At 41.7% G+C, this 144,179-nt stretch overlaps 5 protein-coding genes across 7 annotated transcripts in view; 2 read left to right on the top strand and 3 right to left on the bottom strand.

The window, feature by feature from the left end:
* Positions 1–32,181, top strand: part of nr3c2 (nuclear receptor subfamily 3, group C, member 2) — a 77,660-nt gene extending 45,479 nt beyond the window's left edge. For both annotated transcript variants that reach the window (XM_080837351.1, XM_080837350.1), the window contains 6 exons: positions 3,196–3,312; positions 5,007–5,324; positions 6,951–7,095; positions 21,526–21,656; positions 26,688–26,845; positions 27,735–32,181. In XM_080837351.1, coding sequence (XP_080693477.1) covers positions 3,196–3,312; positions 5,007–5,324; positions 6,951–7,095; positions 21,526–21,656; positions 26,688–26,845; positions 27,735–27,890 — 1,025 coding nt within the window. In that variant the 3' untranslated portion in view covers positions 27,891–32,181. The remainder of the gene's footprint in view (positions 1–3,195; positions 3,313–5,006; positions 5,325–6,950; positions 7,096–21,525; positions 21,657–26,687; positions 26,846–27,734) is intronic.
* Positions 32,182–35,235: 3,054 nt separating this feature from the next.
* arhgap10 (Rho GTPase activating protein 10) lies at positions 35,236–90,779 on the bottom strand. Of its 2 annotated transcripts, XM_080837723.1 has the most exons (23): positions 90,175–90,779; positions 76,075–76,170; positions 75,848–75,909; positions 73,758–73,829; positions 70,353–70,454; positions 68,955–69,065; positions 68,501–68,605; positions 67,058–67,187; positions 66,458–66,564; positions 66,229–66,323; positions 62,270–62,351; positions 61,882–61,921; positions 61,016–61,084; positions 60,184–60,258; positions 58,534–58,618; positions 57,302–57,360; positions 51,887–51,992; positions 48,616–48,775; positions 46,012–46,144; positions 43,709–43,862; positions 39,177–39,293; positions 37,608–37,699; positions 35,236–36,663 (listed from the first exon to the last, which is right to left on the bottom strand). In XM_080837723.1, the coding sequence occupies exons 1-23, from the start codon at positions 90,326–90,328 to the stop codon at positions 36,575–36,577; spliced, it is 2,295 nt and encodes a 764-aa protein (XP_080693849.1). In that variant the 5' UTR covers positions 90,329–90,779; the 3' UTR covers positions 35,236–36,574. The 2 variants fall into 2 exon arrangements, with proteins under 2 accessions (XP_080693849.1, XP_080693850.1); XM_080837724.1 differs by lacking the exon at positions 37,608–37,699.
* Positions 90,780–103,022: 12,243 nt separating this feature from the next.
* prmt9 (protein arginine methyltransferase 9) lies at positions 103,023–125,931 on the top strand. Its single transcript, XM_080836842.1, has 13 exons — positions 103,023–103,265; positions 103,682–103,881; positions 104,525–104,673; positions 107,778–108,014; positions 108,955–109,122; positions 110,307–110,409; positions 115,019–115,128; positions 115,500–115,692; positions 115,856–116,039; positions 120,729–121,431; positions 121,661–121,814; positions 123,846–123,968; positions 124,275–125,931. Exons 2-13 carry the CDS (start codon positions 103,684–103,686, stop codon positions 124,689–124,691), a joined length of 2,739 nt encoding a protein of 912 aa, XP_080692968.1. The 5' UTR covers positions 103,023–103,265; positions 103,682–103,683; the 3' UTR covers positions 124,692–125,931.
* Positions 125,932–126,060: 129 nt separating this feature from the next.
* Positions 126,061–131,643, bottom strand: tmem184c (transmembrane protein 184C). The gene is made up of 10 exons (XM_080836843.1): positions 131,012–131,643; positions 130,787–130,917; positions 130,630–130,666; positions 130,007–130,212; positions 129,317–129,391; positions 128,740–128,833; positions 127,837–127,949; positions 127,614–127,713; positions 127,175–127,346; positions 126,061–126,984 (listed from the first exon to the last, which is right to left on the bottom strand). Exons 1-10 carry the CDS (start codon positions 131,126–131,128, stop codon positions 126,692–126,694), a joined length of 1,338 nt encoding a protein of 445 aa, XP_080692969.1. The 5' UTR covers positions 131,129–131,643; the 3' UTR covers positions 126,061–126,691.
* A 3,886-nt stretch (positions 131,644–135,529) lies between these two features.
* The window catches only part of ednraa (endothelin receptor type Aa), an 11,731-nt gene continuing 3,081 nt past the window's right edge, over positions 135,530–144,179 (bottom strand). Inside the window, exons 3-8 of the mRNA XM_080836702.1 lie at positions 142,811–142,938; positions 140,433–140,631; positions 139,008–139,160; positions 138,671–138,804; positions 138,412–138,520; positions 135,530–137,801 (exon numbers count right to left, since the gene is read on the bottom strand). Of these exons, the coding sequence (XP_080692828.1) occupies positions 137,682–137,801; positions 138,412–138,520; positions 138,671–138,804; positions 139,008–139,160; positions 140,433–140,631; positions 142,811–142,938 (843 nt within the window). The 3' untranslated portion in view covers positions 135,530–137,681. The remainder of the gene's footprint in view (positions 137,802–138,411; positions 138,521–138,670; positions 138,805–139,007; positions 139,161–140,432; positions 140,632–142,810; positions 142,939–144,179) is intronic.

Raw genomic sequence — 144,179 nt, 5'->3', positions numbered from 1 at the left:
CAGAGCACAGCTGTAGTAGTTTCTGACTAACACCAAAATTCAGGTATGAAAGGAGAGCGAAAGAAATAAACAAAAGAAAGAAAGAAAGGAAGAAGGGGAGAGACCAGAGTTATGTTCTCTATGTTTGTGTGTGTGTGTGTGTGTGTGTGTGTGTGTGTGAGCACGCTTGTGCATTGTATTTCCTGTGTTGCAGTTTACTGTTTTTTAGAGCAGGAAAAATGGGCTTATGTAAGAGCCATGTGATTTAGCCAGAAATAGTATCAGAGCTACAGCTGCTCTTGCTCTTCCTGTAGTTCCTTGGCTTGGGCAGCAGCAGGCAGACAGACCTGCTAAGCATTCTGCTCTTTTCTCCTCTAGGAACTACACCTGTGTGTACGTGTTTGTGCTTTCATGTGTGTGTGTGTGTGTGTGTGTCTGTCTAGGCACAGACCTAGAGCTCTGTGGCTAATGCGAGCTCCTCGTGTGCCCTTTGCAGTATGCGTGTGGATCTTGGAGCTTTAGTAGTTGTAGACTGCGGTAGATTTTGCACTTCATAAAGGAAGAGAGAAAGGTGGGGAGATATGCCAGCAATGGCAGAAATACAGCTTGAAATCCTGAGAGTAACTGCTGTGTACAGAGGAATGTAAAGAAGAGGTAAAAGTAATTCCAATCCTGCACATAAAATGTCTTAAATAGTAATAATTGCCAGATTTGAATGGCACAGAACATTTTTAAAGCAGAATATTTACTGTTTTTAAAGCAAGAATGTTTCTGACAAATGTTCCTCTTAAGCTGTACCAGATGATGATGCTTCTGAGGCTGAATCAAATGTGATATTTGATTCAATACGTATTTCTATAGAGATGTTTAGATACAGAAATGTATGTGGACTGATAGACAGAGAAGGGAAGTGAGAGGAAGAGTGCTTGGATGAGTCCCTGTGGCTCAAAGGCCTGGGCTGGAGAGTGTGTGGGTGGAGAGAGGAAGAGAGAGAGAAGGAGAGAGAAAGAGGTAGAGAGAGAGAGAGAGAGAGAGAGAGAGAGAGAGAGAGAGAGAGAGAGAGGCAGTGGAGCGGAATGAGAGGCTGATATGTGAGCTGATTGGGCTAGCTGTGGGCTACGCAGGGGGACGAGAACGCCCAGCATTCTCAGGCTGTTACCCTCACTGTCATCACAGTCTTAGCCAAGACCTGCACACATACATGCACACACACACACACACACACACACGCACACGCACAAACGCACACACACACGCACACACACACAAACAGCATACACACTTATGTCGGCACACGCACACAAATGTAAACACTTGCACTCACAAATGCAAGCACACACTCATTCATGCACTCAAACACATACACACACATACTGTACACACACACACACACACACACACACACACACACACACACACACACACACACACACACACACACACACACACACACACACACACACACACACACAAACACACACACACACACACACACACACAGCAGGAGCTAACCAGCCAAGGCAATTCTGCAGAAAGCCTTTCCACTCCGTCCTAAAAATAAAAATCATACTACACTGGAAAATGGGGAAAAAAATTGTCAAATTTCAATTACACAAACTAGTCTTGTTTCTCAATCACATAAAATAAGTGTAAAGCAATGATGTATGCTCACCATAGGGAATGTAAATTATCGCATGAAGAACCTTGCTGCCAGAACTTCCTTGTTACAGTAAATGGATTCCCATCAGCCATTGCTAGAACACTGAAATAATCAAGGTTAGATATTAGTGTTATGTTATGTGTTTGTTACAGTACAAATTGTGTGTGTGCTGTGTCTTTCCATTGTGTTGTAAAGAGTTTGTTCTCGGGAGAAACCACCAGTCCCACTACTCAATGCAGTAACGGGTTTTGATGGTGCAGTAAGAGGTTTAACTGTGTTTTTAATCTCACCAGTATGTAATGGCTATTTTGTAGTGTATGTGTTTTTGATGACTTTTGAGTGATGTTAGAAGGCAAAGTTTGGTTTAGGTGTAAGATTACATGGTTTGAACAAGTTTGTGAAGATGAGTGTGCAGTTATGCTTAGAGTTTTGTTAAATGGAGCATCGTTTCAAGAAATGTGCCTTGTCAGTCGAGAAAAACTCTAATGTTAGGTGTTCTCAGATACCAATACAATTTAGGACATGGTGTCTTCACGTTTTGCTTTGAAATGTGCCATATTCCCTTATTCCATTCCATTACACTTAAAATGTAGGGGAGACCAGGGGACAGTTGTAACACGGGGACAGTTGCAACTTAAATTATTAATTAATTTCACAGTTTGTGTCTAAGGTATTATGTGTGATGGCATCAGAATGCTTTGTTCAAATTTTTACTTTACTCTTTTAAAACTGGCATGTAACAATTATACTCGGTTACAGCTGTCCCCAAGGCACTCACTGCATTTAGATTAAGGTTTGACAAAAGTAGGGCAAATGTGCCTAAATTTGTGCGGTAAATACAGAGACAAAAGATGTATGTCCTATAAATGCTAAAATAAAAGGTGCCACCTATTCCGATTCTAGGCTGGGGCAAAAAGTTAAAAAAAAAAAAAAAAAGTGTTTCAACTGTGCCCGTTCTCCCCTAGGAGCACTCTAAAATGCTTTTTTTGAGGGGTAAACTAAATGATAGGACTTAACTGTGATGAAACACATCAATGCTGGTGTTAGTATTGACAAAATTCCCATTTTTTCACACGCCATCCACTGTTTAAAAAGATGCTGACATATGTACGTAGATTTGCTTCAAATCTATATCATGAAATGGGCGACCCACCTCCCCCAGCTAGAGTGAGTCTTATATAAATTTGCTGATCAAGACTCATCCTTCACAGGAGTTTACCCCTTAAGCCCCACTCCACCCCTCCTCTAGGCCCCTTGCCCATTTATTTAGCATTTTTCAGACTGGCAGGTGGGTCAGGTTAGGCTCGATGTTGGGGGTGAACTAACACTTTAAGTGAATCCAACCTAATATATTCTTCAGTGGTGATGCACATATTTTTTGCTTGCACAAATTCACGACACATGCAATTATCTAACACTATTGAAAGTTCTATGCACTACAAATTTATGTTGAAATGAAAATGTGTATCTTTTAAAACAGTGATGTGTTCTGTGCTTGCAAGTTTTACTATGTTAAATGAGACTGAATTGAACTGAGTTCAAAGCTCTTTCCACAGGTCAGCACAACTACCTATGTGCTGGGAGGAATGACTGCATCATCGACAAGATCAGACGGAAAAACTGTCCAGCGTGTCGGGTACGGAAGTGTTTGCAGGCAGGAATGAACCTTGGAGGTAAATATAAGCACTGCGCTGTAAATCTCGTATGCAGTATAAATTAAGTACAATTTCCATACCCACATGCAAATCATGAAGATTATGAGGGTAGCGCAGATAGTAGGGGCATTTTTGATTGAGGGAGCCACTTTGGTCTTGCCACACAGACACCGCTGCTATTGTTGTCCTGCTCCTCATGAGTTCTCCGGTAGGCTACTGGACTGACCTCAGGCCAGCTGGACACAGCACTTTTGACCAACCCTGAGTGAGACAACCAGCAGCTCTGGGTCCGTCTCCGCTCTGTCTGACTGACTGTATAAAGCCCACCTGCCTTTGCACCACCTGAGCTGATTACACTACATGCTGGCGCAGATTTATTGAGGAGTTACCAAGGTTACTGCCATTCCAGTCAATATTGGGGTTGAAATGTTGGAGGGACGTGAGTCAGTACATTTATGAGTGAAAATATACTATGTGCGGTCTGTTGTTGACCCCATAATTCTTCTCACTCTTACTTACTTCTCACTCACTCTGGTCTCTTTTATGTTCCTTTATCTTTGTTGTTTGTGTATTTTGTGATTTCTGAGGAAGTCTAATAATCTCCTGATTATGCCACGTGCCAGATAAAAGCCCCTCTTTGGGCAATAAAGCGAGCAGCCCAAGACTAGTAGGTGAATATTAACCACTGATGCTAAAGGTGGAACCAACACTATGGAGAGGAGGCACTGTACAAACAACACATTTATCACGGCTCATGTTATTTATCAGTCAGTTGTACCCAGCAGGTCAAAGACCCTATTCCATCTATTCCAATTTAGTGCAACCATGGCACCTTCTACCAGTACTAAATTCCTCAACACTGGGTGGAGTTTCTTATGAAGTCTGATTCATCTACACCGAGTTTTCCCCGAAATGACAACTTCCAAACAAATGCAGCCCAAAATGGGATTATTAGTCAGGATTTTCCACCACTAACTGGTCGCAGCATGGCAATTTCCGAGATGGGGTGAGCCAGCCATATAACTCCCTCCCAGTCAGCGGCTCTCCCACTGGACCTACAGTACATGAAAAATACTATGAAATAAAAAGATATAACTTTAGCCTAAATGTTAAGGGGGAAACATTTTTAGTAAGCCTTGTGACAAGCTTTGTTTTATGTCTTTAACTCAAAATATCTCTACACAGCTAAGCTAATAGAAGGCCTGGAGTGATTTTGTATTTTGAAAATGTGTCGCATACCCAGACTGTTTTATCAGTTGGGTCTTGGCTGCCTTACTGCTAGCGTGCATGTGAGTGTAGGTGCATGTGAGAGTGTAAGAGGGGTACGCTTTTCCAAAGAAAAGATTTGTCCGTGTGTGGTGAACCCCATGTGTATTCATCTGGATTATACTCACTCAAGACATGACAAGCAGAGGAGTCACCGGCCGAATCTACTGTCTAGAGTTGTCTGTTGAGAAAAAGGAGTCTCTGGATTCTGTACATGTGGATTTGTTATTTGCTTACGATAGATAGGATAAGGAGGAGGAGTAAAGTAGAGTAGAGTATGCAGGAAATTGTAGCAAAATGAATACAGCAACAGTCGATAGTGAAATTAAACAAGGTATGGTACTGGCTGTAAATTGAGATCTCAGTCTGGTTTATTAACCTGGACAGTGGCCGTTTCCTGTGAAAAGCTTGACCAGAGCATGTTCTCCCCTCCATTTCCCTTTCAGCTCGAAAGTCCAAGAAACTGGGCAAACTGAAGAGCGTAAATGAGGATTCGCCGCTTCAGAACTCAAAGGACAGTGGCCATTACCTGTCCTCTGAGAAGGAGCTGAGTGCTGTGACCGAGCTGGTTCCTCACGGGCCGGCCGTGTCCTCCTACCTGTCCCCCTCCGTCTGCAGCGTGCTGGAGCTCATCGAGCCCGAGGAGGTGTACGCCGGATACGACAACTCACAACCCGACACCTCCGACCACCTGCTCACCAGCCTCAACCGTCTTGCCGGCAAACAGATGGTTCGCATGGTCAAGTGGGCCAAAGTATTGCCAGGTATTACCAGCCAGAATTTACTTTTCCACCTAAAGATACTTCCACCACTTTTCCTTGAACTGTTATAACAATTGCCTTAGAGCTTATCTTTAAACCAAAGTTACAAAAGTAGTACTGACTAACACGGTATACACATTTCTTTTCATATTCACTTTTTGAAGTTTGGAAAAAGTTTTTTTTTCTTCTGCAAAAGAGATAGGGATGTTGCAGAGGAAGTCATGGGTTTGGTTTTGGCTGGGATTTTGCTGGTTGTTTTATCTCTAGTCCATATCTTAAATCAATATAATTCACTTCTCTTATCAGAACTTATCACTCAGTGAGTCTGACATGCTTTCAGGGAAGTGTGTTTTATCTTTGAATTGACGTTCACTAAGGCTGGTTCATTACACAGGTGGGTTAGAACAGTATCCATTAATATTAAAACTATATGGGATGTTTCATATTTTTAAAAAGGAAACAATGGTGAAGGGACTGTAGTGTTGAAGGATTTTATGTACTTCACTTACAACTATCCTCTAAAGATCCTAAACTTACAATCTGAGACATTCCACTCTGCATTCAGGTTGCTCCTATGTGCCACTCCGTTTGCTGTATTGCAAATATTTGATATGGAGGTGTCTGCTTGCCACATCCGGATATATATAAATAGTCAGGGGCAGACAGGAGGTCAGAGTGGCCCTCCCTGACTTTGAGAGCAGAAACCCATTGCAGTAAGTTTACATCTGCAGGGCTGTGGACCTCTTACAAGGCATATGGCATGGATTAAAAACGTTCTCAACTAAAGTCATACCCAAAATGTCTGTTGCATTGTGTGTTGTTCCATTCAGAGGAATGCCCGCAGTCAAAACAGAGTTAAATGACAAAATAATCTTAAGGTAAGTTAAGGTTCAATTTATTACAGTGGCTCACATCATTCAGTTCATGAAGCTGGCTCAGCCAGTGCAGTTTAAGGGCCGACTAGCACATGTCTCGCAGTGCAATGAACAGAAATGAGCCCCTGTGCATTAAGCTGCAGTGGATAGAGAAACACAAATGAAACCAGGGTAGGTGCTTGTGATAAGTGCTGTGTGCGTCCTTGTTTGACCTATCGTATAGCATGTGGAAGCATTTATAACTTTGAATGAGCGTTTGGCAAGATTCCGCTAAGTGATATTTATGGATCAGCCCCCTCAACATCACAGTGAATGGAAACCTTGGGGGATTCGGGCTAGACAGATTCTGGTGAATATGCTGCAATAGGTTATCATGTCCTCACAAACACTGGCCTGTAGATACTACGTACACAAACACATACACTCTCTCTCACACACACACAAACTTTTTGACCTTTCGTGTGTGCCAAAAGATATATTTGCATGCACACAAAGTACACTCTTTGGCTTTCATCCAATATCCCACATTTGCACAGAAATAAACACACTTGTATCCATTCTCCCATACTTTTTCCTTATTGTTCTTGAACTTCGGAACTTTTTTCTTTCATTGATCACTGATTACCGGGACACGTAATTGGCCTACTTCCTGGTGTCCTCATGATCTCTCAGATGAGGCTGAACTCACCTCCCCTCCCATCTTGTTGTTGATTATGTGTTTGTGTATTAACCTCCTGCCTGTTTCCTTCTCCAGGGTTCCGCACGCTGCCCATCGAGGACCAAATCACTCTGATCCAGTACTCATGGATGTGTCTATCCTCCTTCGCACTCAGCTGGAGGTCCTACAAACACACCAATGCACAGATGCTCTTCTTCGCCCCAGACCTCGTCTTCAATGAGTAAGTAGGCAGTCATCTGCAGACGCAGCTTTATTCCATTATCAGGTTGGATTGGAAAAGATGATGTTGGGGAAAATAATGGAGTTGTAGTTGATTCATGGTGTATACTGAGAGCTTATTTAGATGCGAAGATGTGGAAAGACAAGGTTTGTTTTCAGAAGTAGTCTCATGAGTAATGTGTAAGTAGGCAGTCATCTACTTAGGTCTCAGTTCCTTTGAATGTCCTGCTCTTTTTTTGTGTGGACATGGGGAAAGAGCTCCTCGTGTATTTGTCGTGTGCCCTCCGTGTCTTCTCCACACATGTTGAAGCATCTTCTCTCAGCTCCATTGCTGGATGCAAAGGGTGGAGCGACTGGGGCGCATGATTCATTTCAATAGACATGAGTGAACAGGGTCATGGTTGAGATTTAGACAGAAGAGGAGGGAGCAGTTCTGAACCTGCGAGAGGAAGAACGGCAGAGACAGGTTGACACAGGCAGGCTGCAGCTCATACTCAGTCACCCCTCGCAGTGCTAATGGCTATGCTGAGAGAGCGCAGCGACCCCCTCAGGACACATGAGGTACTGCATGCTTGGCCAGAAAGTAAACAGAGGAGAAAAGCTAATTATCATGGGCTGACCTCAATAACTGCTGTAAAAAATTGTCAGACAAAAAGGACTTACACATGTGAGGAACTTCTGGTAAGGTCACATAGTTTAAAGTTATTTAGTTGCACAATGTGTGTGGGGTTGTCAACGACAGCCTCGTATTATACAGGAAAACTCGACTATACTGCCTGCCGTTAGCATGTTTAATAATTTGATATAGATCTGATATAGATCTTTGCAAGTGCTAAATACAAACACAATGAGATTTGCTGTACATGGCAGGCGCATACCCTGTAAGCAAAATTACGTCCCCTCGACGTCCTCTAATGGTCTCTCCGAACGTTCCAAAAACGTATATGTGTATGGTTCCCTTGACAATCCTAGGACGTTTTGCACGACGTTCCAAGAAAGTCCCGAGGACGTTGTGGTGACAATTGGGAAACGTTTTCTATAGGTCCTGGGGACGTTCTGCAGGACGTCCCAAGAACATCCCTAGGACATTGCGGTGACGTCTGGGAAACGCGTTTTAGACGTCCTGGGGACGTTATTCAAGGACGTTAAAAGGACGCACTGCGAACGTAGCAGGCACGGTGGGGGTAACGACCGTTTTTGCTGAGCTAAATGAAAAAATAAAATAATAATAATAGATTGCGGGGCCCCCCAGGGTAGTGATAAGGGATTCAGTGTCTTGCTCAAGGGCGCTTACAAACTTGATTAGGAGGAACGGGAATTGAACTGGTAACATTCCTATTACTAAGCCACTTCTCTACCTACTGTATTACCACTGTCGGGCTATCATTTTGTCACTTAAACACGTCTCACAGTGTAAGACAGCCAACAAACTTAGTCATTGTTTTCAAAGGTTTAAGGAAAAGCATATTGTAGCGATCTCAGTCAATACGCATTGAGGGTTTTCCGTAATGATTCCTTTTTTAATTAACATCCATGGCACGTCACGGACGTGCGGTCAGGGAGGCAGAGCCTTATAACTAGCCAAACTAATAATGATAAAATAAAATAAATATGAATGCTACTGATCTGTGCTATAAATTTAATTTCTGCATGATTCCAATACAATATACAGAGCATACATAGGAAGGTCTGTGTATAATATCAAGTCTAGCTTTAACATTGAGCTTTCCACAGGCCTTCAAAGATGCTGCAACAGAACGTAGAGTAAATTTTTTGCGCAAATTCAAGCACCCCGAATGCTATGATTGTCCCAAGCCACAGCCTTGGAAGTTCATATTCTTCAAGTAATGATATTTAAGCCTAGAAAGTTTGAATGAGCTAGTTTAAATACTTTTCTAGTTACAGTATAGCAATTCGAAAATGGCACATGGCATAGTTGCTAAAACATCTTTTTGTGACAAAACTATTGGGAGTAAAGAGCTTATATTTGGGACTATTCCTATTAAGAACTGTATGAACAACCTTGAATTTTTTCAGCCAAATCGTATATGGTCGGATGGGGAGATTTTCTTAAATTGGTACGTTTGGCAAGGAATGACTCTGATGTTATAGTCTCCTTGATTTAACTCTTACAATTATAATTTGAAAAGGTAGAAACCCTCAGGGGGCCTGTGCAACTTTGTATGAAAGAGTTATTTTTCACAAGTTCATATTCATGAGTGCATATTCACACATATTAATGGGGCAGCCGTGGCCTACTGGTTAGGGTTTCAGGCCGGAAGTCGTAGGGCGGCCGGTTCGATCCCCGACCAGTAGGAAAAATGTGGGCGGGGGAAGTGACCACTGCTCTCCCATGCCCACATCCACGGCTGAAGTGCCCTTGAGCAAGGCACCTAACCCCGATCACTGCTCCCCGGGCGCCGTCAAAGGCAGCTCACTGCTCCGGGTTAGTGTGTAACCTCATTTCACTGTGTGTGTGTCACTTCCCTGGATGGGTTAAATGCAGAGGTGGATTTCAGAGTGTGTGTGTCTACACCACCTTTGCCATAGAGAGGACTTTCACTTTCATATTAACACAAGTTCATCACAAGCTAGCAGCTGCCAACTGTATGTACCTTACCTTTGTTGTGTAAAGAATGCTGATATGAAAAACGTCAGTCGTCAATGTGCAAGCTGCCAATTGAATGGTGATTTAAGATATTGGGTTTTTTATATTTGTAAATCTAACTCTGAAAGATTCAGTGCCTCACCAGCCGCAAACCTCACCGCACATCACTGTGGCACGTACATCACTGCGACTGATTGACACAAAACCGCAGTACGAGGAGGCTCAATAACAACAAAACAAAAATCTCATCCAGGTGTCGCCGCCCCCCAGCTACTCTACCAGGCCCCGCAGCGCATAGTATCCCACACATGAGCTGCCGCGGCTGACAGAGAGCAAGGACACAGGCACACAGACACACAGACAACACAATGAACATGAACATGAACTCATCAACACATACAGGTCGCTACAATATGTTTCTAACTGTCTAACAGCTGTATAGCAAACGGTCTTTACCCCAACGTCTCTGCTACGTTCACGGTGCATCTTTTTAATGTCCTTGAATTACGTCCCCAGGACGTCTAGAAAATATTTCCCAGACGTCACTACAATGTCCTTGGGATGTTCTTGGGGAACGTTCAGAGAGGACCATCAGAGGACGTCAAGGGGACGTTTTTGAAGGACCGAATGCGAACGTCCCGCAGAGGACCATAGGTAAAGGTTACGGGGACGTTTTTGAAGGACGTCCTGGGGACGAGTGCTGAGAGACCAAATCAGAACGTTCCCTAAAGGTCCGATTTAAGGCTCATGCGAACATCACGCAGAGGACCACAGGTAAAGGTTATGTGGACGTTTTTAAAGGACGTCCTGGGGACGTGTGCTGAGAGACCATATTTGAACGTTCCCTAAAAGTCAGATTTAAGACTCATGCAAACGTAGACTTGCTACAAACAAAAACTTTCTGGTAACGTCCTCTAACGAACGTTGTGGAGGGGACCAATTGGGGACGATTGGGGACGTTTCGAATGTCCTGTTAACGTCCTGGGGACGTCCCCTGTTTGCGGGGTACACAACCTCATGTGTGGACACACACAGACCCTTCCACAAATTCGAATGAACATTCCCGCCAAATCCCAAGCATGTTCCTGAACCTCCACTCCAAAGGGTTGCTGTTTGGTCATGTGACAAGATTTACTGCTGATCTGGATACTCCACAAGCCCCCACAGACGCCCCAAAGCTTTAGGCCCACCCTTATTTAAGGACTCCCCACATGCATTTCATCAAGACACAGACAAAAGAACAGTGGGCCTCATTCTCGACAGCAGTTGGGAAGACTTTCCGAAGGATTTCAGAAGGAACTCCACTTCGGAAACATTTATGAAAACATTTGCATTCTCGTTATTTTTTTCTTCTGTGCTTTCTTCTGAACTTCAGACAACTTTCAGAACTCGAAATAGCAGTCGTAACTCTACCGGAATCTTCTCAAATGGGATTCCACCGGCCATCTTGTGGTTATTTGAGGAATCGCGTTGAGGAATGACATTTGAAAAAACTCCGTATTACAGTAAAAGGGTTAACGGTTGAATTTTTGAGAACCCGTTGGTGATTGCGTTCACGTCAGCTCTACAGACATCCTCGGATTAAAATAATTATGATAATAATAAATACGAGAATATTTGTATCATTAACAATTACTTTTCACATTTATAGTCATAATTATACGAGGTAGTGTTTATTGTTACACTAGGTCTATATGGCTCGTAGCTTGACTGTTCTCTCCCTTGTACGTCACTTTGGACAAAGGCCGCGTCTGCTAAGAGACTGATTGTGAATGACATGAACACTGCAAATGTAAGTGAATAAATAAATAAACACTAAGCTCAATCTCTAAGAACTATGGCATGAATTTATTGCAATTTATACTACTACTGGTGACCAGTCTTCACCCCTATGGTGGCCATTTCGAACGACAGGACGGACTACAATTTATACTCGTACTTGGGACGGGTCTTCACACCTATGGTGCCTATTTTTCGATTAAAAAAAAAAAAAAGTGACAACTTAAATGTGTTTTACGGACTTCGGACGTTCAACGTTATACAATATCTCCACCTTATTAATGAACACCTGTTACGAGGTGGATTCGGGAGATTGCGACAGCACACGTTTCTAAAATTGCGTCTCCTAATAAGGAGCTGGCAGGGCGTGTATGTATGCAAATCCACTTTCACGAGAACGCGCATCAATCTAAGAACCTAATCGGAAGGAACCCAGCTGAGAAGACTTCGGCTGCTTATGAACACATTTTCAAGCGTGCGGGAATGCAGCGGAAGCGTTTCTCTTACGTTGTTTTTGCGAAGTCGTGTAAGAAACATTTCTGAAGAATTACAGAAAAAGGTCGAGAATGAGGCCCAGTGTGCTTACCAGAAGTATGCTAAATATAATACACACTACATACAGTGCAGAGATGTTAATGTGCAAGCATGGATTTGAATTCAGTTTTAGTTCATTCATAGGACTGTCCTGTGCTTTGCCTATAAAAGAGTTTATGAAAGCTCTTAAGATTGAAGATTATTAGTGAGAATATTAGTGGGCAGTGTATAGCCAGGGCTACTATTACCTTTGGAACTAGTCAGAAACATGCTGGCTAGAAGGCATGAGCAGGAAAAGTGAATATAGATTCATGGTATGGTGAATTTCAACAGCCTCTTTGATACTATATTCTCATCCATGTTGTGCACCCCTGGGATTGGGATTGGGATTGGGATGATGATTCCAATGAATGTATTGTAAAGTTCTCACAAAAACATTATCCAACCCCAACAAATCCCTCACACACCGTCACTGCTGGTACATATTTTAATGTTTTAATGTAAGATTTATTAGTTTGGGCAACAGTGGGTGTCCTGTTAAATATGTGGGCACATTTTGATTGAAAACAGAGAATGTCAACAAACCCAACTTAAGCCCAGAGCACTGCAGACAGTACCAAAGCAACCACGTCTCAGAAAGAGGCTGCCAGTAGCAGCAGCGCAAAGCACAGCAGTCTGAAAAAAGCTCCACTCCGCTCTTTGCCAGTGCATGCAGGCCCGGTGCAGAGCGGCACACGGCATCAGTGTTCAGCATCAGTGCTCAGCATGCTCCACAGGTTGGAGGGTTGCACCATTATGGTCTGCTTGGGAAAGTCTGTTCCTGCTGTCATCTCTTAACAAGGTTTTTGAGAACCTGGTCTTTTCACACGTTTATCACTTCATTCACTGCTGTTGCAACAACCCCTCTCCTTAACAACCAGGAGACTGAATCTGGACTCTACGTGTCAAAATGTGTTTGTGTGTGCGTGTGTGCGTGCGTGTTTGTGTGTGTGTGTGTGTGTGTGTGTGTGTGTGTGTGTGTGTGTGTGTGTGTGTGTGTGTGTGTCTGTGTCTGTGTGTGTGTGTGTGTGTGAGGGAGAGAGAGACACAGAGACAGCGAGAGAGAGAGAGGGAGGGAGAAAGAGAGGGAAAATAAGACTTTCCAATTGAGGCAGTAGAAGTTTGTTGTTTGTATTGCAAAAGGATGCACACAATGTAATACGCTTCCATTAACTGTTGTTTTCAAGAGTCTTCATGTTAGACCATCCACTAGTTTGATAGTTGGTGAGGTTGCCCCCCAGTCTCTGTGGACTGAATCTCTGTGGATCTCTGGTTTGGCCAAAGAGACACTACTGGCTGAGGTGCATGCAGTTAGGATTCTATCAGATGGAAAAATACTTCAGCGTTGGCTGTCAGACACCGGCAGACTAACAGATACTCAGTGGTGGAATGTAACAAAGTATTTTTACTTCGTTACTGTACTTCGTTACATTTTTACGTACCGGTATCTGTACTTTACTTAAGTCAAAATAATAGTGCATACTTTTTACTTTTACTTCGTTACATTTTGCAGCTATTATCTATACTCTTACTCCGCTACATTTCTACAATATGTGTCGTTATTCATTACATTTTATGAACACAGTTTCGCCAAACTGTTGCCTACACAAAAATATGGATTGCGTTGCTTTAGGACGTTTCAACCAATCAGGTGGCTCTATCAGCTCCAATGACAACAGAGTGTGTATTTGGCAGCAGCACTACGGTAGCCTTGACTGTTTTGCTTAAACATTCGACAAACAGCCAGACTAACAAACAACTTTTCAGCATGGATTCAGAGTCAGCCTCATCTGAGGACATGTTCAAGTTCAGAGGCCCCAAGAATATCTCGTGGAGGTTTCAGTGCGTTTCCTGTCTACCTCAAAAAAGGAGTTGCTATACTTCAAAATTCGCCTTCAAATTTGGAGAAACAGGTCGAGTTATGCAGAGTTCTTGCTATGCTAAGTTAATGTGTATGACTTTGGCATATCGTATGCGGTTACTGACATGTTTTTATACTGTTATCTAGCAAAATACATGTTGACATACAGCAATAGCATCAAAATAACACGATTGTACCTTGATTATTTATTTAACATAGTGGTAAGATAAAGCTGGTAGTTTAGCAATGTCAAGCTAACGTGAAGATTTGCCTTTTTTATTGACTGGTTATTGCCTGGCATGCAAACTAAATGCCTAGTCTTGGGTTACTCAATATATTTTTTTTCCTTTTCTGCAATCAATAGAGCATAAAACTCTGCATTGACCAGTTTAACAACTCCATTTGTTTTCATGTTTCATATTTCCATTTTTTACACGTTTACAATTGAATAAAAGATTCAAAGATATAAAATTGTGTCTTTATTGGTTTGGCTTAATGGTATTAACTTTGCAAATAATCCCTGGTAGCAATGTTCCCTCTAAGCTGCACGCGCGGCCACGCAGGCCAGTCGAAGAGGCCGCTCAATAGATTTTTCAGACCGCGCACATTTTTCAGACCGCATAAACGATTTTTTTTTTTAGGGTTTAAAAATCTGAGCATCAAAGGGGATGACATAAAATACTGACATGTCTGACAACCAAGCCGGATGTGCGTTAGAATGTTTACATACAAAATTTCCTTTAGCTCTCTTGCCGGTCTCTGCTCCAGCAGTTATAGGCTACCATGGCGAAAAGAAAGGCAGAGCAGGTGCCACAGAAAAAGGTCTGCCTAATGTTTAAACATGAGCAGCTAGATGAAATTGTCCAAACTGACTCAGGTAGGATAAAACTTTCAGACATATTTACATATGCTCGGAGGCAAACACGAAAAGAGTTTGCTCGTGGGAAAACATGCAGTGAACAAAAGTGACAATATTCTGTTTGTCTTTAAAGTTTGTGAGCACTTGCGGATGCCCGCTTCCCTGAACTGGTAAAACACCGCCTTTGAGCCGGACACGTTGGATCGTGCAGTTAGTAAATTTGATCATGGGCTGAATGACGTGACCAATCTGGAGAAAAGGTTCGAAGCGCTTCTGGAGGAAGCATAATATGCGGTCCCGGGACATATTTGTCAACAACGAACTCAAGTTCATGGTTATTGAAAAAAGGTGGTCGCTGAAAAGTGCGCATTTCCCAGATCTGGTACAACTTCTTGACATTTGTGGCACATTCCAAGCATCTAGCGCCGACTGTGAACGCGGTTTCAGTCTAATGAATGCCACTAAGACAAAATCGTGAGGCGAGAAGATTTGAGGTAGAAATTTCCAATATTTTTAATTAGACCTATTAGGCCCTATTCAAAGTGATCTTGATAACTGCAACAACATTTTGACATATGTTTAGTCAGAAAGGTGTGTCTTCCATAGGCCTGCAGACAAGATGACCCACACAGCCAGATAGGCCTAGCTCCCTCAATGTAAATCAAATGACATGTTTTGTAGCTTAGTTTGTTGCAAACCACTCCAGTTATTACATTTTTTATAAAGGCTACCTTTATGAAAAAATACACCATAATTGCTATATTTATTGTAAAGCACTACATTAGCATTTTTCTTTCAATGAAGTTCTACTTAAATGTTGTACCTGCTGAGAAATGACTAAACACCTTGGATACTTTTATTTTGAGTACATCATTATCATTCATAACCAGTGAACCAGTCATAAACCCTTAACCTTATTTATTTTCAACCAAAGATCCTTTAAGTTCAACTAAACTGACTGGTAAAACACCATCATTAAAATGTTCCAAAGTCCAGCCATTATAAAGGATATTGAATAAATATCAACCTTGTAGACATATTGATGCATTTGCTGTCATCTCTTTGGAAACCTATGGCTAACGCAGGCTCGTGGTCATTTTCGTCAGGTCGCGTGTTTTACGAATTGCTCACAGTGCTGAAAAAAATTATATTTGCTCAGTGCTGAAAAAAATTAGAGGGAACATTGCCTGGTAGATAAATTGTCATCCGCAGAATTGTAAGATAGAGTGTGAACAGTATTACAGACAATAGGCCCAATAAGTACACCAACCTTTCCAATTAACAAATGTTGTTGCTTATAATTATTACTAGTAGTGACATATGTAGAGGCATTTATTACCAGTCGCTATTACTTTATCAAAATGGCACAGCCTAGACATTGAGAGACAACCCATTGCGTGAGTACTTTTACTTTTACTTTTAAACTTTTTTACTTTTTACTTAAGTAGGATTGTTGATGTAGTACTTTAACTTTTACTTTTACTTTCATTTTCCTGGGTACTTGTACTTTTACTTAAGTACTAAACGTCAGTACTTCTTCCACCACTGCAGATACTGTAAGTGGAGAGAGGAAAGGAGGAGGGTATGGTCAATAGCAAGGCTATCAAATCGACAGACAGACAGTCAGACAGACAGTCAGACAGACAGACAGACAGACAGACAGACAGACAGACAGACAGAAGTAGAGATACGCTAGGGTAGAGGGTAAGAGAGGTAGCTATGGTAAGATTGAGGCACACACACATTCAGTGGGAGAGAAAGAGGAAGACGATTATAGGTGAAAGTCCTTTTTTACCACAAGTCTCCCTTTTTTTCTATTTCTCTCACTTTCCTTTCTCTGCTTGTATGAACAATATCTGGTTACTGGACATTTTTTGTTGACACAAAGAGTACTGTAGAAATCTCTAGAACTCGGCTTTCGGGTTAACTCTTCACTTTCTCAGTGACCTAGCTCCTCTGACTCATCATGCTGTTGTTGAGGATCTCTTTTCATAAGCCTGGCACACCACATCACCCCCTACAGTTCACCACATCACACCACATCACCCCCTACAGTTCACCACATCACACCACATCACCCCCTACAGTTCACCACATCACACCACATCACCCCCTACAGTTCACCACATCACACCACATCACCCCCTACAGTTCACCACATCACACCACATCACCCCCTACAGTTCACCACATCACACCACATCACCCCCTACAGTTCACCACATCACCCCCTACAGTTCACCACATCACCACCTACAGTTCACCACATCACACCCTACAGTTCACCACATCACCCCCTACAGTTCACCACATCACACCACATCACATCCTACAGTTCACCACATCACACCACATCACATCCTACAGTTCACCACATCACACCACATCACCCCCTACAGTTCACCACATCACACCACATCACCCCCTACAGTTCACCACATCACACCACATCACCCCCTACAGTTCACCACATCACACCACATCACATCCTACAGTTCACCACATCACACCACATCACATCCTACAGTTCACCACATCACACCCTACAGTTCACCACATCACCACCTACAGTTCACCACATCACCCCCTACAGTTCACCACATCACACCACATCACATCCTACAGTTCACCACATCACACCCTACAGTTCACCACATCACCCCCTACAGTTCACCACATCACCCCACATCACATCCTACAGTTCACCACATCACCCCCTACAGTTCACCACATCACACCACATCACATCCTACAGTTCACCACATCACCACCTACAGTTCACCACATCACCCCCTACAGTTCACCACATCACACCACATCACATCCTACAGTTCACCACATCACACCACATCACATCCTACAGTTCACCACATCACCACCTACAGTTCACCACATCACCCCCTACAGTTCACCACATCACACCACATCACATCCTACAGTTCACCACATCACACCCTACAGTTCACCACATCACCCCCTACAGTTCACCACATCACCCCACATCACCCCCTACAGTTCACCACATCACACCACATCACATCCTACAGTTCACCACATCACACCCTACAGTTCACCACATCACCCCCTACAGTTCACCACATCACCACCTACAGTTCACCACATCACCCCCTACAGTTCACCACATCACACCACATCACATCCTACAGTTCACCACATCACACCACATCACATCCTACAGTTCACCACATCACCACCTACAGTTCACCACATCACCCCCTACAGTTCACCACATCACACCACATCACATCCTACAGTTCACCACATCACACCCTACAGTTCACCACATCACCCCCTACAGTTCACCACATCACACCACATCACATCCTACAGTTCACCACATCACACCCTACAGTTCACCACATCACCCCCTACAGTTCACCACATCACCCCCTACAGTTCACCACATCACACCCTACAGTTCACCACATCACCCCCTACAGTTCACCACATCACCCCCTACAGTTCACCACATCACACCCTACAGTTCACCACATCACACCACATCACACCCTACAGTTCACCACATCACCCCCTACAGTTCACCACATCACCCCCTACAGTTCACCACATCACCCCCTACAGTTCACCACATCACACCACATCACATCCTACAGTTCACCACATCACACCCTACAGTTCACCACATCACACCACATCACATCCTACAGTTCACCACATCACACCCTACAGTTCACCACATCACCCCCTACAGTTCACCACATCACCCCCTACAGTTCACCACATCACCCCCTACAGTTCACCACATCACATCCTACAGTTCACCACATCACACCACATCACCCCCTACAGTTCACCACATCACACCACATCACCCCCTACAGTTCACCACATCACACCACATCACCCCCTACAGTTCACCACATCACACCACATCACATCCTACAGTTCACCACATCACACCACATCACATCCTACAGTTCACCACATCACACCCTACAGTTCACCACATCACCACCTACAGTTCACCACATCACCCCCTACAGTTCACCACATCACACCACATCACATCCTACAGTTCACCACATCACACCCTACAGTTCACCACATCACCCCCTACAGTTCACCACATCACCCCACATCACATCCTACAGTTCACCACATCACCCCCTACAGTTCACCACATCACACCACATCACATCCTACAGTTCACCACATCACCACCTACAGTTCACCACATCACCCCCTACAGTTCACCACATCACACCACATCACATGCTACAGTTCACCACATCACACCACATCACATCCTACAGTTCACCACATCACCACCTACAGTTCACCACATCACCCCCTACAGTTCACCACATCACACCACATCACATCCTACAGTTCACCACATCACACCCTACAGTTCACCACATCACCCCCTACAGTTCACCACATCACCCCACATCACCCCCTACAGTTCACCACATCACACCACATCACATCCTACAGTTCACCACATCACACCCTACAGTTCACCACATCACCCCCTACAGTTCACCACATCACCACCTACAGTTCACCACATCACCCCCTACAGTTCACCACATCACACCACATCACATCCTACAGTTCACCACATCACACCACATCACATCCTACAGTTCACCACATCACCACCTACAGTTCACCACATCACCCCCTACAGTTCACCACATCACACCACATCACATCCTACAGTTCACCACATCACACCCTACAGTTCACCACATCACCCCCTACAGTTCACCACATCACACCACATCACATCCTACAGTTCACCACATCACACCCTACAGTTCACCACATCACCCCCTACAGTTCACCACATCACCCCCTACAGTTCACCACATCACACCCTACAGTTCACCACATCACCCCCTACAGTTCACCACATCACCCCCTACAGTTCACCACATCACACCCTACAGTTCACCACATCACACCACATCACACCCTACAGTTCACCACATCACCCCCTACAGTTCACCACATCACCCCCTACAGTTCACCACATCACCCCCTACAGTTCACCACATCACACCACATCACATCCTACAGTTCACCACATCACACCCTACAGTTCACCACATCACACCACATCACATCCTACAGTTCACCACATCACACCCTACAGTTCACCACATCACCCCCTACAGTTCACCACATCACCCCCTACAGTTCACCACATCACCCCCTACAGTTCACCACATCACACCCTACAGTTCACCACATCACACCACATCACACCCTACAGTTCACCACATCACCCCCTACAGTTCACCACATCACCCCCTACAGTTCACCACATCACCCCCTACAGTTCACCACATCACACCCTACAGTTCACCACATCACACCACATCACCCCCTACAGTTCACCACATCACACCCTACAGTTCACCACATCACACCACATCACACCCTACAGTTCACCACATCACACCACATCACCCCCTACAGTTCACCACATCACACCCTACAGTTCACCACATCACACCACATCACCCCCTACAGTTCCCTACATCACACCACATCACCCCCTACAGTTCACCACATCACCCCCTACAGTTCACCACATCACCCCCTACAGTTCACCACATCACACCCTACAGTTCACCACATCACACCACATCACACCCTACAGTTCACCACATCACACCCTACAGTTCACCACATCACACCACATCACCCCCTACAGTTCACCACATCACCCCCTACAGTTCACCACATCACACCACATCACCCCCTACAGTTCCCTACATCACACCACATCACCCCCTACAGTTCACCACATCACCCCCTACAGTTCACCACATCACCCCCTACAGTTCACCACATCACACCCTACAGTTCACCACATCACACCACATCACCCCCTACAGTTCACCACATCACACCACATCACCCCCTACAGTTCACCACATCACACCCTACAGTTCACCACATCACCCCCTACAGTTCACCACATCACCCCCTACAGTTCACCACATCACCCCCTACAGTTCACCACATCACCCCCTACAGTTCACCACATCACACCACATCACCCCCTACAGTTCACCACATCACCCCCTACAGTTCACCACATCACACCCTACAGTTCACCACATCACACCACATCACCCCCTTCAGTTCACCACATCACACCCTACAGTTCACCACATCACACCACATCACACCCTACAGTTCACCAGTGCATTCATTTTGGAAATTTTTGCTCCGAAAATTAGCACATTTATTGGATCTTTATTTGCAAGACTTCACAACAGTACTGTGAAAGTAAAGAGTATTATCAGTAATAATTACAAACCAACTGTAATGAATTCAAAGGTTTACGGAAGGGGGAAATGCATTAAGGCCCACATAACTCCACCCACCAACACACACTCGTACAGTACATACAAATGGTAAAACTGAAGCATTGCATGAAGAAATTCATAGAACATTTCTATGTGTATTTCTGTATATGTATTTCTATGTGTATTTATGTTTATGTATGTTAATGTATGTGACCAGAGGTGCAGCTCGTCCCTCTCACAGTGTGAGAGCAATGTTCATGTCATTCAGTGAATGGAAATTTGCAATTAGATCACAGAACTTCTTGAAATACTGATTGTTTTTGTTGTTGTTTTGGCTCTCTCTCACTCTCCTTCCCTCTGCATATCTTTCTTTCCTTCTTTCTTTCTTTCTTATTTCCTCTTTTCCTTCCTGCTCCCTCCCTCTCTTCCCGTCCCCCCTCCAGGGAGCGCATGCAGCAGTCGGCCATGTATGATCTGTGTGTGGGCATGAGGCAGGTGAGCCAGGAGTTTGTGCGGCTACAGCTCACCTATGAGGAGTTCCTGGCTATGAAGGTGCTACTGCTTCTCAGCACAGGTACAGTGTGAACTTTACATTAGCGCTGATGTTTTGGTTATGTCAAACCTCAAGCTCCAACTCAATCATTTAGATTCCATCTTAGTGCTATTTAGCCTAAAGGTGAATAATGTCTAGTTGTTCAGAGGTAGTTTCTAGATAAAGGTAAACGAGTTTGAGCTCTCAGAAAAGGACTGGTTTTACCACTCTTCATTTTGGCATGTCTGTTACATGTCAGCAGGACGCCTGTAGCTACAGGAATCCATCATGAGTATGTGGAACAGAAAGAGCTCAAACCCTTAGTCTGTGAAATATGCGTGTAAAATAGTTTACTTGTTTCAGCAAATGAGTTCAGATATGAATTCCGACTGTCTTTCATGCACTGGTTGTACTTGGTTGGTTTCATGCATAGGGTTTTTTTCATGAGCGTGTGCATATAAATGATTGCATTAACTAAGGCTTATTAGTGGAGTCTTAATGTGAAGCATCTTAGGATATAGTGATAGGCTTATTATGCTATGACACTGACTTATTGTCATCATTATCATGAGCATGGCTTTTAAAGCTGCATTACGTAGGTTGTTTTGTAAGGTATGTATTTGTTGAGAGAAGGAGAGATAAACACACCTAGCATTCACACCCAGAGAGCCGCCCAGGTTCTTCACAACATAGTTTTCTGGTCTTGGTGGGAAACCCACGAAAATTAGATAACAGCTTTTTGTGCACAATGTTGCCAAATATATCAAGCTTCCTTTCATCAGTGCCAGCTGTGCTGTTGGTGTTTGCAAGGCAAGTCTGTTTGCTGTTAGCTAGTTAGTTTGCTAGTTTTAGACAAAACTCTGTAATGACTCTTTAAGATGTACCATTACATTAACCTTTTTTGTTTGTGGGGGGCAGTGTACACACACACACGCACACACAAACACACACACACACACATACCTACATACAGTGTTACAGTGATTAAAATCTTGACGAAAGTAGGGCAAAGTTTAGAAGTATTGTTTCTGAGTACAGATGAGATCCCAGTCTGCTACCGCAACTTCTTACACCCTGATCCACTGGAGCCCGGCCAAACAGCCCTGCTGCACTCAATAAAGGCCAGTCAGACAGGAGGCAAACAGCCAAGAGCCAGTGTTTTCCCTACGCTGCGCTCAAACACGATTTTCAAGGTGGAGGAGAGAAGGAGAGAGAGAGAGAGAGAGAGAGAGAGAAACTTCATGCCAGGGAAATAGACTGATGGCAAGATTGAAAGACAAAGACATTTGGAAGTTGAACAAAATAATAGAGAAGTGAAATCTGTATACATTTTCTGTCAGGTTGCTGTATTTAGAAGACATTGTATCCAATCTGACTTTGAAAGCAGTTTAAGATCTTGGCTTTGCAAGTACATCGCTGCCCTTGTGGGCCTCCATGTCCACTCCACCTACCTCACCAGAATTTCTGGTCCATTCAAAATGTCATGAAGCACTATTCCATTCTACTGTTCCTCTTTCCCTGTCTTATTAAGAGGATTTGATGTTTAAACACATTTGGCCATTGATTTGATTAGCTCTATTTTGTTTCTCCAATGTGCTAATGGAGTCAGTTATCATAATAAATGCCCTTTTTTATGCTCAGAGGCTTTCATCGTGGCTTTTCTGTAATTTGGGTGTTGTGTTTTTTCTAAGTTCAAAGCTTTTATTTTTTTTGAACTGAGGTACATTTAAAACACTTGACACACACTTGCCTTGATCTCATGTTTCAGAGCAGTGTTTTTAAGTGACAGCTTTTGGGAACATGTAGATTTAAGATCTGTGTTGTGCTTGTGCTCAGTGTTGTATGCTAGCGGTGACATTGTGTGTGTGTGTGTGCCTGTGTGTGTGTGTATGCGTGCCTACGTGCCTGCCTGCCTGCAAGTGTGTGTGTGTGTTATTTGCTTGTGCGTGTTTGTGTGAATGTGAAAAACAGAGAGACAAAGGTAGATAGACACAGATACGCAGAGAGAAGTGGATGGTATGTCTGTAGGTTTGGGTGGATAAGGGTGCCTTGATCTTTGGCAGCTTAGGTCATGTGCATAGAATGTGTGTGCGAGGCCTACAAATCTGTGGTCTCTCAAAAAAAAGGGCCAAACACTTTGCAAAGTACTGCTCAACGTCAGCATTAATAGGTAGCCTCTTTATCTGGAAGCGCAGGTGTCACCTTTACCCGTAATGCACCATATGGACTAGAACTTTGAATGCAATTTAAAACTTCCCTTTAGCCAAATTTGGATTTTGCCTGATATGTACTAATTTACCGAATCCAAATAAAGAAGTAAACTATGCGTGCCTACGTGCCTGCCTGCCTGCAAGTGTGTGTGTGTGTTATTTGCTTGTGCGTGTTTGTGTGAATGTGAAAAACAGAGAGACAAAGGTAGATAGACACAGATACGCAGAGAGAAGTGGATGGTATGTCTGTAGGTTTGGGTGGATAAGGGTGTTTGTTTGTGTTCGTACCCAGTTGAGAAGGAGATAGCAGCCGTCTGTGAAGAGGGGGCATGTCTGGTGCATCTGATCTGGTGGCCTGTGGACTTATGAAGTTCCAAGTCTTCTTTGACCTTGGCTAAAATTTCACTCTGGGCCTGAAGATTCTCCTGTGACTTTGGTTATGATGGAGGCCTTGACCGCCCCAAAACCCTCAGAGGCTCTTCTCTATTAACACTTAACGTGTATGTCACCACACATCATCTTTCCTGACAGCTCTCCCATACATATTTGGCATGCTTAAGTGATGACTGTGGAGTGTAGAACTTGATTTACAAGCTTCAAGACAACTAAAAACTTTGTAGAGGGTGAAAGGACATGGAGTAATGGCTGTGTTCCACCCCATTTTAAACATGCTGAATGCTTAAAAACGCCGCCGACACACACACAGTTGACATAAATCCAAGGGCACATGGACACTAAACTGTCCTCACAAGCATCCACAGGCCTCAGGCGAGGGGCTCCTCTCCACTCTGTCAGGAACGAAAGAAGAGAGCTGTTTGCACCCTGACATGACAGCCATTACGGAGGCGTAATCAGGCCAGTTTCCATTCAGCAGGGCCCTAAATGCCAGCCCTGTGGCTAATGAGGCCTATGTGGGTCAGTAGGAGCGCAGGAGAAGGGAGGGAGGGACGGAGAGCAGGAGAGGGGTTTAGCACATTCCTGCTGAAGACACAAGAGGGAACAAGCAGAATCACCTGCGCCCCCCCAACCCCCCCGTCTCTGCCACAAACTCCACCATCACCTCACCTGCCTTTTGACTGCGCTGACACAATATTTACTAGTCAGGTCCTGAAGTGGGCTTTGCAATAGGCAGAGGTTTCCTGTCTGTCCATTCTAGTATGCAACCCTGCACCCCCCCAGCTTTGGGTGAGAGGCTGCTCATGAGTAGGAGAGTCTGCTCCATCTCTAAGACATCAGGCTATGTCATCTCTCCCCTGTGTGTCCCTGCTGATTGCAATATAAACACAGGGTGACAGGAGGGTGACAGAGAACAAAATGACAGGACCCCTAGCTGTGTCAGTTTCCGACCAACACTAACAAGGAGCCTGTCAGTCTCACACAAGATGGGTGAACTTCTCCTCAACAAGTGAGGCAAACTAAATAATGTTTGTGAATTATTCATTTTTCTTGTTACATTTACACAACATGGAAGACAGTCTGTGGTACTGATACTTTAGAAATAAGTGAATAATAAGTGAAAGCACACACCTAAGGGGTGTGCTGTATGATCACAATCTTCCTCTGTGTCATATTACAGTATGGGTACATATTTCAGTTTGAAAGCAGGGTTTGCAGTGAGGCAGGGGTCAACAGCCGATGGCTAAAGAGTTACTAACTGACACTGCGGAAGCCCCCACATACATGTCAATCATGACTGGGCTGAAAACAGTAGCTGTGCCTCCACTGTGAAATCATTGTCGTCTGGTTCTGTGGGTCTGATTTTGCAGTTGTACAATAAATGGCCTGAAGGCGTTTCTTACTCCCTCGCTGAACGGATGAATCCTGAAACGAGTTTAACTTCTATTTGCCTTTCGATTCAATTTATTAACCATTAGGTAATCTGATTCACTTGGAATTTAAAAAAACAGAAGTCAGAATATTTTTTGCTGGTGCTTTACTCTCTCCCTGGCTCTTCTTCCCTCTGTCACTCCTCAGGATGCCTAACTTCATTTATCTCATATCTCATCGTACAAATGTTTTCATTAGCCAGCTTCTTAATGAAACCCTCGATACTGCTGCCACTGCAGGGATTGTACCTACATCACAACGTTTGAAACACGGATGACAGTCAGAAAATAGGGCGCTGTCACAAGCCAGCGGTGGCACATGCCACATTCTCAGGGTATCACCCGGTAAAGACTAATTTAAAGGCTAATTAAATGTTACACAGCATATATCGTAATATTTATGTATGAATGTATAAAGGATGAAAGAATGTTTGTACCACTTGAAATAAAAGAAGTGTTCCCATGAAAAAAAGCATTAGAGATAGTCGGTAGGCAACCCTGTATGTATGTGGATGTGTTCTAGCTCTCTGAAGGCAGGGGAACCCTGTTTGTATGTGGATGTGTTCTAGCACTCTGAAGGCAACCTTGTTTGTATGTGGATGTGTTCTAGCTCTCTGAAGGCAGGGGAACCCTGTTTGTATGTGGATGTGTTCTAGCTCTCTGAAGGCAACCCTGTATGTATGTGGATGTGTTCTAGCTCTCTGAAGGGAACCCTGTATGTATGTGGATGTGTTCTAACTCTCTGAAGGCAGGGGAATCCTGTTTGTATGTGGATGTGTTCTAGCTCTCTGAAGGGAACCCTGTATGTATGTGGATGTGTTCTAACTCTCTGAAGGCAGGGGAACCCTGTATGTATGTGGATGTGTTCTAGCTCTCTGATGGCAGGGGAATCCTGTTTGTATGTGGATGTGTTCTAGCTCTCTGAAGGGAACCCTGTATGTATGTGGATGTGTTCTAGCTCTCTGAAGGGAACCCTGTATGTATGTGGATGTGTTCTAGCTCTCTGATGGCAGGGCCTCTTGTTCTCCTTTTAACAGTTCCTAAAGATGGACTGAAAAACCAGGCAGCGTTTGAGGAGATGAGGGTGAACTACATCAAGGAGATGAGGCGGGCCGTGGGCAAAGCCACCAACAACTCGGGCCAGACGTGGCAGCGTTTCTTTCAACTGACCAAGCTTCTGGACGCTATGCATGATGTAAGTTGTGCATCCAGTAACTATAGTAATGGACTAAAGCGCAGAATTTGCTCCTGCAACATGCATATCTTTACACAAGTTTAAATGTAAGTAGATCTTTGGAATGTCTGCACAGCTGAATAGACTAAATGGCCACACTGGTTGAGGATCACAGATATGTAAACAGGCACATAACATTTCTTTGGTATTTTATGGGAATTTTTGGGATGGTTATTTCATGTTTTAAAGAATGTTAAACAACATTTCCAAGAGTTTCCTTATACCTCAAACTGCAAGTATTAGTAAATAATAAATCAGTTATTTCGGGTCAACCTGTTTCAAAACATAAATATTACTTTTACCCGGGTGAGCTGAGTAACAGTTGGCTTCTTAAAATGATGTAGTCAGCTCACGGATAGCTCCTGATTAAGATTTAAGATTTACTCTCATCTCCAATCCGGTGGATGAATGCGGTGACAAGTGCCCTGGGGCTGCTGAGAGTCAAGTGCTCCCCCCAGTGGCCCTGTGCTGCCGGCCGGCCCCCAGTGTGAGGTGATCCCCTCTCTCTCCCGCCTAGGCTCTTCATCACTCTCATCTCTTCCACTGGAAGGCCGGGGAGATGGCTGTCACCATTTGGATTTAAATTCACATTTCTAGGTTCCTTAGTGAGGAATGAGCTCAGTATGTCATCAGCCCTGAATGCACTGATGGTCTCACAGTTCTGGCACATTTTATTTGAATGTGTTACTGTCTCCTAATTCACACAACATAATCAGTTCTGTTAATAATCTGTTATTATTAACAGTGTTTATTTTTTAACATTCAGATTAAAGTGTGTCCTGTCATTAGCAGGAATGTTGTGTGTTTTGCTTTATGAATTTGGTTAAGTTTAATGTTTTACGTCCCATAGCTGGTGGGGAGTCTTCTGGATTTCTGCTTCTACACGTTCCGGGAGTCCCACGTTCTGAAGGTGGAGTTTCCTGAGATGCTGGTGGAGATAATCAGTGATCAGATACCAAAGGTGGAGTCGGGCCTCACACACACGCTCTTCTTTCATAAGAAGTAACACACTGAACCACGTCAGCGTGTAAGGCCAGGAGGCGAATGAGAAAAAAGAGAGCTTGGAAACCCAGACACCACCAACAGGGTTTTGAGACGTCAACATGACAATCCTGGGAGCCTTACAAGTGAGAGAAGGTTATGTCAAAGACAGATCTTCAGCAAGTCCCAGGATTGCTTTTGACCAATCACAGGCCACGTAGAGAGAGAGAGAGAGGCAGAGATGATGTGAGGCGGTGTCGAAAAATGACACAATTTGGACAATGTGTGTTTTCTTGAAGAGTTCTTTTTTTTTCTCAAAGCCGTGACAACGTGCTTCTCATTGCCCCAAAGACAATAATGACAATTTTGTTTCTATGGATATAAAGCCATGCATTTTCTTTGGTCAAGCTATAGGGCAAATTCACTATCTCGTTCACTTACACATACACATGCAAACATGCGCAAGCGCGCACATACACGCACACAAACATCGAAACCCCACGTATACTGCAGCTGATTATTGTGGCTTTTCTGTAACTCAGTTTAGCGTTTTTCCGTTTTACCATTCCTTGTGAAGAGGAAAAAGCGAATTCATTGATAGGAAAGATGAAGCGGCCTTTACACACAATATAGTAGGAAAACCTTCAAGGTATTTGCAAAGGAAACATGGCAATTTCAACACGCTTCAAGGGCTATGACATCTAAACTCAACAGTGTCTAATTGGCATTTTTAAATGCAAACAGAAACAACACTGACTCAAATTCAGACCATTGCATAACAATCAAAACCTACTCAGATATGCAAAACATAGAATTATTTAAATATTTAAACTTTTTATGAATAAAAATGGTATGTGAGAGAGTTGAATAAGTCAGATTTGTGTCTTTTGATACTACCGAATGAAGCTTAACAATGTGCATACATCCCATCAATAATTTTGTAAGAACTTATTAAGTATACTGACACTGCATCAGAAATAAGGCACTTAGTCTTTTCAAAATGTCTGCATCAGCAACTATATCTGGCAGTAGCATCCAAAAAGACATTCCAAACTACCAAGTACAATGAAGTAACCCCATGATTACTGCCAAATGGCAATTCACACACTGAACAAATTTGAATAGCCACCAGGGGCTTCATAGCCATGTCCAGCATTAGAAGAGACCGCTCCTAGACAGAACCTACAGTATTTACTCTCAAAGCGAATCGAGGGAGGAATGCCTTTATGCTTGGCAAATGTTTGGCAAAACTAGAAACATTTGCACATGCTTTTCAAACAGAAAAACAGCCCTCCACCTAAATACTGAATTAAATAGTATTTTCTATTTGTGTGGAATAGTTTTTTTTTTCTTAAAAAAAATATGTATATGTAAAAAAAAAAAAAAAAAAAACGAAACAGGAAAAATACACAGTCCAAATCTTGGACACCATTTTATATTAAAGGTGCTTCTTTTCATAAAACTAAGCAGATTTAACACATTTTAACAGTAGCTGCACATGTACAGATACACAGGTAATACAAAGCTTAAAAATGATATACTTTCTTCATACTGGAAAACAAAACATTTTTCAAAGAGCTAACGCTTGAAAACAAAAGTAGTCTGCGGCAGAGCTTTCTGCATACTTACAGCTGGTACACACTATTTGCTTCTGATGATTTTGTGGTTTTCCAAATGTTGTACTAAAAAGGTTTGGATTTCATTTAATTAAAACACACTCTTGCCCTCTCCCCTGACATCTACATTTCTGAATACTGGGACAACTGTCAGAGTGAACGCTATCTGGAGAACAGAATTGAGAGGTGTGCAATGTTTGAAAACTCATGAGGAGGATATCCCCACAGGTTCTTTCCCAGCCACAAGTGCTGAGGGAGATGCACCAGAGTGGAATGGGTGGCCAATCTAGTGTGTGTGTGTGAGTTTGTGTGTGTGTGTGTGTGTGTGTGTGTGTGTGTGTGTGTGTGTGTGTGTGTGTGTGTGTATGTGTGTGTGTGTGTGTGAGTTTGTGTGTGAGTTTGTGTGTGAGTTTGTGTGTGTGTGTGTGTGTGTGTGTGTGTGTGTGTGTGTGTGTGTGTGTGTGTGTGTGAGAGTGTGAGTGTGAGTTTGTGTGTGTGTGTGAGCTTCCTCCAGCCCTTTCTTCTCCTCCTACTTTCTGTGTAAAAGCTGACTGAAGCTTTGTTGATCCCCTTCTCCAGAGGGCATTGTTGTGTTTTCACAAGGAACGGATTTAGGCTTTCGACTGAAGTAAGATTTGCACCAGGGATGTTAATGTGATAATTGAGACATTAAGTAGACGGGAGCTGTCTAGGATAAGAAATGTCTGAGAGAGAGAGAGAATGAGAGAGTGAGAGAGAGAGAGAATGAGTTTAATTACCTACCCTGTGCTATGTAAAACACTGGTTCTTGCAGTGGGTGATAGATAGGTGGCCCAAAATGGCAGAGATAGCCCTTGGGTAACAGGATGTTACCACGTGCCCGTTCTCCGTCTACACCCTGCTGTACGACTAAGAGTTTGTGAAGGAAATGAAAACTATAAGCTGTAAGGATTTTTGTTTTCCATCTTTGTTCTTTTTTTTCCCCCTTTTCCCTGTCTATTTTGATAAATATATATGTAAATCAGACTCACAAAAGGTTCATAGGCTGTATGGGAAAGTATTTTTTGAAAGAATTATATTTTGCTGGAAAACAATATATTAGTACTTTGTCTAAAAAGATGCAACAAAAATCTATGAGATTTTTTTTGTAAAGTGGTAATGTTTATGCATGCTTTTTGACCAGATGTTTACAGTGTATTTAAGAAGGGAAATCCGTGCCTTTTTACTCTCACATGAAAGGTTACCATTTTACAGTATCTGTTGTAAATAAATGAGTCCCAGTATCGCGTTGTGACAGAGATTTCTACTTTTATCCATCTGTGGTTTGAACACTAGTCTCCCATGTGTTTGTATGTCTCGCCTGGTCTCCTGCTATGTTGTGGTTTAAAAGCTAAACCTGTGAGAGGATGAATATGAGCAAGAAAGACAGAGAGAGAGAGAGAGAGAGAAATGAATGTACTAAACATGGAGAGAGAAACACTTTATAACATGAATGTTAGATTCACAAAGCGTTTTGTCTCCCTTTTGTTTGTTTAAAAAATAATGTGAATTTCAAAAGATGTTTCTTAGTAAGATGGTTTTGTACATTTTTCGTTAGTTTTCTTTTCTTTAAGTGTCAACACAACCTAAGTACAATAGGAAATCATTCAAAGCTATAGGTCCTATTCCATTGCATAGCTCCCACCCACAGGATGCATATGGAGAAGTAGTTTGGTTTATTTCATTCTAATGACTAATCCCTTGATGAAAAGGTTTATTTATTTAACACTGCAGACTTACCCAGGACACATCCACACGCCTTAGGGACAGGAACAGGGTGGGCATATAGACAAGGTGCTTGGCTTTTTCTTACATGGCGACACACACACAGGGCATTGGTCAGATGAGATGAGGAAAAATGAACAAACCAAATGGAAGACCCAAGAGCAGAGGCTGGTGATTTGAAATGCAGCACACAGTGCTCAGTACTACAGCCACCAGTCATGCAGTATTTCAGCAGTCACTCACATGAAGCCCGAGTTGACCTGGGATTAGGAAACCAAGTGAAGAAAAGTAGCCGAATCTCTCCAGTGCTGTGCGGAGATAAGTCCCTCAGAAACCCGACCAGAGAGCACTGCTCTGGGCAAGATGGCTGCTTTGATCGCTCAATAAGTTGGTATAGGAGTCCTATAGGAGCAAACCTGTTTGAGTGTTTTGTAGAAGGCAGTTCTGACAGCAAATGACTGCAGAATCTCATGCTTCTATACTTTGTTTAACCAGCTATTACACTGTATTGCTCCTCTCTACTATTGTGGTATACCAACACTATGCATTTGTATAAATCACCTACCGCAGAGAATGGGCTACTGCAGAGCTACAAGGTTAACACAGTAGGTAGCTTTTCAATCAGTATTTTGCAACTGAAATGAGCTCTGTTCCTCTTCACGGATAGTCTTCTTTTTTTCAAACAGCCCCTCATGTGTCTTTCTGATTTGTGTTGTTGTTTTTGCCATCATACTTGTTGAAACTGATCTTGTGTAAAGCAACCAAGCCATATCCCCTAGTGTGACGCAAGATGCATTTCCTGTTTCCTTACAAAATAACAGCTATGAAAATCAGAAATGTTTTTAATCCAATGCTTTGTACAATACTTGTCAGCAACTATCAACAAAGATCATCAATATTCTTGTTCATGACTTTAAGGCAAAATACGCAATTAGTTCCTCCAAACTGTATATCTTGATGCAGATATTGCCATAACTGTGTTTGCAAAAATATCAAGGGATTCCAATAAACCCCCTAACTGACGCCTGCTGACGTGTGCCTTTATTGTGATTCTGATGCTCTTCCACAATGCAATAGTCATCATAGTAGATCATAACCACTTCTGATGCTCTTCCACACTGCCACAGTCCTCATAGTCCATCATAACCACAAGAGCATGGATGAGAATAATCAAAAGAAGAAGAATGGAGGAGACATGGAGAAAAAGAAGGAAGAGCAAGTATATCAAACAGTGCTACACACCTGATTCATCAACAAATCAACTATTTCCATTTGTTTTATATAAAATATAATTACAGTGCATGAAATGCCCTGTATTGTTATTCCTAGGCTTCTTCTTCTTCTTCTTCTTCTTGTTACCTTTTTCTGCGATTAATTCAGCCCGAACCGCTTAACGTAGAAACTTCATTCAAACTTTGTCGCGTAGGTCTTGTAAACGACACTTATGCTATGTATTTTTCACTTTTCTAAACTTTATACTTTTTAAGATATTAAAGAAAAACGAATATAAATTTCTCCCATTGACTTACATTGGGCCATTATGACATCATAATAGGGTCTTTAAACTGGCTTGCACCTGTGCTTTACTGACACCTGTGCCAAATCAAAGGAACCTCTTCTCTCTCTGTCCCTCTCAATTTAACTGTAACTAGGAACATTAAGACACCATCCATTCTCTATTTTTTTTCTCTCCATCTCTCCATCTTTCTCTCTCAGTCAACTTTCTTTCACACTCAATCTCTCTTCTTCACTCCATTTTTATCTCCTTTTTTCAATATTTTCACTCTCTCTTTATCTCTTCATCCAGAGCCAATCTTGTTCACTCTTCTTTCCTTCTTCCACTCTTCTTTTCTTTCTTATTTTCTTCTTCCATTTTTCTTTCCTTCTTCCACTCTTCTTGCCTTTCTTTTTTCCTTCATCCACTCTTCTTTCCTTCTTCCACTTTTCTTTCCTTTCTTCACTCTTCTTTCCTTCTTCCACTCTTCTTTCCTTTATTCTTTCCTTCTTTCACTCTTCTTTCTTTTCTTATTTCCTTCTTCCACTCTTCTTTCCTTCCTTCACTCTTCTTTCCTTTCTTCTTTCATTATTTCACTCTTCTTTCTTTTCTTCTTTCCTTCTTCCACTCTTCTTTCCTTTCTTCACTCTTCTTTCTTTTCTTCTTTCCTTCTTTCACTCTTCTTTCCTTTCTTCTTTCCTTCTTCCACTCTTCTCTCCTTTCTTCACTCTTCTTTCCTTTTGTCTTTCCTTCTTCCACTCTTCTTTCCTTCTTTCACTCTTCTTTATTTTCTTCTTCCTTTCTTAACCTTTGCATTTCATGCACTGGTATTTCCTTCAGGAAATGCATTTTCTAGTTTAAATTGCTGTATACAAAAGTAAAAAAAAAAAAAAACTTTAAATTATTTAAAACATATAACTCCTCCTGATCCTGAGAGTAAAACAGCAAGAGAAAACCAAAGAGGGATAAAAAGAGAACTAGTCCATTAACCTCATTTAGAGGCTGAATTTGAAAACCCGCCCGTCTGCCAGCCTGTAGTGCAGACAGTTTTACTTTTGCTCTTTTGCACAAATCCACAGCCCGCTCCAAATCTTCCCTCAGACTGCCAGACAAATACAATCTATTGGATCAGGCAGATTTCAGGGCCAGACCTGCACACATGGCTGCCTCAATGCCCCACTTTCTCCCTCCTAGCACAGCCTGTTGGATTTCTCATTTTTCTGGTTTGTTTTTCTTACTCTCACTCTGAGTCTCCAAACCTTCTCCACCATCTCTCTCTCTCTCTGTCTTCTCTCTCTTTCTCTGCCGTGTTCCTGTAGCTGTGACTTACTGTCACGTTTTAATCTTTCAACTGCTTTCTGTTCCGCTGGTGCAGTCATCCACAACATGAACAGTAATGCAATTTGCTTCTGGTTCCAATCACATACACATGCTCACACACCAGGAGGCTTGGGGATAAAGCCCAATCTCTTTAGGATAAGAGAGAGCATCTCTTCACACATAGGATGTCCAAAAGGACTAGAACCAGAGAGAGAGAAAAAAAAAAAAAAAAAGGGGAAATTTCAAAGAAAAGGAGGGGGGGGGGGGGGGGGGGGGGCGACAGAAGAGATGACACATAAACACTTGCCTCGTCTCTGAGGGGAAGTGAAAAGCTGTAAGATTGGGTGGTGGGGGCTGCAGCCGAGAGAGTAAACCCATCTCATTAGATCTGGCTCATTTGATTATGAAGGCAACTGATGGGCTGACTCTGGGCCTATTTTTGGCCTCCCCCTGTGCCTCGCCCAATCACAGGCTCCATTAGTTACCGCCTGTCTGTGACTGCAGTCATAATCATTATGTAACCGGGGTAAGAGCATCAGACAGATACACTCTGTAGTGGCCGCCGGGAAGTGGTTTGTACCCTAATTAAACAAAGGCCGTCTAAGTGTTTACACATGTCGCATCACTGACTAACATCTAAATGATCAGCGGGAGTCAGCAGCACAAACATACATCATAATTCAGTTTGGCAGGTGGAGTGACCAGAGTTATAGTAACTTTTTATAAATTATATTTTCAGTGAAAGTGCTTGTAGAAAGGTAGCATGAGTCTGCGTACAACTCAAGCCATCATTTATGGTTAGTGAGAGACATGGGGAGAGGGAGTTTCAGGGAGGGAGTGATTGTGATGGACTGTGTCAGGGAACACAGGGCTTACAGGCTGCATGATCTCGCCAAATACAACTCCACAAATGGTGTCACTGCAAGATATATATGCATTTGGTGTAGCACATGACTCACTGATATTAAGTATGGTTGTAGTAAGATAACATAATCATTAATAACTAAATATTTAATCAATAAAATAAACATGTCTTTTTACAGCTTATTTGTACTTAAATCATGGCACCTAGCTACTGCAGCAACAGCAGTTGGATATATTTTGGGCAGTAGGTTTGAAAAAGCACACTATTTTTATCAGTTGGTGTAGTCTAAGTCCCTGATACTCAAAAAAAAAAAATGCTAGACTGAATAATAAAATATTTTATTCATTTAACATTGATCAACAGGATAATACAATACAAAAGTGAAACTCATGCCAAAAACCTTTACAAACATCCATCACTGTCTTAAATTAGCAAGCAAACATTCCCTCATGAAGAACACTTCAGCTTTTAGGGAAATGAACATTTTTCAACAAAACAGCAAGAGACTAAAAGTGGGAGTGTGGACTTGGAGTGAGGACTCTTCGGGAAGGGGGCTCGTCCCAACAGCAGTGGACATCCAGTGGACAGCACCACACCACAATGGCTTCTGGAGGTCAATGTCAAATACACAATAAAGACACATAGAGAGACACAGTAGACTTAAGATTGTGTAACGTGCATTCTGAAGTGATATATCTGTGTCATTATATAATAGAATAATTTTTGTCTTTCATATTATCAATAAAAATCACTTCATTTATGTACAACATTTTCTGAAATACTTGCTCTGCCCAAAATCATTGGACGGCGTCAAATGTGGACATCAGGACATTGAACGGGTGAAGGGTAGTGGAACTATGATATCTGAACTGAAGTGAAATATTTTGAAAATAAAAATGGGACTCAAACAATAGAAAAAAAATCAACTGAAAAATCAGATAAAAACAAAATAAAAATATATCAATATCCTTTTTTTAAAACTCCAGAGTACAAGACATACTCCAATGAACCCTCTGTGTTGGGTCGGTGAAACAGTAAAGAGCCGTCATGCTGGCCTCCCTAAAGCATGTTATGAAAGAAACATCAGCTAATTATGCCGGGAATCACTGGGATGGTTGCATAACGGAAGGCCAGAATGTCTGTGGGCAGCTCCAAAAGGCACAGTTTAGGCTCTGTGTCCCGTCTGCTGATCCAAACCCATCGGAGTGCTGTTTTCACCCCTCGTCCAGTGACGTCAGCGGCCACACATGCTGTCTCTTCCTCGCTCGCGCTTCCGTTAAATCAAGCTGTGTCCGACTGAAATTATTTTTTTTTTTTGCCTTTTCATGAAGAGCAGACAGATGGTTTAAAGAAAAAAAAGAACATGGAGGGAGAGAAGATTCCGCCGTGACCATGGATACCATGTGTAAGTGTCAGGAGGCCTGTTCCTATGTGTGGAAGAGACAGTGTAAATATGTCTGTCTGTCTGTCTGTCTGTCTGTCTGTCTGTCTGTCTGTCTGTCTGTCTGTCTGTCTGTCTGTCTGTCTGTCTGTCTGTCTGTCTGTCTGTCTGTCTGTCTGTCTGTCTGTCTGTCTGTCTGTCTGTCTGTCTGTCTGTCTGTCTGTCTGTCTGTCTGTCTGTCTGTCTGTCTGTCTGTCTGTCTGTCTGTCTGTGTGTGTGTGTGAGTGTGCTACAGCATCTCCACATAATTTTCAGGGATTAGGCCCTTCTTCCCCTCCAGCACTCCTTCCAGCCAGCCGGGCTCCCGCGACACAGTCACTGCAGAGAGAGGAGGCGGCATTAGCACGTCATACACACATGTCACTCAAAACGCATTCAGCACTAACACATCACACTCAACAAGGGCCAAGGGAAAACTCTCATAAAGTCTCATGACATGAGGTAATAGAAAGGAACAAAAGAGGAAAACCAAAAAAAAGTCAATAGTGAATTATTCACAATACTGTCGCCTGTCTTTGTCTTCGGCAAGGGACCAACTGGTCCAAGATTTTTTCCCATTGACATGAGGTGACGGCCATTGCATGCCCTGTGTGAAGTGTCTCCACTGCTGAGTAGTTCAATGCTAAGCAACAGCCACCAGACCAAAGCAGGAAGCCATGCTTATGTGGCTTCACAGCTGTGAAAGCTTAAAGAAAAACAAGACTCAAAAGAACTACTAGTCACAGACTTATAGTCAGGCAATGGCAGGTGCTATTTTACTGCCTCAAAGCAGTCTTGCACCTCCCGCACATGTTCGTAGCTTTTGACTTTTAACCGGTAAATTTGTGAGTATGGGAAAATATGAGGGCATCCTACTGGCCAATCAGTAAGAAGTATTATCAGTCACCGCAGATAAGGATGTGGGTGACTACATTTTATTGTTTTACAGTGACTTTAAAGTCTAAATCTTCTAACACAGAGCACCTGCGTCTGCGTCTGCGTCTGCGTCTGCGTCTGCACATGTGCGTGTGTGTCTGTGTCCGTGCTTTTATGGAGGGAGGTGGTTGCCTCCCTCCACCCTCCCACTCCTCTGTCCTTCCCTACCCCTCTACTTCCATCTCTGATAAAGCATCAACCATCCTCTCCACATTTGTTTCCCAGTCCCTGTGGAATCCAATAAAAGGCGCGTGCCACCCTGTCCTGTCCTTTCCTGTCTGGTGCTGTGCTGTCTGGTGCTGGGCTGGGCTGAGCAGGCAGAGTGATAACGGAGGGCTAACACTCACCATTTTGGAAGATTGCGCCGGCCTGGAAGGAGAGCTCCGAGTCATGCTCCGCCTCACAGGGGTAGACGGCCTTGGCCTTCTGCGTGCTGACACTGAGAAATGGAGGCAATCAGTGAGGGGGAGAAACCCTGCCTTACAGCCCAGCCTTCAATCAAGAACACCGTCACCCTCCACAGTGTGTGTGTGTGTGTGTGTGTGTGTGTGTGTGTGTGTACATGTGTACAACAACTGCAGCCTACAAGAGGTATTGTTGGGTAATCAACACGTTCAATCTACAAAAATATCTTCCTGCACCCCCCCTCTCTCTGTTTGTGTGTGCGTGTGCGTGTGTGTGTGTGTGTGTGTGTGTGTGTGTGTTTGCATATTTGTCTGTAAATGTTCAGAATTGCATACAGAGGCTGTATGGCTGTTTGGTCTCTGCTGGAGTCTTTTCCCAACACTAAATCCATGAGGTGTGCACCACACACAGGAAGGAACACTGGGGAGGATGGATACCTACTGGGCATCAGAGTAAGAATGGATGGTTGGGGGGAGAACTAATTGAGCTCCAGGAATAATGTCAATGGAAGATCTAATAATCTTAATGTACCAGTTTACGTTCACTAATATCCGGGTCTCAGTGTCAAAGCCACGGTAATTATGCTTCGGAGCCATCTTGCCACAAGTGATGATTTATAATGGGATCTCTTTAGTACAAAAAGAAGCTGGTCTTTGGCTACCTGGCTGACTGATAAATATTTCATGGGTTTCCTGAGAGCAACAACAGTGCGTTTGAGACAGAGACAGGCAGAGCACAAACACCTCCACTCCACAAAAAAACAGACAGCTTGGTGCAATGGATGGATGCCAAGGCAGACAATATTTACATACAACAAAACAGCAGGGAGGGGATGGGCAACATAAGCCATATTTGTAGGCTGCACCCTCTGTTCCTCTCTTCACTAGGGTTGATGGGATTGCTCAAGAAGGGGACACTACATGTCCCCCAACCCTGAAATATGGAATATGTAGACTTGGAGCTGGGGCTGATCTTAACCATCACTTTTCACGTATTTTCAAAAGTGTGAATGTACTGTGTTTAACATCCCAAATAGTCCAAATGTGGAAATGTAATAATGAGTAAGATGATAAATGTCTTTGTAACAGGAAGCAAATTAGGAAGGTTTGAAGTTAATTAGGCTGCCCAGAACCATTTGTGATGTGTTTGAAATGGACACATTTGTCAGACTGGTGTTAATCTATGTCTCTTCAGCCAAATATCAGCTATTCTATGTTTCGGCTATATTTGGAAGAAACCTTTGATGGCCCCTTTAAACAGCTATACACTTGACACAAGCACAAAAAAAAACTGAATTGTCAGAAAGTACATTACAAACAGACAAAGAGTGTCTTTAAGAGAAAGCCTTGAAAGTAAAACCCACAGCACACACAGCATGCTGCAGTGAAGCCCATGCAGCCCCACACACACCAGTCCAAGGACTGTGCTACTCTGCTGACCTTCCTTCATACTGGAAGCTCTGGGAAGTGGAGTGCATTAGTGGAGTGGAGAGAAGTCCACAGGTGACTCACCTCTCCTCCGCCGGCTCGCCGTCCGTGACTCCTCTTGGGGCTCTGCTGGGGGACACCAGAGGCGGTCCTGAGGTAGCAGAGGCAGAGATGGTCCACAGGGCCATGGCAGAGCACAACCTACACACAAAACACACACTTTTACTCACAACTAGATCTCACCAATTCCTGCAGTCGGCATCAAAGGTAACCACATTTTAGTGGCTGAGCATGCATGCACACAAACAGATGCACATATACACTCACATAGACATACAGACAAGCAGATACCAGTTAGGGACAGACTGTGTTCCCACGCATAATCTCTATAAAACAAGGCAGTGGCAGAGAGGGTTGCAGTCCTAAGATGTGCTGGTGTGGGTCGGTATGATATGAACATGTGAGAGCCAGAGAGTGAGTCCGTAATTGTGTTTATTTCTTGGTGAGAATGTGTGTGTTCATTTGTATTTATTTCTTAGTGAGAATGTGTGTGTTCATTTGTGTTTATTTCTTAGTGAGTATGTGTGTGGTCATTTGTGTGCAGTGCTGCTGTGCACTCTAAATGTGGTCAGGATTGGTGCTGCTGGAGTCGAAGTCGACACGTCCAGAAGCCAAGGGCTCACCAAACATTCCCATCCCTCTACTGACTACTGACAGCCCTAGCCTCCCCTCAAAACAGTTTTTTCCTCCCTCCCACCTCTCGCTCACTCTCACACTTCTCTCTCCTATTCTCCCTTCTCCATGCCCTTATTGCAGCTCGAACACTACCAACCACCAAAACCATCTAATACTGAAGCTACATGCAGTGAAGCTAATAAAACAATGCCCTCCTATAGTACATATCCTTATTACTATTTTATGCCTGAATGAGCGAAAACCTAACAGCAGAAAGTGCAAACATGATGAACAAGGATGGGGTGATAAAGGGAATTGACTTGTCATAAAAAAAAGAATCGTCACCATAAAGTTTAATTTTAACACTTGATAATAAAACACTCTGGAGTAGCGAAGCATATTTAATGTGAAATCAAACTCAGCTTCACTTCATCTTCATCTCTGCCCTTCGTCTCCATCCTCCTGCCTGTGTCTCGATCCCTACAGCCACCCTCACTCTCAGAGCTGGCCTCTCTCTCGCCTTCTCCTCCCTTTCTTTACCCTTTCTTTGATCATCTGCTGAGCTCAACTACCAACTCTAACCTGAAGCTGCTGTAGCTTTGGGAAAACCAGACTGCTATGATTTCTGGTGAGCTTCTCTGATAGGAAAGTTAACTCTAAAACAAGGGCGTAAATAACACAGCTCAGTGGATGTGCTCTGTTTGGATGGAGGAAGAAACTACAGTCTTTACAATATTTGGGTGAAAAAAACAGAGCAGATTCAAATGCATACATACAGTACACGTATAACAACCTTCCCCAAGAAGACAGAAACAAACAGAAGCATGGCAGCGAGCGAGTGCAGAGGAAGAGGGTGAGAGCGCCTCAGGGAGCCAGAGAAACCTAGAGAAAGGCTTAGTTAACCGAGGGAGGAAATCAAAGAGACAGCCAGGCAGACAAATATGGAGTTAGAGAGGAGGAGGCAGGAGAGAGACAGGAGGGAGACAAAAGAAACAGGACAGAGAGAAGAAATGAGATAGGGAGAGAGGAAAAGACAGGAAGAGAGAGGAAAAAACAGGGAGAGAGAGAAGGAGAGGAAAAGACAGGGGGAGAGATCGAGGAAAAGACAGGGAGAGAAAGGGAGAGAAAAAGACAGGAAGAGAGAGAGAGGAAAAGATAGGGGGAGAGAGAGGGAGAGAGAGAGGAAAAGACAGGAATAGAGAGAGAGGAAGAGGTAAAGACAGGGGGAGAGAGGTAGAGGAAAAGACAGGGAGAGAGAGAGGAAGATAGGGGGGGGGGAGAGAGAGAGGGAGTCGGCGTCAGACGGCTAGGACAGTAGATGAGTGCGGGTGATTAATGGTTCTGCAGTCGGTGAGCAGCAGCAGCATGAGGCTCCAGCTCACTGCAGTGCAGCACAGACTCACATTAACCCTCTGACACAGGCCTGCTGCCTGCTGCCAGCTCTCTCTGTCTGTCTGTCTGTCTGTCTGTCTGTCTGTCTGTCTGTCTGTCTGTCTGTCTGTCTGTCTGTCTGTCTGTCACACACAGTCTCTCTCTCCCGCAAAACACACATACACACACACACACACACACACACACACACAGTAACACAAATTATGCAAATGAGGAATCTAATATAAAACTTGTTTGACCAATTTAAAAGTTTAATTTTCCAAAATCCATGCATCTAATATGATCTATAATTATTCACTGTATTTTGCTGAATGCAGATTTTGAATTGAAATTATTTTCACCGTAGTTACCCTGGCAACTAAGTGAACAGCAGAGAAAATGTGTTCTTTTTTTTTTAAAACTAAAATTGCTTCCACAATTACAACTAGGCCAGAGGAAAGAAAATTACTCTCATCTAACGGTCCGTAAAAATAGCTCTGTTGACTAAACCAAGTATTACCGGCTATTTTCATTTTCTCCAATGGATCTTTAGTTTTTGACTTAGAGGGTTACTGTAGGGGTACACGTGCACAGTAAAGGATGAAACACATCTGCTCAATGTGGAACAGAAAACAGCTCTGGGATCAGCCAAAAGTGTCCAAATGAAATGTAAATTCTCCATAAGACAACACATGTCTCATTAAGTGAAGTACAACAGCGCTGTGAGGACAGGCACAAGGGTCCGGACCCTTTGCAGCTGGACATCGGATCCCGTGGCTTAGACACTGTTTGCATGGTGCCATGTCAGACATGTCAATAACCTGGATGGCCCAACTTTCCTAAAGCTTAAAATGGTGTTGCCATCGGTGTGCTGGTAAAGTGGGCCATGGGATAAACTGGTCACAAAGAGATAATTCTGGAACAAACTCTATGAATTCACTGAGTGACCCACACACACACACACACACACACACACACACACACACACACACACACACACACACACACACACACACACACACACACACACACACACACACACACACACACACACACACACACACACACACACACACACACACACACACACACACACACACACACACACACACACACTGCCAGAAGATGACCAGAGCCTCACACATGAACCTGCACCATGGGAAACGTCTTTGTAGTTAATTATAATAATTTCTACAGCAGGTAATAACACCCACAATAATTTACCACATTTCATTGCCCTTAAAGTATTTTTAAATTCCCAAGCATTATGTACGTAACCATCCATTTTCACAGTTTATTTCATTGGAGACTAGTGAGGTAGAAAACAACTTTTAGGCACACGCCAAAAAATCCCTTTAGAAAAGCCAGTCAGACACAATTAACAGCTTCAAGTGGCACTAGGACGGTTTATTGTGTTTAGGAGCAGACCATAGCACATCATCGCTAGCACTGGAAAAGATTTAGAAGGCGACACACAGGCGGCATGACACCCGCTGGCACACAGCAAGGAGGGCCTCCCCTAAAGGACAGCAGCCCTAGCAGGGGTAAACAAGATAAACATGTCGTCATGTCGACAGCGTTTACAGGGGCAACTGCACAGCCACCTGTCCTGCCTGCAAATGAGAAGTCAGATTTATAGTACAGCATGGCGACGATCCTCCTCTCTCCTCCAGCAGAAGGAGCAGACATGGAGGAGGAGGAGGAGGAGGATGGCTGTTACATAATGTAAGTTGGCTGGAGGAGTCAAGCCCCTAGATATATTGTTAAGAAACTGCCATGACTACAATTGACTCGTGTCCAAAAAGAATGGCTTTTTTTCCCCAGGTAAAGTTTTGGTACTTTCATTTTTTCCACTCTAAAACTTTTCTATATCTTCTGCATGACAGTGAGCTGGAGAAAGTGTGTGTGAATGAGAGAGGCAGACCGATATGGACAAACAGACAGGACAACAGTGATAGAGAGAAGGAGAATAAGTTCATTCCAAGGTGCCTCTGCAGTATATGACAGCACAAGGACCACATTTTATCCTGCACCATCAGCATTCAACACAAGCCCCGCAGCTAGAAGTCACTCTCAAGGGCTGGGCTTAGATAGCAGCTCGCCAGACAGACAGACAGACAGGCACTGTGACAGACAGACAAAATGATAGATGGTCTGAAAAAGGAATCAAGAGAGCGAGAAAGAGTAAGAATATGCCAAGTGTCTTGTTTTGTGTCGTAATAAGGAAAGGAAAGCCCTGAGAGGGGAAACAAAAGCAATGAAACTAAGAAAAACTAAAACAGACCACTATTCCATAGGTAGAGTGAATCTGTTTTCAGCACTTTTTTTTTTTAAAAGCAGTAGCCTTTGAATTTGTAGATGATGATGAACTTATGGTTCTGCTCTATAGAAACAAATGTTTGCGTCCGATCAAATATAATAAATACAAAAAAATATATAATAAAGAAAACTGTGTATGAACTCTGTGTAGCTGACATGCTGCAACCAGTACGTGTGACCATAGAACTTAGCCTGCATGGTTTGGCAGGTAAGCACACATATGCCCAGAAGCAGGACAGGCTCTCTCTTACCCGGGGCTGTCGGGGCTTGGCGTGGCGTGGCTGGTGTCGTGGGGGTTTTTGGCCTTCTGTGGGGGGGTCCCAGAGGAGTGTGAGGAGACCGAGTCGTTACTGCCTAGGGAGGCCTCATCAGGAGCTGGGGGGGCGCTTTCACTCCCCACAGACACTGAACAAACACACAGATGGCACAAGTTCAGGATGGATCGTACCACTTTACATTGCATTACATTCACTCAAGAATCAACTCACTTTTGCTCTTTTTGGAAAAGGTCATGTCTTTCATGCACCATGACAGAGATAGGATAGCATACATTCTTAACTACAGAACTCTTACTTGACCATAGGTGTGTCAATAACATCTAAATGTAAAGTGTAAATAATGTACCTGAGGCCATCTTTTCATAAATATAATTCATACACTTGAAGAAATGTTATGCCCTTCCTGAGAATGTTTGCTTCACATGGCTTAACATCATATGCCAACAGTATTTTGATTTCTATCCTTGGAAATATATAATATAAGTATACTAGACAAACTGTAGTGCTGAAGGGATGTTATTTAGTGATCAGTATAAGAGTCTGTTTGTAAACATGCCTAAGGAATATACAATTCCTCACATACCTGAAGAGAAATTATTTTTGAGTGACAATTGGTGAATCTTTTTTGACCATTTTCTTTTATTTTGGGAGGGAATACAATTGTACATAACTCTTTTGTCAGCTAATATTAGCATTGCAAAGATTTGCTCTTTTAGCTGAAGACTCAGTGCACATTCAATTAATCATCTCTGTAGCAGTTTCAGAGTTATGCAGTGCTGGGCACAGCTGTGTGGATTCAATGCTTCTTCACACAGAGCCTTAAGAACCAAGTTACTGAACTTAAATTAAAACTTTGTGTGTGTGTGTTGGTGTGCAATATTTGTTTTGTGAGAAAAAGGATCTTGTCATTTAACGTTACCATATTTTTAAGACATTTGTTCCAGCTCATTTCTATCCCCCACACGCTGAGGCAATGTGTACTTCCATCATTCAGTGGCATCTACAGATATACTCATGTCTTTAAAAACATACTAGCTCAGCTTTAATTAGCTTTAGTTTGTCTTTGGCCTCATCAAACGGCAGTCTTCAAAATCCAATACAATCTAATGTTAGAACAAGTTGAGGCTCAAATCTGTTAAAATTATTATTGGTACGGATCTGTGACAAAAGTGCCTTCAAGTCCACGCCCCTGTGTTCAAGTGAACTGGAGGTTTCGATTTCCTGTCATGCACAATTTTAATAAATTGATTATAGTCAGTAATTTTAATCAATTTATATCACAAAGTAACTGACTAAAGATACGGCTTACACTGACGATGCTGTTCCCAGAAGGGAGTGCCAGCAGCCAGAGGTGTCTGCACAGAGCAGAGCCCAATTGCCCCATCATCGACTTAGAGCCCAATTGCCCCCGCATCGACTAAGCACCACACAAGGATTCACTTCAGCATTCTTTTGTCCCTCTCCACTGATAAATAGCTAATGCTGATAATCCCTAATGCTACAGAATGGCGATAAACCATACAGAGAGAAATCTATTCATTCAACAACCATTCCAGACTGATAATATTCAAACTAATGGAACAGAATCTAATTCTGTTCCAATAGTGCACAAACTATAGTTTCATTTCTGTGCCAAAAGTAAAACCATTTCTGTACTGAGGAAAGTTAGCTTTAGCCAATGACACCCCCCCTTCCAGCTAAACTGCTCAGAATATATTCACAAACATAGTGTTGCCTCCATTCAAAAAGGTGTATTTCTGTTTTTTCAAATAAAATTTTTAATTTCTACATTTCTATATATTTTACTACCAGTGACTGACCAATGTTGGACAATAACAAGGGAAATACATATTTAGCTTCTCTGATTGATACCTGTCCCAGGTGACAGGCTCTTGCGTTGGACTGTGCTAGTTTGGAAAATATTAAAATGACTGGGGATGCCAATCCATCACTCATTCCAGGTCTGTATAACACGGCCATGATGAAGGAGGTGGTGGTGGCCACCTCAACTCTGCTTTGACAAGTTATTCATTCCACAGACAGCCGGTGAGGCTGGAATAAGCCTGAGTGATACATATGTGTGAGGTGGGTGATGCTGGTGTTCCTCACACCACGTCCCTGCTGACTGCTGCTTCCCTCAGCTGTTGGATTCAGCTGCACAATGACCAACCAAAAGTAGTGAAGTAAAAGTAGTGAAGTAATGACTGAGTCGGACAGGACATGAAGGCCACATGCCTCTATGTGTGGAGGCTCAGGGCAGCCCAGTGGTTTGGTACCTGTCTGGATGTCCAGCGCCTGAGGGTTGTACACAGCGAGGGGTCTGTTCTGGCGACCCAGCTTCTTGGACTGGCGTGTGGGGGCTGAGAAGGCCGTTGTTGAGGGGCACTCGCTGGGGATATCACCGAAAATCTGGAAACACAAGTTATCTATGTGAGTGCTGACAGTGTTCTGTTAAGACTGTAGATAGTTTGGCTTTTGGCCCTTATTCTTTGATTTCCCAGGCCCCAGCAAAACCAATGGACATGCACAGGTCTCAAAAGGGAGAGCGATGCAGGCTTCACTGTTGAAGACAGCGAGGCAGAAAGCAGAGGCTGAAATCTGAGATTGCTGGGAAACATGTTTTTTTGCATTTTTTTTGTCCTTTTTTCCCCCCTATGACACTGTCCTGCGAATTCCTTCTTCCCGTTTCATTTTCCTCCCTCCCTTCATTTCACTTTCCCACACCCACTCCCCTTTCCTCTTTCTCTACCACTCAATGATTCTCCTTATCCTTTTTTCCCCATTTCTCTCCTCTTGATGCTTCTTCTCTGTCTCTTTTTCCATCTTTCTTCAGCACAGATGGATCAGAATGCAGAGAGCTGTCTGTTCACAGCATCTGGGGCTATCGACAGCCTGGAGACTCACACAAGAAGCTAATATCTGTCTGAGACAGTGAGAGAGAGGGAGACAGTAAGTGTGTGTGTGTGTGTGTGTAAGAGTGAAACAGTGAGAGATAGAGGGAGACAGTAAGTGTGTGTATGTGTTTGTGTGTCAGAGAGAGACAGAGATAGAGAGAGTGGGATAGTGTGTGTGTGTGTGTGTGTGTGTGTGTGTGCGTGTCAGAGTGAGACAGAGATAGAGAGAGTGGGATAGTGTGTGTGTGTGTGTGCGTGTGCGTGTGCGTGTGCGTGTGCATGTGTGTCAGAGTGAGACAGAGATAGAGAGAGTGGGATAGTGTGTGTGTGTGTGTGTGTATGTGTGTATATGTCTGTGTGTGTGTGTGTGTGTGTGTGTGTGTGTGTGTGTGTGTGTGTGTGTGTGTGTGTGTATGTGTATGTGTGTATATGTGTGTGTGTGTGTGTGTGTATATGTGTGAGTGTGTGTGTGTGTGTGTGTGTGTGTGTGTGTGTGTGTGCGAGAGAAAGAAAGAAAGAAAGAAAGAAAGAAAGAAAGACAGAAAGAGAGAGAACACAACAGACCAACCAGACCAACAGAGAGAGACTCAGAGAGTTGGACAGATAGAGCAGCAGGCTGCCAAGTCATTGCTCTGAATCTCAGACTGCATCTCTCCTCAGTCTCACTGTACTGTAACGGTACAGAATATTAAACCTCCCTCTTCCCCCCTCTAACTCCGGCTCCACTCCACTCCACACATCGCACTGAGGCTGTAGAGGTGAGGCTACAACGTTTTCCAGGTGTTATTTCTATTTAATTTTGTTTATTTTTTCATTTTATTTCAAATTGATACAGAGCAGAGAACTGTGCTCAAATGTCAGCTACGATGCATCCCCAGTCTAGACATTGTTTTAAAAAAGAGCTTTGTAAACAGACTTACCTGCTTTCCCATTTAATTAGAGTGCTTTCATTTTCGGAATATCAGAATTAACACTGAGAGATTTTTTTATTATGTAGTGAGGAGGTAGTGTTTGTCTTATGAAATGCAGACAGAACAGTTGGCAGATTAGGAGTTAATCTCATTTATCCATTCTTTTGGTGACATTTAGAGCAGATTAAAACTGTTATTGAAATAAACTCATTTGTTAAATTAAAAGAAAGAACAAACTTGTGTTGTTTCCTACAACAGACGGCAAAGGCAAACACCCACTGGCGGCGTCTGACATGCGCCAATGCTAGTGGTGTTTACAACACTGTTGGATTTCTTGAGCACCAGGTCCATAGAAACGGCTTTGTTTTCAATTAAACCCACATAGTTTTACCATTCTCAGCTCTTTAAATTTAACTTTTCTGGCACTGTAGGTAAAAAGCCTGACTGTTCATTCCTTGGCAACCATTGGCACCAATAACCAAAACTAACTAAGGTTACCCAGTTATAGCAGAAGTTGGCTAATAAATAAATTGCAATGAAACGCTGTGTTTCTGTCATTGTTATACTTTGAACTATTACTTAATAAAGTCTTGTTTTCACCATTTTGACTGGATTGCTGTTAATGGGTGTTTTAGGTTTATAACATTTTAGAATGGTGCACTCCATGGCGCTCCAATGAATGTTGCTGCCTGTGGGCGTTGGCCTTTTGACTGTGGACTGTCCTCTGGGTATGTGACTATGAGAAAACACACGGCTCCCCCTACTGGACACAAGCTGACACTTCACTGAATCAGAATTAAAACAAGGCAGAGGAGTCTGTCTGTGTGACACACACACACACACACACAGACCCAGACCCAGACCCAGACCCAGACCCAGACCCAGACCCAGACCCAGACACACACACACACACACACACACACACACACACACACACACACACACACACACACGGTGGCAGCTCTGTATGCTTTAGTTTGTTACTGATAATATGGCTTAATGTAAAGCAACATTGCATTAGTTATATCCATATAACTATTCTCATACACCAACACACACATACAAATTCACCTACCTTTTCATGCTGCTCAATGAGGATCTCCACAACTATGTTCTGAAACTTGAGATCCATGATGGCGGCCACAGTTTCCTCCTCGGGGCGCATGAGTGTGGGGCCAAAGACCACGCCCAGATTCGCCACGGTCATCAGATTCTGCTTACTGTGGGCTGCCACACTGAAAGACAACACAAACCGAGAAAGACAGAGTCAGAATCAAATCAAACTTTATTTGTACGGCGCATTTCATACCAGGAGGTAACACAATGCGCCACACAGAAGGAAAAATGGGGGGGTTGGGGGTTTACAAACAGTTGTAAAGACACACAGATTTTCCGGAGATAAATAAACAGGAAATTACGTATTAACCACACTGGCATCCTAAAACAACAGAAAGCGTCCCATACTGGGCATCAGGGATTCGGAGTAGCAGTGTAGACCAGAGCCGCTGAGTAGGAGCCGAGTCTGACTAGGACACGCATGAGCGTGAAAGTATCCTGGCACAGAGGAATGTGCTAGGAAAGTATTGGACTCTGTCTCCTGTACCTGTCTCTTCTCTTGATCACTGACCTCTACAGAGTCCTCTTTGAGTGCTTTGATATGGGCTCTTCGTGAGTGGATCTGATGTGGGTCATTAAAAGAGAAATTAGCTCGACTTTGGCCAGATCTGCGAGCGCTGCCAAGAGTGATGGGGCAGACAGTAGTCCTGAGGACACAGGGGGCATGGCAGCATTTCATCTTTTATCATTGTGAAATATATGGCTGATTTAAGTGGTCGACTCTTTGGCCCGCATATCCTTTTGTTGACCTTTCTAACAATTTAATGAATCACTGTAGACACATTCTTGGACTATAACACAAGACGACACTTTGTTTTCATTCCGAAACAAAGCACACAAAAGATCATAAAAGACTCCCAATCGCTTGCTATACTGATTAAATGTATAGACATTACAACAAAATGTAAGCACACCGTAATTTGGAATCACAGAAAGAAAAAAAATCTCACACACTGTCAAAACAGCCTTACAGCTGTTCAAACATAAATCCCTCCTGTAAAGGAAGAACGTTGATATGAAAAGCAGTACACTCCAAAGCCGACATTTAGAAAAGTCTCTCTTTGGTTTGTGCTGTTCCGTCGATTTGATCTCCTATGACTGGGATTTGTCTTAAAAGTTGCTCTGATCTGATGGTTTAAGCAAAAGAAGTCAGTGAAATGTGAAATGTTTTAAAACGAGGGATTTGAAGATAAAGTTCTCTCTGGCTGCTGCAATGAATCACCTCTCCAACCCTGTTTCAGATAACAGACAGCGACCTGCTCTCCTCTTCAGCCTTTTTTCACTCATTCCACAAACCAGACACGGAGCCAGAACAGTAGAGAAGAAGTGGGGGTACATTTCCCGGCGGATAACCCTAATTTTATTTTAAATTTGGGGGCCTAAACTGACACTAAATTCCCTTTTTACATTTCTATTAAATGCAGCGGCCCAAATTTCAGAACGCCAGAGGGAAAGAGATTATGTGCTTATCTCCAATTTGCTCCTTTTAAAAATAAAAGGTGAAAAAGCAGGGCCAGGGTAAACCGTTGTAATGTTAGCTAACATTATTTGGAAAACGCTTATCCCGTCTAATCTCGCAGAAAAGAGGAAGGTTGCGTAACTTTGAGCCGTTTGGTAGGTTTCTCTTAATCCCTGGAAGTAGGAGCAAGGCTGCAGTCTGGTCATTGTGCTTCACTTGCAGCGAAACAGGGGGATAGCAAAGGAGGACAGAGATGGAGAGAAAGAGAGATATGTGAATTGAAGATGGACAGATGCAGAGGTAGACAGACAGAGGGAAACTGAGCTTCCTGTTCTGTGTAACCTCTCTCTCTTCCCCACGGACATCTGTCACTGAGGGGGCGTGCTGTTGCTGGGCGACGAGGGGTAGCCTTCAGAAAAGTCTGCTCTGTGTGTAAGAGCAAGAAAGAGAGAATGTGTGGGAGAGAGATAGAGAGAGAGAGAGAGAGAGAGAGAGAGAGGGAGGGAGGAGAAAGTGAGAGAAGATGTGAAAGAGGGAATGCAGCAGAAAATACAGTAGGGGCTAGAGAAATTCTGCTCTCAGGAACTCAGGAATAAGAAAGCCCAACAAAGGACCACGGGAAGATGGTTTCATTTCTTTTTTAACAATGAAAGAACTACAAAATGAACCATCTAAAAATAAAAGGGCCAGACAACAATACAAAATAGCAAGGTAATCCATTTGCGCTGGCACAGAACTAACTTTAAACAACTCAGCTGACTTCATGCCTTATCCAAAATGGAGCAGAACAGCCAGAGGATTCAGTCCATAACCCAGGGGTCTGCAAGAAAGAGCTCAAGGGTCTATACAAGCCTGCTGCCATGACTGAGGGCAGGGTACATAGATCTTATTACAATTATAATTGTTAAATGACTGCAAAACCATATGAGTGGAGAACTATCAAAGTTTAAACCATTTTCAGGAGTGACACCAAACCAAATACAAATTTAACTGACCGTTAAGAACAGTTTCCTTTTTCACTTTAGTCAAAAGCTTATCAACATATGTAATTTTCAAAAAAGTTCTCAGATAAATGCCAGCAAACACAGGAGGTGCTGACCTTGACTTACTGATGCAGTCAGTACTGACGCAATCATTTCAGTGACGTATAGAAAAGCCTCAATATGGTAGCTGGAACAAGAAGTCGTTTCCGAATTCACAACATAGGAAGATGTGAAAGATAAGTATATGAAAAAAAAAATCTAATGTGTAATAATTTAAACAGATTATAAAAAATATCCATGATTACATTATTCATGCATCTTACTGTTGAATGTAATGCTCCTGCAAATATCCACAAGCATTTGGCCAAAATGTATTTCACAGCAAATTCTACATACAAACAAAAGAACGCAACAACCTGGCTTTATTTCCACACGGCTTCACAGGAGATGCTTCTATAAGCTGAAGTCCTCACAGAGATCAAACAAGGATGCGGGAGGGTGAACAGCCTGTGGCGGAGTACCATCACTATCGTTAAGTGGGGTCTGCCTGTCATACCAACAAGCCTGGCTCTTTGGTGAAAAGGTGCAAGGTCATTACCGTTGTCTAGCAGATCTTACATGGATACAGGGGTGTCTGTAGCAGTTCAGCAAGTATTCCCTCCATATGAGGGCAACTGCCACCAGAAGAGGAAGTGAGAGGAGGAAGAGATGTGGAGAGAGAGGGACAGAGACGGAGGGGAGAAGCAGACAGTGAACCTTTAACAGAAGACATTCCGGCTGCTACTCACGTTGCGAGGTGCTTCATGAGCAGTCCCAGCACCAGCCTGTTCCTCTCGGGGAGTTTGTGCACCAGGCAGTGGATGGCCTGCAGACGGGGCTCAGGGCTGCCAGATTCTGAGGAAAGGCAGGAACACACACAGACATGACAACAGAACTGGGAGACTCCTGACAGACGGACATCCCACACATGAGATCATGACCATGTATTCTCACATATTGTTCAACTGTTTAAGGGCCGAAAATCACAGGCAGGCCAAAAAGCTCCATGTTCTTTTTATGCTCTTAGTGTGTACATCTGACGAGTTTCTGTGAACCTATGCCAGATTCAAGTGTCAGTGTGATGTCAAACAAAAGTGTTGAATTTCTCTAAGATATTCAAGTGTGAAAGTAAAGCACATCTACAGGATACAGCCCAAAAATGATGACTGAGCAAGCTGATATGGTACACCTCAAGTCACTTACACCCCAGAACTGTCATAGTCACAGAAAACTCTCCCCTACAAGCACAGGTCATGGGGTTTAAAGCTCTTTAGCTGGTTGCCCTGGTCCCCACCTGCATGTGTGTGCTTTTGGCCGCCCACACAAACCAACTGAGTTACAGCAGGAGTGACAGCTGCTGGAGCAGAGTCAAATACTGCCTATAGCTGCTGATATGCCCAGCCAAGTATTACTCACAAATCCATTTTTTCCATCTTTCATCATAACAGCATTACATGCTGCTGATAAACATACATAGGCCTCAGTCCAACCTCAGATCACATGCAAGCTTCATCTTAAAGAGCAACAAGATCTCTTCTCATGGCGGGGTTTAATCTCTGGCAGTCGCAGTAAATACAACATCAATAACCAACTGAACAAATGGCCATTATGTGTATTAACGGTACACATATATTCAGAATTGGTACAACCTATAACCTAAATAGCACATCATACATTTCAAGGCTGTCAAGCTCTCCAAATTCTACCCATATATTATTACAGTGCATGAAATGCCCTGTATTGTTATTCCTAGGCATTTTCTTCTTCTTCTTGTTCTTCCTACCTTTTTCTGCGATTAATTCAGCCCGAACCGTTTAACGTAGACACTTCATTCAAACTGTGTCGCGTAGGTCTTGTAAAGGACACTTATGCTATGTATTTTTCACTTTTCTAAACTGTATACTTTTTAAGATATTAAATAAAAACAAATCTAAATGTTCCCATTGACTTACATTGGTCCATTATGACATCATAATAGGGTCTTTAAACTGGCTTGCACCTGTGCTTCACTGACAGCTGCACCAAATCAAAGGAACCTCTTCTCTGTCCCTCTCAATTTAACTGTAACTAGGAACATTAAGACGCCTTCCATTCTCTACTTTTTTTTCTCTCCATCTCTCCATCTTTCTCTCTATCCCTCTCAGTCTACTTTCTCTCACACTCAATCTCTCTTCTTCACTCCATTTTTATCTCCTTTTTTCAATATTTTCACTCTCTTTTTCTCTTCCACTCTTCTTTCCTTCTTCCACTCTTCTTTCCTTTCTTCTTTCCTTCTTCCACTCTTCTTTCCTTCTTTCACTTTTCTTTCCTTTCTTCACTCTCCTTTCTTCTTTCCTTCTTTCACTCTTCTTTCCTTTCTTCTTTCCTTCTTCAACTATTATTTCCTTCTTTCACTCTTCTTTCCTTTCTTCACTCTTCTTTCTTTTTTTCTTCCACTCTTCTTTCCTTTCTTCACTCTTCTTTCTTTTCTTCTTCCTTTCTTAACCTTTGCATTTCATGCACTGGTATTTCCTTCAGGAAATGCATTTTCTAGTTACAGTGCATGAAATGCCCTGTATTTTTATTCCTAGGCTTCTTCTTCTTCTTCTTCTTCTTATTCTTGTTACCTTTTTCTGCGATTAATTCAGCCCGAACCGCTTAACGTAGAAACTTCATTCAAACTTTGTCGCGTAGGTCTTGTAAAGGACACTTATGCTATGTATTTTTCACTTTTCTAAACTTTATACTTTTTAAGATATTAAATAAAAACGAATCTAAATTTTCCCATTGACTTACATTGGGCCATTATGACATCATAATAGGGTCTTTAAACTGGCTTGCACCTGTGCTTCACTGACAGCTGCGCCAAATCAAAGGAACCTCTCCTCTGTCCCTCTCAATTTAACTGTAACTAGGAACATTAAGACACCTTCCATTCTCTACTTTTTTTCTCTCCATCTCTCCATCTTTCTCTCTATCCCTCTCAGTCTACTTTCTCTCACACTCAATCTCTCCTTCACTCCATTTGTATCTCCTTTTTTCAATATTTTCACTCTCTTTTTCTCTTCCACTCTTCTTTCCTTCTTCCACTCATCTTTCCTTCTTCCACTATTATTTCCTTCTTTCACTCTTCTTTCCTTTCTTCACTCTTCTTTCTTTTCTTCTTCCACTCTTCTTTCCTTTCTTCACTCTTCCTTCTTTTCTTCTTTCCTTCTTTCACTCTTCTTTCCTTCATCCTCTCTTCTCTCCTTTCTTCACTCTTCTATCCTTTCTTCTTTCCTTCTTCCACTCTTCTTTCCTTCTTTCACTCTTCTTTCTTTTCTTCTTCCTTTCCTAACTTTTGCATTTCATGCACTGGTATTTCCTTCAGGAAATGCATTTTCTAGTTATCTTATTTTATCCATATATTATCTGTTATCATACATGGGATATACGTCATTTTACAAAAAAAAGGAAATACATAAAACCCTACCAATCCTAATAACTAGGTTTTATTACAGTGCATGAAATGCCCTGTATTGTTATTCCTAGGCTTCTTCTTCTTCTTCTTCTTCTCACCTTTTTCTGCGATTAATTCAGCTCGAACCGCTTAACTTAGAAACTTCGTTCAAACTTTGTCGCGTAGGTCTTGTAAAGGACACTTATGCTATGTATTTTTCACTTTTCTAAACTTTATACTTTTTAAGATATTAAAGAAAAACGAATATACATTTCTCCCATTGACATTGGGCCATTATGACATCATAATAGGGTCTTTAAACTGGCTTGCACCTGTGCTTCACTGACACCTGCGCCAAATCCAAGGAACCTCTCCTCTATCCCTCTCAATTTAACTGTAACTAGGAACGTTAAGACACCTTCCATTCTCCATCTCTCCATCTTTCTCTCTATCCCTCTCAGTCTACTTTCTCTCACACTCAATCTCTCTTCTTCACTCCATTTTTATCTCCTTTTTTCAATATTTTCACTCTCTCTTTATATCCAGAGCCACTCTTGTTCGCTCTTCTTTCCTTCTTCTACTCTTCTTTCCTTCTTCAACTCTTATTTCACTCTTCTTTCCTTTCTTCTTTCATTATTTCACTCTTCTTTCTTTTCTTCTTTCCTTGTTCCACTCTTCCTTCTTTTCTTCTTTCCTTCTTCCACCCTCTTTCTTTTCTTCTTTCACTCTTCTGTCCTTTCTTCTTTCCTTCTTCCTCTCTTCTCTCCTTTCTTCACTCTTCTTTCCTTTCTTCTTTCCTTCTTCCACTCTTATTACAGTGCATGAAATGCCCTGTATTGTTATTCCTAGGCTTCTTCTTCTTCTTCTTCTTATTCTTGTTACCTTTTTCTGCGATTAATTCAGCCCGAACCGCTTAACGTAGAAACTTCATTCAAACTTTGTCGCGTAGGTCTTGTAAACGACACTTATGCTATGTATTTTTCACTTTTCTAAACTTTATACTTTTTAAGATATTAAAGAAAAACGAATATAAATTTCTCCCATTGACTTACATTGGGCCATTATGACATCATAATAGGGTCTTTAAACTGGCTTGCACCTGTGCTTTACTGACACCTGTGCCAAATCCAAGGAACCTCTTCTCTCTCTGTCCCTCTCAATTTAACTGTAACTAGGAACATTAAGACACCATCCATTCTCTATTTTTTTTCTCCATCTCTCCATCTTTCTCTCTCAGTCAACTTTCTCTCACACTCAATCTCTCTTCTTCTCACTCATTTTTATCTCCTTTTTTCAATATTTTCACTCTCTCTTTATCTCTTCATCCAGAGCCACTCTTGTTCACTCTTCTTTCCTTCTTCCACTCTTCTTTCCTTTCTTATTTTCTTCTTCCATTTTTCTTTCCTTCTTCCACTCTTCTTGCCTTTCTTTTTTCCTTCATCCACTCTTCTTTCCTTCTTTCACTTTTCTTTCCTTTCTTCACTCTTCTTTCCTTCTTACACTCTTCTTTCCTTTCTTCTTTCCTTCTTTCTCTCTTCTTTCTTTTCTTATTTCCTTCTTACACTCTTCTTTCCTTCCTTCACTCTTCTTTCCTTTCTTCTTTCATTACTTCACTCTTCTTTCTTTCCTTCTTCCACTCTTCTTTCCTTTCTTCACTCTTCTTTCTTTTCTTCTTTCCTTCTTTCACTCTTCTTTCCTTTCTTCTTTCTTCTTCCACTCTTCTCTCCTTTCTTCACTCTTCTTTCCTTTTGTCTTTCCTTCTTCCACTCTTCTTTGCTTTCTTCTTTCCTTCTTTCACTCTTCTTTCTTTTCTTCTTCCTTTCTTAACCTTTGCATTTCATGCACTGGTATTTCCTTCAGGAAATGCATTTTCTAGTTTCCTTTCTTATTTCCTTCTTTCACTTTTCTTTCTTTTCTTCTTCCTTTCTTAACTTTTGCATTTCATGCACTGGTATTTCCTTCAGGAAATGCATTTTCTAGTTATTATTTTGTAATAATAAACTACTTACTAAGCGAGGTCATGATGGGAAATATCAAACTGAGGCTTTAACGTATCATCCGAGCGATAGCGAGGTTTATACGCCAAAACCACAGGTTAGTAAGTTGTTTATTATATGCCATTTTTCACTCCTTTCATTTTGTAATTGAAAAGAAATGGTACTTGTCAATACAAAACATGTCGTTTTGTTGAGCTCTCAAGTCTTCTCACAAAACAATGTGTTTCAGGTTTTGCGTAGCAACCAATTACTTGCTAACTTCAAGTTACAATGATCAATAGAAAACAGACAACACGGCTCAGCTAAAATGTCTTTAATTTAAAGTAACAGCACAAGTGATTCAAACTATAGTTTCTAGTCTTCATCACTTTCAATAACAAATCTTCGCTTCTTCTGAATTTCCTCATGGCTGTTGATGTTTTCATTTTCGTCTGGATAGTAAAACTCAGACTGATCGCTTTCGCTCATTTTCAATTTTTTGTCAGAGGGCAATACGGATCTGTATTGACCGGTGAAGAGGGCAATATGCGGGTGGCATGACTACCCATTAGCCAATCAGAACGCTCGTACTGTCGTTGCCATAAAATACAATATAATATGATACTTTATTATACCACTCTTCACCTTTTACTTTTTTAGGGGATGTGTATTTAATTAGAGTTGAAGACCAAACTCTTTGTATTCAGCCCTCTGTACATAGTATATCGTACAAAACTGGGTAAACTACACAAACAGTATACATTACTCACTGGCAGGTATGATGAACTCTTTATATAACCCATAGGTCATCAGAGGTTCAGGCAAACTCCTAGACAGCAAGAAAGAGAGAGAGGTTGGGAGTGTAAGGGAGGGAGAGATTGAGAGAAATAAAGATCATTAAATAGGCCATAATACATGCAAATTTAAATAAAATTCATCCAAGGAAAGGGTTACAATTAGATCCTGATAGATAAAAGTAGACATCATTAAACAGACAAACATTCACACATGATCACAAACACAGACAGTATAGTTCTAATTCTGGGTAATTGGTGAGTTTCTCTTAAAGGTACAGTCTGTGATATTAACCCCATGCTCTTTTTGTCAAATTTAGCTCCCCAAATTCATTTAGCTCTTCATTCAGTGTTTGCGTTCAATAGCTCTCCATTCAGTGTTTGCGTTCAAAACAGCTCTGGTGTTCATACACAGTCCTGGCTCTATAAATGGAAAACATACACAGTGGCTCGGACCGATCCATAAACAATCCCTAGCCAATCATCACACTGTTTCAGGAGCATCGATGAGAGGGGTGTAATTTGATTGATTGTTGAGCTTAAATATCAACGAACTTTTGCGAAACCGGAACCGAAACTCTACCTTTAAGAGACTTTTCCTTTGGGGAACTTTTTTTGATTTCTCCCCACGCGATGTACAGCAATCTGTATGTATTTGGCATCCTTACATCCATTCCTAGGTCTAAAAAACATCTGAGCAAGTCTGCCAGAGGAGAATGTGGCTGTGTGACAACTCTCACTGTGAGAAGGCCATTAGAGTATATACAGCCATTACTTTAAGGGCTTATGGCCTCCCTTGGGTGGAGGGGAAAAAATGAACAAATACACAATCCCATGACTTCACAACATCAAGATGAAAGCGCTTCCCGTGAAGGTCAAGCAGTAAAGTGGCCAAACACAACACATGTGGCGCTGCCCTCTGTGCTGCTCTCACCCCCAGACCCAGCTGAACGGTTCTGTTTCAAGTCCCATGCAGCCTAGAACCCCTCAGCCATGTCTCCCACAGCAAACAGCAACCACACGGTCCCTCATACAAACAATCCCCTGAAATACCACTTCATGTAAACATATACAGACAGGAACCATCTACAGTACATGCTCTCTCACACACACATACGTGACGTACTGACACACTGTCAGTAACCATATGGGCCCTGGTGCCGGGTAGTGAGCCCACACTTTTCTGGACCGATGCAGTGTTGTCTTACCTGAGGTAGAGTTTTAGAGCGCTTGTGATAGTCTTCACATCCCAGTCTTCACATACAGACAGGTCCAAGTCATTACTCTTCTCATCTAGGAGATGGGAGCACATGGAAGGACACCAGTCAATCTACTAAAAACTAAAATGGTCCCTCCAAACAGCCATGATTGAATCTTAACACAACATATCAGTGAAAGAATAAAATGAAATTGAACTGAATAAAATGAAAGATGAGGAATGAAGAACAAGTGGGGAGGAAGACGAGCATGAGAGAGAGGAAGGGCCGCGGAAAGTGTAGAGCACAAAGTTAACATCAACATGTCTGTGCAACAGGCTTGACAACACTCCCCAGAAGAGTCCCCACGCAGTGGCATTTACTTCATCTCGCCTGGTCATTTGAGTACATGCTAGCAAAACTAAGTTGGTGTCTGGCTTCCACACGTTCCTCAGCTCTAACTTCACACATCTGATGATATGGGAAGAGCCTCCACATTGACTCTATAGGTATTCTCTACTCTTCCTTTACACAAAATAAAAAGTATCCACCTGGAGAAAGGTAAAAACATTGACATAGCACTGAGGAACAGCCTATTCTGATTGGTTATCCAGCAAAGATTTCATTTTTCTGACCTTCATCATTGCTACAGGAAACCGAATCCTAATGGTTCTAATGGTTCTAATGGTCCTAATGGCTGGCTGGCAGTATGCTGTCTCTGAAGGACAGTTAGCAATCATGCACACTAGGTAATGTTTGAACTGTGTACAGTGCAGTACTATCATATACTATCTAAACCATATTGGATCCCACAGTTCTATTATGTCTGTGCAAGAATACACTTACGTTAACTGTATTTCCTGCATATTTGTCTGTTTTGCAATTCTGATATCTGTGTTTTGGCAAAACAGATGATTTCAGTGAATGTGAACTGACTGGGCTGGCAACACATTGACATAGACACAGAAAAAAGACATAAAGGGGGAGTGAGAGAGAAGAGAAGGAGATTGAAGTATTAGATGAGATAGATGGAAGAAGTAACGGGAATAGATCATTTTAGTGGATACTTAGACAGTAACTACAGAGATTAAGACAGATGAAAAACAAAGGGCAGCTAAAGATCTAAAGTGAAACAGCACTGGAGAGGAAAGAGAGAGGGGAAGACAGTAAGGCCAGGACATCATGGCAGGACGGCAATCTGATTTAGCCCCCTGGCGACAGAGCCAAGTTTCCCCTCAAGGACGGGACAGGAGAGCCAGTGCCACTCTCACCCACTGAGTGCAGATGCCCGTCTGAATGCCAATGACTGCAGTGGGCACTCAGGCATAAAGTACTGACCTTCTAGGTGCTCTAGTCTACACAGAACTTCAAAAGAACTTCTTTTCAGCTTTGAGGTAAAATACTTATTAGATATTTATAGACTAGATATTTGGATACGTTTTCTTTGTGCAGAGACCCAGAGACTGTGGAAAAAAAGGAAAAACCACAGACTGTGGGAATTGTGCTGTCTTTCTCTGTGTGTGTGTGTGTGTGTGTGTGTGTGTGTGTGTGTGTGTGTGTGTGTGTGTGTGTGTGTGTGTGTCAACGATCATCATCATCACCCATATTTCTGTCAAAGGGACTGAGTATGTTTTCATGTGTATGTATGTGTAGAGCCCTTACCAATCATTAGGCAGAGCAGCTTCTGGACTTTAGAGCTGACCCCCACCACTCTATACAGGCCCTGGTCATTGATGCCTGAGAACCCACACAAAAACATACTGCTCAGGAAAGACACAATAAAACACAATAAATACACTCTCAGCAGTTTTACTAGACAGAACAAACTTCATATCAAATTAATAGAACCATACAGTACCACTTTAGTTGAACCCTCTGTCATAAGTATGTCATAACATTTTCATAAACATGTAATGGCAGATGGTATATGCTTTTGTGGATGTCATGACAGTTGGTGCAAAGTGTGATGCCACTATTATTTGGTAATTTTCATACACCTCTCAAAATGTTTGTTGTTATGACCGTCTGTAAACATGACATAGACTCTTCTGGCATCTTAAATTCGGAGAGCTGTCAGGACAAATTAGAGATAATGTAGTCTACTAGTCCACTACAGGACCTGGTGCACAGCGGATGTTCACTGCTATGATGACAGAATAAGTATGAATTTTCCATAACCTCTGTAAGACGAAGGTTGTCATTCTAATATCAGGGAGATTAAGACAAAGAATACGTGGCAAAGTCAGTCAGAGACAGCCAGGCAACATCTTTGGTTTAATGTAAAAGTGGGAAGGGAATGTGTCATCATAGATCAACTCTGCCCCCATCTGTTACTAAACAGTATAGCAGATTCTACGTCAGATAATTCTCTCTTCAGCTGGAATACCAATGCAAAATATCTGAGACTCATTCAGCACAGGGTTCTGGAAAAGATCAGTGTCCAGACATGCAGTACTGTCAGGTGAATGAGAGGAATGCAAACAGAACCCCTCACCTCTCTTCTCAATGGCGTTAATGGAGTTCTTTACAAAGGAGAGACCAATGTCATCAAGCTGGGCATCAACTGTGAAGTCAGAGACACATTTGTTTTCATTTTGTCATACCAAGAAACATATAAACAATAAGATGACAATATATAAAAACAGATAACAAAGACATCATATAATTAAGAAAGGAATGGCGAGTTCCTCAGCAACATTATGAGACAGTCAGAGACAGTCAGACAACAATCAGAAACTGCTCATTACACAAAGAGGGAAGTGGTATGGAGCCGTGGCTTGAACAACTTAACATTCGGAATTGCATTTTGTACATACAGATTCATTCCCACGATGTGGGTTAACATTCCATTATTATTCCCACAATTACAAAGCAAATTTTCATTTCATGACTGCGTTAGCCTTAAACCGCACATCGGCTACAGCTTTACCCTGTGTGTTACATGAAAAAGAAAAAAATCTGTGATAAATTACCTGTGATAACAAATCATTTGAACAGCCATACACACCCATGTTAAACCATATAGTTTAGAAGTGAAACCTCTTTTTCATTTAAAGGTACAGTCCGTGATTTAAATTCAAAACACATTTTGTTAAATTCAGCCAATTTACTCAAAGTTCATGGAAAGGAGGGGTGTAATTACATTGGTTGGTCAAATATCAACAACATTTTGCCAGAACTGCAGACTGCATCTAAAGACATGAATTACTACAGCTTTGGGAATTAAATCAACCCATCTGGGTATAACAGCCTGTTGTCCTCCAGGGGGGGCTCCACCACTTTACAGAACTGTAGGTATAAGCAGGCTGTTCTGTTGTGACATATTCATAAGAGAGATGTAATCATACATTTCATACTCACTTCCTCTTTCTTTTGAGTATGTTCTGCCCAAATAATGAATCTAAAAAAAAAAGAAAGACAGATTATACATTCAGGGATTCTCTGTGACTTTTCTCAACGGAAAATCTTTTCAACTTTCTGTATTTTACCAAAATCTGATAGGACGCAACTCCACACAGTTAAGCCCACCACGTTAAAGGATTTCTGAAATGTATTCTTTAAGGTATTTAAAGAAGGACATTTTAAATAGAGCAAAACAATTGAGTCAGAAAAAATTGTGTCAGAAAGAACACATGAGCTCTTCCTGTCTTCTGTGACTATGTGTGGTTAGCAAAAGTACATTTGAACCTTGCGGTTAGGGTTAGGGTTAGAGTGTGTAAGGGACCCTCTGATTGGCTGAGAGACTTACAGGTTCTTTTCCACCCATCGCATGTATCCAGAACTTATGGTCATCTTCTGAGAGGGCCTGGACTGTTAAAACTATCCCCGGCCTGACAACACAAACAGACAAAAAAAAAAAAGTGAAATCCAAATATTATAAGCCAAGAGATGGTCTGACAAAAGACCAGTCCATGGTATTAAAAGTAAGGTCATTGTGTGCGACCTGCTGTGCTTCGCTGAAGGCCACGCTTTGCTATTTATAAAAGGCAGCCTAAAGCTGCACTGCTGCTGTTGGCTGCCCACCATGCCCGCCAGCGCAGAGGGCCAGACATGTGGCATGATGCTCGTGCGGATCTATTACAGCGCTGCCCAGTCATGCATGGCAGAGGCCCCCCAGCAATGTGGAAAGGGTGAGCTGACACTGAATACCATGCTAGAGAGAGACTGCCACTGCTCTGCAATAAAACAGCTACAGTCATCTGATCTGATCTACTAAGAGTGGACTCGATATTACAATATATTATAGTTATAGGTATAGTTTTAGTATTTAGCAGATGCTTTTGTCCAAAGCGACTTACAAAAATAATATTACAATAGATTACAAAATACATTTTTCATAAAGCCTCATGTATGCCACGCACCTCATGCTGGAGGACATTTAACACTTCCAACCCCAAGGGCTTTTTTTGACTCTGTTAGGTAGTTTGCCATGCCTGATATTTTTGTATATTTTATCTAACTAAAACCCATGAGGCAAAAGTGGCATTTATGATTATATTCTAGAACAACTCAGCAATAATACAATGAGAGTAAAAGGATTGTAGTAAAACAAAGTTTTGTATTAAAATGAAATATAAAGACACTAAAATGAAATCTAGTTTTAGAGGTGCTCAAACTTTGTACAAAAACACATTGTAAATATTTTGGAAGTTTTCTTTTTTACTCTGAACCTTGTAAACAAAGGTGTTTGCTCCAAAAAGGTGAGTTTAGCATTCAAAAAGTGTGTGTGGTTTCTATACTTATTATAAGTAATATAGAAAGTGACACTTTTCTTCACTTAGACCACTATGCATATTGATGAGAGAGGTGTGAACATTCTGGGACACCTTGGTCAAAAGACAATGGCCAGCACGTAATGGCCCTGGAATGTCTTTGTGGCCCTCTACCCCCTTCAGGTTTTCTTGACACATCATGAACCAATGGTGATCACTGAATTACCATCCCCTTATCATATGAATAGTTGTAATTTGCTAATGGGAGGGTCAAAACCTCACTCAGATGCTGAAATGTGCAAAGGATAAGTTATACTCTCCTTACAAAGTGATTATTTAAACTTTAGTTTCAAACTGTATATATTTAAAAAGAAACAGGTTCAAGGTTGCTGTGGGTGTTAGTTTTATGTTTGTAGGACAAAAACTTGCGGAGATTTTTAATTCTATTAATAAAAATACCACCAAGTGCCCCACGGGGCCCCTTCGTTTTGGAAGGGTTAAACCAGCCCAGCACAGACACCACACCCTGAAGACTTTACTCAGAAGAAATGACCTAAGATGCTCACAGCTCATGAAGCCATGCTGAAGGGTTGATGTAATAGATAGATAGATAGATAGATGGATACTTTATTGATCCCGAGGGAAATTAAGGTCATCCAGTAGCTTATACACTTAAACACTTAACTTATCTCACAAACATACATACATGAATCACAATAAAAACTAAAACAATAAAAACAATACACATGGGGAGAACATGTACACAGGGAGTGGGGTGTTAACAGGTACAGGATAAATATGGCCTTATATAACAGTGTGCATTAATTGCGACAGTGTTGAAAGTAGTGGAGAGCAAAGAGTGTTCATGTGCATGTGTGGATAGTGCAAATAAAGTACTGTGCTTGTGTGTGTGAGGATAGTGCAAAGTGATATAAATAGTAAAGTAAAAGTAAAGTCTGTCCAAGGGGCTAGTATAGCCAGTAAAAGGATGGGCAGTGGGATGGAATATAGTGAGGTGAGAAGAGGAGGGCAGACTGAGGTAGACTCATGCAGAGAAGTCCATCTCCCACCCCCTCCCCTTCTGTGTGGCGTTGTAAAGCTGTATGGCCCTGGGGACAAAGGACTTCCTCAGCCTGTCTGATGAGCATGACAGTGACAGGAGTCTGCCACTGAAAATGCTCCTCTGTCCATTGAAAGTACTGTACAGTGGGTGGTGGTCATTGTCCAAGATGGTCAGCAGCCTACTCAGGGTCCTTCTCTTCGCCACTGTTGTTAGGCAGTCCAGTTCGGTGCTGTCATGCTTAAAAGTGACCGGGTGCCAAAAAGAGCCCCGGGTGACGTAATGTTGACTTTCGAACGACTCTTGAGCGACAGTTGCTATGCCAACGCTAGCAATACGTCACCCGGGCTCTTTTTGGAAGCCACAGCCTGGCGCTGCATTAAATTCCTCTTAACGCGATTTACTTCAGAGCATCTCGCATTGTACTTCGCTACCTGTTGATTCGGACTATATGACGTACCGATCTGTAATTCAGATGTGAAAGGAACTATATGGCGTACCAATCTGTGATTTCAGATGTGAAAGGGACTATATGACGTACCGATCTGTGATTTCAGATGTGAAAGGGACTATATGACGTACCGATCAGTGATTTCAGATGTGAAAGGGACTATATGACGTACCGATCTGTGATTTCAGATGTGAAAGGGACTATATGACGTACCGATCTGTGATTTCAGATGTGAAAGGGACTATATGACGTACCGATCTGTGATTTCAGATGTGAAAGGGACTATATGACGTACCGATCAGTGATTTCAGATGTGAAAGGGACTATATGACGTACCGATCTGTGATTTCAGATGTGAAAGGGACTATATGACGTACCGATCTGTGATTTCAGATGTGAAAGGGACTATATGACGTACCGATCTGTGATTTCAGATGTGAAAGGGACTATATGACGTACCGATCTGTGATTTCAGATGTGAAAGGGACTATATGACGTACCGATCAGTGATTTCAGATGTGAAAGGGACTATATGACGTACCGATCAGTGATTTCAGATGTGAAAGGGACTATATGACGTACCGATCTGTGATTTCAGATGTGAAAGGGACTATATGACGTACCGATCTGTGATTTCAGATGTGAAAGGGACTATATGACGTACCGATCTGTGATTTCAGATGTGAAAGGGACTATATGACGTACCGATCAGTGATTTCAGATGTGAAAGGGACTATATGACGTACCGATCTGTGATTTCAGATGTGAAAGGGACTATATGACGTACCGATCTGTGATTTCAGATGTGAAAGGGACTATATGACGTACCGATCAGTGATTTCAGATGTGAAAGGGACTATATGACGTACCGATCTGTGATTTCAGATGTGAAAGGGACTATATGACGTACCGATCTGTGATTTCAGATGTGAAAGGGACTATATGACGTACCGATCTGTGATTTCAGATGTGAAAGGGACTATATGACGTACCGATCTGTGATTTCAGATGTGAAAGGGACTATATGACGTACCGATCAGTGATTTCAGATGTGAAAGGGACTATATGACGTACCGATCAGTGATTTCAGATGTGAAAGGGACTATATGACGTACCGATCTGTGATTTCAGATGTGAAAGGGACTATATGACGTACCGATCTGTGATTTCAGATGTGAAAGGGACTATATGACGTACCGATCAGTGATTTCAGATGTGAAAGGGACTATATGACGTACCGATCAGTGATTTCAGATGTGAAAGGGACTATATGACGTACCGATCAGTGATTTCAGATGTGAAAGGGACTATATGACGTACCGATCAGTGATTTCAGATGTGAAAGGGACTATATGACTTACCGATCTGTGATTTCAGATGTGAAAGGGACTATATGACTTACCGATCAGTGATTTCAGATGTGAAAGGGACTATATGACGTACCGATCTGTGATTTCAGATGTGAAAGGGACTATATGACTTACCGATCTGTGATTTCTAGATCTAAGCAGAAGCGGCGGTCCAGTGTGTCTGTCAGTTTGCGAAGGCAGGATTTGAGCATCACTGATTCCGTTTCGCCCTATGGAAAGATGCAGGAGTTAATATATATAAAACAAGATCAACTATCTAAATACTACTAATAAGATGTATTTATTCAGCTTTCAAATCTACTGATGAAACAAGCAAATACATACACAAATCTATTTTACTCACCGTCTTGCCTCCAGATTTGTGGTCAAAGGTGACCATGTGTAGAATCTTCTGCTCTTTGACAAACGTGCAATAGCGCTTCACCCAGCTGGAGCCAAATGGCGGAGGACCTGATGCAGGGAAGGCTCAGTTTCAAGATAAAATACTATTTTAATCATTTTACTGGCAGTTCCTGGCTTCCGCTGAGAAAAATTGTTCAACAAGTATTGCCTTACAATACAAACAATGGCATACGCTATGGTCCATTCAATTCAACAAAATATTTCACAGCATTCTGAGGTAAATCAATAAATGAAAACATAACTCTTGTCAATTTGATGATGCCTCATCAGTAACCAAAACACATGAATATAATATGAAACTACAGTGTTGACTAACTAGGCTAAATCAATGAAGTAAGATTTTTCTTTCTGAAGAATTGTCCCCAATAAAATACACCAAGTTTTACACAAATACTGTCAATATGCTTGACCTTAAAGCTGATATTACCTGCACATGGACATGTGTACAAAAGTTTAAAACTAGTTGTCAAAACAATGTAAAACCCATCAATATGATGAATGTTTGTCTATGTGCGCGGAGAGAATATTATACTGTGCGTACGTTTCTCCTGCACATAGAGGTAACCCTCACTACTGATGGGGCTGGTCTGCCTGTGCTCCTGAGGAGTGTCCTTTGTCCTCTTCATCAGCTCATACACTTCTGAGCGGGTTGCCTCAAAACGACTCCTCGTCTGCCCACACGCACACGCACACGCACACGCACACGCACACGCACACGCACACGCACACGCACACGCACACGCACACGCACACGCACACACGCACACACACACACACACACACACACACACACACACACAGAGGAAAGGAAGTTATGCCATTAGGCCTTGCATGGGTTGAATACAATGGAAGGTCAGATGGAAGGCCAAGCCTCAAACTTGTGTTTGACCTGCCAGTAATGAGATGGAAACATTTTCAGAGAGACAAACAGGGCAGCGTGAGGTTACAGAATACAACTTAGCTGTTACTAATGTCACAGGAAGATGCTAAGTCCTGACACCACTTCACACTTTACAATCCCGTGGAAGTTAATCAATGACACTTAATATCACACTTTCCCTGACTATTGACCGCACCTGTATACATCGCATTACAGTTTAAAAAAAACACAAAAATTAAACAAAACATTGTTACGACCGCACCTGTGTATTAGCAGCAGTTTCTTGAACGTAACATCAAGCCATGTAGTTGTGGTGCTACAAGCCATTTAAAAGGTGCATGGGGATGGACATTTCAAGGAAAAATACTACACCAACACCCCCTGCCGGCATACACACAAATCCCCCATTCCCACTCACAGTGGAAGTATTTTGGTGTGGTGAGAGAATAGATGCCAATTGTTTTAATATAATTGTGAATTGATCCCCTGGCAACCTAGGACCATGAATGATAATCTTCTGGCATGCTTGGAATGGGAATTGGAACCATTAAATTAACACGTTTGAGAAGGGCAAGGGGGAGGGAGGACATTCCCTAACATTACATTGATATCAGAGTAAGCCCTTCTAAACTTTGCAGCTAACGTTGTGTTTCCTGATTGCTATGGTTATCTAGTTGCTATGCAACGAACTAGCAGCTAGCTAGCTACGGAAACCTTTCAATAACCTAAAACGGTTTGAATAATTTTGAAATTTATCACAAGACTAGTGACTCATTTATAGTTTTCTATGTTATTGTCTCATCGATTTAACTTTACCGAGTTCATATTGACAAGGCAGAGTTACTTTGCGCGTTACTAACTACCAGGCGGAAATGCATTCTTGTGTATAGGACGCACCTGAGTATAAACCACAGGGCTGCAGAAATTCAGCAAAAAAAATATGTATAAACCATGGTTAATAGTCGGGAAATTATGATATCACAAACTAAGACCTACTGGCACTGCACTTCAGTTAATGCATGATGTGTGGTGTGTTATCACAAACCACTGAGAACACTTAACAATCCATTCCCTAAAGACAGTTCTCATAATAACATGACTCACATTCTGTATATTGATTTGTAGTGCTCTTTTGTAATGGTCAAAGTCATTGGCCAGCTCATAACCCTGGTGATAGAATGTGAAGACGGTCTGAAAAAAAGCCAGCATCTAGACAAAGAAAAAGAGAAAAGAGAGAGTCAGGGGAAGGTAGAGAAAGACGGAGGACAACATTGTAAGCTATAAGTCCTGTTCTGCAAACTATAACAAATTACATTCATTGTAATTTAAGAGATAAATCATTAATGATTGATCATTTCATACAAATTAGCATCTGTTTGCTTTGACAAACAATCCTCATCTCTGAGATAATTCCACTGAGATCATTACTGAACAGCAGGAGCAGTGAACAGGGGCAGCATAATCCATTGAGGTGGACTGTGTCAGCCCAGCGCGATACAAAGTGGACTGAAGGCTGCCAATGGGTTGTGACATGATTATTTGACACAGAAGATCTCACCGGCTCTACACATTCAAACTTCTTCCTCTCCTGGATCTCCTGCAGCTTGCACACGTACTCCAGGGACAGATCCTGAAAGTGATCCCGGTTGGAGTCGACCTGGACGTCAGCCTGAAGAGGGAGCGCAGAGAATCACAGAGCCAGAGGACGAGCATGAACACAGGAATAGCTTGTGTTCCCCTAGAGTTATGGTCTGCCAGTAGTGCCTTTCATTGCTATTATAACAGTCCCTGGGATGTCTAAGACTGCAGTGGTCATACCCTTCCAAACTCGTCAGAAATCACACAACTTAAATCAGTGTGAATCTGGAGGCTTTACAAAGTATAGACAGATGACAGATGAGTTTAAACCGATTAGCTGTACTATACTCTACTGAAATGCTTGTCTTTCGAATGATATGGGGCAAAGGATGCTACTGAATGGGGACGTATTGCCCTGTTAACATAGGATTTCTCAGGAGGCCAAATATCTAACAAATGGACTGAGCACTCAAGTATGCAGATGACACTTCAAAGAGGGTTAAGTCCTCAGGAGAGAAATGGTGTCATTCTCCAGATTTATTTATTCCAAAGTCAGAACAACTCTTCTACTTGATGCGTCATCCAGTGCTTTGGCAGCATTCGGGCAATCAGACTAGACCTGAGTATCAGAACACTGAGCTGAAGTCCCAGAGCTACGTGACCTGATAACTACATTTAAACAAGGCCATACCACCTCATCTCAGACGTCACCACCAAACATGTCACGTGGTCACTAGGAACATTATGTTTTGTTGTAATAAATACGTCAACAGCTTTAAGGGTCTGTTGTGCTTTGTGTATACACCATGCAGGCCATCATGGGGACGCCTTACAAGGTCATGTTCTAACACGGATGACTTATAGGAGCCCTGGGAGCAGTTGCGATAGGGCTGGCAGATGGTTTACATTGCTTTAAATGTCTAATTTAGGTCTAGAGTAGGCTAGAAGCAGTGAAGCGCTGGACACCGGCCAAGACCTTTTCCCTCGCTATCAGAACATTTTTGTTTCAACATTCCCTGCTGGGCGACAACAGTATGATATTTGGACTTCATGGGTGCCTTGGGTTAGTTCCAGAAACACTGTTTGGCATACCCTTGGTATAGAGGAAGTCTGATAAATATGCCATTTCAGCAAGCCTGATAATTAGAAAGCTGTAGTGTTGTTTAAAGGAGTTTATTAATTACACATTAATCAATGTAGTGCCGTACATGTGAGGGTTTCTGTGTGATATTTATATCAAAATATATCTGTCTTGACCAGAAATTGCTTGTGGTTTACAGGACGTTTTTTCAAAAGGATGCAGACCAACCAAAGGTTGGCAGCCCATCACATTTTCCTTTCATTCATGTGTGGCAGCAAGAAAGGGGGGAGGTGCTACCTCTTGTAACTGGGGCTCCTTCTTCTTGGCTGACATGTTCAAAAGCTTCTCCAGAGAGCTGTAGTATTTTTCTGTCTCCTTCTCATACCTTTTTCTTTCTGCCTGAGAGAGAAAAACAGTAAATAAAAAGTGAGTCTGTGTTCTGCAGTTCTGGGTCTACGCCTCTCATACTCTGATCTGCAAAAAATTTGGCTGAACTGAGCTTTTTTCCCCCTCTCATTCCTAATGTGAAGCGATCAGCAACTCTGTAAATAAGAGTAGAATAGATACTGAAGATTCAATTAAGCTACACATGTAAAATGTTGCTTTATATTATGCTGCATGAAGTATATTGAAAACAACAGTTAACATTAATGTTAAACACATTAAACACAAAAAAAAAGAAAAAGAAAAGATGTTAAATTCCTGGTGCTATTTTGTCTGGGAAGTCTCGCCCCTCTTCTGCCGGCCAATTTGATTTTGCCTTCAGAAGTCGGTCTCGCAAACTTTCTATATAAGTTTAGTTCAGCATTGTAAGGATCCTTGGAGCCAATCACAAACTGGCTATTGGCTACCTGGCGCGCCATTGGCGGATTTAAACTAACCACGGCTACGTAACAAAAGCTACGGCAAAGAGAGTTTTTAAACATTGGACATGGTGGCCGCTGAAGCACCGCAAAACTTCGATAAGGCAAGTTTTCTTGGAAAACAGAACAGAAACTTGCCCTGGAACAATTCATACAGAAAAAATATGTGTTTGCTTTATTACCGATCGCTGTATCGTTGTATAGTATCGTTGGTCTGATTGAGTGTCCAATTACGTGACTGAAGTGGACCGCTGTTGAGTAGTTCGCCAGACCAACTGAGCAAATGAAATGCAGTGAAGGGGCGGGGAATTCCCTGACAAGGTGCTATTGGTTGGGGATTTCCAAAACAGCAGCCAAACCACTCACTGTCACATGTAAGTTCTCATACACAACATCTACAACCAACCTAGTATTATAACACAGCAGGGTGGACTACCACCATCGTGCAGAGCAGCAGCAACAACAACAGCAACAAAGATGCCTTCGAGAGCATTTCACTGGGGTTGTCAAGTGGGCTCCATCCTTTGTCGTTGGATTAGGCCCCCAACACCCCAGAAGGCTCAACACCCCAGAAGGCTCAACACCTCCAGAAGGCTCAACAGTGGCGTCTAGCATTACAGCCAGTTAGGACACATGTCAATACCAGCCACAACAACAGATACTCCTTGAAAAGATTCCACGTGCATCCCAGTGTCTGAATAATGCATTGCCTGATTATCGAAACTCATAACACTATGGCATGCCAGGCTATCAAAGGTACAGGGAGGGAGGATTGGGGGAGTATGAACCCCAATATGGGTAAGGGTAGGAATTGGATACATACCCAGGTTAAGGTAAGGGAAGAGGTTGGATACATACCCAGGTTAGGGAAGGGGTTGGATACATACCCCTGTTAGGGTAAGGGAGATGAGAGGTTACCCCGGAAGTATGAACCCAGTTAGGGTGAATGAAGAAACTGGGATACAAACCCTGGACACCTAAGGTAACCAAACATCTTGCAAACACAGGCTTCTTCACGTAATGCCGGTTCGTAATTCACATGTTCCCAAGTAGTCTTTGAGCTCTTTAGCCATAACCACTGGCACGCTTTTTCAGGAGCCTCGCACAACTCCTTTAAAACTCCTTTGAGTGACCATCCTCAAAAACCCAATTCCAACAGAGGAGTTGTGGTTGATTAAGTTACAAACACCTATCTCCAGTGGTCTTGTGTATGCTTGCCAACCTCGTACCCTCGCTTCCGCTTCTTCCTTTCAAAGGCTTCCTCAATTGCATGTTCAAAAGGAATCGTTAACTCGGTAAAGTAAATATTGTGCTCACACTCAGAATACAAGACCATGTTTAGTCTCACAGCAGTCACAACAATATACTGTGGAACTTGAAGTTGCCTTCAGACATCAGCCAGCAGGTTCCAATCCCGGGCTTTGCCCCATTTGCCAGTACTGTTTGAAGGTGTCTGATGTCCACTTTTTCGGCCCCTCTTACACAAAATTAATTTTTCATTTCCTGGTTAAGAGTTAACCTTAACTTGTTTATTCTCAGGCAAACACACCAATGATTTTAAACCTTATGTCTACTCGTGTAGCGACCCGGAGCCAACTTAGTTTCCCTACCAAACAGAATATGTTATAAAGAGTCCACACCTATACACAACCTGCAGCTTTTGTCTTCACCTACCCACTGACTGAGGTTTTGTGGAGTTGGGAGGAAATCATAAAAAGCTCAAAAAATTCTGACAATCATTATGGCAGTTCATCATAGCCCAATGCCTCCTCTCTGATAATATAGCCTTACCCAATGTTTTCCAACTGTCACTTAACCCAAACCCTGCTCTTCAACTCTGTACATGCCCAATGGTAACCCTATGATGTAATGCACCTTGTGCATGCTGATTCCACTTTGACCCTGTTTTCACTGTTGGATCAGTGTTTTTGACTGCTGGATCCTTAGACTGAGTCATCTCCAGGGTGGTCTTAGCACATTTTAACTCCCCTACCAAGCTGATCATTGGTAGTTCCAAAATTCCTTTTCTATTCCATGCTACAATACTTAGTTCAACGTAGCACCCTAAGCCATTAAGCAAACATAAAAAGTCTGACAACAGACATTAGGTTAACCGATAATGAATTAATTGAAAGTAATCAAAAATAATAAATAACTCTAGGGGAGGTCTAGGGGAAAGAAAAGGAATGTGTGTGCCTACAATGCATGCGTCGGTAATTAGAGAGAGAAAGAGAGAGATGGTGGGAGAGAGAACATATGAAATCCAAGAACTAGTGCCTAAATAAGAGCTAGTGTACCAAATGTAAGATGGTGCGCTGACAGAGAGAGAAAAGAACCCCTTGTATACCTATACACACCCCTCTACAGGTATGAGCAATGGACCAATTAATGCCCCCAGGCCTGCACCGCCCATGCACTGACTGCACAGTGCCTGAAGGGGGCACAGGGGGTCATAACACTGTCTTATTCATTCATTTCTCCAATTTCTTGAACTCTGAAATAGGATCTTCTTACACAGTCAAAGACCACCTTTGACTGTATGAATCAATTTACCAGGCAAGAGGGTCTTATCAGTGGTATTGATAGTCAGCGGGCTACAGACAGCCAATGCTGTACAGTGAAGGAGGGCCTTTACGAAACCCGGGTACAACATGCAGCAGATATTCTGGCTGTTGGGCAGTTGTTATATTGGTTAGGTTGCTGGCTATGAGTACTTGCATGTGAAAGTGAGAGGATCAGCCGCTATGCAAAGTCCCCAACCAATAGCACAAGGAGTTTAACATCTTTTCCTGTGATTTTCAAGACTTTCAAGTATGTTTAAATGGAATCAGGAAAGCACCTTTGCTGCACCAAGCTGCTCTTTTCGGAACTTCTCCAGCGGCTTCATTAGCGTCTCTGTGATGTTCTGCATCTGTGGGAACAGAAGTCAACAGTTAGCTCAAAGGCTAGACCACGGTGGATTATATTAGAGGGAAGCAGTCCCAGGCTAGTGAGTGTCACAGTGGAAACTCTGGAGAATATCCAGATGAAAAAGTTTGACATAAATGCCAAAACATATTGTGCAACTGAATGAATGACTCAGCAGGCCCAGTATACAGCAACAGAAGTGAACATCATGGTCTGTGTTCAACTGTCTTCAAACACACGGCATGCTAAATTATCTGAGGAAACGCAGTGTATTTAAACGTCAAACATTGAAAAAAAGTGTAATTATAAAGAGTTCTATATTATATTGGAATCCTGTTGATTATGTGTGCATTATAGTTCTCAGGTCTGCGTTAGTCCAATAACAACAGTTACTGTATATGACTTTGTGTCAGAGGAACCATCCCTGTAATTAAGACTTTCACTCCTCTATTAAGGCCCTGAGGGTAGATTAAGCGAGTAGTGCCATAAGTGCCACAATTTTGTTGTTTTTCTTTTTGTTTGTTTGTTTAAAACACGTTCTAAACCCACATTCTACATTTCACAAGAGGCATAGAGATCCCCAAACTCGGGGTCTGCTTTCATTACCATATTAAAAGGGGTGATGAGACCTCTGATATTGCAGCAGCTTACACTGTATGACAGTCCTGATTAGGATTGGGCCTATCGTCCATCACTGATAGTTAACAGTCATCACGATGTTAAGCCCAGCCCTAATATCGCATAACAGGCGAAAATTTCCAAGTGTATATTGATTGGTTTTGCTTGAAACGCCCATTCCTTATCTTTATTATGTATTTATTACTTATTTGCAGGGATTTACCCGGGGATGAAGTTGAGCCGTAAAACTAATGATAAGGTATTTTAAGGAGTACCAGCCAGAGAGTGCAAAATAAAGGATGGCTTTATTCTTCAGTATAAAAGAAAGTATATCAAATTATAGTAAAGTGGCTCTCACCAAACAATTCACCACTCCAGCGTATCAACACATGGAGCATAAAGTGAGGGGTGCAATTTGATTGGCTGTTGGGCTTAAATATTTTGCCAGAAGAGCAGACTGTACCAAAACACACACCTCAGAGAATATACAGGATGAGCTGTGGCTTTTAATTCAGATTTGGATTTGAAGGTAATTCAAGAGTATGAAGACTGTCAGTGAATGTTTGCATCTCATCCGTTATGCTAAGACATGAACATGTCCAGGACACATGGAACCAAAACCTAAAAAATGGCCGGTGCCTATTCCTCCGCATTCTAAAATGAAACAGTTTGCCCACTCATAAAACATAAAGAAACATCATACTTGACAGCACTTGGGAAGAACAAAACAAGCAAAACAGACACAACAGCTCAGCCTCCCCACCATGCTATCTCTTTCTTGTTGGCCCACTGACAGTAATTACTGGGCTCTATACGTCATAGAAGTGTCTATACATGCTTTTTGGAATGACTGTCGTCTCAGTTTGCTACGTTGCAAAACAGTGTTCAATGTGTCTGCGTGTTGGGTGTGTGTGTGTGTGTGTGTGTGTGTGTGTGTGTGTGTGTGTGTGTGTGTGTGTGTTGGGTGTGACCGCTTCGGGTACTGAGCTTATTCTTTAGAGTTCTGAACCTTAACACTCACTAAACTATAAACAAACCTTTCCTTTGTGTGTGCGCGCGCGTGTGTGTGTGTGTGTGTGTGTGTGTGTGTGTGTGTGTGTGTGTGTGTGTGTGTGTGTGTGTGTGTGTGTGTGTGTGTGTGTGTGTGTGTGTGTGTGTGTGTGTGTGTGTGTGTGTGTGTGTGTGTGTGTGTGTGTGTGTGTGTGTGTGTGTGTGTGTGTGTGTGTGTGTGTGTGTGTGTGTGTGTACAAGAGACCCTTAGACAGTTGTCTCCACCCCTCTGAAACTGGCTGGTCGGTGTGCTGTGGGTTGCATGAGTTTGAGTGATGCATTCTTAGGGCATGTGGAGGTGTGAGAAGCACTGCAGTGAGTATGTGTGCAGGTCCGGCTTGGCTGCTTTCTCACCATCAGCTCTCTCTGGTCCTCAAGGTTCCTCAGGAAGGCGGAGAATTCCTGCAAAGACTCATCTAGTAGTCACACACACAAATGAATGCACCCGCACCCACAGACACACACACACAGACATAAACCCACAGTTAAACATACCAAGCCAAGCCCACATCATGTAAAAAAAGAAGAAAATTATCAATAAAATACATCATACATTCTTGCGTTTACAGAGTTGAACTCACCAATGCATTTTTCATCATCTGTCTTCGCATCACCAATGTACTCAAATTTAAACTCTCCTAGACATTGAGCAAACTTGCGCTGGGCCATGCTCAACTCTGAAAGACAAAAATAAAATCACACACAAGTCAGAGAACTCCAGACTACATAAACAAACTGCACAAAGCCATTATGTGTCCTAATTATCAGGGTATGTCCACTACCCAACAGCAGGCCATCCGTTACAAAATAGTCCTGCTGCCTGTAATAAGACTGCCTGTAATGGAAGCAGAAAGCTCAAACATGCTCATACCGGGCTACACGAGGTGGCTAAGTTGGGGGGTGGGGGTTAAATCTTAGTTGTGGAAAAGAACAGAAATTGTTACTGGTATAGAAATGGAGATGAAGATACTGGTTGTCTGTGTCTGTCTGTGTGTGTTCAGCACAAATGCTTCATGAAGCAGTTTCTTTACGAATCCAGCTATTTAGGGCATTTAAAATGGATCCCACATTTCAATTAACTATATGGATAAACTATGGAAGGTAATCAGTCGCATGTGCCTACAGTATTTTAATTATTGTCTCTACGTTGTTCCCGAACGTCAGTAGAAATCTGATGAGGTCCATTTTCATTAAAAGCTGATCTAATCAGTGTCAATATAATTTCGACTAAAGACTAAATAACCAGATTGAAATGGCCATAACCAGATGACAATGACCACAGTAAGAAATCATGGGATGGCTTCTGCTTGCAAGTAGGACTGGGCTTGGAAAGGAAAACCAACAAAAGGAGACGGCTGATTACAGTGTGAAAATGTTTACAGAAGGCTGAAACCAGTAGGCGATAGTCTCTATAAAAAACACCACACCCACAGAAACACACATAGCCCCTTTCCAGTTTGAGAGCCAATTCAGAGTCCGGACATAACCTTGAACCAGTTCTTTGTGTTTTGACAGGTTGCTCATGGCCAAGAAAACTGGTTCCAGAGCGGCAGCAACACTTCAGTTAGGGACTAGGGATACGTTTGTAACATTGATGTGAGAAATTAGTAACTCTTCTTGCTTAGTAGTCCGCCATTTTTAAAGTTGTTCTTGGTGCTAGCGTTGCTGGGAAAGTGGATATACCGGTGTATATAGTGATGTTATGACGTGGCACTTTATGGTGGCACTTTAGCCTGTGGAAAAGCCAACCGGTTGTCAGAAGGTTCACAAGTCGAACCAACTCCGAACAGGCAACTATACCAGGCCCTGAACTAGCAACCAATTCTCACACACACATCCTGTCAGAACAGAGAATGAGCAATGTCACATCCTGCTGTGAAGGTTTATAAGATTCATGAGGAATGACTGGGAAATACCCTTCACTCAGGCAGGAGGCAGGAGCTGAGTCTCCAGGAAGGCACAGTGCTGCCCGTATTGTCTTGTGCCATAGAGGGTCAAAGACACTCTCAAGTGCAGAGCTTGAAAAATAATATTGTAACGTGAGACACAGGGAGTCACTGTCAAGTTAACAATACAACAACCTAAATGGCTGTCACATAATCAAAACATCGAAAAGTACCCTGATCATCAGCCTACTAAAAATAGCAGCCAATGGACAACACTGAACATAGACGACAGCAGAAGTATCCTAGATGTATCCTAGATACATCACGCAAGACAAAATTCCGAATCTTAGGGGAAATAACCATTGAACACTTTCACTTTCATCCTGACTTTCATATACTGGCGGATCAAGACAATAAGCAATCACTCAGAGTTTAGCATCAGAACAGCGCTAAACCTGTCACACAGTCACCATGCTCTAAACACAACCGGGGTGCATTGCCATGATAAATACTGAATGTGTCCCACAGGCATACATTGCTGGGATATCTCCTACATTAATATCCAAAAGGTCAGAGGTCAGCTGGAAAATGTGAGCTCACGCTCCCTCTTCTAGGACAAACTTTTCCACCTTGGAGTGACTGCACCAAGAGTCAAGAGGACCGTTTTCCATATCAGAGCTGTAATCAGAAGTCAGTTACACAAGTATTTCTGCACTTAACCACACGTGAAGCTGATTACCTTTGTTAAGCTACGCAGCCTGTGCGCTGGCTGAAATCACTCAAATCAGTTACAAAACCTCCCTACTACAAATCTATAGGCCTAACTGCTGCACTATGGACACAGCTCACACACAAATAACACTGACTTTCCAAATGCTGTGGAGTTCATCTGATTAACACTGAGAAAGCGCTCTCCGAGAGGACAGCTGAGCTCTCGGTCTGTGACAAACTTAACCCCGAGATGAGGCTCACCCTGGGGACTCCCTGGAGGAGGACCTCTCCTGACCAGGGTTTGGGTGTATTTTAAGACCTATGAGCTGCAGCCTTAGGCTCCAGAGTGCAGGCAAATGCTAAAGGGGGAAATATGAGATGTGGAAATATTTTCTCTTTTGATCTCAGAGTCAGATCAGGTTCTGCTTTAACATGGGATCATTTAGCACTTGGTCTGTATCACTAATGCTGTATGTATCTTTATTTATGTTATGTTATGGATATGTTATGGCCTCTAAATAACATGGCAGCCATCCATGTTAGTCCACACAGCACAGAACTAGATTTGTGAGATCATATTTAGGGGTTTTAATGTTGCTAAGGTGAGTGATTATCTGTGGTGTGCGTGGCCTATATTTCATATCTGCAGATACGCTACAAGCCATTAAGCAGCTTAGCTGCTCTGTGTTGTCCGGCCAGCCAAGTGAGCTGGGCAGGGCCTGTGTGGATTACGCTACCCCCAAAGCCCTGTCATGTGAACCCTACCTAAAACACAGACTGGGAGCAGCAGAGCACTTACCACTAGCTGAGCCACAGAGGTGCACACTCTCTGACAGACTCACGCAACGCATGTAGGGCCAACCCGATATAGGCCAACCTGCAACCTACACCGCAAACGTTTCCTGTTCATAGTTGCCATCTCACAAAAACACAGGTAGCTAAGTAGAACTACTAGTAGAACTAGAAGAACTAAATTTCACTCAAGCAAACTCTGAAGCTTACCCCTGTGAGTCTAATCAGGACCATTGAATTGGATCCAGAGTTAATAAACAGCTGGAGCCTAGCATCCTTCAGGTATAGACTCATGCATTTTACACAGACCTGCCATTGTTTACTGGTCTGCCCTCTAAGTAAGCAACTCAGTGAATCTCAAAATAGAAACAGCTGCAGGAAAGCTGTTTTTTCTGCTTGCTTTTTAGGGCGTGAGGTAATCAGCCGTGCAGGAGCCTCAGCGGGAGAGACAAGTGCGTGCTGCAACATGCACAGAGAGCGAGCGAGGCGAGGTACCCTGACACACTTTTGCAACAACAGCGGTGCTCACTCACATCTGTGTTTGGTGTCGGTGTCGCTGCTCACTCACAGACACACAGAGACATTCAGGAGCTAATTAGGAAACCACTGCACATTATTCCACTATTCTAATCACAACACTGTGTGCAGTGGTAAAAAGGATGTAATTGGTTTGATATCTAGGCTACATAGGGTAGTGGCCTTGCCTAAGTGGTTTGGGAACAGGCCAGATTTACACAGCCATCATTACCTGCACTGCAATCGTCATACATTTCAGTGTGTGTGTGTGTGTGTGTGTGTGTGTGTGTGTGTGTGTGTGTGTGTGTCAAGCAATAATCAAGTTACCTCAACTAGGATTTAAGGCTTCTCTAGAAGAAGCTACAGGTTCAGCTGTGACTCAGTCATTAATGACAGTCCTTTCATAGGTTGTTACAGGAGCGGCACTGAAGTCTGAGTGTGTTTTTGTCCGGTGTCTCACTCACAGTGGGCCAGGACACAGGCACACCACCAGCACAAAAGCCCCAGTGTCTGTAGAGTGCACAGGCTGCTTCACTGAGCAATGCCGTGTCCTGTTACCTTCTGATGTCTCCGTGAGACACACCTCTCTCCCCTGCTCTCTAATCTGCACACTCACTACGGGCTCAGTGCAAAGTGTTAGCACAGCTACTCTGAGCAGAGAGGCGTATGTTTACCCCTCCTGCCCGACACACTGCATTTACACTGCAGTTGGCTTGGTTTGCTAAAATGGCCAGGTTTGTGAACGAAGTGTCTGGCGCAACAGCTTTGGTAGAGAGACAGCACTGGAAAGTACAGGCTATTCTGTGTTAGAATTGCCACGTGTGTTTGTTTTTCCAGTGGGTGGTGCTTGCAACCCGGTAAGGTCATGTAGTGGACCAAACTGTCTCATAGCCGATGGAATATAATGTGAATGTGAAGTGTGTTTGTGAGCCCCAACTAGACACAATCACACAGAGTATTATACTCAGAGTGGAAAGTCCAGTTCCAGTGAGTCCAGGCACTCCCCATAGCTCTATCACAGGGAAACATGTTTTCACAACATTTCACTTACACCACCACATCCCATCCGGTTACACTCTAAATACAACACTCTGACAAAAGAATGGCCTCCACCGTTTACTGTCCAGGGGCGACACTGTGACACACCAGGCTCCTATCCCAAGCTGCTAGCTGCTACGTCCAGTCAGCACTGACAAAGAACCATTTAATAGGGGGTAATGTGATGAGTGTGACACTGGGTGCTGGCTTTTCCAAGCAGAGATTCCGCACACACAGGTTCAAAGGACATGGTGTGTAAACCAGCAAGCATTCTTTTGAAACAGATAAGGAAGTCTTGGAAGTATGCAGCTCCAGGCAATGCAAGCTGGTGGAACATGGAGCAGGCAAGGCAAAAGCAGTTTAAAGAGAGTGACTGGGTGGAGAGAGGATAATATACCATTTTTTTGTCTACTTCTCCCTTAGTTCATTCTTTTATTATTTTATTGCTTTCTTTATTTCATAAAGAACCTTACACCAACCTTACTTCAACAATGTTAAAGGTGTAAGTGATTCTAATTTAAGTAACACTATGAAACAATTTGACACTTTTTGAGGTATGGTTTATAGGCAACTAGTATTGGTACCATCCTCAAACTAATTTTGATAGCATATGGTCATGTGAAGGACAGATAAACACCTGTGTCTTCCCCACTAGCCATACAGGATATGCTATGAAGTTCTGTGTAACAGGTTGGAACACCCTTGCTGCAAAAATGGAAGAAAAGCTTTCACATGACATTGCCAGCTAGGCCTATACTTCCAAAAGACACCAGTAAGTGTGTTAGCAAAATTCTATCAGTGGCAGCTGGGCTGTTGGTGGTGTTTGCCAGGTTTTTGCATGCCTTTTAGGTAGTTAGCTTACTAGTTTTGGAACAGAACTCCGTATTGCTGCTTTAAATTCAATTTTATTTAAATAGAGCCAAATAACAATTGAAATTGTCTCAATAGCTTTACAGATCCAATATACCTGTAAAAAAGGAAATATTCATTGAATATCTCAGTCAGCTAGCTGGATTTCATTTAAACGTTCACACAAAATAGACAGTGTTTGTATACAGCCCTGGCTATATAAATGGGAAACAAACAAAGTGGCTTTGACCGAAACACACAACATTAATCAACCAATCAACATCAGGGGACGTTCATGCTCGTGCACAAGACTGGGGGAAGGGGAGAGGGAGCAATAGAGACGGTAAATCTGGTACATGCCAACATGCTGAACTTCACATCATAATCACATTGTGAGGAAGGAGAGATGTCTGAGCAGCAAAAAAAGAGAAGATCAGAAGAATTATGGAACAAAGACATGCCATGATCAGGGAAGGACAAAGAGATGCTTTAATATCGGTGAGGCTTTCCAACAGTGGAGAGACCTCTGAGAGTCGGAAGGCATGAAGATGGATGCAGAGGTTGCTCTGTTTCTGCTTGCCAGGCGCGTAACAGTAGTTTTGGTATGTTTCACACCAATAAGTTAGTATTGCTTTGTCCAGTTCGTTTACTTGCAAGCAGGTACCTGTGTCACATTTGTGTGTCAGGTAACGCTGTTACATTACTTGTTCACGGACATTCAGCTTACTTTCTAACTTGCCAAGATATGCTGTTGTTGTAGAATAAGCTATAGTAGAAGAAGAAGTGTGAGTACTACTGTCTGGAGCTGTTGTGCTGGCCCTTGTCCTCTGCATTTTAGCTTTGCAGCAGCAACTGTAGAGTTTGCTAACCCACAACCTAGCTACAGAGTTACTGTTATATAGTATTATATGACATTGTTATTCATCCTGGTATCTTTTTTCCTTACGTTTGTGAAGGATTTTATAACCACTGAGACCTAAAACACAAGTTTGTAAGCACAGTGTGATTATTTGGATTAACGCATAATTTGAAATGCTATTCTAGATAACGTTCCTTGTAAGCTTAGCTGATACAAACCTACAGTCCTCTCTTCAACCTGTAGTTTTGTAAAACAATCTAATCAACTCTCGCTACTTTGTACTCCATTGTATTTTAAAAGCTATGTTTATATTCTTGCATGTTGTTTGTTTGATGACGTTTTATATTATAATGTTTGTTTTGTTTTAACTATGAGAAAGAGACCCACTTATAGGATCATCTCCACCACCCATGTCAAGTGCTGGCCCTTGGGCAGCAGACGCTCTGGATTGTGCCATATTTCTCTTTTGGTCAGCCAGTTGTTAGTGTCATTGCCCTTGCAATGTGCATCCATGAATTTGGGGGGCGGAGTTTCTGAAGGAATACTGAAGGGTGGGGAGTTTTTGTTTAGCTGTCGAGTTTAAATACCAACAATCTTTCTGCAGCATCGCTGACTCATCCTTTAAAAGGTAGGCAATGTTGGAGAAACAAGCAAGAGTAAACTCGATTGTGAAATTAAACAACCTAAAACATCCCAACCCCTTCCTACAGACTTCCCTCCAAAGCCACGTCTCACCCTGAACACGCACATGAACATGCACTGCCTGACTAGTGGCGGACGAGTCCACGAGAGCATTCAGCGTTGGGGAGAGGAGCGCAGCAAATTGTTATCATCACTAAACATATCCAACTACCTCATGTCTCTTCCTTACAACTACAAAAACACACAAATAAGCTACATCACCACATTTGTAAAACTGTGTAGGCTAATTCTTTTCAAACTGTACAAAACGAACAACAGCACCAAACAATACCATTATTGAGACATTTGACCACATAAATGACCCCTATGGGGGTGAAATAGAAACTAAACTTGGGTCGGAACTGTGTGATGAGATCATAGATTTGTGCGTTGTTCAGGTCGTAGTGCAGAATGTATGAGTCTGATTGCAAGGCTGATGTCATAGCGGAGACTGATTGGGTCCATCTGTGGGGTTCTGTTAAACAAACCTAAAAGATCGTGCAAGACCAAGAAAAGGCTGTCTTTGTGGTATGTCTCCACAAATAGCCAATGAGTAGTAAGTCATGTGTTCAACTGTTGACGTCCACCACTGAACTCATCAGGCCAAATGATAAGCTCACGTTTTCACTCGAAAAAACACACACACAAACACACACTGCGTTCTGAAAAAAAGAGAACTCAAGTGCGCTAGATTCAAATCATATTAGGAAAAACCTTTTGTTGTCCATAAAATCCCTTTTTCACCCCCTCCCCTTTCTGATAAAGAGTATCCAAGACTATAAAAAAGAATAAAGGACAGACTTAATGATAAGGGAATTAGCTTTGTGGCCTGTAACACACACAACAACAGGTAAGTGGGAAAATGTAACCATCCTGCTGAACTTAAGAATTATTGGGGTGCTTTCAACCTCTCCTCGTAGTCTCCCCCCATTTCTCCTTTTCCCTTTTGTGGATTTGAGGCAGAACAGATGTGGCTGTGTGACTTCTACATGAGTCATTTCTATCATAATGTGAGAGGGAAGAAACTTCATCAAGTAGTCCAACATTTGAAGATGCATTGTAGATGAGTGTGACTGCAATGCAGAGTCCCAATGTGACAATTACAGGGCAAATGGCTGCAGTTTGAAAACCATTAACAAAATGCACAGAATGAAGAAGCCTGGTGCAGATTGCTGGTCCTTGTAGTCCTTTGGTTTATTAACACTACAGGTACAGTCTGTTGATATGACCATATGAGGTAGCACAATGAAAATCTCCTGAAAAGGTTTAAGAAAATATCTGGTGCTAGACGACCACACTCCTAATATAGCATGCCCCTCTTCTCCCACGCAGACCTTTTAAAGTCAAGCGTTCACGAAAACCTGCAAACTGTCAAGATTTGGCCGCCAGAAAGCAGATCAACATCTCTCACCCACACGGGACGACATTTCTCTTTCTCTCCTTCAGTCTTTCACCCACAGGCATGAACTGGGATTGATGTGGAGTGGCAGCCAGTGTTTCCCCGGCAGGAACATCACATTAAGGAGGCAAGCAATAGGAAGCCAGTATCTGTGATCACAATTAAACTGGACAGGGAGAACAAGATCCCCATCATTACAGGCCACTAACTGCATCAAAGATGCTCTCTCTCTCTCAGCAGCGTAGCTGTTTGTTCCCTAATGCCAAACTGTTAAGTGGAGATGGTGGTGCTTGGAGAATGAGATACAGAGCAACTCCATAGACCAGAGCAAAGCAAGAGACCTAAGGGAGCCTATAAGAGTGTAGACATGTGTCTGCTTGAAAGAAGAAATGTTTTAAAAACAAAAGTAGATATCTGCACAGCCAAACACTGACTGCTGAAAACTATGCAAAAGCTATGACTATAATGCATTTGACATGAAATCTGAATTTTCAAAAAGCCCCCAGGAGGAAAAAACTGTGTGACAAAACTGATTTTGACTTGTGTGTTCATACTATTCCTGTCCTCATGGGCTGTGGAGTCACAAGCTTTGCAGGAATCAGAAATCAAGAGTATGACAGCAATTCATGATTCACAAGGTTATTTGCGAAAGCTTTTCAACGAACGAGAGAGAGAGAGAGGGAGGGAGAGAGAGAGATGATGGTGAAACAAGAGGAAGGGAGATGAGAGTGAGTCGTGACCTTACTGCGGGGCCAGTGTGACTCACACTCATATTAGCCTCCCAGCAGACAGCTCTTTATAAACACAGGAGTCAGGCATTGTCCACTCTGTCCTTCACCAAAGCCAGTAAACCACCCTAGAAAAGATGTAGGTGTTGCACTTTGCTTCTTTAGCACATCGTGTCAGAAATAGACAGTTAAGGATTTCATCTAAGGGAGGAATCACAAACAAACAAAAACAATAGTTTAAAAATGTAAGCAGTGTAGAGACAGTAAAGCACTTTAAAAACACTTCATTTGAAGCCCTCTCTTTGTTTCCTGGTCTACACTCTTGTCACACGTGCACCTGGTATGTGTCTTCAGGGCAGGGGGAGAGGTAAGGGTGACGCTTCAGTGGGGAATGGGCGTGTTTAATCTCTGCGTCCCTCTCCAAAAATCCTTCCTTTTCCATTCTGGCAAAATCTCTGTTCTTTCTCTAAGCCTCTTCCTCCCCTGGGGCCACCCCCTCTAACATCATGCTTTATTATGCTCACGTTACTCAACATGGCAGCAGGCTCTGAGGATGCCCATGGGCTCTAGACTGTTGTGCCACAGCTTGTGCATGCAGCTCTTCACCCCTGCCACATCAAAAGGGGTAACAATCACTCCTCCAGCAGCCTCAGAAAGCTTCAATGTCAAACGGCCCAAGCCATTTCCTCAGTCCCACGTGCAGTGTTTAGTTAAGCTTAGAAACTTAGTCAAAGCCTTATGAGCTCTAAGGTAGCCCTAACACTAGTTACGATGTGCTAACAGAGTGGAAAAAAAACATCCAACTAAAGTCTTTCATCTTTAATATGCAGTGAGTCACATCCGTCTGAAGGGGCTCTGAGGAGAACGTGGGCTACTGTAGAACCCAGACGTAGTCTGCGACACTGAATAAGGTGGTCAGAGACACTCAAATTGGCCACGACCACAGTCAGGTCATTCTCCTGATCATGTCTTCTTTCCCTCAGCCAAGAGAGCTGAGCCTCCCTCTCATGACCTCATGGCTCTGTTAATGCACTTTTAATGAAAGATTCTGATGTTGCTTTTTTGGCAGAAGCTGCTGACACCGTTTACAAAGATTTCTCTGCCAGACCAAATCAAGTCTGCCCGCGCTTGGCCTGGCCTGCCAACAAAGCAGAAACATCCTCCAGTCTAGTTATTGTTGAAGGAAAACTGATGTGGGGAATGTTTTCATTTGTGAAAAGGGATAACAAATGAACCAATGCAGTCCTGCAGCTCAGACAGATACCTACAACCCTCATTTTGGCCATATAAGGGCCTTGTACAAATACTGGCATCGGCAGGGGCAGGCTAATGAGAATTGAGCTGCAGTAAACCTCACTTCACAACCTCTCAAAAGGTCCATTGAGCCGACATGAAAACAGACCCTTGGAGGACTTTCTTTACACCCCTGTGACTTGTAAGAGAGTGTGACAGAGGAACAGCATGACGGTGAAAGGGGAATCCTGACCTCTGATCAAAAAGATCATTCTCCAACTCTGCTGTCTCACTCAACATAAACATACTATAACAGATAATGGTTACTTTCATCTGGCATGTGTGTGGTCTTCTTCTAGGATTCAACTCTGAAATGTAGATTCATAAACTGGTAATGGGTAGAATACATTTGTATTTGTTTAAATAAAGCCTACAGTTTTTTTTACCCCTAAACTTAGTGAGCTAAATAGCTAATTAGTGACCATAGAGCATTTCTTTATCTTAGCGTTTACTATTTTGAAGCTATCCATACAGCAACTGTTTGTGAAGAAAATGTTTTAACAATGCAGGAGCTATAGGTTGATAAATAATGCAGTACCAAAGTAGCTTTTGTAAGAATGCCACAACGCCCCCACCCCCAGCACCACAACCATTTCCATGAGAAACATGCTTGTTTGTCTAAAAAAAAAAGGGAAATTGTGAATGGAAAGGGAGTGAAGAAGACCATTTGACCAAACCTCCAACATCCGCCACCAAAGCTGCATTTGAGGAAGCGGACAGAAGCAGGAGCACATCCTCAGTGTCAGGGTGAGAGTGTGAGAATATGTCTTTTCCAGCTCAGTTAGGGGTGTCTGCTGTCACATTTCCTCCAAAACAAGGACTTTCCACCCCAGCACATCCTCCATGGTTCATCAGGAGAGGAGAGAGGAGTGTGAGGCAACAGCAGGTCACACAGGTCAGATTGCAGGGGAACAGACAGTTCTGGCATCCGACTGTTTGGCATTAAGAATATTTCATGCAAAACACACCCATGCAATTTTTATAGTGCTTCATTTATAGTTTGGTTAGGCTACGGAATCTTCACAATATCTTGGCATCACGGAATTCCACTAATGCGCGTACAACACTTGGAACATTATGGCGTCCTATTTTTACTTTAACTGTAAAAAAAAGTTGTCATCCAAACACTGTCAAAAATGGAAAAAGGTGAGGAGATCACTACTGTAGTGAAACTCAGACCACTGATGGCTAAAAGGTACAACTTCACAAACAGACTGCCTGCCTCTCTAAGCTGGCCGCTGCTGGGTCCCACCCAAAGAAGTGACAGAGTAAACAAACAGCGAGCTAAAGCATGGAACCCGAGCTGGCCCGTGACCCGACACCCCAGCCTCCGTGCCAACAGGAGCCCTGCCAGTCCCAGTTAAGTCCCCTCCACAGGCATGCCCATTTGGTTGTACAGATGCCACCATATAACCAGCGGGCTAGGCACCGCTGCCAGCAGTGAAAGGGCACGCCAGAACATAGCTAGATTTACCTCACAATGCTGACTGTGCAGACTTCCATCAGTCATTGTATTTGTTTGTGGGTTTGCAGTAATGGTACGTGCTGGTTTTGTGCTGTGTGTCAGCTGAATGTCGGTAGAAAAAAGGAGTGTGGCTGCAGCAAAAGCTCTCAGTGGTTATGCTGATATCACAAAAAACGCCGGCAAATTCAACTAACATAATTCAACAAGCTAGCATCCTGTAAACACTTTTACATGATGGGTACTCTTAATCATCTAATGGCTAAAAACTCATTAAACCAGAGCACACATCTTGAATCTTTCCCCGGAATGACATCAACCAGATGAAGTCAACACGACACCCTCTCTCTGACCTAGCAAAAGCTTTGCTGTGGAAGTACATCATAAGCCAGGATGCAATCACCACCACAGGCCCTGGACTGCTGTATGAATCACCAATGATGATGTGTTGAGAGTACATGTTTTGCGGGAAGGATGCGTAAGTAAGTAAGAGACCCACTGCAACCAAGTAAATATTTCTTACATTTCCTTACTTTTGTCTTTTTGTCAACTGTAGACTACAGAGTGTATTTACCATTAAGCAACAGGGAATGCTGAGCTGCAGAAAGCACCATTGAATGAATGTGTGTGTAAAGAACAAAATCAAAATATCGGTCTGAATCCATGTGTGTGTAAAGAAGAAAATCAAAGTTTAGTTCTGAAATCAATTTGCTGCTTCTAACTGCGCTGGCAGCGGTGGTCTGCATGCTCCATAACACTGCATTCTGAAGAATGTGTCCATGATAACAGCCTCTTAATTGTGCAGTAATCCAGTCTTTACTCCGTTCCAGAAACCTCAAAAGGATAGTTTGCCTTCCTTCAAAACAGTCCAGTTGTCCACTGCAAGACACCAAAACCCTGTGATACTGATGTGACTATTTTTGACACACCCTTACATACGTCCGTTAAAGAAGAGAAACATTAATACTCAAACATCTTAAATGGTCATTCAAACAGAAGGAAAGCAAATTATTACTAGAATTCAGAAAGCAGATAACATCACACAAGCATATTTTCAGCCAAGAGTCAATATGAGGCAAAATGACCTCAATTTCCAAAAACAGTTAGCCTGTTTCCTAACACAACAGAAAGGGAATCCCCTTGGACTCGGCAACCTAAGGTGCCAGAATAGGAATTACTTGTAGTCAACTCTGGCAAAACATTTTTAACTGACATGATCATCCCCAAAACTTCATCTTGACCAATACAACAAGGATCCTTTCTGAGAAAGCCCCTAAGGTTCCACAGCAGATCTCACAGGACCCTGGCCCTGGCAAGTACGTGATCATTCAAACAAGTCCCAAAATGGCCTGCAAAAAGAAGGACTATGAGTGTCACATGTGCAGTTTATTTTTAGCCAATTCTTCCTTATTCGACTTTTAAAAAGAAGACCCACAATACTCTCCCAGACTTGAGCAGTCAGGCAGAATAATTGCAATATAACTACTAAACTGAAAGTAATTCTATTCAGTGATGTTTTAAATTGATGAAGCATTCCCATAAATTCAACTCTGTGTAAAAGGGGTACATGCTGCATGATCCTAAATAATCTTTAAAACTGTAGAAACATAACTAAACACTGAATAGTAAGAGTTTGGTTTAACTTGAAGCCAAAAGAGCATTTCTGCAGTAATTGTGTACAGGAGATGTACAAAGGGTGTACAACTAAATGTTGGCGTATGAGAATCTTAAGCTAAGTATAAGAATGTTTACCATTTGTCAGGTGAAGACAAACAGGGACGTTGCAAGAAGAAGGCTAGGCATTCTTTATAGTTGACCTTTATCCCTAGTTTCTAGTTACATTCCAGTGTCTGACTTTACAAGACACCAAAGGGGTTTTGCTTCCATGTGAGATTGCTTACCTCCAGTCACTTTCAAGACTGGACTGTTCTGACGTCTTCATACAGATAACTCCTAGTCTTTTCATTGTTTGTATAGTTTGACCAGCAACCAGCGAGCATAGCCTTAATACTACAGAAATTCAAGGAGAAGACCGGAAAAACAGGGCATATAAGCTAACTGTTGAAGTGAAATACCAGTCCAATAACAAGGATAAGTACATCAAGATCCGGTTGTTGTTGAAAATAACAACCATAACGTCAGGTCTAGATTTCTAGCAACATCGCCAAACCAGTTTACAGACTGTCCGTGCATGCACAGTTCAGGCTTTCTAATATTACTCACACAACGCTTAGTCACTTGAACAGTCAACCAGTGACAACCAAGTATTGCTTGCAAATTTAGAAGACTTTTAAAGTAACATAGCGACTGTCTCCATTGAGAAGACATAATTATCATACAAACAGCATGTCAATCTGACCGTGTCCCATGTGGGTGAATGAGTGAGGGAGAGGAAAGTGTCTCATCACTGTCTCCTGATCATGTAACGTTTGTAATTCTAACTGATAAAATGTACGGATACACTTACGTTTTGTGGCATTCATGAGGTTTTTTCCATCTTTGTATAGTTCTTTTATGAATCTGTTGGTTTTATCTAATTCCGCCTCATGCGACTTCACTTTATCGCGAAAAGCGGGACTGTCCAGGTAACACTCGCTGAACTCCAAAGGGTGTAATCCCATTTTTGGAGCTATGTACAGCTAGCTAAAAGGTAGCTAGCCGAAAAGTCTGAAAACAAGTGCTGTTCTAAAAACAGCTTATCACTTTAGCAACAAATTAACTCAAAAAGTATGAGTGAGATAACAAAGTTAACCAGCTAGCGCCGTCCACTTGGCAATTCCTGGATCATAGATGTAACGTAATGCACTGAATCCGTAGCGTGACCAAAGACCACTCCTGGACAAGTTCTTCTTAAAAAATCCCGATGGAAACGATACGTGGTACTTGACAAGACTACCACCTACTTAAAAAAAAAAAAAAAAAGTACTTCCAGTGTTATTATTCGCGACACCCCAGGACACCCAGTGGAAGAAATATACTCTAAACTAAGGTTTAAACAATTCAGTAAGTCATTGTCCACGTTGTAGCGTAGCGATATACCGTTGACAGTAGGTAGCCTACATCTCAAACCGTTATTTGCATTGCTCTGTCCTCACTCTCCAAGTAGGTTTACAGCGGACACACCGTACTACACAACACGCCTACTAGATGACACATTCTGGACACACCCACTTCACATAGCCGTCGTGTTCAGAGTTCCGTTTACAGCTTTGTCAAAATAAAAGTTCGTACCTTAATTTAGCTAGTTGACCTACAAAACGTTTGTGAAAGGTATCAGACATGTATGGAATTAGAATAGTTTTAAAATTCACACATACATATCACGCACATGTACTTTCTGATTCACATAGAAATATCACATGGTTCACAAATAAAGGCAAACATGCATTTACAAATCGCTAGCCATTTGTTAACATCCCTGCATTTATTTGTGGATTTTTGAGACTTAACTGATGGCTTGATTCAGGAATACATTTTTTCTTTCAAAATGACATTCTCTGCAGCCTATCAGATGGCTCTTATAATTAAGGCCAATCACATTAACGTAAATTTGAGGGTATTATTGAATGTGACCACATTGCATAACACAGTTGTGTGGACAATTACACTAAAGTAGTGGTGCTAACAGCTGTAGCGCCTAAGACTATGCAACATATTGTGGCTATTAAATCCTTAGGTAATTTATGTGTTTACTTAAATTAAAGTAACACTATGCATCAATTTGACACTTTTTGAGGTATGGTTTTATAGGCAACTAGTGGTGGTACCATTCTCAAATTCATTTTGATACTATATGGTCATGTGAAGGACAGATAAACACCTGTGTCTTCCCCACTAGCCATCCAAGATATGTACTATGTAGTTCTGTGTAACGGGCTGGAACACCCTGCAAAAATGGAAGAAAAGCTTTCACACGCATGACATTGCCAGCTATAGGGGAGAGTGGGGTGAGTTGTGCCAGTTTTTACTTAAAGTGACTTTTAAGTGAGGCCATGACAGTAATGCTTTAAACTAAAATATGTACATATATATCAGGATGTGGTGCATCCTTGGGAACAATCACTTTGGATCTGAAATATAGTATTTAAGAAATATAGCTTTCTGAAAAAAAGTCTCGTGGCACAACTTGCCCCCAGTGCGGGGTAAGTTGTGCCATTAAAGACAGTACATTGGGGTAAATTGTGCCATTGATTATTGAAGTAAAACAGTATATTTTCATCTCAGAAACTGTCATGCCATATAAAAGCTAGACAAATTCAATGCAAAAATACTCATTTAAGGTTTATTTAAAGTTATTTTACAACATCAATGGGCCGATTTTCTACAAGCCTATTGCGTCACATGAGCACATCAAAGGTCAATTTTCTTAAACAAGGCCTAGGGCTTCCTGAACACATCAGAACAAAGTTGAGTTGAGTCAATTCTATTTAAAGGTAATTTACATGAACACATGTTCAGAACAAAATGAATTTCAAATGAAGACCAAATTGAATGCAATTCTCTAAACAGATCACTGGTATTGTAACTGTTGAGATTTTGTTTTGTTTAAGTTTTGTTTGTGGTGATTATTTTCGTTTTGATAAGTTTGTTTTACCTTTTGTCTGTCTTATGATTGGGTTTAGTTTCGTAGGAAGTGAGGTCTTGGGGGTCAGGGGTCATACACACACCTTTATTATGGTAGCATACATTGTACCTGACTAGACCTGAGACGCCGGCTCGCGGTCATGGTAGTATACCGCTGAGCCCAAGCTGATGAGTGTGATTGCGTTTACCTTGCCTCATTTCCCCTCTCAATCGTTATGCATCCAACGAAGTATGTTTGTCTATTTATGACGCTTTATTTCTTTGATTTCTTTGGGTTTGATTGTTTGGTTTGATTGTCTGTTGATTGTGTTTTTACTGCTTTTAACCAGTTCGACGTTGGATTTCAAATGAATTAAAGAGAGAAATAAATCCATCAGTAAATGAAGAACTTTGGCCTAGCGTGTTTCCTGGAGAGGAGTGGAGGGGAGTGATAGGCACTATGTGCCATTAAAGACTGTACATTGGGGTAAATTGTGCCATTGATTATTGAAGTAAAACAGTATATTTTCATCTCAGAAACTGTCATGCCATATAAAAGCTTGACAAATTCAATGCAAAAATACTCATTTAAGGTTTAATTAAAGTTATTTTACAACATCAATGGGCCGATTTTCTACAAGCCTATTGATTGTCTGTTGATTGTGTTTTTACTGCTTTTAACCAGTTCGACGTTGGATTTCAAATGAATTAAAGAGAGAAATAAATCCATCAGTAAATGAAGAACTTTGGCCTAGCGTGTTTCCTGGAGAGGAGTGGAGGGGAGTGATAGGCATAACTAAACCCAGGCCCTTTGGCACAAATCACCCAATCCCACCTTTTTGTAAAAAAAATGCATCATCCAGCTGTTTTGAGCTAAAATCATGCTAGCTATATAGACTCATAGTGTAGCTTACCAAAGCACTAAAACATGTGTGAAATGTTTTCAAACTTGTCTATAACTGTTTAGACACAACAATCAAAAAACCGGGATCATAGACATTTTACTTTGGAAGGCAAAAAACTGTTTTGAACTTAAATGTGTTTATCCCTCATGCAAAGAGGCTCTCTTCTCCATGTACTGTGCCAGGATGATGATTTCTGTGATTTCCTGTACTGAATGTTTCTCTGGTCTGACACACTTTGTTACAAGTTCTTTCAGCCGCACATACAACTCTTTAGGCGTCTCATCTGGCAAGATCTTCACAGTGCGGAACTTCAGGCGGTAGATCTCAGAGTTTATGTTAAATTTCTTCAGGATGGCCTCCTTCACCAACGCATTGTAATCTGTGTCCGCCATCTCCATGGCGACGAATGCACTACAGGCCTTACTGGTTAGCAGCGGTACAAGCCGTATGGCCCATGTTGACTCCTTGGACAGTGGGTGAACCTTGGGTTCCTTGAATCTTGGTGTGCTTGTACATAGCGCTGTCCACTCTGTTTGTCTTAGCCCAGGAATATATTAATGTTAACGGTAACGGGCAGTCGCAGCACAACATGGTACAAAGTAAATGCAATGAGAACATGAAGTCATCAAATAATTAAATATGTATAACAAGACTAAGCTTGATGACATACATTAGCTGTCTATCACTTTATTTACAGTGTAGCAAAAAGAGAGGACTGTCACCCCACCTGGTGTCGAACCCGGGTCTCCTGGGAACCAAACCTGCAGGCTCGTTGGTATGGCAGTTGGAGCAAAAACTTTGACCACAGTGACACTGCCCTCCCCTTTGGTTCACGCACACAGTCACTGACGCACCACCAGACTGTACTTCTCCCATCCCTGTTGGAGGGATAGAAACAGGCATGTTTTAGAGGTATACTGGAACTGAAGTTTATACAGAGATGCATTCATTTTATTGAAGAGAATCGAATGCAGGGTCTCTCAGGCAGTTATTTAAGCCTCCCCCACCGAACTGGTCAACTTTTACAACACCACACTCTCCTCCTGCCCGGACCCTTTCAAACTAAATACTGTATGTCTCCTACACACACTCCACCCCCTGGTTCACTGAAAAGCTGCACCACTTAAAAAAGGGATGTCAGCTCAACCAGGTCGCCAAGAAAACAGGTGTTACTGTGAAAACTCAAGGATACTATTCTCCACCATCAACAAACTCCTTAAACCAGGGGTTCTCAACATTTTGTACTCCAAGGCCCACCCATTAGTATTTGTACTCTACATACAGTATTACACTATCAAAGATGTATTGTGTACCAGAAAACAACATAAAACCACACAGAGCATTTGCAGTCATAAAAGATTTATTATCCAAAAAGGTTTGAAAAAAAGGAATTTATTTCCAGTAGGCCTAGGCCTATTTGTGCACAGCAAACAAATAAATAAATACAACCAGAATAAACCCAAAACTCAAATAGCATGAACTCAAACAAGTGATGAAGCATGCAAACAAGACCACTCAGCTAGGCCTAATTAAAATAGGTGCTGCTTCAGACATGCAAACAAATAGGTCCAAATAATGATTCAAATAATTAAAATAATGATTTAAATCTGTTAATAAATAGCACCAAACATTCCTGGGCAGTGGTTCGAGTTGGTAGCTCTCCACAGAAAAGCATGTCCTGTTGTAGAATACCGCTCCAAACGATAACGCACAAAAACCAGCAGTAATGCAAAACTGTATAACAAACTGTTGCAATCGTGTATCTCTTCACTGCCACTCTCTGAGTCGCAATTCACCAGATGGTCTTGTCAAAACAAATCAACTCATCTATGTTGAAGTGCAGTTCAAAGCAGTTCAAACTTCACAGAGACTCACACGGCCTCCATCCAGTAAAGGTAAGTTGATTTACTTGCATTGCAAATAACCTCAGGCAATGTTGTAATTCGCAAACAGCCCACATTTTTTTAGTACTGCTATATGCTTAGTTACATTGCTATTGAATGTAGAACATACACTTTTAATTTCATGAATTTTTTCTTAATAGAACCAAGTAATGTTAGCCCACTGTAGCATAGCCGGCTGTCAAGTGCTTCAGTTGCACGCCTAAACTTTATAAATTACATTTTACACGTTTCATTCATGTAAATGCTGTGAAACAGAGATTTATATCTCCCCATGCTATTGCAATTGTTTTTCCACGAGGAGGCATTACTGTTTTTTTCAATTGTATGAATGATATTGTACATTGTAGCATTGCCTGCTGTTAAACGGTTATGGGCAGTGTATTGCTTTACCTGAGGGAAAATGAAAGACTACGGTTGCGTGCCTAAACTTTACAAATTATATTTAACACGGTTAATTCACGTAATAGTGTTTTTGTGTTGTTATATACATATGTAGTATAAATATATATATATATATATATATATATATATATATATATATATATACATTATGGCATGCCGTTCAGGAAATTAACATTTGAATATATATAGACAAAAGTCTGAATATATATACAAAAGTCTGGATATATATACAAAAGTCTGAATATATATACAAAAGTCTGAATATATATATACAAAACTCTGAATATATATATACAAAACTCTGAATATATATACAAAACGAAGTCTGAATATATATACAAAACGAAGTCTGAATATATATACAAAACTCTGAACTCTGAAGCGCTCAATCCGTCTTTGTCCGCCATATTGGATTGAGTGCTTCCTATTAAATCAATGGTACCAAAATGTTTGTAATTACGTATTTTCTGCTTCATGAAATACTGTTTTTCTGTTACATTGTTCAATTTTGACATTGATTTCTCACTAGAAATGCAATAATAACACGTTTATGTTACACCGTTTGACTTCACGAAGGATATTTTTAGAGGCAAGTCTTCCATTGACTTGACTGGGGTCTCATCAAAACCTTCTTAATTCCTTGTTTTCTGCTTCATGAAATACTGTTTTTCTGTTATATGGCTAAAATTAAACATGAATTTCTCGCTAAGAATGCAATAATAACACGTTCATGTTGCATCGTTTGACTTAACGAAGGACATTTTTACGTTTAAATGGGATAGCCTACACATCGTATCCTCTCGTCATATGATCAAATACAGACTTGACATTGGACAAAATATGATTACCCAGAAATCCTCATTGCATACACCAATGAAAATAAGACATTATTCATTGAATTGAATATTTTTTTTTGCAATAGTTTCCATAGTTTATGTAGTATAAGCATATAATTGTGTTATAGATTGCTACTGACTATTTCCCTTCTACAAAATAATACTCACCATGACCTAGATAGGTTGGCCATTCCAAGGGTATAAATAACATAAGGTACTACAGTACAATGCATCTAGCCAATGGCCACGGGTGCGATTCCAGAAAATTGTCTACCCTTACTTACTCGCAGAAATGTCATTTTGTGAAGCACCCGACGAGGCAAAATCCCGGACGATTTGGGAATCCCTGCCGGACGCATTTTTTAGGTCTCAAAAAGAGGACGTGTCCGAAAAAGAGCACGTCTGGTCACCCTACCATATAACAGAAAAACAGTATTTCATGAAGCAGAAAACAAGGAATTACGAAGGTTTTGACAAGACCCCAGTCAAGTCAATGGGGAACCTGCCTCTAAAAATATCCTTCGTGAAGTCAAACGGTGTAAAATAAACGTGTTATTATTGCATTTCTAGTGAGAAATCAATGTCAAAATTGAACAATATAACAGAAAAACAGAGTTTCATGAAGTAGAAAATACGTAATTACAAACATTTTGGTACCATTGATTTAATAGGAAGCGCTCAATCCAATATGGCGGACAGAGACGGATTGAGCGCTTCAGAGTTCAGAGTTTTGTATATATATATTCAGACTTCGTTTTGTATATATATTCAGACTTTGTTTTGTATATACAGCCGCGGAAAAAATTAAGAGACCACTTCAAAATTATCAGTTTCTCTGGTTTTACTATTTATTGGTATGTGTTGAAGTAAAATGTACATTTTTGTTTTATTCTATAACCTACTGGCAACATTCCTACCAAATTTCAAATAAAAATATTGTCATTTAGATCATTTATTTGCAGAAAAATGACAATTGGTCAAAATAGCAAAAAAGATGCAGTGTCTTCAGATCTCGAATAATGCAAAGAAAACAAGCTCATATTCATTTTTAAACTACACAATACTAATGCTTTAACTTAGGAAGAGTTCAGAAATCAATATTTGGTGGAATAACCTTGATTTAAAATCACAACTTTCATGTGTCTTGACATGCTCTCCACCAGTCTTTCACATTGCCGTTGGGTGACTTTATGCTACTCCTGGCGCAAGAATTCAAGCAGCTCGGCTTCTTTTCATGGCTTGTGACCATCCATCTTCCTCTTGATCACATTTGAGAGTTTTTTTTATGGGATTCAGGTCTCGAAATTGGGCTGGCCATGACAGGGTCCTGATCTGGTGATACTCCATCCAAACCTTTACTGGCCTGGCTGTGTGGCATGGAGCAAACTTCTCAAAAACACTTCTCAGAGTTGGGGAACATTGTCAGAGCAAAAGGAAGCAAGTTTTTCTTATGGGACAACGTTGTACTTTGCCTGGCTGAGGTTTGTAAAAGACCATAAGGATTGAACCAAAGTGGACTGGAGGGTCTCCTAGTTCGTCTTCTCTGATGAGTCCAATTTTCAGCTTTGCCCAACACATGGTCGTCTGATGGTTAGACGGAGACCTGGAGAGGCCTACAAGCCACAGAGTCTTGCACCTACTGTGAAATTGGACTCATCAGAGAAGACGAACTAGGAGACCCTCCAGTCGGCTTTGGTTCAATCCTTATGGTCTTTTACAAACCTCAGCCAGGCAAAGTACAACGTTGTCCCAGAAGAAAAACTTGCTTCCTTTTGCTCTGACAATGTTCCCCAACTCTGAGAAGTGTTTTTTCCAGCAGAGCAATGCTCCATGCCACACAGCCAGGCCAGTAAAGGTGTGGATGGAGTATCACCAGATCAGGACCCTGTCATGGCCAGCCCAATTTCGAGACCTGAATCCCATAAAAAAAACTCTGAAATGTGATCAAGAGGAAGATGGATGGTCACAAGCCATGAAAAGAAGCCGAGCTGCTTGAATTCTTGCGCCAGGAGTAGCATAAAGTCACCCAACGGCAATGTGAAAGACTGGTGGAGAGCATGCCAAGACACATGAAAGTTGTGATTTTAAATCAAGGTTATTCCACCAAATATTGATTTCTGAACTCTTCCTAAGTTAAAGCATTAGTATTGTGTAGTTTAAAAATGAATATGAGCTTGTTTTCTTTGCATTATTCGAGATCTGAAGACACTGCATCTTTTTTGCTATTTTGACCAATTGTCATTTTTCTGCAAATAAATGATCTAAATGACAATATTTTTATTTGAAATTTGGTAGGAATGTTGCCAGTAGGTTATAGAATAAAACAAAAATGTACATTTTACTTCAACACATACCAATAAATAGTAAAACCAGAGAAACTGATAATTTTGAAGTGGTCTCTTAATTTTTTCCGCGGCTGTATATATATATTCAGACTTCGTTTTGTAGATATATTCAGACTTTTGTATATATATTCAGAGTTTTGTATATATATTCAGACTCTTGTATATATATATTCAGAGTTTTGTATATATTCAGACTTTTGTATATATATTCAGAGTTTTGTATATATATTCAGACTTTTGTATATATATCCAGACTTTTGTATATATATTCAGAGTTTTGTATATATATTCAGACTTTTGTATATATATTCAGACTTTTGTATATATATTCAGACTTTTGTATATATATTCAGAGTTTTGTATATATACAGTGGTGGCCAAAATTATTAGAACACTAGGCATATTTAAGAGTTTTCAGTTGTTTTTGTTGAATTGGCCATTAAAATACCCTAAAAACTAATGAAATATCTACAAAGTCATCATTATGCTCTATAAACCTTAAAATAGAGCCATCATAATGAGATTTAGGTCAATTTCCGTACAAAAACAAGCTAGGCCTATTTCGCTGTCAATGTCACACAATCATGTTCCTGCACAGAAGAAGCCAAATTACCTTTGTAATCATTGTCAGGTGTTATTGTGGTTAAATTGATTGTGATGCAAGAGTCTTAGGACACAGCTCTGCGATTCTTTTAAATGTATAAGGCCTATCCTGCTCATTAAGTGATTGGTAACATCAGGATTTTGTCACTGAGGCCACACCACCAAAAGGTATAGATCCAAAGCCTCTAGAAGCAGTCTTGAAGCACATGTTGCTCTTTGAACATGCCTAAGAATCAGAATCAGAATCAGAATCAGAATCAGAAACAGATTTATTGTCACGTAGGTATGCGCCTACTTGAAATTTTTTCTGGTGCATGGGTGCATACAGTAAACATAAAAACATAAAAACACAAAAAAAAAAAAAAAAAAAAAAAAAGGTGAAGAAAGAGCTAACAGGTGAGCAACGGGTTTGAATAAAGTTTTTTTTTTATGCTGGCTGGAGTTACTGCCGCATAGCCAAGGACTTGAGCTGCAGTCCAAGCACTGTAAAGTACACTTAAGACCACCATGGCACCAGAACCGAAAGGGGAGAGGTTTCAAAAAGAAACTCTCAGACTCACAAGTGAAGCATCTCAAAATTCTCAGTCTTCAGGACCGAAGAAAGACTTTACAAGAACAGTGTGACGAGATCAACATCACAATGACTAATGGTGCAACAGTGTCTTCAAGAACTGTCCGTCGGAAACAGGGAGAAGAAGGACTTTTTTGGCAGAATAGCAACAAAGAAACATTACTGAAAGAGAAGAATTGAGTGTAATGTCTGAAATTTGCAAAAGAACACAAGAAATGGACAAAGAAAGATTGGTTTAAGTGTTGTGTACTGATGAGTCCAGGTTTGAATAGTTTGGCAACAAGCAAAGCGTGTATGTTCCACGAAGTGAGGGGGAGAGATATAAAAATGAGTGTCTCTTGCCAACAGTTAAACAAGGAGGGGGTAGTATTATAGTATGGGCTGCAATTTAAGCCTCAGGAACAGGTGACTTTGGCTAATTTGATGGCATCATGGATACAAAAGTATACCACAATACTCTGGTGAGGCACGGAGTTCCTTTTTGGAGATGTCTTATTGGGCCTGGATTTATTTTCCAAGAGGACAATGACCCTAAATATTATTTTAACTATTGTCGGATCTACCGCCAACAAGGAATCTGCTGGAACATCGAAAATGATGGAACGGCCCTCTCAAAGTCCGGACTTCAAACCCTTCAAGCCAATTCGGGGCAAGTTGGAAAATAAACTCGACAGATCTATTGTAAATTCCAAGGAAAGCCTTTGGCTTGACTTGCAGAAGGCATAGGATAACATAAGTGTTGAAGTTCTCAAGAAATATATTGACTCTATGCCTGAGAGATGTGCTGCTGTAATTGCTGCAAAAGGTGGACGTACCACATATTAAAGTTAAAAGTGGATAAAAACAGTAGGACTCACTTCATCTGATATTTGTTGTGCTCAGAACAGCCATCTGCATGTTTCATGAACATTATGAAATTAAATCATGTTTTGGAGGCAAAAAAAAAGGTAATTATTCTCAGATCTGTCAGGTGTTCTAATAATTTTGGCCACCACTGTATATTCAAATGTTAATTTCCTGAACGGCATGCCATAATACATGTATATAAATATATATACATTTACAAACTTTGCATGTGCTACATTCTCCCTCCCTCTTCTCATTTGTGACAGTGTGCTACGTTGTGTTGTGTGTGTGTGTTTGTGTAGCGTTTGCCATTACATAGGTCATAACTAAGATGGACAGTTTTGCACGTCTGGCAGCGATCCGTGACTACCTTGCAACTGGTTCCCACCAACCAGGCAGTAGTAAACTGCAGAAGTCTTCTGTCTCAGAGCAGCAAAGCATTATGCATTATATATGAGTAAGTTGTTTTATGTTAATCTAGGTAGGAGACGTCTGGTGGTTCTCCCTGAGGAGAAGGACAGGGTACTGTTTGAGTGCTATGACAGTGCAGCCACTGGGGAGCACCCTGGTGTACAGAGGCCTACACAGAAGGTAGTGCAAAATGATTATTGGCTGTCATTAAAAAAGGCCGTAGGAGGAGGGTTGGGTCTTGCGAATGGTGTCAGAGGCATGACATCATTAAAACTGTAGCACCAACGCTACACCCGATCAAGGTCCAGGGTCCCCGGCAGGTCCTGGGCCTTGATCTAATTGGGCCGCTCCCAGAGAAGAGCAAGGACTACTACACCCATATATTAAGCATGACTTGTTTGTTTTCCAAGTGGGTCATGGCTAGGCCTCTGGGAGGTAAGAAGGCTTCAAGGTTGGCACTAATCGTGACGGAAACTCTTTTGGCAAAGGGCAGTGTCAGTAAGATAATAACTGATCAAGGTAGAGAGTCAAGTCACTTGTTGACACCTCTGGAGTGGGGCATGCTGTAACTTCTGCCTACCACCCACAGAGCAATGGGCAAGATGAGCATTCAAATCAAATCACTAAGCGCCATCTTGCAAAGTATTGTAATGAGAAGCAAAATGACTGGGACATATACCTTCAACATGCTGTTCATTCGATAAACACCTCCGAAACTGCTCTCCACAAAGGTGAGCCCATACTTTGCTGTTTATGGGGTATATCCCGGCAGCCGGGTGCGATTCACAATTAGAGTGTGTTAGAGTATGTTTGGTCAGCGGGCAGTGCATCTTGCTCTTGTAGGATGGGCTTTACGGATCCCAAGTGCAACATGCAATATGTCACCGGACACCTGGGGTTCTTTTCTATTATTTGCGTTTTATTTCATTCTAACTTGAGTTAGATGTGCCTTTTTTGTTGTTGTCTTGTTTTTTTTGTAAGGGGGCAGGTAAGTGTAAATATTTAAACATGTACTCATATTGCTATGTGTATGTTATGCGTTTATCTGAAGTAGTAATGCCATTATGTGTTTTCATGTACATCTCTTTCCCACAGCACCCTAGTTTAATTACTATACTATGTTTCGGTCTGTACTGCTAAGTTGCGTTCATGGGCTCAGCTACTGTGCTATTATTATATAGTACCTCAATTTCCCTACGAGGAAGTGTATCTTAACTTATCTTATATTAAACTTGCTTGTCATAACTGGGGAATTGTAGTTATCTCTCCATGTTCCCTTTTAAAAGCAAGCAACACCTGTAAACCAATGCATTAGTTTATAGTTTATAGTAATATTGTTGTATTTGGTGGACATGAATTAACTGGAGTTATGAATTGAAACAGGCTGACTGCTGGGAGGCGGACAACCAAGTTGTAACCAAGATGCATGGACATTGCGGGGAAGATTGAAACTTAACACTGTACCTAATATAACCAGAGCATAAGTGTTACATGCGCTGATTTTTATCAGGTAAATCGGTTTACATTGACCACATAAAACAATTGCAATCATAGACATATGATTGCAATGGCCTTGTCATTGTTTTTCATATAGTCTGTCAAAGTCTATTTTGATTGAGCCTATTTAGTCTACTCATTCTATGTAACAGCCAGATCCTTTTGGTTGAAATAAAAATCAATATTTTTGTATGCATTAACAACATTATACTGAAGGGTTTGTTCTTTGATCTTAGAACGTATGTGTAGGGAGTCACTTTTTTTCTTTGACAGACTGCAGATAACAGTTCTAACGGGCGCACCGATGCGTTTGGTATAGGTCAGAATCGGAACTATTCACTATTTAATATTTGTTTCTTGCCGGACTTATTTAAAACATGTGCAAGAGAGACCTGCTAGCTTTCCTGAAAATATTGGGAACGAAACCAGAGACGGAACTCATGTTGTTTCAATGATTAGCTAGCTAAAATAAAGAAACTAGTACATACATACAAACTATTACCCAAAAGATTGATCAAGAATGTCTGGATGCAGTCTTAATACACCATATACCTGCAACTGATTTAAAGAGACAATATGTTTGATCATTCAAACAACCAACGAGTGTCTTCTATACTGTTCAATTGACGTAGCTAGCTCTCAAGATAACGCCAGCCAGCTAAGAAGAAAAACACAGTAAGTTCACATACATTTAGCCAACGATTAACAAATATCACTTATTTAGCTTTCTTTTTTTGCAGTTGATCGGTAACTGGGGTGAAAGTTATTGTATGAGTGAATTTGTACCGTGTTGTTACAATAGCTAGCTTCACAGCCAGTTTTCATAACGTTACATATTTGATGTGCAATCCAATCACGTACACAACACACTCACATTAATTGTTATTTGACGTGCAATCAAGCCTGGAAAGCTAGCGGGCAGATGAGCATCTATTCAGCCTTATGAATACGAATCGCTGACATTTTGCCTCTTTCACACACTTTCCTCTTCATCAGTAACGTACGTGTGATGGCGGTAACAATTATGTTCCGCCTTAAATTGATGTCACGTGAGCGAGCAAGTGTATTTTAAACTGAATACATTTGTGCAGAAATGCCGAACGCCACGACACGACCCAAGCGGTCAAGACGCAGTCGTCGGGCCCCAAGAGAAGACACCGCGAGGAATGAACTGGTGTCGCGATCCCTGGAGAGTGCTCAGCAGTGCCTTTATAGTCAGGACTACGGCACAGCTTTCGTCCACTACCTCTTGGTCCTCAATCTGGAGCCTCTGCTGAAAGACTTCGCAAAGGTTAGTTGTCTCTGAAGACCAAGCTCTCCAGTAAGTGGTGGATTTAGACTGTCCGAGGGGCAGGGGCGAAAACATATTAAGGTGGCATTTTCTCACTGGTAGAAGCACCATAAAGGGCACGTAATCATGTTCTTTAATGAAAATCCACTCTGCCTTCTGCACTCTGACACATCTGCTGATCTGCACTTCAGTATGTTAGACATCTGTAGGGGCACCCATAAAGAACTTCCAGCTAACTCCTTTATAATGCAGTCCCTCCAGGATTTTGCAGTGTGGTGTTTTCACAAATTCAAGGATTTTACGCAATTGTGGGTGGCATTTTTTCTCTCCAAAAGTCATGGGACTTCTGCATTATTTGCAATTTATTTTATTCAAAATAACTACAATTTTAACCTCAATTTTTGAGAATCCCCACAACAAATTCAGTTACTTTTGGCTGCAACAATCACAACAAACCCTTGCAAGATCCTGGGGGGACTGATAATAGCAACTCACAGCATTGCATCTTATGTATTTAAAAAGATAGTGCCAAAAGAACCCCCCCCCCCCCCCCCCCCCCCCCAAGTCTACCAGTGTCTCCAGTGATTAATGATGAAAATTATTTATCTGGTTTGCAACACTGCATTTGTATGTTGTCTTTTAGGATTCTTTTAGGTTCACTCTTTTCAAATGGGCAGAGGAACTGGACTCACTGGGGCGCATTCAGGATCTTTTTGACAGCTATGAACAAGCTTTGGAGTTGTTCCCTGTGGATGAGGTCATCCTGAATAGTATGGGGGAGCACCTCTTCAGGTAACTTGAACATTGGTTTGGTGTTCACTTTACACTACACAGGGGAAAACATGTGTGAATGCATTAATGACGTACAGTGCCCTCCACAATATTGGCACCCTTAGTGAATACGGGCAAAACAGGCTATGAAAAAATGTGTCTTTGCTGTTTATCCTCTTGGTCTTTCACTCAAAATATTCGCAAAATTCTTATCTTTTCATTGAAGTAAATTTATGGAAAGAATTTACTTTTTTTGACATTAAATAAAAAAAAAATTCCCCAAAACATGGGTGCCACAATTATTGGCACCCCTAGAAAATCTTATAATTAAAATCTAACTGAAGTACATTACCAGTCATGTTTTACATTTTTAAGTTCACCTGTTTGATTAGAAACTCTTAAGGGGTCAACCATGTCTTCCTGTCTCATTCGGGTATAAATATGAGGTGACACAGCCAAAAAAAACCTTAGTCATTAATCAAGATGGGAAAGACCAAAGAACACAGTGTGGAAGTGCAACAAATAGTTGTTGAGCTGCTGAAATCCGGAAAAGGATATAAGAAAATATATATACAGTTGAAAATACCCCTTTCCACAATCAGGGCAATAGTTAAGAAGTTCAGAGCGACAGGAGATGTATGGGAATCAGCCTGATAGAGGACCTATCTGTAAATTGACCCGACGCACCGTGAAGAGGATGGTTTGACTGGCAAAAGAATCTCCAAGGATCACAGCTGGAGAATTGCAGAGGTAAATTAAGTCCTGGGGTCAGAAAGTCTCCAGAACTACCATCAGACACCACCTACACAGGGTTCCCACGGTACCTGGAAAACATGGAATTTATTTTTTCATTTTCCAGGTTTGGAAAAGTCATGGAAACTGGGCAAAAGTGAACACTTACATGGAAATTGAAACAGTTGTCCTGGAAAATTTTATTGGATGATGTGAAAAATAGTACTATTGAGCACAGAATTAAGATGCGTTTATAAAAACCTTTACATGTGAACAGCTTTTACTGTTGATAGAAATGGATGATCCCATGTTGTAGATGTAGAGCATGCTCTTGGCATCCTTTCTGGTATATTGGATGTTGGAATTTGATGCAGGCAACCTGGTGAAATGGACTTTAAAAGTATAGTTTCGGATTGGTGGACTTCGGGAATATAGCCAAGAAACGTTACTCGCGATCTCAATAGAAGGGTCAAATACATACATTTCCCAGCCAACATGGGAGCCTTGACATCTACAGTGAAACATCTTACGCAAGTTAGGGTTATTATTTTAACTGTGCGGTAAACCTGGGTTTAGCAATCTTGCTAACTAGCTGGCTGCAACTTGCTGATTTTTACCTTGCTTTTAAAATACTAGAACTATGTTTGATCCCCATATGCAGTTTTACTCATTGACTTTTCCTAAAACCGTGTTATTCACCACATTTAGGGGAGTTTGTTTTGAATGTGGATTCATTAATAATGGTTAGCAAGCACATGCAGGTCTCAGCAGGGACGGGAGGAAGAGAGGGCCGTGGGAGCTGGGTTAGAAATGTGTCCCTAAGGGCCGTACACCAGCACACTGCTTTCTGAGGGCCGTACACCAGCACACTGGGGTGAGAGTAACGGGATCGGTGAAGGGAGAGAGAGACAGGGGATCGGTGGAGGGAGAGAGAGAGAGAGAGACAGGTGATCGGTGGAGAGAGAGAGAGAGAGGCAGGGGATCGGTGTAGGGAGAGAGAGAGACTTCTAGCCAACTTCTAGCATAGGTCAACCTCACAGTTGATTGTTCATCTACAGCTTGTTGCATTATTTCATGCATGAATATTATAAAAAAGACATCATCTCTAAGCATTTACAATGTAGACTTGACTGACACATCTTTTAAATCAAGTAAGTAGTCAGGTGTTTTAGGGGGTTGTGTGTGTGAGGGAAGGGGGGCGCTTCAGGGGCCTATAGATCATCACTTTATATGGTACCTGGAAAATCAGGAGGTAGCATGGAATTTTTTTTCAAGGCAAGCGTGGGAACCCTGCTACATCACCACAAGTTGTTTTGGGGGGTTGCCAGAAAAAAGCCTCTGCTCTCGATCAACAACAAACTAAAGCGCCTACAGTTTACCAAATGTAAGTCAGACTTTCAATGGACCAAGTTATATGGTCAGATGTGACCAAAATAAAGCTTTTTGGCAACAAACATCAAAGGTGGGTTTGGCTAGACAGAAAGATAGCCGTTCAGAAAAGCACCTCATACCCAATGTGAAGTATGGTGGCGGATCTTTGATGTTGTGGGGCTGTTTTTGTTCCAAAGGCCCTTTACATCGTGTAAGGATACATGTTATCATGGACTCCATCAAATACTAGCAGATATTAAATGAAAACCTAACAGCCCCCTCTAGGAAGCTTCAAATGGGCCTGGTTGGGGACCTTCCAGCAGGACAATGATCCGAAGCACACCTAAAAATCAACACAAAAATTGTTCACCGACCGCAGATTAAAGGTTTTGCCATGGCCATCACAGTCCCCCGACCTAAACCCCATAGAAAATCTGTGGAAAGAGCTGAAGCCGAGTCTACAAGCGTTGACCTAAGAATCTGAAGGATCTGGAGAGAATCTGTATGTAGAAATGGTCCCAGATCCCATGCCATGTGTTCACCAACCTCATCACGCATTAAAGGAGAAGACTCAGAGCTGTTATCTTGGCAAAGGGAGGCTGCTCAAAACATTAAATTAAGGGGTGCCAATAATTGTGGCACAGCTGTTTTGGAGAATAATATTTATTTAACGTCAACATTTTATTTTTATTTCAATATTTTTACTTCAATGAAATGGTAAGATTTTTGTGAATATTTTTAGTTAAAGACCAAGTGGATAAACAGCAAAGACATATTTTTTCATAGCCTGTTTTGCTCACATTCACTAAGGGTGCCAATAATTGAATTGTGCAGGGCACTGTATCACCATCATTTCAATAACACTAATATTATATTGTAATATATAATATTCTGATATTTTGTTCACCTGGGAGGATTTTCTGATCATGAGTAAAAATAAAGTAAAGTTAGGTGGAGAAGGTTGATGTACATGACTGATTATTTAGGGGAAATATTTATCCACCTTGTTTTCGCTGACACAGAATGGGCTTTAGAGACGAGGCCGCTGGCCATTTCCACAAAGCGCTGAAGTTGAGACCTGACTACCCCGAGGCTAAAGAGAATTTCTACCGTGTCGCCAACTGGCTTGTAGAGCGATGGCACTTCCTAATGCTCAATGACCGTGGGCGAAATCACAAGTACCAGCTGGCCATCCAGAAGGCAGTGCGTGGGGGCTGTAGTACTGTGCTTGACATCGGCACTGGCACTGGCATACTAGGGTGAGACTGAATTGTGCTGCTCTTATTTGATTTGGTATGGAACTCATGTAGTCTGTAAACACAACATAAAATATACTTACAGCGGGTGAAATAAGTATTGAACACGTCGCCATTTTTCTCAGTTAATATATTTCCAAAGGTGCTATTGTCATGAAATTGTCACCACATGTTGGTAACAACCCAAGTAATCCATACATACAAAGAAAAAAAACAAATACATTCAGAAATTAAGTAATGTGTATTAATGTGAAATAACACAGGAAAAAAGTATTGAACACATGAAGAAAGGGAGGTGCAAAAAGGCATGGAAAGCCAAAAAAACTGCTGGAATCTTTCAGTAATTAGAAGGCAATCTGGCCCCTAGTCAGTGCAAATTAATATCCCAACTGATGGCCTATAAAAGGGTGTCTCATTACCAAGGTGTCACATAAGAAGCAACTCATGATTGGTAAAAGCAAAGAGCTCTCTCAAGACCTTTGCAACCTTATTGTTGCAAGACATACTCATGGCATTGGTTACAGATGCATTTCTAAACTTCTGAATATTCCAGTGAGCACTGTTTCGGGCCATAATCTGGAAGTGGAAAGAACATCATTTCACCATAAACTGGCCACGACCAGGTGCTCCTCGCAAGATTTCTGACAGAGGAGTGAAAAGAATTATCAGAAGAGTTGTCAAAGAGCCAAGGACCACTCGTGGAGAGCTTCAGTAAGACCTGGAATTTCATGTCAATACCACCTTTGGAAATATATTTACTGAGAAAAATGGTGACGTGTTCAATACTTATTTTACCCGCTGTATATAGTATTCTAGAAATTCAATTTCTTTGAGCAGAAAGCAGAAATTCGTTTTCCTTTTTGGCTGTTTGTGTATTTAAAATACAAGGCTTCCAGTACACATGGAACTTGTGTAATACTGTGTGGTGTTCTCCTGCGTTCAGAATGTGTGCTAAGAAGGCTGGAGCAGCCGAGGTGTACGCCTGTGAGCTGTCTAAGACCATGTACGAGCTGGCTGGGGAGGTGGTGGCTGCCAATGACATGGAAGGCAGCATCAAAATCCTCCACATGAAGTCTCTCGAAATGGAGATTCCCAAAGACATTCCCAAGAGGTATGATTTAGAGGAGCCATTGCCAACTAGGCACCACCCCATTTCTAGTAAAAGTTTGGGAAATTCTGTTGAAAACAAAATGGAGTGATTTGAAAATTCAGTTGACACTGTACTTTATTGAGAGCACTACAACAACATACATTCCTTTTAAACGTGATTATTGCAACACCCACCAAGGAAGTTGGGGCAGTCGAGTGACAACTGTATACCATTCATAATAATACAACATTTTGGCCCTGAAAACACCAGTTCATTAAGTTTAGCAAGTTAATTTCCCAGTAATTCTTCAAGTATGTAGATCTTCAGCAGTGCAAGTGTACAGGGCCTTTGTTGCTGTATATTATGCTTTAAAATGTGCTACACATTTTCATTCAGGGACAGGTCAGGACTGCAGGCTACACCCTCAGGCAGTCATGCACTTACCGTGGTCTGGCCTTTCCCCATACCATAGCAGGCACTGGCCTAACACACCCCTATACCATAGCAGACACTGGCTTGACACACCCCTATACCATAGCAGACACTGGCCTGACACACCCCTATACCATAGCAGACACTGGCCTGACACACCACTATACCATAGCAGACACTGGTCTGACTTGAATAGTCCTTTTCCTGTTTGACCTGGATAAAATGAAGATGTTTCTTGAATATTATTTGAAATCTTGACTTTGTGGACCACGGAACACTCCACTCTGCCACTGTCCTTTTTGGTTAATACAGAAAACATTTGTTGGCAAATTGACAAGGCCTTTCTTGGTAGCCTCACCCTTTTTAGCATCCCCTGTTTACATGACCTTGTTCTTTCAACTTGTCTCATCGTTATTTATCCTACATTTTATCCCATCCCAAGTTTTTGGAGCGTGTTGCAGTAATCACATTTGAAAAGAGTGTATTTCGTTTTTTTTTATCATCATCATTCTATTTACATCTCTACTGAGGCCTGAAGGGTTCTGTAAAAGTGAGGTTCATTAATCATTATGTATATTTATATATGCACAAACCTAGCCATTATTGTAATGGGAAAAAATATTTGGTGTCCTTCATGTAATTTAAAAATGTTATTCTACTCTAGTTTGTCAGTTACATACAATCGGCATAATTATAGACGAAATGCCGTACTCATTAGTTAACATTGGTCACACATCAATCTACGTTCTATATTCTACTCATGTTGTTGATAGGGTGTCGTTGGTTGTCACGGAGACTGTAGATGCAGGGCTGTTTGGTGAAGGCATCATTGAGACTTTAATTCATGCCTGGAACCACCTCCTCTTGCCACCTCAGGTAAATCTTACTCTCTGGAAAGATTAAACACCAAACAGTCTGTGTCTGACCTGTCTTTGTGGACGGTTGTTGAAATGAAAATGGGTATCAGTGTCCCTCTCATTTTGGGAAACTGTGATTGTAATGTCATATTTGCCCATTCTCCATGTCAAATACGTCATAATGGAGGCGCCTGGGTGGCAGCCTGTTACGGTAGCTCCTTTACCTTTTTTCGCTATTTTCATTGTTTTCATTGTTTTTTTGCTTTAATCTCGGCTGCAGTACTTTGCTGGACTGAAAACCTATTTGGTCTGATACTTTTGGTTTAAAAAAAATTCAGCGAATTTGATCATTATAGAGCGTTTTAATTTCTTTTGCATTCTCGGATAAACGTCTATTTTGAATAATGCAGTAGGCCTAGCTCCTTATCTTTTTTCCCCCGCTACTTTAATGTTTTCCCCCCCTTTAACACGGCTGTTGTACCTTGCTGGACTGTGAACGTATATCATTTGCTACTTTTGGTTTTAATTTTTCAGCTAATTTTGATCAGTATTGAACTTTGTATTTTTCTTGGTGACGCATCTTTTTGAAAAATGCTGCGCTACTCTAGAGAGATGCTTTTAAGATGCCAGCCTGCGAGCGCTCCCCTGCTCAATATACCAGTGGAGATCCGTAGGCCCAGAAGAGGTACCAGAGCTGGAGTGAGAGTGAGACGCGGAAAAATGACTACGGCACCTAGTCGGGACACACCTGGTTCTTCAAAGAGTGACCCTAGACAGCAACGCCCCTCCGATACCGTCGCCAGGTTCAGAAAGCGGCCCTATTGCCCACCCTTGCCAGCATTACTGCTCTCCAATGTTAGATCACTCCGGAATAAAATGGACGAGCTTTTACTTCTGACCCAAAGCAACTGGAAGTACAAAGAATGCTCTGCCATCTGCCTGACCGAGACCTGGCTGGATGAGGACACCCCGGATGCAGCGGTCACACCCCCCGGCTTTACATTACAACGGGCTGACAGGTCAGCTAACCTCTCTCTCAAGTCAAAAGGCGGTGGTGTATGCTTCCTTATAAATGATCGCTGGTGCTCCAATCCTTCCACTGTAACACAATTATGCTCCCCTGATCTCGAGTTTCTTATTGTCATATTTACCTACCAAGGGAGTTTGCATCCGTAGTGCTAATTGGTGTTTACATCCCTCCGCAAGCCAATGCTAACATTGCCACTAGTGAACTCGCACCTCACATAGCCTCAGCTGAAACAACTCATCCAGACTCTGCTTTCATAGTTCTAGGTGATTTCAACCACTGTAATCTATCTGACGAGCTCTCGAATTACATTCAACAACTGACATGTCCAACAAGAGGAAACAACATCCTAGACCATTGCTACACCACAATCCCCTCGGCTTACCATGCATTCCCGAGTGCTCCGCTGGGAAAGTCGGACCATGTTATGCTTTTCCTTGTCCCGGAGTATCGCATAAACTCAGAACGGTGAAGCCCAACGTCGTGAAGGTATGGTCCACGGATGACATCTCTAAGCTTAAAGGCTGTTTTGAGTGCACTGATTGGGACATCTTTAAACACACGTGTGACAACCTGGACGAGTACACAGAGGCAGTGACGTCATACGTTCGGTTCTGCGTGGATGAATGCATAACAACGAAATGTGTGAAGTCATATGGAAATGGGAAGCCCTGGTTCAGCAAAGATGTTGCTGCACTCCAAAGGGAAAAACATTCTGCTTTTGTGAGGGGTGACACAGAGGTGTATAAGATTGCCAAATATAATCTACGTTCTGCAATTAGAAAAGCCAAGTCTGATTATGCTAAGACACTGGAGGTTCAACTCAATACTAACAACCCTCGATCAGTGTGGAGAAATCTGAATGATATGACCAACTATAAGAAAGGGCCTGACTCTCCTCCAGACGAGGACCCTGATCTCCCTGACAAACTCAATGAGTTTTATGCCCGGTTTGAGGACAATCAGTCCCTGGCAGTCTTTCCCTCTCCCCCCTCACCCTCCTCTCCTCCTTTTGTCATCCAGGAGGCAGAGGTGTGCAAGCTTTTTAAAAATCAGAAGGCTAGGAAAGCAGCAGGACCAGATCAGCTTTCCCCAGCTGTTTTCAGACACTGTGCAGATCAACTGGCTTATGTCTTCACAGACATTTTCAACTCCTCTTTGCAACAGTGTGCAGTCCCACAGTGTTTTAAATCCTCTGTCATCATCCCGGTCACAAAGTCAGCTAAACCAACAGAGCTCAATGACTTCAGGCCAGTGGCCCTCACTTCAGTGGCCATGAAGGTGTTTGAACGCTTGGTACTCTCCCACCTACAATCCAGTGTGTCACCGCTGATGGATCCCCATCAGTTTGCTTACAAGGCTAACAGATCTGTAGAAGATGCCATCAACCTAGCTTTTTACTCTACTCTGCAACATCTGGAGTCAAGTAACACCTATGCACGCATGCTGTTTATTGACTTTAGCTCAGCCTTCAACACAATAGAGCCACTCATTCTCTTCTCCAGGCTGCAAGCCATGAACATCGACATAGCTCTGTGTCACTGGATACTGGACTTCCTGAGGAACAGAACTCAAACAGTCAAAGTCAATAACGCAACATCATGCCCTCTGACCCTCAACACTGGTGCGCCGCAAGGCTGTGTGCTATCTCCTCTTCTGTTCTCCATCTAAACAAATGACCTGAGATCTCACCACCATTCCGTCAAGATGCTCAAATATGCAGATGACACCACCATCATCTGCCTAATCAAAGATGAGGATGAGTCTCAGTACTTCAAGGAGGTGAATTGGGCCGTAGACTGGTGCAGGAAGAACAAGCTTCATCTTAACGCCTCAAAAACTAAAGAAATAGTTGTGGACTTGAGAAGAAGGCCTAACACCAAAGCCTTAGTTAACCCTTACTGAGTCCTTTACATTTCTGGGCTCCTACATCAGCCAAAATTTGAAATGGGATATCAACACCACCCACCTTATCAAAAAAGCCCAACAGAGACTGTATTTCCTCAGGCAACTGAAAAAGTTCAATGTCAACAAACACCTTTTGGTGCTCTTCTATAAAGCCATCATAGAAAGTGTCATCACCGCATCAATAACTGTCTGGTATGGAAATTCTGACAGTCGCACAAAAATGAAACTGGAGAGAGTGGTGACCAAAGCCTCCAACATAATTGGTTGTGACCTTCCATCAGTCCTCTCATTGTATGCTGATCGTAGCTTAAATCGCGCAAAGAACATTATCAGAGACTCCTCCCATCCAAGCCGCTGGAACGACACGCTTCAACAACAGCTTCTTCCCCTCTGCTGTCAGACTCCTGAACTCTGACCTGGAGTATTTTTTTATTTTTATTTTTGTTTTCCCTACCCCCTTCTCTCCCCTCCTACTGGCCAGAGCTACCTATGACAAAGAATACCACCAACATTGTTGTGTGGCAATAAAGTTTTATCTTATCTTATCTTTTCTTAAACTCAAAGTGTACGTTCACCCCTAGCTCTGAGCCTTACTCCACCCCACTGCATAATTCAGAAAAATGCAAAAATAAAAAGATGTGGGCAGATCAGCGTTCGATCACCAAATGAAAATGAGAATCACACTTTGGGGTGAGGGAAGTTCCAAACAGTCGACTCTACGTCAGGCTCGGTCTTGCAAGGTTCATGATCATTTTAAACAGTAAAACTGGTACATTTTGTCAATACAATGGAACCCGTGTATCTGCTGATTCTGTAACCACAGTTTCAGTTATCTGTGGTTTACTGCGGCCAGAATATTCTGCGCTATTCTTAGTACCCTTTCTGCACCATCGCTCTTAATAATGGGTCTATAATTGCTTTTTTTATGGTTCCTCCATCTTTGTTTCTTTTATGGTTTTATCAAAGGGAGGGGCTAGGACATAATGGAAGGAAGGGAAAAGCTACAAATGTTGTGTAAAAGATGTTCTCCATCGCCTGTTGAGGTTTAAGCAAAAAGGTCAGAATATCGTTCATTAGAGAGAGATAGAAAAAGAGAAAGAAAGAAAGAGATCACATTCACATACATTTTATTGCAGCATAGTTGTACAATTGTTTTATTTTATTATTATTTATTGTCTTATTGTGTGGATTTTATAAATTAAACTTCATCACAGGTATGTATGATACCAGGCCCTTACTGTATTAACCCCAGCATCACAGGACAGTCAAAGGATTAAGTTAACTGCTAAAAAAAAAACTAATTTAATTGTGCTTTAAAACTTCCATTCCTACAATATTTTACAAAGATGTAATAAAATGACATTTCAGCATTCCCATCACAGCATTCCCATCACAACCCCAGTAACAGTTCCACCTAGTGGATAGTTGGGGAACTAAAGAATATCTATTTATTGACTATTAGTGGTTTTAACTAGCTTTTGTGATTCAATTATTTTAGCAGCATTTAACTGTTATTATTTCCTGCATAAATCAATGTGAGATTACCTGCTGCTGAGGATTTTTACTCCATTGAATACTGAACTGCACATTCTTTGATTTCTAAGGTTCACAGGACTGTACAGTTGAAAAAAGCATATAAACTCTTTTAGCAAAAGTTGCTGCTATTATCAAAGACCCTAATTATGTCCTGTAGAATGCACAGGAGTCACCTGCGAGCCCCTCTGAGACGGGCCGTGTCATCCCTGCTGGAGCCACAGTCTTTGGAATGGCTGTGGAATGCCAGGAGATCCGGCGACACCACAGGTGAGACCAGGCCAGAGGGAGTTGGTGTGTGAAGTTGTCCTGCTTGTATTCAGTAGGCTACTCTAGAGCTGGTGTGAGAAGTTGGCCTGCTTGTATTCAGTTGGTTACTCTAGAGTTGATGTGCCTCAGTTTCAGTGTTAGTACTTGTGCTGCTTCTGATTCCATGACACTAAAACTGGTGTACGTACTGTATTGTTTGATGCAATGAAGTAGTTCTTAGCACGATTGTCATCAGCACATTTCACCATCAGCACTAAAATTCTCTGTGTGTGTCTGTGTCTGTGTCTGTGTCTGTGTCTGTGTCTGTGTCTGTGTGTGTGTGTGTGTGTGTGTGTGTGTGCGTGTGTGTGCATGCTTGCACATGTATGCAGGCTGTGTGTGCCTGCTGTGGGTGGCCTGGGTGTGAGTGCCGTAGGGGAGATCCACAGCCCTGTGAGCTGTTCCGCAGATGCAGATGACTCAACGGAACCCTACACCACCGAGAGGCTGAGCCGCCTGCCTGGAGGGTACAAGCCCCTCACCAGCTCCTTCCGAGCTCTGGACATCGATTTTAACGACCCTCAGGTACAGCACACTGCTGACCAAACTGTGCACAAGTATGCTTCATACAGATACTGTGCACATCATTTATAACCCTTTGACAGAGAACGCCCATAACTGAATGAAAGGCTATGTGCTATTGCCTGAGCCCAGTGAAATGACGCCTCTGTCCTTTAACCTTCCATAGGAGCTGGAGAGTCTGTGCTCCAGAGACGTGAGCCGGCTGAATCTGACGGTGACCCAGGAGGGCATACTGGACGCCCTGGCTGTGTGGTTCCAGTTGCACCTTGACGAGGACAACAGTCTGTCCACGGCCCCACAGGAGAAGACGTGCTGGGAGCAGGCCATCTACCCCATCCAGGGCCCACTGGGTGAGATGCCCACACTGCCCACACTACACTGAGCTGTGCTGCTATTACCAGCACCAAATACTGCGGCCCACTCTGGTGCAGGCCATGTGCCCTACAAAACCACAACCTCTGGCTAGTTCACCACTCAACACTGCCTGACCTGCATATAAATAAGAGATTTTGTGTATCATTCATATTAAGCACAGGCATTATTATTATTTTCTTAATATATGGGCCATTCTACCGAATTGGTGCAAAGTCAGGTCGGAAATATTTTGAATTCTTTTATGTTTTATTCCCAAAACTTTGTCTGTATGTATATTGTACCATATCTAAAGTACACATATCTAGTAAAAGAACAGTCAATTTTTATATTGTATTTTCAGAATGTGTTGGAATGTTTTTCCTCTTCCAAAAATTGTCACTACCGAAACATCACATTTACTATAGTAAAAAAGTATTATCATTGACCTGTTCAGATTTTGTTTCCTTCCCTTCTCTTAAGAGTATTTTTACAAATATTTCTTGAAGGTTTTCACAATGAAATCCATAAAAATGAAATTTTTACCAAATTTTCAAGTTCAATTTATACAATTCATCAAAATCTAAGTGCAATATTTCTTTGTAAAATGCAAAATACTGATCATATTGATTCCAGAGTTGTTGATTGATGAAATTGAACATACATTAATCCAATCAGTATCATAACATTTTAGTTGATTACTTAATATACTTAATTTTTTACAAAACATCCAGTGTTTCGGTAGTGCTGCACTGTTTCGGTAGTGACATCCAGTGTTTCGGTAGTGACTGCACTGTTGGATGGATGTTCATTTCTCTCCCAAAATCATCCAAAGGGTGCTCTGGGCCGCCCTTTAGTCCACACAACACATTTATTTAAAAGTTATGGGATTGAACTACTTACCATTTCATTTTGTCACTACCGAAATCATCTGGTCACTACCATATGTTTCGGTAGTGACTGTTTCGGTAGTGACAATTCTAGCTAACTTTAAGCATAAATAAAGAATTCTAGCAAGCACACGGCTTGCAAACACATCTTTGAAGAGGTGAACACACATACAAACATAAGATTTTCCATGAAACCCCAAAAGGTTTACTTAATTGAAGAAAACATGCGTTTCGGTAGTGACAATTCTTAAGGTTACACGTCGATTTTCAGACTTTGGAACACATTTATATAAAAACTATGGGATTTAGCTACTTACCATTCAACCATGAGGGACAGAGATGCAGTGTCAATGCATGGTCAAAAATGCAGAGTCGTGGCTAAAACACAGGGTCAGCCAATGGACTAAAACTCTTGTGTTTCGGTAGTGACATGAAAACTAGGGACATGATTTTTTGAGTATAGAAAATTGATTTAAAAATTAAACCCACAATAAATCTAAATATTCCAAGTTCTGTTTCAACCCAATCATAAAGATCTTTGAAATTAAATCATTGAAAAAAATCAAAAAAAATTGAAAAGTGTTATTTAAAGGCATTGAAATTTAGATGTCAGGGTTGGGGACAGCTACTTCCCAATAGAAAGTACCCTATAAATGATGATTTTGTATATATTTAGCTTATCACTATCTCATGTAATGCATTGGGTTTATATAGAACATAACATTTTCTAATTAAATATCTATGCCTAAATACCTAATTGTTTTGTAAATAGTTTTTATTGTTGAGGGACTGCATATTACACGAATTCGGTAGAATGGCCCATATATATACTGTATACATAATATTTCAATTATATACAAATATGTATTTATTCATTTTATATATTTATAAATTGTATATATATATTTTATATACAGTGTATATACAGCCGCGGAAAAAATTAAGAGACCACTTCAAAATTATCAGTTTCTCTGGTTTTACTATTTATTGGTATGTGTTAAAGTAAAATGTACATTTTAGTATTTTCTATAACCTACTGGCAACATTCCTACCAAATTTCAAATACAAATATTGTCATTTAGATCATTTATTTGCAGAAAAATGACAATTGGTCAAAATAGCAAAAATGATGCAGTGTCTTCAGATCTCGAATAATGCAAAGAAAACAAGCTCATATTCATTTTTAAACTACACAATACTAATGCTTTAACTTAGGAAGAGTTCAGAAATCAATATTTGGTGGAATAACCTTGATTTAAAATCACAACTTTCATGTGTCTTGGCATGCTCTCCACCAGTCTTTCACATTGCCGTTGGGTGACTTTATGCTACTCCTGGTGCAAGAATTCAAGCAGCTCGCTACTTTTCATGGCTTGTGACCATCCATCTTCCTCTTGATCACATTTCAGAGTTTTTTTTATGGGATTCAGGTCTCGAAATTGGGCTGGCCATGACAGGGTCCTGATCTGGTGATACTCCATCCACACCTTTACTGGCCTGGCTGTGTGGCATGGAGCATTGCCCTGCTGGAAAAAACACTTCTCAGAGTTGGGGAACATTGTCAGAGCAAAAGGAAGCAAGTTTTTCTTCCGGGACAACGTTGTACTTTGCCTGGCTGAGGTTTGAAAAAGACCATAAGGATTGAACCAAAGCGGACTGGAGGGTCTCCTAGTTCGTCTTCTCTGATGAGTCCAATTTCACAGTAGGTGCAAGACTCTGTGGCTTGTAGGCCTCTCCAGGTCTCCGTCTAACCTTCAGACGACCATGTGTTGGGCAAAGCTGAAAATTGGACTCATCAGAGAAGACGAACTAGGAGACCTTCCAGTCCGCTTTGGTTCAATCCTTATGGTCTTTTACAAACCTCAGCCAGGCAAAGTACAACGTTGTCCCGGAAGAAAAACTTCCTTTTGCTCTGACAATGTTCCCCAACTCTGAGAAGTGTTTTTTCCAGCAGGGCAATGCTCCATGCCACACAGCCAGGCCAGTAAAGGTGTGGATAGAGTATCACCAGATCAGGACCCTGTCATGGCCAGCCCAATTTCGAGACCTGAATCCCATAAAAAAAACTCTGAAATGTGATCAAGAGGAAGATGGATGGTCACAAGCCATGAAAAGAAGCCGAGCTGCTTGAATTCTTGCGCCAGGAGTAGCATAAAGTCACCCAACGGCAATGTGAAAGACTGGTGGAGAGCATGCCAAGACACATGAAAGTTGTGATTTTAAATCAAGGTTATTCCACCAAATATTGATTTCTGAACTCTTCCTAAGTGTAAGCATTAGTATTGTGTAGTTTAAAAATGAATATGAGCTTGTTTTCTTTGCATTATTCGAGATCTGAAGACACTGCATCATTTTTGCTATTTTGACCAATTGTCATTTTTCTGCAAATAAATGATCTAAATGACAATATTTTTATTTGAAATTTGGTAGGAATGTTGCCAGTAGGTTATAGAATAAAACTAAAATGTACATTTTACTTTAACACATACCAATAAATAGTAAAACCAGAGAAACTGATAATTTTGAAGTGGTCTCTTAATTTTTTCCGCGGCTGTATATATATATATATATATATATATATTAATGTATATGTATTTATTTATTAATACATTTCTTTACAACATTTTTAATTTGTATTATTATTATTTTTATTATTATTACCAAATCTAAATTTTGCCTTTATTTTGCATTGAACTAAAGTGATAAGAGAAGGCACAAAGCTCTGACTGGGCTGAACAGATGCTCATGTATTAGCCTAAGCTGCAGAAGGTGAAGGCAAGCATTATGATCAAGGCTTTGATAAGGTTTCCTGTTTCCTGTCACACTCACACTAATTGACACCGGCGTCATCAAGGGAATCTCCACCAGCCCTCCTTCTCCCTCCCTAACCCACATGATCACTGACATCCGTTTTCTTCCCTCTCTGCGGTGACGTGTGCACCACTGTTGCCTGTGACACTCTTTAGTGTTCATGAAATTCTTATGTGGCATAAATATGCATTTTCCCCAAATGGTGTTGCTACCGACACACACACACTGGCACTCACACACAAACACACATAGCAGTGCTAGAATGCGAACAGATGTTATTCCTTGAGGTGTTGACTTTGAGCCCCACATCTCATTTGCCTAGAGCCCAGCCTCCCACCCCCCTTCCAATCTCTTTCATTGTGTCTCCTTTTGGAGAAGGCAAAGCTTCTTGTTCTGTGCCAGATCTAGTTTTCAGCTTCATGAATAAAAAGTTGCTGAAGAAAATCATCCAGGGCTTTGTCTCCTCAAAGTTTGATTGTTAACCAAGATGTCACTTCAAGGAGGCATGAAATTATCTTTTAAACTAAATAAAGTATATAGCTTTTCAATAAATGCATTTTTAACATAATGTGCAGACTGGTCTTATTCATATCTCACTGTATACATCTCTGTTGGCTGGTAGTTTGAAGCCAGTTATGTGAATTGTTTGGACCCTTCTAGTGATAAGTTTGTAATGCAGTAATATTTTTTAATCCAATCAAATATCTGTCTGATACAGCAAATTTCTCCTCTAGCTGTCCATTGTGTGCTTATAAAAAAGTCAGATATTCATACACAGTCCTGTATCTGTACATGAGTAATGGGACTGTGCCACAATAAATTAGCCAATTAACACATCATTTGTCATTTGATTGACTGTTGATGTTGTTGGTTTGCCAGAATCGTGGAATGCATCTTTAATATGTAATAAGATATAATTATATTGGATGCATTTTATGTAATAATTAATAATTAAGTTAATGGTTTACTGTATGTTGTGTGCTGCAGACTGTTCAGTAAAGCCCGGTGACAGGCTGCTGGTGGAGGTCTCCTGCAAGGACGCTTATCTGAGGCTGTGCTGTGTGGCTGTGGTGAGGGACGGGTGCGTCCTCCGCCTGGACACCTGGGAAGGAGGAGATGTGTGGGGCTCTGACTCCGCTTCCAACCCTGAGGTGGAGCTATGCAGCGCTCTGGCAGGCCTGCAAACGGATCGCGAGGAACCTCCTGAGGCCTTCATGCTGGAGTGCTCAGAACTGGCCTTGCTCAACAACACACATTACCACCAGAACTTCCAGGCAGCTATGGGCAAACTACTGACTCAACTCAAAGAGGCCCGCAGTGTGCTGCCGGACCCTGCTCAGAGCTCAGAACCATTGTATGTGCTGGACGTAAGCGAGGGCTTCTCCCTAATATCTCTCATGGCTGCTAAACTCGGTGTAAATCTAGCTGAGGGGTCTGAGTCGGACTCGGCTCTGGTTCGGGCCTACAGCTCTGTGGAAAAACTGCAGCACCAGACTATCCTGCATCTCTTGGCCCAGGGGAATGGAGTGCCTGTGAAGGCGCTTGAGTTTTGGCTCAATCATGTAGAGGACGATTCCGCTGTTCTTCAGAGGCCGGCCACAGAAAAACTGTGGAGTGCCATCGTGCTGGACTGCGTCGAGACGTGTGGGCTGATTAGACAGAAGCTCATGGAGAAAGCCACGCTGGCCAGGTATTGATGTAGCAAATAATGCCTGACCAAATACAAGTACTGGAGAATTTAACAAGGCTGATCATTAACGATTTGTCCTCTTGAATGATGATATTAAATTGGGTATAATTGCTTGAAGGTAATCATAAGCTGGTCGTCAAAGACATCAGTGATAATTTTGTGTAGCATCAACTTCAGAAGTCTACACGTGTTGATCTTATGGGTGACAATATTTTTGTGTTTTCCCTAGGTGTCTGTTGGAGAATGGTGGGCGTATTTTCCCAGAACGTATTGTGATCTATGGGATGCTGGTGGAGTCTGACATGCTGCTCCAGGAGAGTGCGGTCCAGGGCCGAGAGCCAACTTTGGGCTTTAATATTGCTCCCTTCATCAACCAGTTCACGGTATGTTTATTTAAAACTCGGCAGGATAAGATGCAGACTTTTGCCGCCACCGCTGATACTGCCAACAGACAAATAACCAGATAGCAGTCTGGTTATTTTCATTTTATTGGAAACAATGAAGGCAGCAGTGTAACCATGGGCTCTAATGGCTTAAGCTATTAGGCTTTCACAGTGGCTTGGACACTGATCAGCAATAGTCATTATTGCCTAATGTTGCTGCCCTGTTGTATCTTTCCATTTTGTTTTTGTTCTGTATAGGCCAAAGGGTCCTCCTGTATGTGGACAAACTAACTTATGTTCAGGAGTTATTGTTGCCATTTTACAACAATAATCATAAGAAGATTACAGTTTTAAGTAGCATAGAATTTTATATCATTGAACATTTTTTTTGGTGTGGCAGTTGTCTTTCTACATTTATTTTCCATATAGAAGAGTCTTCTCAGTTTTACAGCACTCATTTTCATTATATATTAAGGCCAAGCTGTCCAATTGGTTTAGGCTACGAAAATGTTCAGCAGGACCACCAAGATGCAAATGTGGATGAGTCATCATTGTATTGATATGTTGAACAATTGAACAATGGTTTTGGGTTACAAAACGAATTACAGTTTACAGCCAATTGTAACAAAGTGAAGCCTGATGTTGACACAGACTAAGTATTAAAAGCCTGTAATTGTAATACAGGTTAATATCCCCCCCGGGCCATTACATGTTGTTAGTAATTTGCACAGTAATTGGTTTTTATTTTCAGAGGCTTGGCTACAATTGTTGGTTACGTGTCAAAAAGAGAGAAATTGTATCTGTCAGTAGACAATAGCCTTAAGGGCCTACTCAACAACGCTTAGTATGGGAAAATATCTAGAAATGATCTCCCATACTAACATTTAGAGCTATAACTAAAACATCAAACAATAGCAACTCATATTCAGCGCCTTGTAATTCCCATTCTCTAAAACCTTGCTATGTACTGAATTTCTGAATTTTCTCTTCCAAATACTCATAAAGAGTTATTGACACCTGGAGCTGTTGTTGTTGGCCAGGCTGGGGTCATTTCGAAATAAAAATGTCTGACGTGAGGCCCTTAATCACTGAAACGGCCCTTGGCAAAATCAAAGCTTATTTGAGAGATCAAATAGTGAATTTTCAGCCTGAGGAAAAGCTCCCTCAAAGCCCACCTGAACTCTTAGATTCCGTAGGTTTTTGTTTTCATTTGTTCCTGAGAGACAGTATTGAATAAAGAGCAGAGTGACATTCATGGACATTTAAAGTGACACCTTTTAAACCTTGTTGGGTGTCTGTTGTTCAAGTGGGTGGGTACATGTTTGGAGTTAGTGAGGTATTCTACCATTTCGCCTCGTCTTTGTTTTCGTTTTTTTCTTGTTCACTTTCATGTGGAGTTCCATCTGTATCAGAAGAACCGGGAAGCCTTTTGAGCATACACTTTTTGTCGTTTGTGTGTGTGTCATGTTTGTGCTCTAATTTCAGACAGGCACTCGAGGGACGGCCGTTTGTTTTAACAGATGTCGTCTTTGAAGTGCTCAGTCGAGGGTACTTCTCCAAATGCGACTGGCTGTCAGCATGGGAGAACGTCGCTGTGCTCAGCATAGGACACCCTCTACCTGCATCTATCCGCCTGCATTATATTAGTCACATCAAAAGCCTTTGCGATCTTGAATGCACCTACTTCTGACAGCTTCTTTGTTCTCTGTGCAGAAGGGGACACGCTTTTGTGCTGCTTGATTATCACCCCTGCTTTTCTAGACAGCAGTCCATACACAGTCCTGGCATTACTGCACACTGTGCACACTTCCTCAAAGTGCTCAGATTTTATAAAGGACTAAAACGTCCCCAGGTGGTGGAAATTATGGAAATGGACATAAATATGGTCTCTGTATAGTCTATGTAACTGGTATGAAAGGTGGTGTAGCACTTTCAGAGTTTCATTCAGATGAAGCTGAATGAACTTCAACCTTCATTCATGCTGTGCTGGAAGAGGAACAGGCCAAACTGACCCCTCCCTCTGTGTTACAGGTGCCTATCCATGTCTTTCTGGATCTTTCTACTCTGGAGTGCACACACCTCAGCGAGCCAAAGGAGTTCTTCACTCTAGATCTCATGAATACACACAACAATTACCCTGCCAGAGAAGTGATGGTAATTGATATTCTCCTCCACACTGTGCAAGTGTGAAGATTTGGATTGATCTGAAATTTGAGACTGAAACTGACATCAGTAAACACAGGCCAGAGGTTGTGCTTTTTTTTATGCGTGGTATTTAGAATATGGAAATATTCCTTCTTGCTTACAATTCCAAATATTATCATGCATACCATGTCTGGAAGGTTAGCAGTAAAATCTCTTATAAATTTGGTAATGTCACAAAGGAAGTGCATTGATATTCCTGTAATACCACTGTGGACTATCATTTCATTCCCCTTTGATGTCTCTTGTCAAACTCAGGTGCAGGTGTCTGCCTCGGGCAGAGTGACGGCCATCCCCTTCTGGTACCAGATTCACCTGGATGAAGAGTTGAGCGTCAGCACCTTCAGTCAGGAGTCTCACTGGAAGCAGGCAGCCGTGGTGCTTCAGGACCCTCTGTGTGTGACCGTGGGGGACTGGGTCAGGCTCACTGTTCAAATCCACAAGAGCAGCCTTTCCATCTCTGCCACCAAGGAGGACGGACCTGTAGCCATGGATGCAAGCAAGGGTGAGGACGTTGTTGCAATGGACACGGCAAAAGAAGAGGGTGCAGCCGTGGAGACTTTTAAGTTGGAGGGTTCTACTATGACATATACACCTTCAGGAGGGGGACCTGTTGCCACAGAGTCCTGTAGTCTGGAAGGGTTTTTCATGGACTCCATGTCCCCTAAGACTTGACCCCAGTCTAGAGGCTAAAGACGCATGAGGTCCAGGATATTTGACAGGATCAGGGAGCTATTTAGGACGACTGTTTGGGAGCTGTGGGACAATCTAGATGAGGCTCCACAATGATGTGCAAAAAAATTACATTAGTGTCTGTTCTTTGTATTCCTTAATGAGCAGTTTATTGATTTGCCTGTGCAGTATGGAAGTGTAGGAAACCATAAAAAGCCGTTTAGAAAGCGGCCTCTCTCAAGGCACAATGCTTAACGGAAGCAGTGCTGTGAAATTATAAAAGGACACATTTTTAACAATTTTTAAATAAAATAAAATGATGAACCATTTCTATATTAGGTCTCTGGTGTTTAAAGGTTACAGTAGCCAGGAATATGATTTGAGCCAGACACGCTACAAACAGTGATGCTCAGAAACAAAACAGAGGTCAATTACAGATCCATTTCTCTGTAATATTTAATGTTTGACAATTGTTAGGTAAGGCAATGCAACATAGCTGCACATATGAATACAGTAAACACATCACATTTGATATGAGCAGTACTGCAAATATTATGGTGAGCTACCAAAAAAAAAAAAAGAGATAGTACTTTGATCATAAAATGATCATAAGCTATATGGTCATCCTTTCCTACTGAGCTACAAGTCAATGCAAAGATTCCAGATGTTAAAAATTGTACATCTCTGTTTATTACAACACGTATGAGCAACAAACCAATAGAAACGTGACTACAAGTGAATACACTAAATCTTTGGTTTAAAAAAACCATCAGATGAGGTGGTCCATAACATGTCATTAGTGCAGGTAACTGAACTGCAAGAGAAATTGGTTTTAATTTGGTTTCCATAATTTGAAAAAGAGCCAGTGTAATTGAATTACGCTTCAACTTAAATGAGGGGTGGGGGGCGGGGGGCTATTGCTGTTTGTACGTGTGCTCGTGTTTAAAAAAAAAAAAAAAAAAAAAGAACTTGGAATTATGCATGGTTTCATGATAGCACCACATAAAAGGTGCAGGTAACAAATGAACATTTCTGTGGTGGTTCGTAGAATACAGTGAGAAGTTGAGTTTCTTGTGTTGTTCCTGTAATTCCTGATGTCTTGTCATGTGCATGCAAACACTGCTGTGGTGTACATCTGCCATGTATGAGTCTGCATGAAACAGAAATATGGCTGGCCTCCATGTATGCCTAATGTAACTCCACTACATGTACATCTCCCAAATATATACATTTTATTACCATGGATACAGTTTAGTGTGATCTGAATTGTAAACCAGGGGGGTATTCCAAGTATGTGGTGACAAACCTGGGTAAGGTACCTCAGAGTAAGTGGTAAACCTCTGAAAAGAAAAAGAGCCCTTTGGCTCAGTTTTGCTGGGAGAATTTATGGTGACTTGATAAAATTTTACATGGTCCAAATGACTAGATGGTCATCACATTAAAAACCTGCCACAGACATCCAGCCACACAGATAAATGTGTCATAAAACTGATGAGAACGAAATTAATCAAAACAGATCCATCTGAAATGTTAACACAGGCAAAAAAAGGTATTTGACTAACTCAGATAAAAAGCAGAAACCATAGTTTGCATCATGAGGAGAACTGAACATTAACATTCAAACAGCTGTCTCTGAGAGATAAGTTTGTCAGAAATGCCATTGATGCATTCTGCTGGACAGAATGTGCTTTGTTTCATCTTTGCTCAATTGGTCATGTCCGGCAGAGGACTGAATGGAAGGATGATATGGGGGGGGGGGGGGGGGGGGCTGTACCCTCTGGCCTTAGTATGCATAGCGGTCACACACCTGGACACCTTAGCTGATTATTAGCAAGGTGTACAACAATTTCAGAGGTTGTTAGCTTTGCATTACCACTCTGTGTCAGTGAGACAGACCTGACACACACTGGCTACCTTTGCAGAGAGTGTGTAGGCTACAGAGGCTAACGAATGTCGACTGTTTAACGTTAGCAACAGTAGCAATCTAACTGACAGTAGCAAATCTACACTGGAGCATTATCCGCATTCAGTGACTCAGCGGAATCTGTGGGGCGGTCGGGTGTGATGTCATCCACATCACCGTCCCACGCCACCGTGCTCAAGTAAGCAGGTGCGGACACTGAGTGCGGGGGGAGGGTGCGGCCCAGACCCTGGTATCGGCCTTTTGGAGATGCGGGAGTGGAGGATGCTTCGGCGATTGGGTCCTGTGATCCGGCTGAAAGCAGGCCTGTGTGCTCGTCCTGTTCTGGCACCTCGCCAAAATATGTCTTTCTAGGCCGACCCATAACCGTTCGCCCTGAGAAAGAAGAGATTTTACAAGCTTGAGCAGATTCACATCCAAAACACTACTGATGCTGCTACTAATACCATCATTATTATTATTATTTTTATAAATGAAAGTGAAGACATTACAGAGCAGCTCTGAAGAAAGATGCATGGGCTGAGCGATAAGCACGTCTATGGTGTGTAGCAGACACGACACTCACCAACATTTCGCACTTGCTCTGAAATGTCAGCTCTGATATCAGAGATGTCCCACATAGCCAGGAAGGAGTCGAAGCAGGAGCCTTCCTCAGCCTCTTGGATGTAAGGCTTGTACGTGAAACTGAAGTGGTGTGCAATGGCTGCCAAGAACATCTCCACACAGATGACGAAGTCCTAACAAACCAAACAAAGAAACCTTGTTGCCTCCATATTCAGCATGTCAATATTAGGCAGTTCATTATTTCACCATGATTTGGCCAACTATAGAACTAAATGCAGCATGTGTAACCTGACCGTTCAAACTGAATATCAGTAAATATTGCTTTTAGGATGAAAATAACAGATATTTAATTTAAAAAAAATGTCTGGCTTCTTTCTAGATAACCAAGACGGCATTCCATACATGAGCACATATTTAGCCTCATTAGCCTGCATGTTCACCTGTAATCCAGTGGCCACTGCTTCCACACTGTCCCAGTCCCATGTGTGTGAATCTGAGATCACCCCCACTTTCACCAAGATAGCAATGAAAACGGCTTGCCTGTAATAAGGGGGGGAGGGTCATACCTAGGTCAACAATTCACAAATGATACTAATAATTTCACCAATCCTGTATCATCACTGACTGGACACTGATCCGTGTGAGATGCTCTATTGGGCTCACCAGAAGGACACAAACACCACGAGTTTCACACACAGGAACTTGCCAACTGGTTTGATGGGACTCAACTCCTCTCGCAGTGTTCTGTAGAATAGCACCAGACAATACATCGCAAACTGCAACAAAAAAAACACATGTATGCCGTTTCGGTTTTTGCAACTTATTTAAAATTTTAACGGTCAAAATCTCACAGCAAAGCGGTAGAGCCCAACCACAGAAGTGAGCTCTCGATACAATCAAAGTGGAATATTTCGTTAACGTTTTTTGTTAGTCCCGCCCCTCTTGAAAATACACCCCATCACAAACTTAAGACAGATATAATATATAACTGAAAAACAGATATAAAGCATAGCACTGAAAATCTCAATTTCATGTTTATTATTAGACTGTGAAGAAACTATGCTCGGCCAGTCAGATCTTCACATTTCACAGTTTAAATGTTTAAAATAGCTTAACTCCTATTAATCCTGAACAGCTCATTCATGCTTGCCTGACAGTGCAGGACAGAGCTAGTCTGTTTTTCTATGACCGAGCCCATGCCACTGTATGGTCACTGACCAGTTTCAAGAGGTTTTCCACGTGATTGACGAGAACTCGATGTTGATGTAAAAACTCCACAATTGATGTAGCTACTTGATAACTCGAGTACTCTGTGCACCCCCTATCCCCCCAGTGGTAAATAAAAGATACTTTATGTAAGATGTTTTGTTTACTTATGCATTTGTGCATTGTACACCTGTAGAAGCAAGACACGTGTCAAAGATCATTCTTCTGTCATTATTTTATGTCACAATTTTATGTTCTAATTCACACCAGCTATTTTGGCTACTTAAGACTCATACATCTGAAAACATGGAAAATCATTTCTTGACATGATATTTAGATTTCACTAAAAGTTCTCCTTACAAGTTGGGAAAGGTTGTTAACAATAACCAGGTAGGTCCAGGCATTCTTCGAACTGAAGTTCCCCTCATCGTAGACCCCACACAGCTGGCATATCCTGCAAAACAGATACGTGGTTGATGCGTTTCATATTCTTATACGTGCAATATAAATGTGTCAGTAACATGAGTCAAAGGAATTTTAAAAACTCCTATAATATAGTCCTTTTGTCTTCCACTTCCCCGTTTGTATGGGTGCATTCAATGCACTTTGAATTGCTCACAAGTTCCATGAACCAGACCCCAAGTGTCCAAAGCACACTGGTATGACCAGTCAGTCAACTACTTCCTTTCACAAGCTAGTTACAAGACTTGCTGACTGCACCCTGCCTTTATTTAGCTTCACCGTGGTAGGTGTTGCTGGCTATGTGCGCATTCTTGAAACAAAATTGACCATTCCATCCCACTGTCAAACTAATTAATCAAGGCAACGTTTAGACATGTGCAAGCTTTTGATCTAGGTTTGCTCGTCAACGCCATACAAAGCCTTATTTCAGTATGATACATGACATCTGGTAGACAAGAACAGAAGATGGACTTACAGGGCAATGACTGTAGTGACTGGCCTCACCACAGTGTACTGCAGAACTCCCAGTTTGCATCTGTGAAGCAGCAGCCTGTAGAGAGGCGGCAGCACAAACAATGAGTGTTACAAGTTCTGAGTTCGGATCACATGACTATATTTTATGTTTTCATGCTTACATACTAGCACACAAATGGAGATCTATAAAATAATTGTTTTAACTAATAAAAACCCATTTGAACTTGATTATTTTGTCATCAGTTTAAACATAGTTTTAGGTTTCTAAACAACTTAGCATTTACTAGAGGAGCTAGATTTGATTACGTCTTTTACTGTTTGGTGTTGAGAATTTTAATTCGTAACACAGCGTTCCATGTCAAAAATACCTCTGAATTAAGAGCAAGCATGTTTATCATTAGTGGGCTCGCCTGACTAGGGTCCATTTAGACCTGGCTGCTGCTCAATAACATGGAAACTTTCTACATCCAACCACATTCTAGCTGTGAACATTCCTGATGTTTTCAGTTAAATAACGAGTTAAGGACCCGAGTGCAACTGCAAGGGAGTAAGTCCTGTGATGTACAGTAGTAGAATCTGCTGCAACACACAAACAGTTATGCACAATTCAAACCGACTCAGCAGAGTCTGTAGTTTGCTGGGGATACATTAAACGTTGATTTGCACTGTCAAATGATGATAAAGGACTCACTCTCCCATGGGCCATGGTGGGCAGCAGCAGAGAGGTGGGAGGTGCTTTTGTTGCTCCTGCACCTCTAACATTAACACCAAACTGGGGTACTGGTTGCCAAGATAATTGAGCAGGAAGATCATGAAATTGTAGATGACATAGGCCTCATAGCATTCTCTGCAGGTGTCGACATATATAGCAATACTGGGGTACTTAAGTGCAATCCACTGAAAGACAGGAGAGACAAGAGAGAGACAATGAGAAGTGGAGGAGTTAAACACACAGCTACTAGGAGAACTGTATCAAAATCATCAATTTCATGGAGTTGTAAGACTTCTCCATCTACACTGAGCTTTGATTAAAGATAGTGTAAGTTGTTTATTGTCTAGTGTCATTTGCTATCACCTCTGTGTAAAATCTTTACTGCATAAAGGCATTCAAAATATTTGGAGAATACAACCCTGTCCCTTTTTTTAGTGCTTTTATACTGCTCAACTGTATACTGCAGATGAGAATCATGCGCTTTCAACGGTTCATTCTCCAATTAGCAATGAGTGTGTCTTTTATAACTTCAAACCAAATCAACATGGGATGCCTGTACAGTTTCACAAAATCACTTATTTTCTAGAGAGATGTGAACTCACACTATCCAGACTGTAAATAGGCACCATCCAGAGTATCCTGCAATGTAGAAAAAGCAACACATCAGCCAGGAAAAGGAAACTGTATCTGATATTTGCTTCTCAACTTTTACATCATATACAGGTTGAACATCATATGTAGCTTTGAAGTACAGCTGACCTGATGATTGGCTTCTGCAGTTCCGGCTGGGTGTAGTTTACCAGATGTTGTAAGATTCCCCACAGTGATATGGGTATAGTCATGAACACGAAAATACCTGCGATGAACCATGCCTTGTTGTGTACGCCGACCTGATGGAAACAAATGTGATGGGACCCAAACAGTCGATATCCTAGTCTTTTGAAATTACAGTTAATAAACGAAAAAGAGAAGTTCCAAACACACCCCTGATTTCTGTAGCTCCCATATGCAGAAGGGCAGCACCACAAGCAGGAGTAAAATGTACAAGAGCACTACCAAGGGACGAATCCACCGCCTCCAGTTCCCACATGTGCATGGCATTGTTGAAAAAAGCTTTTCTCTCCCCTGCTACTAAGGAAAGGTGCATCTACCTGTTAATGAGTTGTAGGCTAACAAGCTAGTTTATCTAGGCTTATATCGTAAAGCTATAACGTTAGCAATGTTGCAGTGATATCAGGCACATTTGACTACAATATTTTTAACGTCACTTAAGGCTGCATTGTATTTAAGAAATATTACATTATAGCAGGATATCATCTGGTAAGCTGAAAGTTATCGACGAATAAAGTCTGAAAGTTGCCTAGCTAGCTAGCTAGGTACCTAACGTTAGTCAGCTGATTCATTGTAAACAAATCCTCATTCCTGACCTCACGCGCTACCCCAGTAGCTAGGTAGCCAGCTGCCTGGACGAGCTAGCAAACGATACATATCAAACATACACTTCCAAAATTGTATCTTGCAAAGTGTTAAAACAAACTATTGTAGATAACACGCAACTATCGCTGTGATTGACAATGGGGTTCAGAATATATTAAACTCTTCCTAACACGATATAGCTTAAGTTCTGCAGATGCTGTGTAACTAGCTGGGAACTTCCTGTTGTCGTGCCTCGCCTCTCTGAATCCGATTGGACGTAACTCAGGTTGAGAGAGTATGTTTCCAGTTTGACTGTTTTTTGGTTTTAACTTGTTTAACGTCGTAGAGACCTACAATGTCAGATATCCTTGCTGTGAGTATTGATCGGGAATCCTATGTGCTTCATTTCAGAAGGGCAAACTTGCAAATCCCGCTGCACTACTTTTATCTAATTACCGCCATACACTTACAATAGGCTAGAATGTCCTTATTTGCAATGTGCTGCAAAGTCTGAAGCGACATAAGAAACTAAATGAGTGTAGCTTGTATTTCAAAAATACTTATATCCCCAAATGGAACAACTTGCTAGTTTTTCTAAATGTATTTTTTTGCAATAATCTTCAAATTCATTGTGATGGTATGATTATATTGTCATGGGGGATCACCAGCGCGATAATGTAATAAAAAAGCGTTTACAGCACAACATAGCCTGCTATATTGCCAAAAGACACCATTTAGCGAGTTAGCAAGCTATTTTCGGTGCTAAATGGGCTGTTGGTAGTGTTTGCAAGGGTTTTGTTAAGGTAACTCGCAGCTGTTTTAGACCAAAACCTCTGCTGCTTTAATAGACGCCTGCACGATTGTAATTTCATGCTACTACCAGGAGATGACACCAAAGTCCAGTGTCTCTGATATGGATTCAAATCCGGGAGCCTGAAATTAAACTGTTTTAGTAATGAAAAATTATGGTAGGCTATACAATGACATAGACCAAATAATAGTCAACTCAATGTCGTAGTGTGAAGATTCAGGAATAGGAAATAAAATAGTCTACTAGTCTACTTTCAAGTTGACATTTGGGAGACCATCGACTAATATATGTATTTTCTTTGGATGTGAGAAACTGTGAAAAGTTATTTTCTAAAGCTTCTGACCACACAAAAGCCTTTAAATATGCACACTCTGAGGAAATGCACCAGTTTAACTGAAAGCCTATTGGTCGCCTAATATAGGCCTAGGTTTATAGCCTAGCCTACTTTGTGTTTAGATTATATTCTCTCTCTGATAACATCTGAGAGAATCATTTGACCCTTTTCTGAAAACAAATTCTGTTTTAGTGAAATTTAGCCTACAGAGTGACACTGAAATAAATGATCTAAATCAGTTTGAAGCCTAGCCTACAAATAGATAACCAATTTGTTTTTAGTGAATTACACACTTCTAACAATATTGCAAATCCTAGATTTAAATGTAGCCTAGGCTATATGCTACCCTATACAAAATGTTGCTATCTTTAGTGAGTAAATACGCTGTAGAAATAGAGTTTATCTGAGGAGGAATTGCTCATACACTTTATTTGAACACCCCAAATCAATATTGGATTACGCTAGCTAGCCTATAGTACACTCTTAACATTTGTATTTATATATTTGCTCTCATGTCTGTCACCTTATAATAATAATAATTATGTTTTATATGGCCGAGACACAAGATAATAATTGATCATCGATTGATTATTAATGTAGTCACCACCCCAACAAAACAAAACATTTCCACTTTTTTGCTGTGGCTTGCTTTCATTACCTTTCTTAGAGTCAGTCTCAAACCCAGCTAAGGACTTGTCCTTTAAGGTATCCTGCAGTACATGAGTACAGACTCGTCAGGCGTGGTTTTCCGAATGATCAGGGAGGGCGGAGATATGTTGTTTATTGATTTGGGGGTGTTCAAAGCCATAAGTGCACTATGTTCAGATGGTGTATTTCATTTCACGATGGGGGGTGGCATAACCTTTTCCTTTGTGACGCTCTGTCATCATACTGCCCCACAGTCACAGAAATAGCTGCTTGGGCTGGGACAGATTGTTCATGAATATTAAATTGATCCTTTTGGCTTTTATAAATTAGGAATGCTCTTGCGACAGTCATCCTCTTTGCTGGATGGCTGCAAGGGCCTATGCTACAAAATGGCATAAGGGGGCCTCCCATGTTGGGGCAGGGAAGACAAACAGGCATTCTGTTTGTGAAAACTGGAAACACATTTGCGCATTTGCAGTATGACGACCATTGCTCATTCCCTCAGGGTTAAGAAGCGGTGGAATGCATTATTCCTTGATCCCAGATTAACTGATGTTTGAAAGAACAGAAGGAAACAAATAGCCTATAATAATTGGCGGTGGATCTCTTAAACTGAAAACAAGACAACCTTTTGAACTTGTGGAAATATGAAAGTAAACAGGAAAATATCTGGTCATGCAGATACACACGCTTCTTTTGAACCCTTGCCTGCAGAGTAGAATTGTGCATGTCTCAGAAAAGATTGATGATGCTACTAATCATTTCATTACATTTGATTGCAAGGTAACATTTGTTCAGATAAAGAGCAACACATGTAAACATGTATTTTTTGAAAGCCGCCTTGCATAGATGATGAAGTCACCATACACAATCAATAACTGAACTTTACAGGATTTTGAACTGATTTGTCCATTGGGCCTGATCCTTTTGGTATCCATGACGCAAGAATGTGTAATGAAATTAGAACAGTGTCACTAGTGCATTCCATTGTTTTGTGGGGATTGCTTGAGGAAGTTAAAGATAAGGTCATCACTTATCTCAACAGTATGGCACGAGCAAGGCCAGGCTCAAAGTAAGCTACTAGGATCGACTAGACCAAATGTGTCTCATCTAAATGCGCTCAGCTAATGCTGAGCAACAGGACGGGAGATAAAAGAGATACAGGATAATGTATTTTTCCTAGTTTCACAGATATTTGTTCATGCACTGATTACGAGTTGAATGTTTTGTCATCACTTTCTCTCATTTCACTTTTGACAGTTGAGATGAGTATGACATTATAAACATATATACTTCACTTTTGACAGTGGAGATGAGTAGGACATTAAAAACATGTGTACTTTACTTTTGACAGTTGAGATGAGTAGGACTTTATAAACATATGCTTTGAAGGAAACCAAATGAAAGGGAGTTTAGACTATTTTAATGTTCAAATCTGTAACTAGCACAAGTGATTGTAATGTGTTCTGACTTAACTTATATGTGTTGATATCTTTGTTTTAGAAATATACCCCAACAACAACAAAGGCATAAATGTGAATGTGAAAGGAGTTGTCTCCATACCATAATTGCTTGAGGCTTCAGGAAATTAAATATAAATATCATCTTTGGTGAGTTTGGTAAGCAATCACCAAAGTAATCTCTGGACACTCTTGGAGTCATTATGGTGCCGTGACTATTTCCTATGAAAACTGAGACATGTTAAACTAAAAATCAGTTTTGTTTCTCCTTTGTTACTCACTCCAGAACTGTGGAGGATTAGATTCCCCTGGACACATCTGCCAAACAGACTCTGGCAGAGGCTACGTACTGGCCTGTATTCCTTCCTGTGACTGTGGGTAGTTCACATCCTCCATGCTGACCCTGCCGACCCTAATGTTACACTGCCAAGCAGGTCAGAGTTCAGTTTAAATCACTCCCAGACCAGTGTATCTTCCCAAAGGAAAGAGTCTAAGATAGAGGGATGCCCTCAAACAGTTTCACAGTTGGTTGGCTGAGCATCTATATTATTATATTTGCTTACTTATTAATACACATAAAATAAACATGTCCATTATTACATCTGATGCATTACTCCACTGTCAGCTTGAATACATTGCATAACACATAAGAATGCTCCCACAGAGAATTTAATGTGAATACATTTAAAACCTGATGGGAAATTATAGATAATTATATAATAATGGGTCATTACAAAATAGTATGGAGGACTTGCATTTTACTGTTTTGTGATACAGAGGTCATGTGATCAGACAACTGTTTCTATTAAAAAGAATGTCATTCTGCCAAAAAATACAGTGAATTGTATAAAATAGTTTTCTCAATCCAGCAGTTTGCAAAATAATGAAACGCATGACAATGTATTACATGTTAAAATGTAATGTGCTGTTCATCTATATGGTATGTACAAAATCCACACACTACTCATGCTCTATCTGAAAATCTGTCACATGAGTTCAACTAACACTGCAGTCTAGAGCCTCCTGCATTAACACCACATTATATAAGCCAGGATTTAATAAAAGCATGTTCCATAATGGGGAGCACACAGTTATAAAACATGCACACGCTCAAACAAATATTTATTTCAAATTGTGTGTTTCTATAGTACCAGTTTCCTATAATCATATGTAAAACACTAATTTTAATTTTAATCTAACACTATTTTTCAGCCATTGCATTTAAAGCCTTGAAACTGTTATGAACAATTAAAACTGTTCATTTACCTTTACCACAGTAATATGAAGATCCTATGCATGATTTCTGACTTCACAGGTCATCTTCATGAGAAATTGCTTCTTAAGTAAAAAAATATTATATATGAATATTCTGTTTAATGTATAACACATTGAAGCATATATTACTTATTGCACACGTTGTAATGTCTTTGCTCAATACATTTGGCTAACATACGTCAAGCATTAGGATTAATATTTACTGCAGCTAGATATAAATCTTTCCATTATACCTAACATTTCAATGCTGTACAAACGCTGTCAAGAAACTACTGATAAAGAATATATGATAGATATAAAGGCAATAATACAGACATTCCATACTACTCAGAAACGATTGTAATAGCAGACATTTATATATCTTCTCAAATTCACAGTGTACCAAGAAGGATATGTTTTCTTTCCTGACTCATTTGTCATTTGTAATAACCCAGACCCTTTTCCTGTAGCCCTCGCCTTGAACCGAAGAACGCTCATCATTTTTAAAGTTTATTACCCAAAGTTTGTTGCATTTGGACTCCATCCGAAAGCAAGCTATTAAACCTCTAACAAGGTCAAAAATCATTACCCTCACTTTATTGCTTGTAGGGGACTACAACATCTGGATGAATTCCAGTGTTCTAGCGTGTGTGTGAATTTGAGGAGCTAAGAATATCAAGGTACTGCTGAGGACCTTTTCGTTCAACAAGAAGGGACAAACTGCAGCAAAAGTTCAGGTTGGCTTAATTATGAATGTCTAAGTTACTTTTCACATTTATATAAGTTAAAAACACTGCCACTTAGCACTTGCATAGCAAAAGGAACCTGCTTTATTCTTAAGGCAAGATAATGACTACTGTAACACGAAGCTTCTCACCAGTCATATGTGCCGACCAGCGCACTAGTGACCAGAGGAAGTAGTCCTCTTATACCTTATTGCTGATGAAGTCATTTGTGGCCTTTAGCTCAGATCTATCCAGAATGGGACCAAATGGTCAATAGATGTCCCTGGCATGTCAACTGTGGCAGGAAGGCGTATAACTAGAACTTTTTAGTGATTGTAGATCAACATTACTGCAATTCTCATTAGTTCTTGATCTCTGTGACAATCTCCTGTCTTTCTCTCAGAGCAACTTCACTGACACACACCTCTTCGCACATCCTTCCTCTGGCTTCCCTTCGCCGTCAGCAGTGTGAACACAACACTCTCAGCCACTGGCTTAGGCATTTATAGCTTATGTACAGCTACGTCCTGTGATCATCCGCTTTCCATTCAGTGCTCTTGCTGCAAATAGAGGGTCCTGGGAAGAACAGTTGTGTGGGGACTGAGACAAACATAAACACATCAGCCCTATTGTACACGGCTATATATAAGATCAATCCAGTCCTGTCTGTCTTTCACTGGCTCAGAACTGCTGCAAGGTCCTTCTGGCGCGGAAACACCTGCACACACACACACACACACACACACACACACAAACACACACAAACACACACACACACACACACACACACACACACACACACACACACACACACACACACACACACACACACACACACACACACACACACACACACACACACACACACACACACACACACACACACACACACACTTGGGCCTGCAGCTCCGCCGACTGGCTTGTGGATTAGTGGACATGAGTTCAGTTTGTTTTGGACAGGCTGCTCCCTCCCATGTTCCACAAGCGGTGCTGTTTGGCTCTGGGCTCAGTCACTGTCCTTGCGCAGACACAGGTCTGTGTGCAGGTTGTTTGGGCTGGTGGTCTTGCACTGAATACTGTTGCTGTTCACCTGAGGGTCCGAGTGGCACCAACAGCAAAGGCAGGACTGAGGGAGAGAACAGGAAAGGAAAGATTTTATGGTGTTGAGATTTCACCAAAAATCACATCATAGTTTGAGATGGTGATTTCTTTTAAGAAGACTTTTTCCCTCAATACTCCCAATGGTAACATTTTATGGTTGAGTTTTAAATATATTTATTGCATATTTTCAATAGCAATCCCTTTACCTTAAGTGTACACGAATAGCATGCATGTAGCAATTCAGTCTGTGATCTGTGTGTGTGGTATTGGGGATGATAAGGGTAAAGGTCACTGCGAAGGCATTACAGTTACTCTGAGCTTTCCCTCTCTCCCTAAGGATAGACTGGGGCCTTGCATGGCTTATCTCTCTCTAGTGGTCTTCTGGCAGTGAGTTGAGTAAGCAACCCCACCCCACTAAATGACTCCATAAATCATGTTTCTGGTTTATATTTTCCTGTAAGTATGTCCCCGCGGCCATTTGCTGGACTTAAAGGAGCAGAGGAGAACATTGAGGGCAGACGGGAGTTCGGCATGGGAAGAACTATGTTTGTTTAAGTGAAGAGGATGAGGGGTTGTCAGGAGGAAGGAGACCCCAAGACGGGGGTGGATTGGGTGAAGAGTGTTTCTGTCCTCACCTTGAAACAGTTCTTAAACTTCTTGCTGACAAAGTAGAGGATGATAGGGTTGATACAGGAATTGACTTTGGCCAAGTTGATGCCCAAGTAGTCCATAATTAATAGGAAGCTGAAACAATAAAGAGACCAAAATGACTGCTGAGTATGGTAACCCAGAGTAATGACAGACATGTAGTGTCTCTATTTACTTAGTATTTGGTTGTGTCACATTGCATTATAGCATTATTTTTAAACATTATATCCAGCAAATTCAACACACTTGAGTAAATCACATCGCCCTGTGTCATTTTCCTGGTAGACCATCTTCTTCAAGATCCTGCTCAGATGTAGAGGGAACCAGCACAGGGCAAAGATCAGGACCAGGCAGAAGACAGCTTTGGCCACTTCCCGTCTCTGTAAGACATGGCAGATGGAGATGGATTTATCATGCCGGAGAGCACGAGACCACCATTAACATACTGGGTCTCAACAACACATGAGTTCTGGTACTACTAAAGTATCTTTGGACCCTCCCGAAACCCTCCTCAGATACAGGAAACTGGAAAAATGTGTAAATGTACTTTACAGGTATCAAAGAGAGGCTATAAGTGTTTTACCTGCTTTAGGTGTTCACTTAGGGCGATCCGGAGATTTCCGTTGCGGTGAACGAGCATCTCAGAGGTCATCAGCGTGTAGAAGATGGCCGTGCAGACCAAGGGGAGGCAGAAATAGAACCCGAACAACCACCAGTCTTTTGCATTCACATAGAACTGAAAGCAAACAACACAACTGAAGATGAATCATGAGGGGTGAGATTTAGAATCAATCTAAACTAATGTGTATGTGGTATTGTGTACAATGGCTGAGGTCAAAGTCAACAGCTCCAGTATGGGGAAGGAAACTGCTGCATGCTGTCCAAGTGTAATTAAGCAATACAGCACGAGTGGGAGTGGGGTAGGTAAGGGATAATCCCACGGGTGGTGTTCGGCCGTAGCCATCGAGGCAGAAGGCCGAGTGGTGTAGGCAACAAAACCCGTGGGATTATCCCTTACCTACCCCACTCCCACGAGTGCTATATTGCTTTTATAAAACAATTCTACTGTCAACAAATTAACATTTCAACACGAAGTTATTGATTAAAAATGGTTTATTTCGCTATTGTTTCTCCGCAACAAAAAATAGTTCCATTGTCAACGTCTTGGTTTGGAATTTTAAAAACTTTGAATTAACGGTTATCATCAATGCGAATGTTTCATCGCGGAGTGATTTATTTTTTAGCTGTGAAAAGTCCAGTAACTGTAGGTATGTTGACGAATAACCTATAGCATGGAACGTCTCTCGTCCAATCAGAAACAGCTAAATTACGCGCTAGAACCCAATTGTTTTACAAGCTCCCATATGGCATTCCAGTTTTAAAGTAGCAGCAGTAGAATCAGATAATGAAATTACCCCAAAATAGATGTGAGATCAAGTCACACAATAAGAAACCTTCGTTAAAGATGAAACTGTAAAGTTAGAAAATGGCGAAAATCGCTCCCATATATCACTATTATATCTAAATCCATTAATATGGCCTGGTTGGAAGAACTCAACCAGATAGCAAGGTCATTTTAGGAAGGAAAAGGTAATTGTTCTGCGCATAGACTGATCCCAATCAAAAAGTGCAGCGTCCGCGTTTGGTAGAGCAGTAATGTTTCGGGGATTAGCTGACAGGCAACGTTGCTCTGAAGAAAAGGTGCAGTGTTTCGCTGCACATATGGCTCAGTTTCAGAGCAACATACATCAGCTGGTTGTGATTGCTTGTGTAGTCTGCAATCAATTAAAGTTCTCCAGGCTTGGGAACAAAGAAAGTAATCAGTGAAGGAAAAAGAAAATAAGGGAATGGTATCCAGGCTTTTTCTTTTCTCATTTTCTATATTTTCTGTTTCGAAATACCAAATGGCTTCCACACAGGTCTGTGAAAGGGGACTCCTTGGGCAAAAGAGGTTGTTATAATGAACTGTCTCTGTAATTCAAGTCAGTGTCAAGAAGCGTTCGCTTACATGCATGAAGTCACTCTGGGGCTTGAGCATGCAGGTCCTTATAGTGCGGTTGTTGTACTCGAAAATGACCACGTCGAAACAGATCGCTTCAGGGACTGCAAGGATGATTGACAGCACCCAGATGGTCAGAATCTCAATGGCAGTGATGGCTGGGATGCCCACCCCCTGCACCCTGCTCCACGACACCACCGCCCTGTACCTGGAGAACAGAGAACAAACAGCAGCCTTAGTTTACACCTTTTCTCTGACATTCAGCTTAATCACATAGGAAAGCTTCATAAATATGATACATAAACATGTATGCGTTTAGGTATGCCTTGCCAACACAATGTATAAAATCCCCCTGGTGGAAAAATTGAAAATAATGAGTAGTCTCTACAGATATGTCAGTAGGTAGCATTTTTAAATAAAATGCTCAATGATTTAATTGAGCATTATTTGCAAATGGCAAACCAGGGAAATCGGAGAGTCGGTAGAGAGGCCAAGTATCATCCAAGATTCATGGAAAGACGCATTATGTTCTGTGCTGTAATATTTATGTTGCAAAAGACTGGCTGACAGAACTAATGTTTATTGCTGGGAAGAAGCCATTGAGCTTGCTTGCTAAACACACTTCTAGTTTCCTGTTGCTAGAAATCATGTTTGCTTGTTTGGATCATTAATAACATCTCTCAAGTGAATGCTTTAGTAAAATGCTGCATCAAGATTTCATGTGGAACTATATATTTTTCATGACACATTTGAATATCCCAGCCGAACAACAATGTACCATTTATATTTCACCACGTAGTGGAGTGCCTAATTCTTTAGACTGCCAGACCATGGAAGAAGACATAACAGCCATGACAGTGTTATGCAGGGATACAGAGCCAGACAAGATATTCTGAACATTTCCTCGACCTTGTTTCGAAACAAATCAGGAACATCTGTATATTGGTACTGGTGATGTGAAGAGAGCCATTGTCATCCGCATGAAACTCAACCTCAGTCTCCCTGAAAGCCTTTTGGCTACATCCAGACGACCAAGCGAGGTCAGGACCCTTCCTGGCTTTAAATCTTAAGGTTGTATCTTTCATTTGTGTGGTCTTTGTGAGTTCATCTATTCCAGAATGTTGGTCACCCACTCTGGCACTGATTGCATATCTTAAATAACACAGTTATTTCCCATTTTAAAAGCATATTCTTTTATTCTTTATCTTTGCACTATACTGCTAATGCTCCAGTAGGAATCATAGACAACAATTTCTCCCCTTTGATTCACTGTTGTCTCACTTTTTCTCCTCTTAAGTGTTTCTGTGGGATAGTATGTATAGTACATGATATTAAAGGACATTAGGGAAAAAGGGATTAGCAAAACAACATTAAAATGATTCATCAATTTATCAGGCGTAAGCATCTAAAAAAAAATCTAAATTCAAAACTTAGGGATAAAGTTGATTATTATTTTCCACCCTCAGATTGCTAGAAATGTATAAAGCACTTCAAAGTGGACTGTTTATTTCATACTTGTAACCCCTTTGAGAATGAATTCATTTATCTGCCTGTGAAAAACTGAGGTAAACAAACTCACAGGTGGCCACTGCCCATGGTAAAGGAAGCTCCTCTCCATCACGAGAGCTGGCCATTACAATTAACCCCTGCACCTTCCGGAGTAGAGCTGCGGACCTCAAACAAAGACTTAACCAAGTCCTGCTTTCAGACTGAAAGGAATAAGCCTGTTCATCTCTCTTAGGAGAGATGTTTCCCCTTCAGGGCTGAGTTAACTTCATGAGGGCAGCAGGAAGGGAGCCTCACCCCAATGCCCCTCTGTGTAGTGAGCTATTGTGTAAACAATATGTCATTTGAGAAGGCTAAATAAAATAACCAAAGTCCAATAATCAATAAGATTTGTTAAACATTGCATTTATAACTACTAATGCCTCAACCAACTATAAACATCCCTTATTGGAAGGACACAGGGAATAATGAGGTATCAAATTGTTGGTAGGAAAAGGAAGGCACATGAGTGGTCCATTCGAGGCACAGAATGCAACCCTTAGCTGTGTCAGCATCACATGTTTTTAATTACAATAGAGTCATTAAGGCCTACACGTCAAGGATCTCTCCTTCTCACTTTTGGACCTGCTTCCCTGGCAATGCATATTTATCCCTGCTCCAACTAGAACTGATTATTTAAAAGGAACGCTCTTTGCTCAGGTGTGTCAGCTAATCAAGAACACTGATTAGTCAGGTCAGGTATGCAGCACAGAGTACCTTTTACTGGTTTCTGAGACTCACACCCTCGAATCGTAAAACCTCGCCTTTGGCAGTGACATTGAATTTAGCTTATATACATATAAATTGACATTATAGTTCTTGTAGCAGTGGCACATATTTACCTGTCCACACTGAGGGCACAGAGGTTGAGGACTGTTATTCCCACTGAGGCCTTCTGCAGGAAGGGCACCAACTTGCAAAGGTACATCCCAAAGGGACTGTCAATGAAGGGGAACCTAGACGCCAGGAGCTTAAAACACAACCATATGACAAACTGGTTATTTACCATGGGCCGTGGAACATTGATGTTTTACTGCTAATGAGGTCATCTTTTTTGTTTTCAAGATCTAGCCAAATTGAAAAGGAAGCTTTGCCTGAGAAAAAACTAAAATGATGGATGCATCATGTATGGCTAAAGTAGATACAACTACAGCATTGGCATACAGTATAATACAATCAGATCAGACTGATCAGACTATTTGGAGTTCTTAACTAGCCATCTGTTCCACAATGCTACAGCAATTTAGAGAGTTCTGTCCTGAGACACACACAAAAAAAGAGAAGGATCCTCTGGGATCTTAAGCTAGCAGCTGTAGCGTCTTTGGACATATTCTTTAAATAGACGTGGTCTCTAAAAACAAAGAGAAATGTGGGTTTTCAGGGGAGTCCAAAGAGAAACTTTGTCTGCAAGTCTGAGAGTACGTCACTGTCTGCTTCCTCGTGTATTCTCTTTGCACTATCCACACATGCACATGAACACTTTTGCACTACTTTTCACTATTTGCAGCCCTGTCACAAGCAATGCACAATGTTGTATATGTTATATGTAAACATCCCACCCCCTGTGTACATGTTCTCCCTATGTGTATTGTTATTGTTTTTGTATTTATTGTGATTTTTGTATTTATTGTGATTCATGTATGTATGTAAGTTAAACTACTGGATGACCTTAATTTCCCTCGGGATCAATAAAGTATCCATCTATCTATCTATCTATCTATCTATCTATCTATCTATCTATCTATCTATCTATCTATCTATTCGTGAGTGCAGGTGATCACAAGTACAGCAAGTTTAAAGATCGCTGTCTCCCTCTCCCTGTCTGTGTATGTGTATGTGTGTATGTGTGTATGTGTGTGTGTGTGTGTGTGTGTGTGTGTGTGTGTGTGTGTGTGTGTGTGTGTGTGTGTGTGTGTGTGTGTGTGAATGGCCATTATTTGTTATTTGTATAACTTACTAGTGTATCTAAGTATGTCAAGAGCACTATTAGGGCAAGAGAGAGTGTGAGAAACAGATACGGCTACGTTTCTGCACGTGTATGGGTGTGTGTATTTAGTCATTTCCTCTAGACTGGTGTGTGCCCATGACTGACCCACGTCATTCACCGGGAGCCCGGCAGGCATAGTGCGTCTCTCCTTCCCAAACAAAAGCACATTGTCCATTTTCCTGTAAGTGAAGGAAAAACCTTCCCCCCTACCCAGCTGGTTGTTC

The sequence above is a fragment of the Sprattus sprattus genome (assembly GCF_963457725.1).
Source record: "Sprattus sprattus genome assembly, chromosome: 4".
Lineage (NCBI taxonomy): Eukaryota > Metazoa > Chordata > Actinopteri > Clupeiformes > Clupeidae > Sprattus > Sprattus sprattus.
Note: the sequence above shows the minus strand (reverse complement) of the source record. Positions and strands in the feature narration are given on the sequence as shown.

Excerpts from the sequence above, each read along its gene's own strand:
- arhgap10 (XM_080837723.1), bottom strand. The coding sequence starts at position 90,328 with ATGGGATTACACCCTTTGGAGTTCAGCGAGTGTTACCTGGACAGTCCC. Across the intron at positions 76,171-90,174 it reads CCTCATGAATGCCACAAAAC|AGTTGAGCATGGCCCAGCGC; the intron begins GTAAGTGTATCC and ends TTTGTCTTTCAG. Across the intron at positions 37,700-39,176 it reads GGCGAGCCGGCGGAGGAGAG|TGTCAGCACGCAGAAGGCCA; the intron begins GTGAGTCACCTG and ends TCCATTTCTCAG.
- prmt9 (XM_080836842.1), top strand. The coding sequence starts at position 103,684 with ATGCCGAACGCCACGACACGACCCAAGCGGTCAAGACGCAGTCGTCGG. Across the intron at positions 104,674-107,777 it reads ATGGGGGAGCACCTCTTCAG|AATGGGCTTTAGAGACGAGG; the intron begins GTAACTTGAACA and ends TCGCTGACACAG. Across the intron at positions 121,815-123,845 it reads CCTTCATCAACCAGTTCACG|GTGCCTATCCATGTCTTTCT; the intron begins GTATGTTTATTT and ends TCTGTGTTACAG.
- tmem184c (XM_080836843.1), bottom strand. The coding sequence starts at position 131,128 with ATGCCATGCACATGTGGGAACTGGAGGCGGTGGATTCGTCCCTTGGTA. Across the intron at positions 127,950-128,739 it reads TTAACAACCTTTCCCAACTT|TTTGCGATGTATTGTCTGGT; the intron begins GTAAGGAGAACT and ends TTTTTGTTGCAG. Across the intron at positions 127,714-127,836 it reads GTGGTGTTTGTGTCCTTCTG|GCAAGCCGTTTTCATTGCTA; the intron begins GTGAGCCCAATA and ends CCCTTATTACAG.